Genomic DNA, 107374 nt, shown 5'->3' with positions numbered 1-107374 from the left:
GAAGATGGTTGGCATATAAACTGAAAAAAGAGAGGGGAAAAAAATGATACATCAATTAATAGATGAGAAAGGGACCCTTTATTATCAGAATGAGCATTAAAAAATAATAATAAAAGAGTATTATGGGAAACTGTATGATCAGGAGAAAATTCTAGAAAATAAAATACAATATTTGGAACAATCTGAACTCCCTAAAGTCCCTGAAACAGTTAAAGCTATGCTGAATGAATGAATAACCATGATGGAATTGACAGAAGCGATTAAGAGACAAAAGAATAATAAAACACCAGGGCCTGATGCGCTACTGGCAGAATTTTATAAACAATTACAAGATATATTAGGCCCAGTGATGGTGGAAGTTTATAATGAAGTTTTGCTAGAAGCAATATTTTAGAAATTCATGGATGGAAGCAACTATTACTCTTATACCAAAAGATCACTCAGACTTAATGCAGATAAAGAACTACAGGCCAATATCTCTATTGAATGTGGATTATAAAATATATGCTTCAATAATAGCAGAGAGATTAAAAAGAGTTTTGATAGATCAGAATGGATTCTTGCCAAAGAGACAAATTAAAAATAACATGAGAATGATTTTGGAGTATTATGAAACACACTCTGGAAAACAAATGGTGTTGATTTTCCTAGATGCACAGAAAGCATTTGACAACGTTAATTGGCAATTTATGCTATTACAATTAAAACATATGGACTTTGGGGACAGATTTATTAATATAAAATAATATTGCTTATTAAAGCAATATACCACAAACAATCAGCTAAGATGATGGTAAATGGGGATATAATAGAGAACTTTGATATTAAAAAAGGCACCAGACAGGGATGTCCACTGTCCCCTCTGCTATTTATACTGACTCTGGAAGTGTTAGCCAGAAGTATTTGACAAGATGAAGAAATAAAAGAAATGGAAATAAAAAAAGAGAAATATAAGCTATAGGTGTTTGCAGATGACTTGGTCTTTATATTAGAAGACCCATTAGAAACGGGTCCGAAGTTATCAGAAAGATAGAAGAATATGGGGAACTTGCAGGACTGAAAATAAAGACAAGACAAAGATTTTAGTTAAAAATCTCGCCAAAAAAAGTGTGTTGATGAAAAGAATCGATATACAGATAGTTTAAAAAGTAAAGTACCTAAGAATACAATTAACAGCAAAATGTGCAACAATTAACTAAGACAATTATATGAAACTGATGCGACAAATTAAACTAGATTTGGAGAAATGGAAAGATCTGCAACTGTCATTAACAGGAAGAATAGCTACCACAAAAATGAATATTTTACCAAGACTATTATATTTATTCCAAACAATTCCAACAAACTTGGGGAAAAATATTTTGAAGAGCTAAATAAAATAATATTAAGATATATTTGGCTAGGGAAAAAAGCAAGAATTGGTTTGAAAATGTTGCAAGACTCCAAAAAAAAAGAGAGGGGGTTTTGGGCTGCCAGATTGGGAATTGTACTACCAGGCCTCAGTAGTTACACGGGTGAAAGAATGGATCAATTTGAGGGATAAAAGACTATTAACTTTAAAAGGACATGGCCTTCAACTAGGTTGGCTTGCTTTTTTATGGTATGGGAAGAATAAGATACAGTTACTTTCAAAGACAATATGTTAGAAATGCACTGTTATCAGTATGGCTTAAAATTAGAGAACAGCACTACTTGAAAATACCAGTCTGGCTTTCCACAATGGAAGCATTGATACATACTAATCAGTGGTGGGTTCCTACCGGTTTGCACTGGTTCATGCGATCCGGTAGCGATAATTTGCCGTCGGTCACCAAACCGGTAAACGTGGCTGGCTGGCCACACCCCCGAACCGGTTCCCCGGTTGTTGCTTGCTCGCCCTGCCTGCTTGCCCTGCCCAGGTGGCAGAGCAGATTGTGTGGTACTTGCGCATGCGCACAGTCTGCTCTGCGGCTTGCCTGCTTAAACTGCCTTCCCATGCGGTGCCTGCCCTGTACCCCAACTGAGTTGCCTCCTCAGGTAAGCATGCAAGTCACACTAGCCCCCCTGCCCCTATTGCTTGCCACGGCCCCTCCCACTGTCTCTGCCAGGCTCGCGTGCCTGGCTAAGCTGCCATGGCCCAGCCCGGCTCCATTCCAGACCATGCTGCCTGAGGCCTAGCTTGCTACACCCCCCACCAATCCCCGCCGGGCTCGCGATCTTACTTTCTTCCTCCCACGGCTGGCGGTAGAAGAGAAGGCAAGTCAGCGCCCATGAGGAACCACTCCTCAGCCCTAGCCATGTGTTTTCATGCAATAGCTTTTCATTCCAAGCAGCCTGAGCTTGAAAACACATGGCTGGGGCCAAGGAGCAGTTCCTTGTGGGCGCTGAAAGCACTGGCCTTCAACCTGGCTGTTTATCTGTGCCAGGCTTTCTGGATGGGTCCCCAAAGCACAGTGTTGCAAAAAAACTCTCTCTCTCCCCGCCAGCAAGAGAGCAGGGGAGAGAAAACAGCTTGCCGGAGAACACATGAACGGCTCCATGTGGTCTCCAAGTCAGTGGCTGCTGTTTCTGTCCCCTGCTGCTTCTTGCCTGGGAGAGAAAATCTTTCAGAGCATTAAACAAAGGTAAAAGGGAAGCAGGGGGAGGGGGGAGAGAAGGAGAGAAAGAAGCTTTAATTTGCTTCGCATTGGAGGCTTCAGGCTTTTTGTTTTCGTTCGCTCCGTGTTCCTCCTTCATGCAAAAAAAAAAAAAAAAAGCCCAATCTGATCTGGAGCCGAATGTCATTAGAAGCAATCCTGTCAGCTTGGAGCATTTCATTTCAGTCTTTAACTGGGCAATGAATTGAACCTCCTCCCCTAAAACAGATGCAATGTGGGTTGTTTGTTTGTTTTAGCAACATGGATTGTTTTCCTAGGGCAGGAGTCTCCAACCTTGGCAACTTTAAGATTTGTGGACTTCAACTCCCAGAGTTCCTCAGCCAGCTTTGCTTTGCTGGCTGAGGAACTCTGGGAGTTGAAGTCCACAAGTCTAAAAGTTGCCAAGGTTGGAGACCTCTGCCCTAGACGACTTTAGGAGCAAAGTGGTGGGTTTTGCTGGCATTTAAGGAGGAAAGGAAAGGAGGGAGAAAGAGAGAGAGAGAGAGAGAAAAGAGAGAGAAAGAAAGAAAGAAAGAAAAAGGAAGGAAGGAAGGAAGGAAGGAAGGAAAGAAGGAAAGAAGGAAAGAAGGAAGGGAGAGAAAGAAAGAACGAGAGAGAAAGAAAGAGAAAGAAAGAAGAGGAAGGAAGGAAGGAAGGAATGACTACAAACCCTGGCACTAGACGTGGCTTCAGAAGACACTTTGAAACAGGGTAGCAATCTAGGGCTGGAAGGGACCCTGGAGGCCATCTAGTCCAACCCCCTGCTCCAGGGGGTTATATCGTCTAGATTGTTTTGGTGCCTCCAACAGAGAGGAAAATTGCCAGAAAGGAAAAGGAGTTTACTAGGACAAGGCTGCCATGCAGAGGAAGGCAGAGATAGTCCTTGACTTATGACCACAATTGAGTCCAAAATTTTGGTTGCTAAACAAGAGCGTTAAGTGAATTTCACCACATTTTACTCAATCCATGACCTCTCCTGGCAATCATGTGCAAGCTAGGTAGGGAAGAATATCTGAAGGTGTGTGTAATGTTCTAAATGTATAGTTAAATGTGTGGCAAAAAGTGGATTTTGGGTGTGTTTTTCCAAATGTAGTGAGGTTGAATGTGTATAGTTTTAAAAGAGCTCTCTGTGTGTGTACATACACATACAGTATATATAGTAGATAATGTATCTTTTTTTGTGCCTATATACACTCTATACTATGTAATATGTATGTACACATATGGCATATGTACATAGGATTAAATAGTATATTTTGGATGTTCAGTAGTAGTAAATACCGTATTTTCTGGCGTATAAGACGACTTTTTAACACATGAAAATCTTCTCAAAAGTCGGAGGTCGTCTTATACGCCAGGTGTTGTTCTCCTGTAACCAGGCAGACCAGCCCGAAAGGCTCTGACGAGCCTTAAATGTCTCTGGCGATCCAAGCTCTGACGATCTGCTAATCAGGCAATGCAGCTGGGATCGCCAGAGCCATGGAGAAGGAAAAAACTTTTTTCCTTTCACATGGCTCTGGTGATCCAAGCTCTGACGATCTGCTAATCAGGCAACTCAGCTGGGATCGCCAGAGCCATGGAGAAGAAAAAAAGTTTTCCCCTTCCAGATTGCTTACCTTAGCTGCTTGCCTTGCTTTGCTTGCCTTGCTTCGCTTGCCTGAATCCATTCCATCAGCAAGCAACTCTCTGCCTGCAATCAAGCAGGCAGGGAGTTGTGGACTTCAACTCCCAGAATTCCTCAGCCAGCAAAAAATAAAGCTGGCTGAGGAATTCTGGGAGTTAAAGTCTACAAGTCTTAAAGTTGCCAAGGTTGGAGACCCCTGTTCTATTGGGTAAATTTTTTCCCCTTTGGGATCTTTAAAAAAAAAAGTTAATTGGGGTTTTTTTGTTGTTCTTTTTTAGACCTAGCCATTTAAAGTTTAGGAAGTTTTAAATTTAGCTTTCATATAAAAATAAAAATAAAATAAAATAATATTTGTGCAGCTTTCTGAGATTTAGTGTGTTTCTGTAGTGTTTCACTCTAACTATATAAACACACAAAATCTCACAAAGCTGTATGTGGAATTTTGTGTGTGTAAAGTGTGAAAGTTGTTTTTTTGAGCTTTTTGTGGCTGTGTGAGGTTCCTGCTTGTTGCAGGGGCCATTTTGGTTCTAGCACAGCTGCTTTTACATTGTGGGTGAGCCAGTTGTGTTGTGTTGTGTTGTGTATGTGTAAAGTGTGAAATTTGTTTTTTGGGGCTTTTTGTGGCTGTGTGAGGTTCCTGCTTGTTGCAGGGGCCATTTTGGGTCTAGCACAGCTGCTTTTACATTGTGAGTGAGCTAGTTGATGTTTTTTAATTTTTATTTGGTGTGCGTTGGAAGAGGGGTAGTCCTATATGGCGAGTATAGCCCAAACCCTATATTTTAACAGGAAAATTCGAGGGTCATCTTATACGCCCAGTCATCTTATACGCCGGAAAATATGGTAAATAGACAGGGAAATTGTATCTCGTTGAGGCCTTTGAGGTGAGGAGAGACCAGGCCCCCTAACCAGGGGTGAAATCTAAATTTTTTTGCTAGGGTTCTGTGGGCGGGGCTTAATTAGTGGGCGGGGCTTGGTGGTAAGGTGACTGGGAGGGCGTGACTTGTTGGTCAGGTGGGCATGGCCAAGTCAATGACACTTCTTTGCCCTTCTTTAACCTACAAAACACAACACAACACAACACAACACAACAGGCTCACCCACAATATAAAAGCAGCTGTGCTAGACCCAAAATGGCCCCTGCAACAAGCAGGAACCTCAGACAGCCACAAAAAGCCCAAAAAACCAACTTTCACACTTTACACACACAAAATTCCACATACAGCTTTGAGAGATTTTGTGTGATTGTGTAGTTAGAGTGAAACACTACAGAAACACACTAAATCTCAGAAAGCTGCACAAATATTATTTTATTTTATTTTTATTTTTATATAAAAGCAGCTAAATTTAAAACTTCCTAAACTTTAAATGGCTAGGTCTAAAAAAAGAACAATTAAAAAAAAACCCAATTAACTATTTTTTGAAAGTTCCCAAAGGGGAAAAAAGCTTACCCAATTGAACAGGGGTCTCCAACCTTGGCAACTTTTAAGACTTGTAAACTTCAACTCCCAGAATTCCTCAGCCAGCTTTGCTTTGCTGGCTGAGGAATTCTGGGAGTTGAAGTCCATAACTCCCTGCCTGCTTGATTGCAGGCAGGGAGATTCAGTTGCTTGCTGATGCAATCGATTGCAGGGATTACAGCAAGGCGTTGCGACCAGCAGCTAAAGTAAGCAAGCTGAGGGGGGGAAGGGGAGGGATTTTTGCTACCGATTAGCAGGCAGAGGCATTTAAAAGGAAAAAAAGTTTTTTTCTTTTACATGGCTCTGGCGATCCAAGCTGAGTTGCCTGATTAGCAGGCAACTCAGCTGGGATCGTCAGAGCTTGGCTGGTCAGAGCCATTTAAAAGAAAAAAAAGGCTCTGATGATCGCGCGGCTCAGCTGGGCATGGGGGGCGGGGGCAGGGATTTTTGCTACCAGTTCTCCAAACTGCGCGCCGCCATCGCTACCTACTCGCCTGAGCCGGTCTGAACCAGGAGCATTTCACCCCTGCCCCTAACCCTAACCTTTGACGTGAGTGATGTCAAGTTGGCCACGCCCACCCAGTCACATGACCACCAAACCATACCCACCCAGTCACATGACTTCCAAGCCACGCCCACCAAACAAGCCACGGCCACAGAACCGGTAGTAAAAAAATTTGGAACCCACCCGATCCTAATGTTATTAATATGGAAAAAATTGTAAGGTATAAATATATTTTGAATGAAAAAGGGGAATTAAAAACCAAGCAGGAACTTAGTAGTCAAGGGATGGACATCACATGCAGATAAAAAACTGATAAAGAAAATATATTGTTACTTATTAGGTATTAAACTTGAAAGTAGACAGGTAAAGGAGACAATGATTGTGAAAGTGGGCTAAAAATTTTGGATATGCAATAGAACTAGACAAATGGCAGAAATTGTGGGATAGAAATGTTAAATTGACTGTCAACTGCATATAAAGAAAATTTGTATAAAATATTCTATAGATGGCATTTTGCACCAACAAGACTGGCAAAAATATATCAAGATAGATCTGCTAAATGTTGAAATTGCAATCAAATACCTGGGTCATATTACTGTATGTGGTGGACATGTCCAAAAGCCAAAAAATACTGGACGAAAATACATACTTAGTTGGAAAAGATGATAAAACAGCATGTAGACATGAAACCAGAAATATTTTTATTAGGCATTCTGCTAGAAAAATATGACAAAGGGACTATATACTTTATTTTACATGTATTAACTGCAGCTAGAATTGTATATACTCAACAATGGAAGTGTGATGAGATCCTGACAGATGAGAGTGTAATTAAGAAAATATTAGAATGTGCAGAAGTGCACATTTCTAATGCTTACTATTAAGAACAAAGAAGAAACCGAATACTTTTTGATATGGGACTTATTTTACCAATGGTTAGACAATAAAAACAGAAGTTAAGAAATGCAGGGACATAAAAAGGATAAATTTTAAAATGGATATTTGAAGACAAACTAAATATTATTATAGTATTGTTATTGTGATAAATGCTATTGTAAACATTTTGATTATGATTGCCTAAAAACAATAGTACACAGACAACAGTTTGATTGAAATGGGATTTTTATGTTCTTCAAATAAATAAAACATGAAAAAAGTGATTGTACAGAAATATCAGATTCCATGGACTATTTTCTTTTTCTTTCTTTCCTTTCTATCTATCATCTATCTATCTATCATCTATCTCTATCTGAAAATACACTTTCCAAAAGTCTAGTCATGAGAATGTATTGCAATAGGGGTATTAAAGATGGCAGAATATAAATCAAACAAAACTGAACAGCAAGCATTATATGGCAAAAGCTTTTAGAGTTGTGGTCCACTTCAGATCACCTTTGCATATTTATAGGAAAGCAGAACTTAGCTTTCCTATGGACTATTAGCTATATCCAGAATATATTAGCAGGCAAGAAAGATTATGTGCATTATAGGATTGTAGGTTACTGTGTATTTCGAATAATGATAATGGAAAATAATGTAGAAGGGAAACTACCAAGGTAATGCACTGCTTTGGTCAGAAGCATTTACTGCTTGCCATTACAATAGGGGGAAATGTTGTAGTAGATCGCCTACAGTAGTTGAACCAATGAATGATATGCTTACCTGCAATGTGACTAAAATATTTTTTGAAGAGAAAGAAATCAGTGGAAAACTTCTCCTCCCCTAATTTATTTCACTACTTTTTCCCCTTCGTGTACCTCATGTACTGTAGTGTCAAGCTTGAAGATCCTTAAAAATCACAGCACCCTACTAGAAAGTTTACTTTTCCTAGGTTGCCTTATCTTAAATCTGTGTGAAACTTCCCAAGGAATTAAATGTCTAGTAGTACCTTGAGGGCTCTTCAAATTGGTGATGGATTAAAAGGGGTACAAGATAGTGATATGTGATAGGAGATTGCAAAAACAGCAAAACTGTAATGGATATAAACGATTGGAGAAGAAGGCCAGTAAATAAAAGTTGACAAAAGCATTTGTGATCACTAATAAGAAAACATTTATTTCCTCATAAATGTAAATAATTGAAAACAAAAAAACATACCGTGTACACTGTACACATTTGAAGGATACTTACAATGAAGTTACACATAATAGACATTTTAGAATCACAGATGTATTGAAAGTAAACTGTTGTCACATTGGAGTCTCAGAAGTCCACAACACAGTAACATCTACACCATTAGTATTAGAGCTTTAGATTTAAGATACTTATTAACTATTTCAATTTTAAAATGAAAGTAAAGTAATACAGGGATAGCAATTTGAGAAACTACACATTTAATTTGTATTTGGGTTATTGCATTGACAAAACTCATTCTTCAGTCGCCATCTTCATCAAATATTCTTTATCTATTTTGAAGAGTCTCCATCCTTCCTCAGATGATAGATCAGAAGCTCCCCGTCTTTTGTAAAATCTAATGGAAGGTTCATTCCATTCTGCGACTAAGAAGTGCATACTGCTGCAACGGCATTTGACAGCAATCTGGAGAAAGAAAAACAGAACATGAACATAGGTAAAAGTGGTGGCACATTTCTGGTCTTAAGACATGGTACCTGTAAATGTTTAAATCTATATATAAATAAATTTAAAATTAGTGCCAATTTTAAATATTCCTTGTGTGCTCATCTGAACTGCATTAGGAATTCCTCAAGAATTTCAGGATCAGACACAGCTACAAAAAAAAAATAAAAAAATAAATCCAAATCCAAATGTATTTTTGATTGCTTTGCAACCCAGATATAAGTATTTTATAGGCTAACCTCAATAACAATCTTTAAAAACTTTCACAACAGTATAAAGTAACTGAAAAACTGGATGAACATTGCAATACACACATTTAACATACAGGTGTTCTTCATTTAATGACCACTTGTTCAACAACTGTTCAAACTTAAGACAGTGATGAACAACTGGTCCTTGTACTTACAGCTGATGCAATTTCCCTAGCCACATGATTACAATCAGGGCTTGGCACCTAGTTCATAATTACAATCTCACAGCATCCCATGGTTACATGATTGTCACTTACAACCTTCTTTGTTGGCTTTCTACAAGCAAAATCAATGGGGAAGCAGGCAAATCGTAATGTGACTTCTCTGGTTAACAACATGCAATGGTTTGCTGAAGAATGGCAATTAGGACCAGAATTTCCCATGTGGTGTTATGTTTTACGGGTGCATCACTGGAAATTCTACTCCCAATTGCCATAGTTAAGTGAGAACTACCTATATTATTTCAACAATAGCATTTCAATAATATTGGCTTTATTGGACTAAGTATCCCTTACTGCTTCAATCATATTTAAAAATAATTTCTGAACAGGTTTCAGTGTGCTACCACGAAGAGCTCAAATGCAGATTGAATTAAAATCATGTAATACTTTTCTTGCTGAGGAAAGAGTATCATACTTCAATGCACAAATATACACTGCTCAAAAAAATAAAGGGAACACAAGCAGAAGACATCCGAGATCTGAATGAATGAAATAGCCTTATTAAATATTTTGTTCATTACATACAGTAGTTCTGTGTTCCCTTTAGTTGTTTGAGCAGTGTATAAACTACTGTATGTAAAGAACAAAGTATTTAATAAGGCTGTTTCATTCATTCAGATCTCGGATGTCTTCTGCTTGTGTTCCCTTTATTTTTTTGAGCAGTATATTTTGAATATAGCATACTGTATATAGCATACTGAAAATGAGCCTTTAAAATGTGCAACACATTTATCATTAAATTATTTTCAAATAACTGAACAAAAAGTAATATATGAAATTATGTATACATGTATGGAAGCAAGTATGGTTAACAAGCTCAGAAAATATGGAGAAGTAATTAAATGGTTTGGGGTAAAGTAATTTTAAATATGTTTTTCTTATTTTGTGCTTTTTATATTTGTTGGCTTACTATTTTTAATTTCTATGTTTTATATAATAAAACAGTTATAACTCTGCTTAGACCCAAAAGGGAATTACACAATCAGTATTTATATGTATCTTCTAAAATTATTTCCTGGAAACATAAAGATCTTTGAAAATTGTTCTAAGAGACCCATGAGATAGTAATCAATAAGTAAAACAACGTATGAATGGAATAATTTATCAGATGAAATTTCCATTTGTACTGAAGGTAACTTTAATCAATCAGTTGCTTTCCCCCCCTATACAATGGAAAGCCATAATCATCTACTTACCTGACTCAAATTCCTCAGAATTTCTGAACCAATGCCCGAGCCTAAAGATGGGAAAATTTTTAATTTTATAAATCAGATTTGTATACGGCTTATAACATGATTCTAAAATATTAATGTTTAATATCTAAGATACCTCTGAATTCATTCATCACAAAGAAATCTTCAAGATACAGCAATTTTCCAATCCATGGATCGTAAGTGAAATAATACATGGCAAAGCCCACAATACCATAACCTGCAATGAAAGTTATTTTTATTTTACATAGGTAGATCATCATTAAAATGGAACAACTTAGTGTATTTCAAATTTTACATGCATTTGTCAAAATAGATATTGTAAGCATGCAAAATTAATCCATTATACTGCAAAAGTAAACATTTTAAATTCAATAGATGCAATAAGTAGCAGCAGTTAAAGTACAGATCCCTGTCAATTAAAAACTGGTCAAAGAAAATGTCATATTAATAAGATGCAGTTAACTGAACCTGCACATGCCAGTAACTGTACAGCTGAAATACATGGCCAGTTGTGTCAGTTTGTCATTAAAATTATATTTTTTTTGTTAAAAATACTCTTTCCATATCCTATTTATACCATGTTGGAGCAATATAAACTTCAACAAATTCACAACGGCAGATCAGAATGCTGTGGACTGTTCTTACATTTATACATCAGGACTTTTCCCAAATCAAAGTCCTTGATATTTATCTTCTAAATAAATTCTGAAGGTTTGTTTACAATGCAAAGGTGCTTTAAAGGAGGCAACAGCATTTGTTTAATCCGTGACATCTAAACATTATTAAGAGCAGCTGAATCTTCAGTTGAATTGCAGCAGCCATGTTAATTGCTACCAGTGTTTTTCACTACCACTTGTAAAAAGGAGTTAAAAGTGTTCATTTTTCAATTTTTGGCCTTTTCCAGTTAAATCTGTATTACTGTCTCCAATTTGATTTTATATTCTAATATGCTTTATAGATTTCTAAAAACAGAAATTACATATATGATTTCTGATCTACCGAGTGCTTTTATACTTTCTTCTTACTTGAGGTAAATGTTTGGGAATAGTATTTGTCCCTGGAGACCTTACCTCATATATCATGATCATCTACTTTATTGTGTAACGGATCTTTTAGTTACCTCCCCGCCCATCCATGTACACGGAAGGGCCATGTACATGGCGAAGCTAGAGACTGTAACCTGAAGATTGGGACAAATTAAAGAAAATGTGATTTAACAGAATTGCATTGCGATATGTTAGGGTCAAACAAGAATAACCATGAAACGAAGTGGAATTACACTTTTTCTTCTTATACCTGGATACCTGGTTCTTCATAGTCTTAAGGATAACTAAGCAATTTTTTAAAAAGCAAAAACAAAAAAGACATCAAATTGGATTCAGAATTTGCTCTTGCCAATAGGAACATTCCTTAAATGAAATGCTCAGTAGAATCCAGCCAGCAAGGAACAGAGAGATTATTCTCTAACCCTCCCCTCTAGACCTCCCTCCACTGTCAGCTACTATGATATTCTGGATGATCCTCAGATTCTCCAGAGTAGATATTTATGCAGATGGAAGGAAGGAATCACTAAAAATGTCTCCTCCAACTTCCTGCCAGCAGAATTGATCAATTAGCTTTTTTTAAAAAACCTTCCATTCATGGAAGACAAGGTCTGAATCCAAAATATATTTTCATGTTTTAAGTATTAACCTTGGAATAGTTATGTATAATTCTATTAAAGATGTTTAAATCTTATTTTTTTCTAATAAAGACATTACAATGCTGAAGTTTCACCTTCAGGTGTCCAGTGTTCTTTTGGCACTTCTGCAACAAGGCAGTGGTAGAAAGGATGTTCTCCAAAACCATCCTCAAAAAGATCTGCAAAATGAGAACATAAGGCTGATTTAACTATGATTTCCCAATCTCCCATGTAAATTAACCAGATTTATTTTAAAGTATACCATTACCTTTTTCAGTCAGTACTACTTGATCTTCCATATCTTCGTATTTAGCAAGCTCCTGTCCAAAACAAAATATTATGGCTAACTTTCTATTCCATTAGACATAAAGAACCACAAGTTCATTTATTTTTATTTGGAAAGTTATGTTTTTTAATTCACTTTTTAATAGTATCACAGAGGTTAGTGATCATAGACTCCTACTCCTCCTAAGAGGAAGGAATTCTTTGCCAACTCATGAGGGCAAAGATGTGCGTCCAAAAGGAAGAAAGGTTGTTTCAGGGTTGACAAAACAATCTCCACCCCCACCCTCTAGGACTTTTACCTTTGCCCCTAAATGAAATGTTAGATTTAACTTATTTTTTTAAAAAACAAGAAAATTAAACAAACAGTGTAGCGGAGCATAGCACTTTAGGGCAATCTTCAGGTGGAGATCGTTTGTTCAATATTTAGCAATAAATTATTGTCTGCTGTTACTTTATTGCAATTAAAACATGTTTGGTCTTATCTTAAACAAATACATCTATAATTGCCTAAGTTTTTGTTATAATCTACATAATCAAAAAGGGAATATTATGATAAAATATATATTTTCTCTTGTTCATAGTTTGAACTGGAGAAAAAAGAACAGCAAAAGTTGGAGGGAAATTAAACAGAACATAAATACAATGCACATTATCTAGAATTAATCATAACTACTTAATTTTGTAACACATTAAAGGCCAAGCTGATGCTTTTGAAGAGTTCAGCACATGAAAAGGTGGCGCAACCAAAATGCTGCTTCTTAAAATGCCAGGAAACCTCTTTGTTTTCTTAAAGGAGAAATTGTATATAAAGAATCGCAAGAAAACTGGTAATCAGGACCCTGAGTATTAATGTTACTCTACACTCTACAGTCTAGTGGGTTTTGCTGTCAACCTTGCTGACGTCTCCCGATAAAAGTAGCCGACCCTATGTGGGGAATCGAACCGCCTTTCTGGTTCCTGGGATGACACTTCGCTCTCCCACCCTCTTCCCACAGTGTCTCCAGAGCACCATATTTTATATTATGCAAATTTATTTTTATTTGTTCTGATAAGAACAAAAGGAGGCGAATCGGACGGTACTGGGGTTCACTTTATTAAGATTTTCCCCAGTCGGGGCTGCGTGCGGCGGCCGGTTGAGACTCCCAGGCCAACACGAAGCGAGCTATACCTTTATGAGGCGCAGAATATCAGCGCAGTCCTCAGGCCGCGCGGCTCGGATATGGAAGGAGGCCATTTTCGGCGGCGTTTTCCCTTACGTCCCCCCCCTCTCGCGAGTCCCCGATAGTTGAAGAGCAATAGAAGAAGTTTCTTCATTCGCGTCCCGGGCGCGGCGTTGGCGGCACAGACACAGTCAGGCAGCCAGCATTCCCTCGGGCACCGAGAACAAAGCAAAAACCGCGTAAAGATCGCCGGTACCACTCACTGCCTAGATAGCTTCCTCTAGTCTAGAGCTTGTATTTATAGTCCAGCATATAGTCTCGGCCAATCAGAAACGCCACTTGACACATCCTCCCCCCACTTTCATCTTCCTACTACTGATTACCTCATCTTTCTAGGAAATGATGTCCTGAGGCTGCCTAAACAATGACTCAGGCAGGCTTTGGGCTGCGCGGAGAACACCATTTCATGGAGCAGCTCATTTTTCGTACGGAGATCTTTAAGCGTGGGGACGGGCACCTAGGATATCTAGATGCTTTGGAGTTCAATTCTGATCAGTTCCAAGCAGTTTAAAAATGTGGGTTAGTACAAAACATCTGGAGGGAAACCAGACTGCTTATCTCTACCGTAAATCGTTCTACTCTAATCCTCTTTCAGACAATCCCTTTCAATTCTGTAGCAGATGTTCTTTCAAAAGATTCCCGTATTTAGGACAACTATAAGCAGTTTTTACTTCGCAGCATCAAAATGGGGCATGGGTCAGGAAAATAATCAAAACTGATGCTCAGTGTAGAGGTTGTCATAGCAGCTTGTAAACTATTGTAGAAGAGGTTTGCAAATTAACCCACCACCATAATATGCCAGGTTAGGATTAAAATTGTTATCTGGGTGCTTCTGAGTCATGGTCTGAACATGGTCCATGGTCATGTCCATGACTCAGAAGCACTCAGATAACAACTCTAATCCTAATCTGCATCACACAGACAGTACTTAACTGCAGCCAAGCAACAACAGCCAGCCAATCAAACAGTCCGAAATCAGACCATGACTCAAAAATATCCGAACAAACAACATTCAGACTAATTTGCATCTCATAAAAAGGTATTTAAAGACCTGTGTTCTGAAAGAGGAGCACAGTTCAAAATGCACTGACTATGTCTCCTTGAATGGTGATGAAACGTTTGCAACCAAATTGCTGAGCTCAAACCAACAGCCTATCAACCCAAGCTACTAATATTTAAACACATTTCAACCACCTTTGGGCATCCAATGCTTAACGCCGCTCGTCATTGGGAGACCTTCACTGGCAGAGAAGCTTCCACATGCTAGCAGCTATTCTTCCTTCACGAATGCCTATGACAAAACATACTTTCTCAAAGCATTAACTACAGACTTCCAATCAATCATCCAGCAGCATGGAGAACAGCAGGACAGAATGGTAAATGCATGATCTGACTGATGATAACAGATGCTCACAATCGTCTCAACAAATACATAAAATACTTCACTGAGCAAAAGCTCTTATGCAACACTACCATTGGAGCACAACTTATGCAACATGTGAATGCAGCAATCAAATACAGAACAACAAATACAAGAGAAAAGAAGCACACTGCCCTGTAAAGCAAGCTATCCAGACTAACAGCTAACAACTCCCACAACAATGAACAAATTTGGATCAAGAACCTATCCAACCAACAACTCAAACATGAGGAACAACAAGTCCTGATAAAGGGTCTCAACTTCAACCACAAAGATGCATCAAACACAGAATTCCTAGCAAGCCTAGAAAACGCCTTAAAATCAAAAGACTTCAATGAAGAAGCCCAACAACAAATACATCAGACCGTTGTCCCGATGCTGAGACGTAAACAAAACTCCAGCATCTTTACAAACAGGCAATGAAGTCCCTCAAAACTGATAACAATACTGTCATCTTACCAGTCAACAAAGGTTGACAGTCTTACTATTCTGTTTTCTCCAAAATAAGACACCCCCTGATAATAAGCCCTATCAGGCTTTTGAGCGCATGGCAATAAGGTCAAGCGCTTATTTCAGGGTTCAAAAAAATATAAGACAGGGTCTTATTTTTGGGGAAACATGGTAGACAAGGCTGACTACATACAGTAGTCAAGCAACTCCCACAGGATACATCCACCTATAGGCAGGGCCAGATTTTCCTATAGGCTAACTAGGCTTCAGCCTAGGGCCTCAAGATCAAGAGGGGCCTACACAGTGGTGGGATTCTGGGGGTTCTAGGGGGTTCGGCCGAGCCCTTTGTTAAATTGCTGGCTCGCCCGCCCCTCGCCTCCCACCCGCGCGGCGCCAGCCTACCGTAGCCAGGGGTAGGCAATTGTGGCTCTTTTACAACCTGTGGACTTCAACTTCCAGAATTCCTGAGACAGCTTGGCTGTCTGAGTAATTCTGGGAGTTGAAGGCCACAGGTTGTAAAAGAGCCACAATTGCCCACCCCTTCCCTAGCCTGAGTTCCGCTGCCTGGGATCCACGTGGACTCCGGACGCAAGAGAGCAGGATGGAGAAAGCAGCTTCCACGCCTTCACTCACCCTCACTCTCTGCCGTTCGTTTACCCCGCCCACTCCCCATCTATTGCTGCCTCCGATGGCTGGAGGAAAAAAAAACGTCAAATTCTTGTCTCGGGGCTTCAAAGGGCCGCCCTAGAGCCAGTGCTGCAGCCGAACCCTTTGTTAAATTGCTGGCTTGCCCCGCCCCTCCGCACCACTATTTATTGCCAATCAATAGTGGTGGGCGAGGGACGGGGGAGCCAGCAATTTAACAAAGGGTTTGGTGTTTTTTTTGTAATTTTATTGGCCCCCGGAGCTTCAGCAGAGGCTAATTAGCCCTTGCTTAGATCGGCTCCCGACCCCCAGCTGATTTGCTCACGGATCTGCTCCTTGCTTGCAAAGAGTGCTGATTTTTCCCCCCCTAACTATACTGAAAAACGAAAGAGAAAGTAAAGCAGGCTGTTGGCTTTGCACGTTGGAAAATTAGGCAGGCAGATTTCTTTTTCCTCACCAAAAAAGGTAGGTGCAAACAACAGGAAATTTAGGGAAAAAGAGGAGATTTTAAAACACAAAAGAAAAAAAGCTCTATTTAACTAGGGAATTGTAATAATTGAGATACTATTAATTGTATATTGTGTTGAAAGCAGAAATGGTTAAGTTGTGGTTTGGAGGAATATATGGGGGAAATTATTTGGTTTATTATTATTGGTAAATATAATTAATGGATTTGTAAGAAATTGGAATGCATGGAAATAATTGGAATATTCATGTTCATATTGATTAATATACAAAAAAGGTAGTTATATAACTAATTGATTTATATTAAAATGTTGAATTCATATTAAACAACTGTAATATTACATAATTAACCAATGTGAGGATGGATATAAAAATAGATGACAATGGGAAGGGGTATAATATAGAATAGAAGGGAAAAATTGAATTTGATTAAGATTAGAGATGAGGATGAGAGTAATATTGGTTTTTTTACAAAAATAGATGAGGAATAAATATGGCAAAAAGGAAATATAGAAATTGTAAATTTAATTGAAATGACTAAACACTGTTTAAATTTGTGAACCGGCCAAATACTCTGTTCAAAGAAAATACATTGTATGTTTGTATGTGTGTTTCTAATTATTGTTATTTATTCATATTTGTTCTCTTTTATTCTTTAAAGTTTAACAATTCATTCTTTATCTTAATATCTTTATATTTGTTTGGGGTTGGCTTTCTTCCCTTTCATCTTTTTTATTGTACAGCAATCTTTCTCCTCAAACCTACCACCTCTCTTTTCTTTCCTTCTTACTTTCTCTTCCTCCCCCTCTTCTTCTCCTCCCTACTTCCTCTTCCTTTCTCCTTCTCCTCCTCTCTTCCTCCCTCTCTCTCCTACTCTAATTTCCCTTCCCTTCCTTCATCCCTCTCTATTGCTGTATCCTTTTATGCATATGGACTACTCAGAGGGCTGAAAAAGTTATTTCTGACTGGTCCTCGCACTTTTGACCAGTCCTCGAACTTACGACTGTCCTCACATTTTACGTTTTTGCCCTATCTTGTCACCATGGTGAAGAAAAGCAGTTGTGAAATGAGTGACATGGTTGTTAAGAAAGCTGCACGGGCATAAATGTGAGGATGGTCATAAGTGTGAGGACCGGTCAAAAGTGCGAGGCCCAGTCAGAAATGACTTTTTTCAGCCCTCTGAAAAAAGTCTATGCACATAGCCATGCCCACCCGGTCACATGACGAGCTACCCACGCCTACACAGTCACGTGACCAGCTAGCCACACCCACCCAGTCACATGATTGCCAAGCCACACCTCCAACTAAGCCACGCCCACAGAACCTGTTGTTAAAAAATTGAATCCCACCACTGGTGAAAGGGCCTCATAAGTGGAATAGCCTAGGGCCTCTTTCAATCTAAATCCGGCCCTGCCTATAGGCACATCAAGACCAACCGATCTGTGAAGTTGACCAACAAGATCAACAAAACCCTTAAAAAGTTGCAAGAATCAAATCAAATCAAATCAAATCAAATCAAATCAAATCAAATCAAATCAAATCAAATCAAATCAAATCACCAAAGAAGAATATCAGAGAATGAAAGCAATCGACTCAAACATAGCTCAGTTTTATGGACTTCCAAAAGTGCACAAAGGAAACACCCCACTCAAATAAATTGTCTCACTCCCTGGCATGCCCACTTACAACCTTGTGAAAGATATGTGGAAATGCCTAAAGTACCTAATTGGTGATTCCCAATACTCCATAAACAACGCCACACAATTCCTGGACAAGCTCAAACACCTACACATTGATAAAGACAAAACTATATCATTCAATGTTACTTCATTATTCACATTGGTAGATCTGAAACTAGCAATTGACTTAATCAAAGAACTACTGGACAAGGCACAGCCACCAAGAGAACCACTCACAACAGAATGCATATGCGAACTCCTCCAACTATGCTTGACCGCCTACTTCAAATTTGACAGAGAGATCTATGAACAACTGAAGGATCGCCTATGGGATCTCCTATATTTGGCCTAGTCGCAGAAGTTATCATGCAAAAGATGGAAATTGTACTTTCACAGATAAACCCCAAGCTATGGGTACACTACATCGATGACACTTTTGTGATAATCAAGCGCAATCAGGTTGATTAAACCTACCAGATAATCAACAACATCTTCATGGATATCCAATTTACAATAGAAACTGAGAATGACAACAAACTACCATTTCTGGATGTCCTTGTAACTAGAACCACCAATGGCCAACTTCTAACACCTGTGTACAGGAAGGCAACACATACAGATCAAATTCTCAACTTCCACAGCAACCACTCAAAATGCCATAAACAAAGCTGTGTCAGAACACTGTTTGGGAGAGGGGAATCCCATTTAACACCACAGAGGCCAAATCAACAGAACAAAAACACCTATACAAAGTCTTCGAGAGAAACAGATACCCATGAAACTTCATCCAGAGATGCCTACATGCAAACCATACAGACACCCCAAAGCAATACAATAACTACAACAGGAACAACAATGACCAGATAAATCACAATCCCCTACATACAGAATGTCTCAGAAATGACAACAAGACTATGCCAACATGACCTCGTAGTAATCTACAAACCAACCTCAACTCTCAGACGGACCCTGTCGAAACTGAAAGGGCAGACAGAAACAAACCAAAGATCAGGCATCATATACCAAATCCAGTGCAGCAAAAAGAACTATGTTGGACAAACAGGAAGAAAGCTATCAACCTTTGTATGAACACTTCCTGGCTATCAAAAGACATGACCCATTATCTCTCATATCAGTCCATGAAGATTCAGAAGGTCACAAATTTGATTTAACCGGGACCACAGTTGTAATCCAGTTGAAATCAAAGAGAGAAAGAGAATTCCTTGAAGCCTGGCTTTTCACCAATGTCAATAAACAGACACATCGACATTAATCCAGTCTATCAATCATTGAGAATGAAAGAACTGCATCAACGACGATCCCGAAGGTAGTATTTAAAATGAACAAACAGGCACCCCACTACGCAGCAACAAAATTATAACCCATTGGCTCACAAAAAACAGACTACGTCTCAATAACAACAGCCAGCCACTCAAACTATCAAACAAGCCAAAACCAGATCATGACTCAGAACCACCCAGATAACAACTCTAGTCCTAATCTGCATCACAGACAGTACTTAACTACAACCCAGTAACAACAGCCAGCCAATTGAACAGTCCGAAATCAGACCATGACTCAGAAATATCCAAACAAACAACATTCAGACTAATTTGCATCTCACAAAATGGTATTTAAAGACCTGTGTTCTGAAAGAGAAGCAGAGTTCAAAATGCACTGACTATGTCTCCTTGAATGGTGATGAAACATTTGCAACCAAATTGCCAAACTTTGAGCTCAAACATAGATAGGAAACTATCAGTCCAAGCAGGGGTTACAGCCTTAATTTTAATTAATATAACTAACCTTAATTTGTATTATTAACTGTGCTGCTTCTGACAGGACTGATCAGGAGGTTGATACCTTTACACAACAATTTTACATAAACTACCATTTAGCTGTGATATGGTTAAATACTTTAATACAACTATTGATTCCCTTGAGCAGCAAAAGTCCTGTCAGATGTAGATCACTATGTCTATACCCACCCCATTTGTTGCTGTCACCTGATTTCAAGTGTTAGACTCACTTGAGGATCAGTTAAGGCCATCGTTGCCATTAGCTCCTCTCAGTTTCTTTTTGGACTTTCTCATTGCCCTTGCTATGACAACTTTCACTCACAGTCCCTATTGATGGAGAACCAATTTTAACCCCTAACCTTTGTAATTCTCCCCAAGGCATAGAAATTCTTCTCTTTGGCCATTGCTTGGCCATTTGCCAGCACCTGAAATTCTTGGCTTGCTCACTGCTGGACATATGGTGAGTGTAGGACTCTCCTATTAGTGCCATTTATGTCAGTGTTGTAGATTCCCCTAAAATGTGTCTCAGTTCATTCTTGAATCTTTCTGAGACTTTCTTTCTCTGATCTTCCAGTAACTCCCACAAGTTTGGGAATGAAACAAAAAACCTGCCTCCTGCTCCTCCAATCTCTTTCTTTTCCATCCTTTGTGTTAGATTGCTTACGCTCTTATTATTGCTCTTAAGTCTTATAGAACTGTTTTTTCCTCCTCTTCCTAGCTTACTTCTAGTTTCACTTTATCTACTTAGTGATGTTGTGTGTGTGTGTGTATGAGAGAGAGAGAGAGAGAGAGAGAGAGAGATTTTAAGACTAGTGGTCGGCAAAAAGGAAACCGAACCCAATAATCAGAGACGACAGCTCCCCCCAAGGCTTGTATAGCTGAAGCACGACTGATGGAAAAGAGCTATTCCCCCCCCCGTAGTGATTTTCCACTTGATCAAAGATTATTAGGCAGTTGATCAATGAAATCAAAAGCTGGAGTTCTAAATTCAAGTAAGAACCAAGCGCAACTCCCTTTAAGGAAAGGGGCACGTCAATATATCTGCTAGGAGGGAAGAGCAAGAAACCTTGTTGAAGAATGGGAAAGTCTGAGCCAGTCTAGCCGGCACAGCCAAGTTCCTGTTCCAGGCGTGGTCGGTGACAGGCGGCACCCGTGATTTACAGTGCGGCTCCAGCAGAGAGGGCCAAAGCAGGAGTTTCGCCAAAGCCGCGCGTTTTAGCGATCTCTGGAACAAAATGCTGTCGCGCAGGTAAGTGATTTATAGCAACTTCAGCACTTTCCCCGATGCTGCCTTCGCAACTAGGTGGGCCCAGAACGAAAAAAAGAGTAACGAGTCGGGAGCGGAATACGCTTCAGTTGGGTTAAGCGAGTACTGTAGAGAATCTAAGGCGGCGGTTTTCTTTGTACAGTCGAATCGCAAAACGAATCGTTTCCTAACGGCAAAGCCAGTGGGACCTAGAGCCCTTCGACTTGCGCAGTGTGAGAAAAAACACTGGGTGGAGAAAAACTACATCTTGAACGTTGCTGTTTTGGAACTGCGCTTTCTTTTCACCCACCTATAAGCGCAGCACAGTAGGATTCACTGTATTCTGGAGAGTTAGATTTATTGCAGCCCCTTCCGTACATGAGGATCGTACTCTGTAATGTCGTCTCTCCCAATCTTGCTTCCTTCAGTTGTAGGAGGTTTTATGGTCTTTGTAAAATCCGATATAATTTCGTAAACTATGACTTACAACCCACTTTAAGACAATACCAAATAGTCACATAAAGCCTTAGTGTATTGTGTGAATCAGGGTTTATGTTAAACTGAAGTACAGTTGGTTTATTTTGGATTAGAAGGGTTTGTTACTTAAGGTTTTAGTGTGTTCTGAGATATTTAGAAACATTTTTCCAAATTTGGAAATGCAAGTTGCAAATTTTCCTTTCATTGTACATTGGGACATGATCAAAGAAATAGAACTGCAACCCCTGGGTAGCAGAAAATAGGAGCGATGTATTTCAGACAAGATACAGGTCCTTTGTAGTTTAATTTCATATCCTTTTTTAAATTTTTTTTATTAAATTACATTGTTATACAATTCAACAATTTTCGTTCAAGTTGCGGTTTTTACATTTACACAGATTTATATACATGGTGTCTCTTAGGTTACTTAATTGATTTAATATTCACACTCTCCTTTTACTTTTTACGTTTACCTTCCATCCACTTATACCACATTTCACACACCATATAAAATTCTGAATTCTCTTTCTCGTTTATTTCATGAGTTAATTTACACATCTCTGCGCATTCTAATATTTTTGCAATTATGTGCTCCTCCGGTGGCTGTCCTTTCTCTTTCCAGTACTTTGCATACATTATTCTAGTAGCTGTGATAATGTGTATGATTAGATATTTCCTTTCCTTCCGGTAGGTCCTTTTTGGTATTCCCAGGAGAAAAGTTTCTGGTTCCAAATCAACTGTTTCTTCTATTATTTCTTGGGTCCATCTTTGTATCTTTTTCCAGTATTTCGTCGCTTCAGGGCACGACCACCACATGTGATAGAAGGAGCCTTGGTAATGGTCACATTTCCAACACTTTGGATTCGCGTTTGGATAGATTTTCGCTATTCTAGTGGGGGCTAAATGCCATCTATATATCATCTTATACTGGTTCTCTTTGTATGCCACCGCTCTTGTCAATTTAAGATTGCAATTCCATATTGTTTCCCAATCATCTATACTACGTCCAATGTTTTTTTCCCATGCAATCATCTGTTTTTTGACTACCTTTGGTATTCGAGCAGATACGTATATAATTTGGCTAATAATTTGTTTTCTGTACCCATCCAAATCTAATCCGTTAGTTCCTAATTCTATGCCAAATTCCTTCTTATCTTTCTGGTATCTCGACTTAATTAGTAAGTAAGGCCACCAATCAATTTGAATGCCTTGCTCCTTCAAGGCTTCATTTGTTTTAAGGTTCCTGCCACTATCAAGAATATCTTCATATCTAAACATTTTTTCCATCCCTAACATATTGGGATATATCATAGCCTTCATTATGGATATCCATTTCGGGACCTTTGTATAATGCACTTGTCTGATTTCTTTCCAGGTCTGCATTAATGCATCTCTTGTTTTGTGCCTGTGGAAATATATCCTTGTCCTTTGGCTCTTATCCCATAGATGGGCGTGCCAGCCTTTCTGCAAATCATGTCCTTCTAGTGTCAGGATTCTTTTATTATCTAAGGTGGCCCATTCCCTTAACCATACCAGGTTTGCTGCTTTGTGATACACTTCCCACGCTGGGAATCTAAAGCCGCCCCTATTCCTTTTATCCTGTAATGTTTGTAAGGCGATCCTCGGTTTTTTCCCTCCCCAGATGAATTTCCTGGTAATGCTATTCAATTCTAAGAAAAATTTTTTATCTAGGTTGACTGGGATAGTTTGGAACAGATATAGTAGTTTAGGCAGGACGCTCATCTTTATTGAGGCTATCCTGCCTAAGAGTGATAATTGTAATTTCCCCCACCTTTCCAAATCTTGTTTAACTTTATTAATTAAGGGCTTGTAATTATCTTCTTTTAGGGTCGAGCATCTTGCCATTATCCAGATGCCTAAATATTTTATTTTTTTTACTATTTGCAAGCCTAGGTTTTCTTCTAATGTTTTCTTTTGGTCCTCTGACAAATTTTTGGTTAACATTTTAATTTTTGTTTTGTTCAATTTAAATCCGGATACCTCTCCATAACTATCCAATGTTTTCAAAAAAATTTTCCCCATCTCTAATGGTTCCTCCACAATTAAAGCGACATCATCAGCGAACACCTGTATTTTATAAATCTCTTTCCTAATTTTTAATCCTTTTATTTCATTATTGTTCCTGATTCTTCTTAATAGGCTTTCTAAAGCCATTATAAACAATAGCGGTGACAACAGGCATCCTTGCCTCACTCCCTTCCTAATTTGAAAAGTTTCTGTCATATCTCCATTTAATAGGATGTTTGCTCTTTGTTTAACATAAATTGTGGTTATCATTTTCTCAAAGTTCTCTCCAAATTTCATCATTTTAATTTGCCGGATCATAAATTCCCAATTCAGATTATTGAATGCTTTCTGAGCATCCAAAAATATCAATGCCATCTGCTTCTCTGAATGTGTTTCATGGTATTCTAGAGCATCGATCACTGTTCTTAAATTGTTCCTTATATGTCTTCCAGGAAGGAATCCATTTTGGTCTGTGTGTATTAAATTGTTTAAATTTTTTTTTAAATCTTTCCGCTATCACACTCATAAAAATTTTGTAGTCTGTATTTAAAAGGGAAATTGGCCTATAGTTTTTTATTGATTTTACATCAGTACCTTCTTTCGGCAAAAGGGTGATATATGTCTCCCTCCACGAGTCCGGAATTCTGGATCTCATCAAAGCCTCGTTACATATTTCTAGTAATTTTGGTAGTAATATTTCCTCCAAATCCAAATTTTTGTACAATTCTCCTGGGAAACTGTCTGGGCCTGAGTAATTTATTATTTTTGAGTTTGGATATTGCTATCTTTAATTCTCCTATTGTGACCTCCCTGTTCAGCATTTCCTTTTCTTCCCCTCCTATCAATGGGAGATTTTCCTCTATCAGGTATTGTTTAATTTTTCCCTTCGGGGTTTCCTCCTCCTTATACAATGTTGCGTAGTATTCCCGTGCTATTTCGAGTTTATCTTCCTCTTTATTCCGTATGTTTCCGCTCTTATCTTCTAATAAGTGGATAATTCCTTTTTCATTATCCTTTTTTAATTTATACGATAGCCATATGCCCGGTTTATTTGCACTTTCGAAATAATATTGTTTGGAGCGTTTTATCTTATAAGCCAATTCTTCTTGATCCAGAATGTTCAGTTTATGTCTGGTTAGCATCCAATTTTCTTTTGCCACCTCGTCTCCTGGATTTTGCTGTAGGATCCTTTCTGCTTCTCCTAGTCTCTCTACAAGTTCTTTCTGTTTTTCCTTTTTTCTTTGTTTTTATATATACTGTGAGATATTACCAGCCCTCTTAAATACGCCTTCATCGTGTCCCATACAGTTGTTCGGGGCGGGTCTTGATTTTCATTTTCCTCGAAAAATAGTTTTAGCTCTCCCTTAATTTTTTTGGTGTATTCCTTATCCCTCAAAAATTGGGTATTTAGCCTCCATCTCTTCTGCTTCTTCCTCTGTAAATTTACCCATTTTATCTCTAAGGGATTATGGTCCGCCCATATATTTGGTGTTATTTCTGCTGAGTCAATTTCCATCCCCAGGTTCCTACTGACCCACATCATGTCAATCCTTGACCAAGATTTTTGGGGATTTGAATAAAAAGTATATTGTTTCTTATTCAGATGTAGGGTCTGCCATATATCCACTACATTTAGTTCATCCATCAATTGGAAGAAGGCTTTTGGTAGCTTATTTCTCTTTTTCTTTTTGTCTTTGTTACTCTTGTAGTCTTTATCTGGGTTTACGATTCCATTAAAGTCGCCAATTATACAAATCTTGCTATGTCCCATTTTGCTTATTTTCTCGCCTAATTTTTTATAATATTCTCTCAAGTTTTTGTTTGGGGCATAAATAGCTACCATTAGTATTGGTAGATTCCCCCTTTTTATCTCAACTGCTAACGTTCTCCCTTTGGTATCGGTATATTTTAACTCAGCTGCTATCCCTTTCTTAACATATAGTACTACTCCCCTCTTTCCCCCCCGCTAATGATATGAAAGTTTGTCCAAATTTATAGTAGTCTAAATATTTCCCATCTTCTTTTTTTATGTGGACCTCCTGAAGGCATATTATATCTGCATTTTTGTTTTGCTAATTTTATGAACAGTTGTTTTCTCTTTCTATTGTCGTTTAGTCCATTGACATTGACTGATATTATTTTCCATCCCTCCATTTTTTAGTTCTTCTATGCTGCTTTAGTTCTTATTTGCGCGTGTAGTTCTTTGCGGTCTTTGTTTCTTCCCCTTTGTCTCTTTAAGATCCTTTTCTTCTGTCTCCTTTTCCTCCGGTGTTCCCTCTTTAGACTTCTGTTGATATGTGTTCTCTTCTTCTTGTACTATTACCTCCAACTCTTCTTTGCTACTTTGATCTTCCTCCGCTCCTCTCAGTTGGTCTAGAAAGTCTTGTGCTGTGATAAGGCTGTCTATTTTAATTTTTTTCCCTTGCCAAGTAATCAGCATACCTTCCGGCAGGATCCACCTAAAGAGGATGTTCCTCTTATTCAATTGTATCGCTAGGAACCTATAGTCCCTTCTCAATTCCTTCACTCTCCTGGGGACCTGCTTTAAGATTATCACCTCCTTTCCCTTGTAAGTCACCGGTTCTTCTCTTACCATATTATAGAGTATATCCTTGACCTTTTCCCTTGCAAACCTGACGTGTACTTCTCTGGGTAGTTTGTTTCTCCTCACATAGTTGGTTTGGACTCTGTACACTTCGTCTAGCTCTTTTATTATATCTTGTTTGTCCTGTTGTAATATTTCCACTATTAGCTCTGCCATCACTTGACCTAGATCTTCCTCCTTATTTTCTGCTATATTTTGGAAGCATAGGTAGAAGGATGCTCTATTCATTTCCAGCTGAATTATTGAATCTTCTAATTCTCTGTTTTGTGCCATCATCTTCTGATCTATTGAATCTAGGTGTTTTTTGTTTTGTTCCATCCTGCTCTCCACTTTTATTATTTTTTGTTCATTGTTGTATATTGACTCTTGAATTTCATTCATTTTTTGATCGATAGCACGGATATCCTTTTTCAGTTCTACATGATTGTTTGTCATCTTTTCTTGCATCCTTTGCATGGTATCTTGAATTACTGTTAGGGTCGATTGTATGGCCTGCATTGTTGGTATCACCATCGATTTTTCTGTTTTTGTTAGTCCCTCTGTCGATTTTTGCACAGCTGGTGAGGTCATTGTTATTGTGGGATTGGAGGAGGTCTTCTTTCCTGTTTTTAGTACAGTTGATGAGAGGCTTGTCATCTTTCTCAAGACCTTCTTCTGCTCTCTTGCAATTCTCTCAATGTTCCTCCAAATTATCATCCACTAACAACTTCTGTTAAGCTATGAAGGTATTGCCAATGTTTATTGTTCACACCGGAGCAGAGGAAAAATATTAGCAAGTGCAATTATTTTTCTACTTCTATCAATCAATATCGATGATAAAATGTGCTTAATTCACAATTAATTCAATTATTTCAAAAATGCTTAATACTATTCTTACAATTGAGCAACAATTCTCAAGTTAATATGTTACTAATTATATTAATAAATTGATTGAATAAATCACAACTCTAAGCTATCTATAATCTTATAATCTATGTCTTTCAAGCAAATTAATAACAGTAAAATAACTATGAGGTAACAGATTAATAGGGAAGAAAAAAGGAAAAAAAAGGAAAAAGAAAGGAAAAAGTCGCTTATCGTACTATTTAGAATTCAGACTATTTAAATATTTAAATATATATATGTATCTGTAAATTTAATAATATATCTTACAAATATTATAAATATTTTAAATCTAAATATATTTCAGAAAGAATATGTATTACTATATAATTCAAGAGCTTTCCTCCTGTTAATTGTTCGTAGACTTTGTTGCAGCTCTGTCCCCAACAGCCTCAACAATTCCAGTATGTTTTAATTCCAAAGTTTGCTCGCTTAAATCCAACTTTAATAGACTCCCTCTGTTGATCTTCGCAGCCTCGCCTTGTCTATCTTACTGTCAATTCCGGTTTATGGCTGCACTTCCGGCTTCTTCTCCTCCAATTTCATCCAGCTCTCTGCTTGACAGCTCGTAATCCAAACACAGTCCGCAATCAAAGCTCTCTCTCTTTCTATAACTAAAAGTGTCCCACCAGTTTTCTTCTGTCTACGATGTCTCTCTGCCTCTCTGCTTCAGCAATCTCCTCCTTTTTTTTTGCTGATTTGCCGGTTACCCATTCAGTTCCAGTCCGCTCTTTCCCTTTCAATCGCCGCTCTTCTCTCTCTCCACGAGATCTTCCACCCGACACAACCGGCCACGCTTCTTTGCAGTCAGTCCCACGGTATCAGGAAAGAAAGGTATAAGTGCACTTCACCGTCAGCTTTCCCGAACTTCTTCTTTGCTTCCCGTCTCTTGTTGGTTATCGCAGCCTCAGATCTGCCATTAGATAGCAGATACACGCGTGCTGGCTAGACAGAGGCGTCTGGTCGAGCGGGGAGCGCTTGCACCTTGCTTCTCCGCTCTCCGAATCCCTTTATTGTCCAAGAGACTCTCCGGGCCTCTCGCCTTGAAAGGATCCCCAAAGCACGGTGACTAACAGTGTTGAGGAGCAGTGATCACTCTCTCAATGTTATATCGCCCTTAGTCACCAACCGGAAGTCCTTAATTTCATATTTTATAATCCAGTGTCCTGCTTTGACCTCACAGAAATAGCCTTAATCAGATCTCAACCCAATATGGAACCAGTTTGCTATAATCATTCTCCTCTCCTCTCCTCTCCTCTCCTCTCCTCTCCTCTCCTCTCCTCTCCTCTCCTCTCCTCTCCTCTCCCCTCCCCTCCCCTCCCCTCCCCTCCCGAAACCTTAGACAAGAATCCTACTGTAGACAACAGAGTGTATTAATATTTGCTAGCTTGCATCCTCTTTTAAGGGTATAAAGTGACCAGCCTCTGGTGTTGACATAAATGTCAGATGTATTTAGAAGATTGACCATACCCCAATAGTTTTGGTCATTGCTCAACCCCACCACTGTTATTTTTCTTCTGATTATTGGCCTTCTCAGGATTATACTTTCATTCTATTTAATTTTTATCTAATTATTAAGATATATATAATATCTTGTTGACTCACCAGGGATCATAAAGCACAACTGCCCAATATAATACATTCTAAAAATGATGATATTACAAAGTGATTAATGTAGGGGCAGGCTTAGAGAAATATTTAAAAATACCCAAGCAGCCTTGTAAATTTTAATAGTTTTCTTTGTTGCAATCTAGCAAGTTTCAACTTTCAGCTAAAGACTTTTAAAAAATATCTCATACTATGATCTTCAAAAGTAACCTTAGGAAGAGGAGAGAGGAATAGAAGGCAGAAATGGATTTGTTTAAGGATTGACATGGGATCAGGGCAGGGGTGAAATTCGACTGGTTTGGACCTGTTCGGGCGATCTGCTAGGGATGATTGGCATCGGTTCGCCGAACTGGTGGTAATCACCCCTGGTTGGCCCCACCCAGCCATGCCCGGTCGCCGCTCACCTCTTCTGGCCACTCACTCAGTCCTTCCAGTCGCTCGATATTTCACAGAATTCAACGTTAAATGCAGCAGAGAGAATTCTAACTTTTCTCCCTCCATTCACAGCCAAGCTGCTGCTCCCTTTATGGTCCCCCATGGCCCCCTCCCTCCCAGGGACTACCTTAAAGGACAGGCTGCAGAAGCTCCACTGTGAATGGAGGGAGAAAATTAGATCTGTAAAAAATGCAAAATTTAAGAGAAATCATGCAGAAGTAGTTCTTGTGTCTATTTCAAAAGTAATATAAAAAGTACCAATTCCCTCTTTTTGGGCGGCTCGCGGGAGGCTTGCACAGTGGCACCGGCATGGGGGAGGCAGGCAATCCAGATGCCCCTTGCTGGTGCTTGTTCAGTGCAGCTGCAGGCAAGCCAAGAGACAGTGGGACGAAGGGGCTGGTGCATTGGGATTGCTTCTGCCTCCCCCATGCCTCTGCCTCCACTTTCTGCTGGTGCTACCACACAAGCCTCCCATGAGGAAAAAGAGGGAAAAAGAAAAGCGGCTGTCTGCAGAGCTGCCAGCTTCGGGAAGTGGCCCAACAGGCAGAAGCACCGCACTCAGAAACAGATGGGCGAAAGTGATTCTGTGCTGAAGCAGAGGCCTTCCAAGCAGTGGTGGGTTGCTACCAATTCTCCCCGGATCGGGCAAACTGGTAGCGGTGGCGGTGGGAGGCTCTGCCCACCCACCCAAATGTTCTGTGCATGTGCAGAAGCATCATGCAAGCGCACCCACGAGCAAACCGGTAGCGGCCAAAATTGAAACCCACTACTGATTCAGAGCCTTCAGTGTGTCCCAGGATTGCAACGCTGAAGGTTCGGAATGCAGCTTTTTTCACGAATGGCAGGAAAATGGGGAGGGGAATTTTCCTGCCTACCATTCTTTCCTCAGTCTGTGCTGAGCTTGAGGAATGGATGACAGGCAGGAAAATCCCCCTCCCCATTTTCCTGCCTTTCGCGAAAAAGGCTCTCTTGCGAACATTCAGTGTATCCCAGGATTGCAACACTGAAGGCTCGGAATGGAGCCGTTTTCGTGAAAGGCATCCATTCCTCAAGCTCAGCACAGACTGAGGGAAGGATGGTAGGCAGGAAAATTCCCCTCCGCATTTTCCTGCCATTCGTGATAAGTAATGGCTGGGGGGGAGGTGCCGGGTGAGGCGCTCCTCAACGTGAGTGATGTTGAGTTGGCCACACCCACCCAGTCACATGACACCCCCACCACCAAGCCACACCCACAGAACTGATAGGGAAAAATTTTGAATTTCACCACTGGATCATGGCTTAGGACCAGGGTATATACGAGACCGCCTTCTGCCACTGATAGCCTCCCACCGGCCAATACGCTCCCACAGAGAGGGGCTCCTCAGGGTGCCATCAGCCAAACATTGCCGACTGGCGACACCCAGGGGGAGAGCCTTCTCTGTGGGGGCACCAGCCCTCTGGAATGAGCTGCCCCTAGAGGTTCGTACGATCCCGGACCTGCATACCTTTTGCCGCGCCCTGAAGACCCTTCTGTTCCAACAAGCTGGGCTGGCCTAATATGAATTTTATAATGGGTTTATGTTAGTTTTTAATTTGTGGGCCAAATTTTTTATATATTCGATTTTAAATTGTTTTTAAATTTTGTAAATTTATATGTGTTTTAATATGGCTGTACACCGCCCTGAGTCCTTTGGGAGAAGGGCGGTATAGAAGTCCAATAAACATAAACATAAACATAAACATAAACATAAACATAAACATAAACATAAACATAAACATAAACATCAGAGTAAATAAACCAGCTCTAGTTTTTCTTGTTATAGAATCCTGATTTTTACATATTCTTCTCAAGCTACAGGGCTGATAGAAAAAATGGATGACAACACCAGAGGAAAAGAGGCAAATGGAGGAGTGTATAAGCATACTGACCAATGGAGATAACAATGTTTGACACAAAGTCAGGTCCAGGATGGAGGAAATAATTTGGACAAATTTGGAATGGCAATATTTTTGGCCAACTCAAGGAAGATAGGCTAAGATTTAATCTACTAGTGGGAAATAGCTACAAAATGGCATATAGCTAAGTGGAAATAAATAGTCAAAGCTTGTACCCTATTCAGCTATGTCAATTGCTTTGAGCTAACAATCTCAAATACTGGAATGAAGTTTGATGTCAGATATCTCAGAGCAGGCTTATTTATAATCGTTCTGGAAAGAGTAGTGCACAAGTTCCTAGGAGTACTCTGGAAACAGCCTCTTTGTGCAAAGATTCTTGTGAATTCCAAGCATGTGTCATATGAAGCTAGGGAGATACAGTCCTGTGCAGTATGCTGTCTCATCTCATTTCTTTTTCCATATGCAAATGAAAAAAATGATTTCGATATGTTTGATAATTATTCTCGTCTGCATAGCTTTTGAAATAACAATCTTCCCCCTCAATCATTGGAAAGCAAATTCTTTGCGCATATGATTATATGTGGATGTAGATTAAATAGGTTATGGGATTCTGCATAAGTGTGAGGATGATCACCCTTTTGAAACTGTTATGCCTTTGTATATGATGTTTGTTTTTTATTGATATATCACCTTAATTATTTTTATAAATAACTCAAGGTAGCAAGCAGACACAATTCATATCTGTTTTATGGCAACTTATTTTGCATATTGCCAGTTTAAGGTATTCCGAGGGGCTGTTTGGGGGCTGTAATGCAACATTTCTGAAGGACATTAAAAGAGGAAGATAATTCCATTCAATATATTGACCTTGAATCTAGGATTAAAGGAGTCCAATGCTACTCTGGTATTATTGACAATTCTGTATTTTCCTTTTGATACAGATGGTTTTCCTTAAGCAAGCCCCATCCGATCCTGTTTAGGATGCTGATGTCATCTGGCAGTGGCTCCCAGGTTATTCAGAACATGGAAGAAGGTAATGTAACTAATACCGTGTTTCCCCTATCTTATATTTTTTTGAACCCTGAAATAAGCGCTTGGCCTTATTGCCATGCGCTCAAAAGCCCGATTGGGCTTATTATTAGGGGATGTCTTATTTTGGGGGAAAACAGGGGAGTAAATTCAGAAAGCTATAATTATCTGTGTTGCTTTTCCTTTTCTTCAGGTATAAAACTATGCAGTAATCTGGGTTTAGTGATTTATCTACTATTTCTTAGAAGCTGTAGAATTAACCAGAAAAGTAAAATAATAAGAATTCTTTTTTAGTTTTTAGTGACAAAGCTTTTTATATCAAATATGTTTTGGCCAGATCTTACTGGTAATTAAAAACTTTTTTTCCCAACAGAGATTTAGATGAAACAAATAAATATGAGAATATGAAACTGAAGGGAAAAAAACTCATACAGTTTGATCTTCTGCCATACTGTATTTGCCTGGAAAACTAATTAATTTTAACTTTGAGATAGCAGTAAGTTATCAGTACTGCAGAATATATTAATATGTACTTGAGCATACCACCTTGTGTGACCAACTTGAAAAATAATAGAGTTGTTTTTCCTTTTTTAAAAAAAATTCCCTGATAGTCTAATTGTTTTATTTTCTTTCACAGGACATTTCCCCATTCATGTGAATAATGGTATGTTGTGGTAACCTGTATGCTTTTTAATATGACTGTTTGTCTGCTCTATTATGTTTCTTCATTCTTTATTGGAGGTTTAATGAAAAACTTAAGTTCATATTTTCTGGCAATTCTGAATCATTCCTCTTAATGGTACTAAATAGGTTTATACTATTAAGCAAATGAAACATGTCTTACTAAACAAAATGCAAATTATGTATGTGTGCTGTTTTTCATAATTAACCTATAACTAGTTAATCACCTGCAATTTTATATCCTCTTGGCTTCTTGATCTATGCTTGCAATTTATTTATTGTATTTATATCTCTACCTCTGAGACTCCAGAAAGTATGTCTTCCCTACTTTCTTTCCTATATGGGATAAAAAATGTGGCTGTCCCAAAATATCATATTTAGATGGGAACTTAAACTCTAAATCTTAGTACCCTGGTTTGTCATCCATCAGAAATTCTTATGCACTTACCTGCTTTCTGCCAGTGGAATATATTCCCTTCTCTACTGACGAATCAAGGCAAATGACAGATCCTCTCTGGCAGATATGAAATAAATATCAGGTCCAACTGTATATTACCGTACTTTTGGGAGTATAAGACGCACTCCCCCCCCCAAAGTGGGTGGAAATGTCTGTGCATTTTATACATCGAATGTTGCCGAAGCCCCACCCCCCCACTGCCCTCCACCTTTTGGTCTCTGCCTCCCAGCAATTTACCTCCTTGCAGCAAACAGCGTGGTCACCTTCAGCACAACCTGATTTAGCACAAGCAGCTGACTGGCAGTTGGATCGGCCTCCCAGAATACCGCCTATCAGCTGTTCCAGGCTGCAGGGGTCGCTGCTGTCGATCAGTGCTGTCACCACCCATCGCCGCTGCCAAGTATCGCTGCCTCTGCATGCCCCATTTTTGGCCTCTGTGCATCCCATTTTCGGCCTCCGTGCGCCCCATTTTTGGTCTCTGCACTTCCCATTTTTGGCTTGTTCCAGGTGGTAGGGATAGGTGGAACAGAATGAAAATGGGATGCACAGAGGCTGAAAATGGGATGCACGGAGGCTGAAAATGGGTTGTGCGGAGGCAGCAATAGGTGAAAGCAGCAATGGGCGGCACTGGTGCCGATGGGCAGCAGCGATCCTTGCAGCCTGGAACTGCTGTTAGGCGGTATTCTGGGAGGCCGATCCAACCGCCAATCAGTTGCTCATGCTAAATTAGGTTGTGCTGAAGCTGACCATGCTATTTGCTGTTTGCTGCAAGGAGGCAAATTGCTGGGAGGCAGAGGCAGATTTTTTTTCTTGTTTTCCTCCCCAAAAGCTATAAGAGTGTCTTACAGTCCGAAAAATACGGTATTTCATCCATCCATCTTATTTGTATCTTTTTTAGAGGATTTATTCCACTTCTTACCTTGGTCTTATTTTTTTTTTCTTTCTCAGGACATCTTGTATCTCACTTATGTTTTTGGCCAAAGCAAAGCAGCCAAGAGTGTTTCCAAAAAAGGCTCTTACCCTCTACTTGCCGTTCTTCATCAGTGTTAATGGGAAAATCAGATAATTTCATTTTCTATTTGAAATCTTCTATTTCTCCACAGTAAAGTTGGCGGAAAAAATATTAAGGCTGTGCAATGCTTCACACTGAAAGGAAAATAGGTGCTTCTGGTACATACACATGTAACATTTATCAGAAATATCAAACAAAATGCTTTTCTTCTTGCACAGTCCTTGGAAAGATGCAGCTGCTTTAAGCAACTGCCCACATGTTTACAATCCCTACTATTGCTCGCTCCCACAGTCTCGGCAGGAGGGGATCTGGTTGCTGTCCCCATTATTTTTTAATAGAGAAAATTCCTTTTGTGTATTTACTTGGATAAGATCAGTGAAACCTATTTTTACCATTCTGTAATGAACAGATAGGCTGGGATGTATGATACAGTCCTTTTCAGAAACAGACTGTAGATTTCAGAATAACATACAAGTTGTTTACTATGCATTTAGTTTAAACCAATTCTTATTTTACATATTTTTTACATTTGCTATATTTTTATGACTTATTTTATACAGTACCTATTTTATTTGCTCTGTGCTGAAAGTTATATGTTTATACTTTGAAGGTGCTTCTGACACGAATAAAGAATTATGCATTTAATGTTAAGGAGTTAATTGATGCTTGAAGACAGTAGGATAAAGGAAAAGAAAATCTGACAGAACCTTTGGGTTTAACCCACCTATCTTCTAGGTTTAATGTTTGTGTGTGCATGTATGTGTGTGTGCACAATTCTTATTTTACATATGAAGGTAGAATGAAATGGGATTCAAGGTACAAAGAAACAACTTGGATCAATCTACAGGTAGTCCTTGCTTTCGGCCACAATTGAGCCCAAAATTTCTGTTGCTAAGCAAGACATTTGTTATGTGAGATAACCTTTCTTGCCACACTTGTAAAGTGAATCACTGTAGTTAAGTTAATGATTGTTCAGTGACTCTGGCTTCTCCATTGATTTTGCTTGTCAGAAGGTAGCAAAAGGGATCCCAGGACTTCAACCGTCATAAATATGAGTCAGCTGCCCAGCATCAGAATTTTGATTTCATGACTGTGGGGATGCTACAATGGTCATAAATGTGAAAAATGGTCATAAGTCACTTTTTTCAGTGCTGTTGTAACTTCATACTGTCATTAACTGAACTGTTGTAAGTCAGGCACTATCTGTGTAATTTTTTAAAAAGATTTCAACTCTTATCTAATTCCACATTTCCATAGATGCTATTCCCTTCCGATTCTCCCACATTTCCTTAGAATCGAAATCTTTTAATGTTCCTTTTCTATTGGAGTATGACATTTTGACTAAAGCACAAATGCTGATGGTTATGATTGAGATGTATCAGAAAATGTATCTCATTTGTTTACAGAATCTAGATGTACATTTTCAGATGTGTATTGGTATCTTGTTAGCTATGTAAAGGTAAACCTGCTCCTTGTTTAAATTTTCCTTGCAGTTTCAAGACAAATGAGTATGGATATGTATATACAGTGACATGATTTGAATATTTATTTTGGAATGTCAAACCTAGGTTGTTGCTAAGCAACAATCAAGAGTAGACCACGATATCCAAATATTCTTGTATGATCCTTCATGGTTTTAATAGTATTGTTTTGTTCTTTTTTAATCCCTGTATGCCATTTAGGGTTGTGAAGGAGTAGGTAGCCTGAAAATTAAATTCAAAAGAAATGAATAAGTTTTCTAGATAACTGGATTTTTTTGAAAATTAAAATGTTACAGAAACGAGAAAGCATGCCATTCATTATTAAATATACCATTCACTGAAATCTCAGTGAACCTGGCCAGCTTTTGCTTTTCAGCCATTCTTTGCATGACTTCTGCTTACACTTCTGCTTTTCAAAAGTGCAGTCCTGTAGTGGTCCTTAGTCAGGTTTATCCCATTAAATATTTCTGACTGGATTTTATTTTGTTTCAGTGCGAAGTAAATTGAGAGAGCTAGTGGGAGCATCCACCAATTGGAGGTATTGTATTGTATATATAAATCATGGTATAATTGCATTTCTTAGAAGTGAAAGAATGCATGACAATTTATTCTTGCAGATTAATAATGGCTTGTAGCTGCTTAATAGAGTAAACCTATGATTTAACTGACTAATGCGGGAAAGAGTGTGTGAGACTCAAATGCAAGTGCAAATGAGATTTTATACATGCCTAAACCATCAAATGGATTTTGTTCATTGCATTTGAAGTATGATAAACTGAGGTTTGATTGTTTTTACCCACATGACATAATCTGATTTTGCTTTACCCTTTGTCCAGAGACCATGTGCAAGCGATGAATGAAAGAAAATCTTTACGTACACTCCTTGCTAAAACCCAAGCTGAACTGCCCCCTAGGAAAATGAAAGACAGCTATATAGATGTTATCTTGCCTTTAGGAAGTCAGCCTGAAATAAGAGAAAAATATCTCAATATGCAAAACACTGTCAGGTAAAGATAGACTACTTTCATTTTTCAATAAAATAAAACACTTGGTTCTTGGTGCTGTAACATACATACAGATTAATTGCTGTGTAATATTTTAGATTTGGTCGAATACTTGAAGACCTTGACAGCTTAGGAGGTATGTAGTACTTATATAATTTCATTTTTTCTAGAGATCTGATAGGTTGGAAAAATTTGAACACATTTGGATTATATAACATCTATGTCATTGTTAATTAAACATATTGCATAGGAATAGCTTGGAAACTGGCTGTTCTCTTTTGGAACCACTGAACTGATATTACAATTAGCATTGCTCTTAATGACTATGGTTCCTTGGGTAAGATGAAAATTGGTAATGAAGTGCCTCAGTGGGATCATTGAAAGAAGGTAGAAAAATTGGTTGATTCTTTGAATTTTTTTCTCCCCATCTATTCTGAAAGCAGTTATTATGCTTAATGGATTAAATTGAGTTAATTATTTACAACTCCTTTAAAAATGCAGATAACATTATTGTGATTTCCTGCTTAATGTATTTTTGTAGCAATGAAAAATGCTTCTGGAATAAGTGAGCATGTTGGTTTTTGCTTTATTAATTCATTACTTATATACCACCTTTTTATTTATATTTTATAAACTCTATAACAAACATATAATCTGAAAGCAGAATATTAAATTCTGTGTAATCCAAATTGAAAAACAGTGCAATCAATTATCTGTTAAAAGTTTGGCAGCAGTTTTTGTTATTTTCCTGCTGTGTTATTTTAAGTATTTCCAAGTAGTTGTTTACTAATAGAAGAGAATATATATTCATGTACATCAGGATTGAACCGTCAAGACCTTGTTGCTTTCTAAGCTTGATTGTTCATTTGTAGATGTTTCATTACCCAACTAGATAACACCTTCAATGCTAGAAGGGTTTGCTCATTGTTTGTAGGGTACAGGGTACCCTAATCGAGGAACTACCATTTCAGACAATGAAGAAGTAAAGAAGTAAAGTAAAGAAGTAAAGAACAGCCTAACCAAGGAAGTACAAAGGAGAAAACAACACCCCCACCAACACTGAAAGGGCAAGCCACTTTACAATATTACGTGCTGTAAATAAAATAAATTACCCCTACTAGTCTTAATTTGGCAGACTAAACTCTCTTTAATCATATTATAAGGCAGGTAGTCTTATGTATATTTAAAATGTTTTTCAATGCTACAACGATAATGCTGAAAGGTTTTCACCAGTCCTTAAGGGAAATATATACTGTATTTTTCAGAGTATAAGACGCACCTTTTTCCCTCCTAAAAGGGGGTGAAAATTTAGGTGTGTCTTATACACCAAATGTAGCCCTGCCCACCCATTGGCCCTACCCTTTGGCCTGTGCCTCGCAGCAGTTACCTCCTTGCAAGCAAACAGCAAGAAAAAACAGCTCCTTTCAGCTTCAGCATAGACTAATTAGCACAAGTTGATTAGATCGGCCGCCCAACTCTCAGCTGATTTGCTCTCAGCTGTTTTGGACAGGGCTCTGCTGCTTGCTGCAAAGAGGTAAATTGCTGGAGCAGATTTTTTTTCCCTTGTGCTAATCAAGCTATGCTGAAAGCGAAACTGAAAGTAAAGCAGGCTGTTTGCTGCAAACAAACAGCTGTTTGCTGTTTACTGTAGGTGGGAGGGGCAGATATGGCGGGAGCAGGGGGCCACATCATCCTACGGGAGTGCGTCCTCGCTGTTTACAAGCGGTGGCGCGCTCCGACCCTCAAAGCTCTTCTCGTTCCCCAGGTTGTACGGAACCTCGGGCCCCAGGCCTTCGGCTGATGCTGTGCAACGCCAGGTCCGTGGTAAATAAAGCCCCCCTCATTTGTGATCTTATTCAGGAGGGGGGTGCGGACCTGGCAGGTATTACGGAGACCTGGTTGGGCCAGGAAGGGGGAGCCCCCCTTGTTGATATGTGCCCACCAGGTTTCTGTGCTTTCCATCAGCCAAGGTCTCAGGGGAGGGGCGGAGGGGTGGCGGTTGTTATTAACGAGGGTCTTGGACCAAGGGAGGCCACTGTTCCTCAGACGGCTGGATGTGAGTCCCTTCTTGTGAAGTGGGGTCATAGGGTGCAGTTGGGCTTGCTAGTCACGTACCTGGCTCCCTGCCATGTGGCTGCAGCCCTGCCTGAGCTGCTTGATGTTATAGCCGCGGTGGCTGTTGACACCCCCAGGCTTATGGTCATGGGGGATTTTAACCTGTCATCAGTTGGCGAGACATCTGAGGTGGCTCGGGAGTTCATGGCTTTCATGACGGCTATGGACCTGACCCAGTTAATTTATGGCTCTACTCACATGGGGGGACACACACTGGACCTTGTTTTTGTCTCTGGACAGTGGTTGAGTGATCTCGAGATAGGGGATATAGTGATTGAACCCTTGTCATGGTCAGATCACTCCCTCCTTCGCCTGGACCTTCGAACCGCCACACCCCGCCACAGGGAGGCGGAACCGACCAGGTGGTTCCGCCCCAGGCGCCTGATGGATCCTGAGAGATTCCAGATGGAGCTTGGGCCATTTCCTGAGGTTCTAGCACACAACTCGGCTGAGGACTTAGTGGCCGCCTGGGATAGGGCGGCGGCTGATGCTTTAGACCGAGTCGTGCCTTTGCGGCCTCTGACCCGGCGCCGGTCTCACCTGGCTCCTTGGTATACTGAGGAGCTGAGGGAGATGAAGTGCCGGAAAAGACGCCTAGAGAGCAGTTGGAGGGCTAGTCGTTCTGAATCCGACCGAACACTGGTAAAATCTCATATTAAGAATTACCTAGTGACGATAAGAGTAGAGAAGAGTAACTACTTTTCTACTCTTATTGCATCATCAGATAATCGCCCAGCCGCCCTGTTTAGGGTGACCCGCTTTCTGCTCCATCAAGAGACGCGGGAAGACCCCTTGGAGGGTAGAGCTGAGGATTTTGTACAATATCTGTATGACAAAATTGCTCAGATTCGTGAACAGATAGACTCTGACTGGATTGATCCAGAGGAGATGACAGGGGCAGGTCCTGAGAATATTATTTGGGAAGAGTTTGATCCTGTGACTCCCGAAAGCATGGACAGGATACTGAACAGACTAAATGCGACCACATGTTTATTGGACCCGTGTCCATCCTGGTTGGTACTGGCCTCCCGGGAGGTGACACGAGGCTGGCTCCAGGAGATTATAAATGCTTCTTTGAGTGAGGGTGTCTTTCCCACCGTCTTGAAAGAGGCGGTGGTGAGGCCCCTCCTCAAGAAGCCCTCCCTGGATCCAGCTGTATTAGCAAATTATCGTCCTGTCTCCAACCTTCGCTTTGTTGCAAAGGTTGTTGAGAGTGTGGTTGCACGACAACTGCCTCAGTACCTGGATGAATCGAATTATCTAGATCCGTTCCAGTCGGGATTCAGGCCCGGGTACAGCACAGAGACAGCATTGGTCGCATTGGTTGATGATCTCTGGAGGGCTCGAGACAGGGGTTGCTCCTCAGTCCTTGTCCTATTAGACCTCTCAGCGGCTTTTGATACCATCGATCATGATATCATGCTGCACCGGTTGGAAGGGTTGGGGGTGGGGGGCACTGTTCTACAGTGGTTCTCCTCCTTTCTCTCTGACCGGTCGCAGTCTGTGTTGACAGGGGGGCAGAGGTCGACCCCGAGGCCCCTTTTATGTGGGGTGCCATAAGGATCGGTCCTCTCGCCCCTTCTATTCAACATTTATGTGAAGCCGCTGGGTGAGATCATCCGTGGTTTTGGGGTGAAGTACCATCAGTACGCTGATGACACCCAGCTGTACATCTCCACCCCAGACCACCCCAATGATGCCCTCGAGGTGATGTCCCGGTGCCTGGAGGCCGTACGGATCTGGATGGGGAGGAACAAACTCAGACTCAACCCATCCAAGACCGAGTGGCTGTGGTTTCCGTCGTCCCGATATAGTCAGTTGGCGCCATCTCTGACTATTGGGGGCGAGTCGTTGGCCCCCATAGATGGGGTTCGCAACTTGGGCATCCTCCTGGACTCACGGCTGTCTTTTGAAGAGCATATGACGGCCGTAGCCAGGAGGACTTTTTATCAGGTTCGCCTGATTCGCCAGTTGCATCCCTTTCTGGATCGGGACTCGTTACGCACGGTCACTCACGCCCTTGTCACCTCACGTCTGGATTATTGTAATGCTCTCTACATGGGGCTCCCCTTGAGAAGCACCCGAAGGCTCCAACTGGTCCAGAATGCGGCCGCGTGGGTGGTAATGGGAGCAATGTGGCGCTCTCATGTAACCCCCCTCCTGCGCGAGCTGCACTGGCTCCCAGTGGTCTTCCGGGTGCGCTTCAAGGTTTTGGTTACTATCTTTAGAGCGCTCCATGGCTCAGGACCAGGGTACTTACGAGACCGCCTCCTGCCACCAATAGCCTCTCACCGACCAGTTCGCTCCCATAGAGAGGGACTCCTCAGGGTGCCGTCGGCCAAACAATGTCGACTGACGGCCCCCAGGGGGAGAGCCTTTTCTGTGGGGGCACCTACCATCTGGAACGGGCTTCCCCCGGAGTTACGAAACATCCAAGACTTACACATATTCCGCCGTGCCCTGAAAACATTTCTATTCCAACAAGCTGGTCTGGCCTAACTCTCCCTTTTTAAATTGGCTTTTAAACTGGCTTTTAAATTGGGTTTTAAACCTCTTTAGATAAATTTGGATGTTTTTTAATCTTTGAGCCTAAATTACTTAATCTGTTTCTTAATAGTTTTTAACTTCTATATGTATTTGTATTTATTATGGCTGTTCACCGCCCTGAGTCCTTCGGGAGTAGGGCGGTATACAAATATGAAAAATAAATAAATAAATAAATAAATAAATAAATAAATAAATAAATAAATAAATAAATAAATAAACAAGGCAAAATTAGGCAGAGGCAGAGGGAGATTTCTTTTTCTTCTTTTTCCTCACCAAAAAAGGTAGGTGCAAACAATGGGAAATTTAGGGCAAAAGAGGAGAGTTCAAGATTTTAAAACACAGAAGAAAAAAAGAAGAAAGAAAAAGGCAAAAATAAAAATGGGAAGGGAGAAAAAGAAATGAAAGAGAAAAATGTTATACCTATTTAGAATTGAAATATGAATAGTAGTAAGAAATAAATGGGAAATCATGATTGTAAAAATGAAATGAATAATAATTGGAATATTTGTCTTTGTATTTTTGAAATCTAGACAATGATAAGTTTATTTTTTTATTTTTTTAGAAATATGAATAAGTATAAACTGTAACAGTTGAAATACCTTTAATGGTATGGTGGTGAAAGTAAAAAGGATTAAATTATAGTGTGGATAATAGCTAGAACATTTTTAAATTTAATTAGGGAAACTGTAATTATTGAAATATTTTTAATTATATATTGTGATGAAAGTAGAAATGATTAAGTTGTGATTTGGAGGATTATATGGGCAAAACTATGTGGGTTATTGGGAGAGTTTAAGATGTGAAAATGAGTAACATAAGAGGGGGAAATTATTTGGTTTATTATTATTGGTAAATATAATTAATTAATTTGTAAGAAATTGGATTGCATGGAAATAATTGGAATATTCATGTTCATATTGATTAATATACAAAAAAAGATAGTTATATAACTATTTGATTTATATTAAAATGTTGAATTTGTATTAAACAGTTGTAATATTACATAATTAACCAATGTGAGGATGGATATAAAAATAGATGACAAAGGGAAGGGGTATAATATGGAGTAGAAGGGAAACTTGAATTTGATTACGATTAGAGATGAGGATGAAGGGTAATATTGGTTTTTTTAAAAAAATAGATGAAGAATAAATATGGCAAAAAGGAAATATAGAAATTGTAAATTTAATTGAAATGACTAAACACTGTTTAAATTTGTGAACCAGCCAAATACTCTGTTAAAAGAAAATACATTGTATGTTTGCATGTGTGTTTGTCTAAAAAATAAAAAAAACACCAAAAAAGGTAGGTGCGTCTTATACTCTGGTGAGTCTTATACTCCAAAAAATATGGTAAATTCTAAGAGTATGTATGTATGTGTGTATGTATGTATGTATATATGTATTTATTAGAATTTGTTGAACAAAACCGAGAACAAGAATAAAAGAAAAAAAACCACAATGACAGGGACAATAGGCACATTAGTGCAGTTATGCGCAACCGCTCTACTGATCATTTAAGTATGATGTAAGGTCCACAGAAGTCAATTTATGACTGAAACTGTGAGGATTTTTAATATTTTTTTTTACTATTTCTTGAGAATCTTTTCTTGATCCACCTGTAAGATCGATCGATAGGGTGGAAAAGATTGGCTGAGCAAGGAGTGGTATCCGGTAAATTGGCTGCGAGGAAGGTGGAAGAAAGCATATTAGAAATTTGCCAGACTTTGAGTGAAGAGGAAAAAGGACTTGGAGATTTTAAATTGGTTTTAAAAAGGAATTGGACAATAAGACGTTGATTGAACTGAATGAATGATGCTTTGTTTATGAATGGGATACAAGGGAAAGTGATTGGTGAAGGGAACCTTGTAACAACTTTAAAGAGACGAAAGTACTGATTCAATATTAAAAGTTAACTTGTAGTGCCATCTAGTGGCAGAAGGAAAAAAGACATATATTTCTGAAGAAACTGTGAGAACTGACCTTGACATTTTGGTTAGAAGATAACAGAACAGCTGTGAAGATTAGACTGAAACTTGCCTTTGAAGTCCCCTTTTTTTGTCTGAGCTTTTGGATTGTCTGAAGTTTTGGATTTAATTTTTTTTTTACTATCTTTTTTTTGGGGGGGGGGTTGACTAGCTTTATGTTTTCAGAAGTGCCGGTGGAAAAAGACTTTAGATTTATTTCCTCTTTTTTCTTCTTTTTTTTCTTGCTCTCTCTCTATATAGAGGTTCTTTTTTACTGGATTTAATGGAATTGGATTTTAAATTATCTTTGCCCTTGGATTAAGACTTGAAGAGTCAGAAGAAACCTTTTTAAACTTATTTTATTTCTTGTTTGGGTTTTTCATTTTTTTTCTTTCTCTCTCTCTCTTTTTTTTTTTACCAAACCCATTTTCCTTTGGATTTTTGATTTGTATTTTGACAAGAGGAGTTTTTAAAATTTTTGGGGGTGGAGGTTGTTGGAAATTTTGGTTTCTTCTCCCCTCTTTCTTTTCCTCTCCCCATTATTCTATTTTACTTTAACTAATTCAACTATCGGTTGGATTAGATATTTGGATTACAAATAAACCGCAAGTAAAATAAAAAGTATCTGAGAAAAGGAGAAATGAAGAAATTTACACAACCAGCACCAAGTCCCTCAGTGCCAGAAAAGCAGAAAAATCCAGAGATGATGGAATTACGAAATTTTATGCAATCGCTTCATGATGATATAAAACAGGAATTAAAAGAAATAAAAGAAATGATGGGGAAAAATGAGGAGAGGATCCAGAAAGTAGAAGAAAAAGTAGAAATGACCTAAAAAAAAGTTGAGGAACTGGAAGAGAAATTGGTTTCAATAGACAAGTCACAAGAAAAAACAATTATCCTGTTGCAGATGTAGCATTCTGAATTTTATTTAAGATTTCAAAACAGAGAGGAAGAAAAGGAAGAAAATTTACCTGAAGTAATTGCAGAGGTTTTGGCTGAGGCCTTGGAACAACCCAAGGAAGAGATATTAAACGAGATTGATGAAATATTTAGAGTTTACACTAGATATGCAATAAGGAATAAACTCCCAAGAGAAGTACATGTAAGATTTACAAAGAGGGCAAAGAAAACAGATATTACAAGTGGCAAGAAGTACAACACTGAAATATAAGGATAAAGAACTTGTGGTTTTAAGACAAATATCTAGAAGAGTTAGGGATTTGTGGAGAGAGTATCAATTCCTAACGAAATTCTTAATATACAAAAGAGTGATTTTTAGATGGCTAATACCTGAAGGAATTATGGTGACATGGCAAGAACAACAATATAGATTGGACTCGCTTGAAAAAGCAAATTATTTTATCAGCAATTTTGTTGACCTTTGGAGGAAGATTTGAGAGCTGTAGGTGGGGCAAAAGAGAGAGAGGAAGAGAAGGATAAAGATGAAAAAGCAAAAGAGGAAAGAGTGTTAAGAGAGGGAGCCAGAGCCAAAGACCCAATGGAACAAAGAGAGACAAGAGTGATGAAACTAAAAACTAGTAATAAGTAAAACATGGAAGAAGAAATTAAAGCAATTTCCTTAAATTTAAATGGACTGAATGCAGCGATAAAAAGAAATAGAACATTGGCTAAACTAAATACTTTGAAGATGGACATTATATGTTTAGAAGAAGTACATATTAGAAAAAACACTTAAAATTATTACAATATCCAAAATTAGGACTCTTATTTACATCATTGACACATCAAAGTAAAAGAGGTGTGGTATTGTACATTAAAGGAAAATTAGAACCCAAGTTAATCTTTGAAGACGAGGAAAGCAGGATTTTGATGGTGGATATAAAAATGAACTTTAAACAATTACTTTTGATAGCCCTATATGCACCGAATGAAAAACCAAAAGAATTTTATTCGAGATTACACAGGAAAATTATAGAGTTGGACTATGAAAATATATGTATAATGGGAGATTTTAATGCGATAATAGATGCAGGCTTGGACTATAAAACAATGAAGGTAAATAAAAAGCCTAGAAGTACACTGCCGAAATCATTTTTTACAATGATGGAAGAATTAAGTATTCAAGATATTTGGAGACAAAAGCACTTGAAAGAGAGACAATATACTTTTTATTCAAATAGACATGTATCATGGTCAAGGATAGATATGATATGGATGTCAATGGGACTTATAGAGACTGTGCAAGAAGTAAATATTGGTTCAAATATGTTGGCTGATCACAGCCCAATCACAATAATATGGAAAGGGCAAAAGGAAAGACAAGGTGGAATTTGAATGCAGCAATTTTAAATGAAAAAGTTTCAGGACTTTGCAGAAAAAGAATTGGAAGTATTTTTTAAATAAATAAGAAAGAGGATACATCACTTCAAAATTTATGGGATACAATGAAAGCATATATTAGAGGCCTAGCAATAATGTACTTTGGGAAAAAAGAACAAAAAGAAATGGCAGAGAGAAAGAGGATTAGAAGAGGACTACAAGAAATTGGAAAAAGAATTTCAGAAAAATACCTTAAATAAAAAAATTAAGAAATTGATGGAATTGAAAAAACATGAAATAAATTTGAATAAACAAGAAGCATTAGCAAACAAATTGAAAACAACCAAACAGAACTTTTTTGAAAATACAAACAAACCTGGAAGATGGCTAGCATACAATTTAAGAAAAGAGAGGGAGAAAACAACTATAAAATGTTTACAAGATGGAGAAGGGAAACTACAATATAGAATTGAAGATAAAAAGAAAATAAATCAGAAATACTATGGACAACTCTACTCTCAAGAGAAAGATTCCAGAGGAAGAGATATTAAGCTATCTGGAAAAATCAGATCTGATTAAAATATCAGAACAATACAAAGGAATGTTAGAAGAAAGAATAACAATGATGGAAGTAACAGAAGCAATAAAAAGACAAAAAAGTGGGAGAGCACCAGGTCCAGATGGTTTACCAGCGAAGTTATATAAAACACTACAAGAAGTGATTAGTAATATAATGTTGGACTTATTTAATGATTTATTAATGAAGGCAAAAATGCCAGATTCATGCAAGGAGGCATATGTAACAGTTATACCTAAAGAAGACACAGATTTACAATTTATAAAAAACTATAGACCGATCTCGTTGTTAAATGTAGACTATAAGATCTTTGCGTTAATAATGGCTCATAGACTGAAAAAGCCATTAAATGAATATATACATGCAGACTAAAATGGATTCTTACCAAAAAGACAAGTTAAAGACAATATGAGGATGATTTTGAACGCTTTGGAGTATTATGAGAACCATCCAGAAAAACAGATGGCGTTGATGTTTTTAGATGCCCCAAAAGCTTTTGATAATGTGAGTTGGCAGTTCATGATAAAACAGTTACAGAGATTGGACTTTGGGGAGAGATTCATAAATGCTATAAAAACAGTATACAATTTGCTAAGATAATGATAAATGGGAAAATGATGGAAAAGATTAGCATAATGAAAGGTACTAGACAAGGATGTCCCCTTTCGCCATTGTTGTTTATTTTGACATTAGAAGTTTTAAATAGAAATATTAGACAAGATGAAGAGATAAAAGGGATAAAAGTTAAAAAAGAAGAGTATAAATTGCAGGCCTTTGCAGATGATTTGGTATTTATTATAGAGGATCTGCAAATAACAGGCCCTAAATTACAAGAACAAATAGAAAATTATGGGAAAGTCTCTGGCTTGAAAATAAATAATGACAAAACAAAAATTTTGGCTAAAAACATAACAGAAAAACAAAAAAGAGAGATGGAAGAAAATTTGAATGTACAAGTAGTGAAAAAAGTTAAGTACCTTGGAGTATATTTAACTTCAAGATGCGTAACAATAAAAGAAGATAATTATTATAAATTAAAACAGCAAATCAAAAGAGATCTGGAAAAATGGAAGAATCTTCAATTATCACTCATGGGATGTATTGCATTGATAAGGATGAATATACTACCAAGATTATTATTTTTATTTCAGACTGTGCCGATAAAAATTGAAAAGACCTATTTTCAATATCTCAATAAGATAATAAAGAAATATATATGGCAAGGGAAAAAAGCAAGAATAAGCATAAGAATGATGCAAAATACGAGATTTTTTTTTTTTAATTTATATGCCGCCCTTCTCTGGAGACTCAGGGCGGCTTACAATGCGTTAAGCAATAGCCTTCATACTTTTGTATATTTATACAAAGTCAGCTTATTGCCCCCACAATCTGGGTCCTCATTTCACCTACCTTTGAAAGGATGGAAGGCTGAGTCAGCCTTGAGATTGAGAGGTGGATTTGGTTTACCAAATTGGAAACTATACTACCAGGCAGCAACACTGACATAGTTAAAGGAATGGGTGGAGCTAAGAAATATAAGATTGTTAACATTGGAAGGTTATGACTTACAACTGGGATGGCATGCCTTTTTGTGGTATGGTAGAAATAAGATACATACATCGTTGAGTATTGAATGGCATATTTGAACGGACCAATCAGGGACGTGAGCGGGAAATTCAGAGTAACGTCAGTGGCTGAAGCCGCAGACAGTTCCTAGCTATAAAAGGAGCTGCCGTGGCTAGGATTCCCCATTGCAGTTATGGAGCTAATAAAGAGTGTTAGATTCTACTGCGTGTCTTGTCCATTCTTGCGCCCACGACTTAACACTGGCGATGAAGGTGGGATTCTAGGACAAAGAACGAAGCACTAAACCTCCATAAGCAATCATCAGCCACCCAGATCAACGGCCATGAGCATCGGTCAGATCATCGACTACACTATGCCTTCATTCAGCCCACCCACACCGTTCAACCCGGCTGGGGAAGACTGGGAATCCTACATGGAAAGATTCCACATGTACATGGAAGGAAACGACCTATTAAGCCTGTCGGAGCAGAGAAAGAAAACAATCTTCCTTACACACTGCAGAGCCGCTGTGTTCAAAATGGCAAAAGCACTCGCAGCCCCTACCGAGCTGAGAACGATGTCCTGGACGGATCTACAGAGCATCCTCAAGGCACACTATGCTCCCCAAGCCTCATCCCTGGTAAGGAGACATGAATTCTACCGGAGGGACGAGAGGGAAGGCGAATCCATCAGTGAATTCGTCGCGACCCTGAGGGAGATCGCTTCAGCCTGCGACTTCTTAAATCTAGAAGAAGCTATGAGGGACCGGCTAGTGTTGGGACTTAAAGACCTCATGTTGCAAAGCAGGCTACTGGCCGAGCCTCAAATAACATTCAAAGAGGCATTGGAAGAAGCCTCAGCATTAGAGGCATCCCAGAAATCCGCGGCAGACATGAAAAAGGTGAGCAAGGGGCTGCAAGGAAAAGAGGAATCCGCAATCCACTATGAGGACGTGGAAACAGAATCAGAGGAAGAAGAGGAAGATGAGGTCCATCACCTACAAGCAGACCAGAGGGGCAAGCCGCGAGGAAAAGGGAAGCTAGAATTCCAATGCGCAGGCTGTGAAGGAAATCACCCCAGGGCAGAGTGCAGATTCCGTGATGCTATATGCCAAAGATGTGACTGGAGAGGACATATAGTGAGAGCCTGCAGAGCATCTCAACCAGCATCCTGAAGGAGCCGACCGACCCGCCTGCCAAGCTCACTGCCCCCTAACCGATCATTCAAGACAAGTGGAAAAAAGCAACCATTTGGAAGAGGTTGCAGAGACAAGGATTCCGGATTGGAACGAGGCGAGACCCACCAAACATTAATAGTGGGTCATGCAAGCGCGGGAAAGTCAAACAAGATGGCGGCAACCATACTCATCGAGGGGAGACCCTGCAAAATGGAGGTCGATTCGGGGTCCTGCCTATCCATGGTTTCCTGGATAACGATCCAACAACTGGTTCCAGGCATCAAACCCAGCACACTCAAACACCAAAGACTGACTCTCATAGACTACCAAGGGAATCGAATCCCAGTAGTTCCGTGGAAGATTCAACGTTGCCTACAAAACTTTCAAGGCAAAGCTACCCCTCACCATTGTGGACCGAGATAGACCTAGTCTATTAGGTCTAGAATGGTTTGAGCCATTAGGACTGGCCGTAACGGGCATCGACTACATCCATGATGGGGAACCTATGGCACGGGTGCCACAGGTGGCATGCAGAGCCATATTGGTGGGTACACGAGTGTTGCCCTAGCTCAGCTCCAGCGCGCATGCGCGCACTGGCCAACGGATTTTCAGGCCTTCCGGTCCCACCGGAAGTCAGGAAACTGGCTGTTTCCAGCCTCCGGAAGGCCTCCGGGGGGATAGGGAAGGCTCTTTTTACCCTCCCCAGGCTCCTAGAAAGCCTCTGGAGCCTGGGGAGGGGGAAAAACGGGCCTACCGGGCCTACCGTGGCATTGCGTGCCAAAAGCAAGGGGAAGTGTGTGTGGGGGGGTCATGTGTCCATGCGTGGGAGGGCGGGGTGCATTGAATTATGGATGTGGGCACCTGCACCCGCGACCCCCCACACTCCCCCCAGTTTTGGCACGTGACGGCAAAAAAGGTTAGCCATCACTGGACTACATCGACGACTGCGGCTGGGAAGAAAAACTGATGGCAGAATTCGTGGAGGTGTTCAACGGTGAATTAGGCAAGTACACGGGGTCCCCAATATCTTTTAGCCTAGACCCTCAAGTTGCCCCTGTCCGGATCAAACCCAGAAGGGTTCCGTTTGCTCTAAGGCCCAAAATAGATGAACAGCTAGACAAGCTAGTTGCCCAGGGAGTATTGGAGCCTACCGACCATGCAAAATGGGTAACACCTATCGTCACCCAGGTTAAGCCAGATGGGTCGGTACGCATCTGTGGTGACTACAAAAGTACAGTAAACAAGGCCCTACAACAGAGTACTTACCCTGTACCAGTGGTGCAACATCTGCTCCACTCTCTGGGCCGAGGAAAAATATTTGCAAAACTGGACCTGGCACCAGCATACCAGCAGCTTCTGGTAGACAATGCCACAGCTGAGGCCCAGACAATCATGATGCACAGGGGTGCTTTCAAGTGCAAACGGTTACAATTTGGAGTCAGCGTAGCCCCAGAGTTGTTCCAAAGCCTGATGGAATGCCTATTACAAGGGATTGAGGGAGTTGTCCCATACTTCGACGACGTACTCATCTCGGCAGGGAATCTAGACCAGCTACAGCAGCGCCTAAGAGAAGTGCTATCTAGATTCCAAGAAGTGGGGCTCAAGGTAAACAAGAACAAATGCAGTTTGGCAGAAAAGCACGTAGAATTCCTGGGGTACTTAATTGATGAATCAGGAATACGACACACTCCTGGAAAACTGAGGGCAATTAAGCACCTACCCCGAAAAACAAAACGGAGCTGCAAGCTTTCTTAGGATTACTGAACTTTTATAATATTTTCCTACCACAGAAAGCTACAATTGCTGAACAGCTCCACCGGCTACTGGATAAAACAACGGAATGGAAGTGGGGGAAGAAGGAAAGAACGGCATTCGAAGAAATAAAAAATCTACTAACATCAGACAGAGTTTTAGTCCAATACAGTGGAACGTTGCCAATCAGGTTGACTTGCGACGCATCACCTTTCAGCATTGGAGCTGTGCTGAGCCATTGCATGCCGAACAGAAGAGAGGCCCCTATCGCATTTTATTCCAGAACGTTGTCCAAGCCAGAAAGAAATTACAGCCAACTAGATAATGAAGCATTGGCTGCGGTAGCCAGAATAAAGAGATTCCACGAATACTTGTATGGCCAGAGATTTGAACTCATCACCGACCATAAACCACTACTTGGCATCATCGCCGGAAACAAACGCACACCTCCGATACTATCACCGAGAATGCTTTGCTGAATAGAATTCTTAACAGCCTACGTTTACCAGCTGATATACAAGCCTGGCAAGACCATCGACCACGCTGACGCTCTCAGCAGATGTCCACTCCCGGAAATAGAAGAAGACCCAGCTCCAGCATCAACCACACTGCTCATCGGAACAATGGAGAGTGCCCAAATCTCCGCTGTAGACATCGCAAGAGCCACAATGAAAGACAAAACCCTGGCGCATGTTTTGAATTGGATCTGGAAGGGTTGGCCAGAAGTGAACGTGGACACGGAATTCCAGTCATTCAAAACAACCGAACTGTCGGGACTAAAAGGGTGCATATTGTGGCGAGACAGAGTCATAATTCCCAGGGTGCTGAGACAGGACATTCTAAACTTATTACACGAGGGGCACCCAGGGATAGTGAAAATGAAGGCATTAGCCAGGAGCTACGTCTGGTGGCCCGGAATGGATAAGGAGATAGAGGTGTGGGTAGCAACATGCACACCCTGCCAAGAATCACGACTGGCACCCCACACTGCAGCCACACATGATTGGGAGAACCCAGGAACACCCTGGTCAAGAATACATATAGACTTTGCGGGGCCATGCCAGGGCAACAGGTTCTTAATCATAGTGGATGCATTCTCTAAATGGCTAGAGGTTTATCTAATGCCATCCAGAACCACAGAGGCTGTCATCCGAGTGTTGAGAAGATTGTTTGCAACACACGGGTTCCCCGACTTGTTAGAATCTGACAATGGGCCCCAGTTTACTGCTAATGCGTTCGAGATGTTCCTGGCTAACCAAGGAATCCGACATGCATTATCCGCGCCAGGAAAGCCATCCACAAATGGGCTTGTTGAAAGGATGGTGAGAACAACCAAAGAGAAGCGGCGAGGCTGGGGCCCAGGGACATGCAGGCCAAAATTGACAAGCTACTCACTATCCAGCACATCACGCCGAGCGCATTCACACACCGAAGCCCAGCTGAGTTATTAATGGGGAGAAAGTTATGATCTGCATTAGACAGGCTGTACCCACAGTACAGCACAGAAAAGCCTACGGATTCCACAAGCAAGATCCGGCAATTCCAAGTGGGGGACAAAGTTTACGCAAAGAACTTCAGCAGCAACCCCCTATGGATACCGGGAGAAATAACCCAAGTTACAGGACCACTGTCCTACAGACTGCAGACCGAGGACAGCCGACAGTGGAAACGTCACATCGACCAGATCAGAGGCCAAGTGACAAGGAATGAACAGGGTCCACCAGAAAAATGCATAGAAAGAAACCAGACCCTACCACAGGTACAAGCACAAGACAGCGGAAGGAAAAACTCAAAGAGCAGAGACAGCACACACTTACCTGAAGTACAGGAGGAGGATTCGAACATCAGCTACAATCCACCATGTTGTCCAGGGGAGGAAGGAAGTAACATCCAGGAAAATAATTCCACTCTGGTGAGCGAGTTCGAGAGAGTTCCAGAGGCGGAGCCAGCAGAGCCATGGAACTCGACCTCTCACTCCAAGAACACGGGGATGACTGATCTGTGCAGGTCAAGTCACGCATCGAGACGACCCGCCTACTTACTTGACTACGTTGTCTAGAGACTTCAGGATTGGTTAGGCTGAACTAGAGGGGAAGTATTGAGTTGAATACTCAACTAGAGTTGAGTATTGAATGGCATATTTGAACGGACCAATCAGGGACGTGAGCGGGAAATTCAGAGTAACGTTAGTGGCTGAAGCTGCAGATAGCTCCTAGCTATAAAAGGAGCTGTCGCGGCTAGGATTCCCCATTGCGATTACGGAGCTAATAAAGAGTGTTAGATTCTACTGCATATCCTGTCCATTCTTGAGCCCACGACTTAACATATTTTCATAGACACTGTGTAAGAAATGCATTGTTATTGGTTTGGGAGAAAGTAAGAGATAAATACTACATGAAAATACCAACATGGTTATTGACTATGGAAGCTTTAATATACCGAAATGTTTTCAGTTTTGGAAATATTGTTAGATATAAGGACTTACTAACAGACAGGGGAGAATTGAAAGGGAAAAAGGAACTAGAAGAACAGGGGATTGAGACAGATTGGTATATGTATATGCAGATACAAACAAGATACGAGAAAGATGCTAAATTATATGGTTTTTGTATGGAAAAGACTGAGTTGGATAGGATACTCATGGGAACAGATGATAATTTAATTTTAAAAAATTATAATTTTTTGCTTAGTATTGAATTAGAGGAGGAGCAAGTAAAAGAAACAATGATAGCTTGGGGAAGAAACCTTGGATATTCAATTGATCTGGAAAAATGGCAACAACTATGAGAAAGGAATTATAAAGGAAAATCAATATAAAATATAAGGAAAATCAATATAAAATGTTTTATAGATGGCATATGCCACCTGAGAAACTAGCAAAAATGTTTAAAGAAAAATCAGCTAAATGTTGGAAGTGTCATCAATTACCAGGATCATATTATCATATGTGGTGGACATGTCCAGAAGCTAAAAACTATTGGATTAAAATTAAGACTTGGTTGGAGGAAATGATACATCAATGTATCGAATTTAAACCAGAGCTGTTCCTATTGGGTATCCTACCTGAAAAAATTAGCAAGGAAAATGTTTATTTGATAATACATGTAATAACAGCTGCAAGGATTGTTTATGCACAAAATTGGAAAGCGGAGAAAATACCTTTGGAAGAAGGAGTAATAATTTTTTTTTAGATTGTGCAGAAATGAATTGATTAACTGATGATTAAGGATAGAGAAGACTCAGAATATGGAATGATTTTTATTATTGGTTGGAGAAGAGATATAAATGATTAATTATATAAATATGTATAAATATGTGATGAGTAGAATATTATGTTAGTGAGGAATTGATATTGGACTGGATAAGGATCAAGATAGAAGAAATGACAATTATACAGAAGAAGAAAGAACGTTGGAAGATAACACCGAGATGTCACAGGGAAGAGAAAACTGATGTATTTTTTTTTTAAATGCAAATAATTTTTCTGTGGACCACCAAAATTTTCTTGCGGATCACCAGTGGTCCATGGACCACCAGTTGGTGATCACTGCTCTAAGACAGAGGTGGTATTCAGCTTGTTCACACTGGTTCACAAGAACTGTTGGCGGAAATTTGGCCAAGGTCACTGAACTGGTAGCGATGGCTGGCTGGCCACGCCCCTGAACCGGTCCCCCGGTCGCCACTCGCTCACCCCACCCATCATGTTCGTTGCCACCATGTTCTTCATGCACGTGTATCCCATTGCCTTGGAAGTCCATGAGATGCGCATGTGCAAAGAACATGGCCGTGACAGCAGCAGCTTTTTCTGTGACTTCTGGTACTTTTTGGCAACCAGCTACCACCTCTTTGAGAGCTGCTTTGTGGCTGTGGCGGGTCCGCCAAAAATTCTGATCAGCTTGTCTTCTGGACAAGCCACCGCGGAAGGTAAGCAGCCTAAATAAAGAGTTGGTGGTGGGGGAGGAAGCAGGGCTAGGGCTGGGGCCGCTAAAGGAGGGGAAACGGGCAAAGGGAAGGCGGGGGTAGATAGGTGGAAATTCCAAAAATTTTCCTACCTTTTCCTGTGGGCGTGGCTAGGTGGGGGGATTATGTGACTGAGTAGGTGTGGGCATGAGTGACATCAAGTTGGCCATGCCCACTCAGTCACATACCCCTCACCTAGCTACACCCACCGAACCGGTAGTGAAAATTTTTGAAACCCACCACTGCTCCAAGATTGGTCTAGCATAAGTTTTATAAGCTCTAATTAGCAAAACAATGTTTCCAGAAAAAAACTGCACAAAATTAAATTTACAACTCTTAATGCTTTTTAGCAACACTGTTACAGTGAACTTTGGAGCATAGACTGTCAGAGATAAGTACACCTAGGTCCTTGACAAAGTGAGGGTCATCAGCTAGTTCAATGCCATCTAGCTTATACTTGACATTCTGATTACGTTTACCAATATGTAAGACAGAGGATTTATTGATTAAAATTTGAAGTTGCCAAATAGTCGACACATAGTCGAGATCACTTTGCAAAACAACAGGATTATCTGTTAATTAATTGAGGATCTCTGTTTATTTATTTGTTTACAGTTCTTATTTGTTATACTCATACAAAAAATGAAGCCACTCTGAGATCTCCTTTATCAATTGTTACAGCACTCGTGGATAAAATTGGTAGGTGTTTAATTATTAATGGCTTGATATCTCTTTGGTAAGTTCACACTGTGTTATTCAGTGAAAAACAGCTGAGATTTAAACTCTGATGTTGGGAAGGTGCAAAAGAGAAGTCAAAGCTCTCCTGACACTTTTAGATGACCTTTTTATTTATTTTATTTTATTTATTTTATTTTATTGAATTTGTATACCGCCCTACTCCCGAAGGACTCAGGGCGGTGAACAGCCATAGAATAAAACATATAAATACAAAATTTAAAATAGATTAAAATGAATTAAATAATTTGGCTGAACAAATTTAAAACCCCAATAATTTAAAACCAGATTTAAAATTTCCATTTAAAAAGGGGAAAGACTTAGGTCAGGCCGGCTTGATGAAATAGGAAGGTCTTGCGCGCGCGACGGAAGGTACGCAGATCCGGGATCCTCCGTATCTCCGGGGGGAGCTCGTTCCAGATAGTAGGTGCCCCCACAGAGAAGGCTCTCCCTGTGGGGGCCGCCAGTCGACATTGTTTGGCCGACGGCACCCGGAGGAGTCCCGTCACCACCCGCGCGGCCGCACTCTGTGCCAGTTGGAGCCTCCGAGTGCTCCTCAAGGGGAGCCCCATGTAGAGAGCGTTACAATAGTCCAGACAGGAGGTGACGAGGGCATGAGTGACCGTGCGTAAGGAGTCCCGATCTAGAAAGGGACGCAACTGGCGAATCAGGTGAACCTGATGAAAAATCCTCCTGGTCACGGCCGTCAAGTGCTCTTCTAAAGACAGCCGTGAGTCCAGGAGGACACCCAAGTTGCAAGCCCTTTCCGTGGGGGCCAATGATTCACCCCCAATAGTCAGCGATGGCACCAGCTGACTATATCGGGACGTCGGAAACCACAGCCACTCGGTCTTGGATGGGTTGAGCCTGAGCCTGTTTCTCCCCATCCAGATCCGTACGGCCTCCAGGCACCGGGACATTACTTCAAGGGCATCGTTGGGGTGGTCCGGGGTGGAGATGTACAGCTGGGTGTCGTCAGCGTACTGATGGTACTCTACCCCGAAACCACGGATGATCTCGCCCAGCGACTTTACATAAATGTTGAACAAAAGGGGCAAGAGGACCGATCCTTGTGGCACCCCACATATAAGGGGCCTCGGGGTCGACCTCTGCCCCCCCGTCAACACAGACTGCGACCGGTCGGAGAGAAAGGAGGAGAACCACCGTAGTACGGTGCCTCCCACCCCCAGCTCTTCCAACCAGTGCAGCATGATACCATGGTCGATGGTATCAAAAGCCACTGAGAGATCTAACAGGAGCAGGACAGAGGAGCACCCCCTGTCCCGAGCCCTCCAGAGATCATCCACCAACGCGACCAATGCCGTTTCCGTGCTGTACCCAGGCCTGAAGCCCGACTGGAACGGATCTAGATACGTTGTTTCATCCAGGTACTGGGGGAGCTGTCATGCAACCACACTCTCAACAACCTTCACCACAAAGCGAAGGTTGGAGACTGGACGATAGTTAGCCAATACTGCCGGGTCCAGGGAGGGCTTCTTGAGGAGAGGTCTCACCACCGCCTCTTTCAAGGTGGCAGGAAAGACACCCTCGCCCAATGAAGCATTTATAATCCCCTGGAGCCAGCCTCGCGTCACCTCCCGGGAAGCCAGCACTAACCAGGAGGGGCACGGGTCCAACAAAATGTGGTCACATTCAGTCTACCCAGAATCCTGTCCACGTCCTCAGGGGTCACAGGATCAAACTCATCCCAGATAACATTCTCAGGACCTGCCTCCGTCATCCCCGCTGGATCTACCCAGTCGGAGTCCAGATCTTCCCGAATCTGAGTGATTTTGTCATGCAGATACTGAACAAAATCCTCGGCTCTTCCCTCCAAGGGGTCCTCCCGTGCTTCCTGGTGGAGCAGGGAGCAGCTCACCCTAAACAGGGCGGCTGGGCGATTATCTGATGACGCAATAAGAGCAGCAAAATGGGTACATTTTGCTGCTTTTATCGCCACTAAGTAATTCTTAATATGAGATCTTACCAGTGTCCGGTCAGATTCAGCATGACTGGCCCTCCAACTATTCTCTAGGCATCTTTTCTGGCACTTCATCTCCCTTAGCTCCTCGGTGAACCAAGGAGCCAGGTGAGATCGGCACCGGGTCAGAGGCCGCAAAGGCACGACTCGATCCAGAGCTCCAGCGGCTGCCCTATCCCAGGCGGCCACTAGGTCTCCAGTCGAGGCGCGAGCCAGAACCTCAGGGATTGGCCCAAGCTCCATCTGGAACCTGTCAGGTTCCATCAGGCGCCTGGGGCGGTACCATCTTGTTGGTTCTGCCTCCCTGCGGCGGGTTGCAGTGGTTCAAAGGTCAAGGCGAAGGAGAGAGTGATCCGACCATGACAAGGGCTCGATGACTATATCCCCTATCTCGAGATCACTCAGCCACTGTCCAGAGACAAAAACCAAGTCCAGCGTGTTTCCCCCCGCGTGTGTAGGGCCATGAATTAACTGGGTTAGGTCCATAGCCGTAATGGAAGCCATGAACTCCCGAGCCGCCTCAGATGCCTCACCCACGGACGGCAGGTTGAAATCCCCCATGACCATAAGTCTGGGGGTATCAACCGCCACCGCGGCGATAACATTGAGAAGCTCGGGCAGAGCTGCTGCCACGTGGCAGGGAGCCAGGTACGTGATCAGCAAACCCATCTGAACCCCATGACCCCACTTCACGAGGAGAGACTCACAGCTGGCCATCTGAGGGACAGTGGCCTCCCTCGGCCTAAGGCCTTCTCTAATAACAACCGCTATTTATTTTCAGGAATAACTACATGTTCTGATGAATATATATTCATTCAACTAAATATATATATTCATCCAACTGAATAAATATATCACTTCATAGGCTAGACATTATATCACATTATATTTTAGATACTGTAACTAAACAGAACAGAAAAGACGTGTTATTACTTTTTTCTGGAAAATTAAATAATGGTGTTTAACATTTTAAAATACCAAATTCTTGCAAGATTACCAAGAGTGTCAATGTTTTTGAAGGAGTGCAGTGGAAAATAATTGATACTACAACATTGCATGAAGCTGAAAAGGTTGCTGACCCCAAATTGATCTCTTAAAAGTAGTATTGTCCTCCCTTATATAAATGTTGATTATTAGTCCTTAGAATCTGTGCTCTGACCCCCATCTTCTATCCTTTTAGGTTTATGGAAGCAGCATATTCATCCGGATTGTGATATCAAGTTCACTGGGAATGTTTCCTGGGTTGGAAAAACTTCAATGGAAGTGAAGATACACATGCTTCAGGTTAACGACAGTGAGCTTCATTTGCTCTAAGTGTTTCTGAATTTAGATTCTTACATTTGGCAAGCTAAACTGCATCCTGTAATAAAAGGCTGTGGCAGGTTAGCCAAATAGTAAAATAGTATTCAAAAGGAATAAGTACAAACTGGAACGTAACATCTTTGTTTATTAAAGTGTATTTTGGTCTGTTTGAAGAGAATGTGATTTTTGACTGGCACAATTAAATTGACAAAAGAATCTTACTTACAAACTCTTTTTAATAAATATTGGCAGTATGTATTCTACTTAAATTTTCTTACTTTTTTTCTTTTTTGGCATCCATAGGAAAAATTTTTTGGCATCCATAGGAAAAAAATTGTTCAGTTCTGAAACTGTATCAAGTTTTAATTGAATTATCACTGGATACTGTTTCTAATCATGTTTTTCCCTTCTCATATTCTTTTATTTTAGTTACTTGATGCAATCTATTCCCCTGTGTTAGATGCAACTTTTGTCATGGTGGCCCGTGATCCCGAAAATAAAAGGTAATGTTCCTAGCAGTTTATTTTAAAAAAATCAGTGAGGAATGCAAATGATGGTAAAAGGTGATGAACCTATTGACCTTCAATTATCGTGGAACTTCAATCCCTATCATAATAATTCAATTCAAATCAATTCAAAAATAAAAAAGTAGAATAGCAGAACAGATCTAGATATAAGATAAAAATCAGGAGCATCAATATTAATGGCAATAAAAACTATAAGGCAACAAGAAAATGAATGGTGCAAAATACCAAATTATGTCAGATTGTGTAGCTGTACATTATTTTACATTGAAAGCAAAAAAGAGTTTTAAAGTGCAAAGGCAATGAATGTAGCTCTTATTTACAATTCCTTATAGCAGCTGGGCCTTATTGTGGATTTTTCAGCTATTGTAGGATCTATAGACATACTTAACCTCAGTCAGTTGTTATGTTTTCACTCCCCTGCATGCTCTGGAGCATATTTTGCCTTGAAGGAAGACCCCCCCTCCCCTGATAGAAGAAGAAAACATGAGCCAGCAAATACTCAAACACAATACAAATAATTAAATCAGAAACCACTTAAACTAAAACACAAGGGAAGAAAAAAACCTTGCCTGACTCATTAACAAACTGTATAGCCCCAGGCGAGCTCAGGCGGAAACATTTGCGATTCACTGAAACCACAAGAATGTGCTCAGTGTATGAATATTGCATGTGTGGAAAGGAGCCAGCTGGCGCTTGTTAAGCCAATCATCAAAACAAAATCCAAAGGAGATAGCTGGATTTATCAACCTGCTTCTCTTAGAAACAGAAGACTAACCTTTCCCCTGCCCAATAGAACTAGGAGAAATTAACCCATCAACAGGATTAAACATCACCAAAGCAGTTGTTAGACAGAAAAACCCAGAAAGGGTATAAAAACTCATGTTTGGATATCAATCATTCTAGCTAGCCAGGAAATCACACTGAATGTCACTCATCTTGGTTTCTTGTCATTAAACTTCTTTTCAGCAGCTTGCTCCTTAATTCAATTTTGTTGTTCAGAGCCCTGATTGTTGTGTCTCGGCAGGAAGAATTCTAATCAGGAAGCATTTTCCTCCCAACAGCCTTCAGATCTGAAGTGCTACACTGTCTTAGTGGACTGCATTGACTGTCCTCTTTAGATCATTGTCTTTTCAAGTTAAATCATTTGTTTTTTTTTAAATATTTTTTATTGTATTTTTATTGTTAAAGAATAACAGAAAAAAGAAAAAAAACAATACAAAAATCAATAGTAAAGAAAAAAAAATGTTTCCCCCCAACGTGCTATACAAATGGAAAGGAAGTTTTAGGAAATTAAAGTCTTCAATTCTTCCAGAAATCTCTTTGATAAGGTACTGGCGCCGATTCATCCAATCTCCCAAGTGCAAAGTCCACAAATGGTTGCCAAGTGTTCCAAAAAACATTCTCTTTATATATACCACTTCTAATTTTAATATCACAAGTCAATTTATCATTTAATGCAAATTTCCATGTTTCATTATACCATTCTTCTAATTTTAAGTCAACATTTAATTTCCAATATGTAGCAATTATAATTCTCCCCATTATAACCAAAATCCTCACCAATTCTCTTTCTCCAATTGTTAATGTTTCATTCAATATTAATAATAATATGGTTTCTGATTTCAATTTGACCCTCTTCTTAATCATTTCAAATATTTCATTTTCTATCCTAGACCAAAAAAGTTCAACCCCATTACATTTACACCACATATGAACATATGTCCCAAGTTCCACTTTACATCTCCAACACATTTTATCCACTTTATTATCCATTTGAAAAAGTCTTATTGGGGTCAAATACCACTTCCAAATAACTTTATAATTATGTTCTTTAATCCTTATTGATAATGTCCTCATTATTCTGCTAACCCAGTTCATATTCCAATTTTGTTAGAAATTTCAATACCCAGTTCTTTTACCCAATTCTCTTTCATTACCATTTGTGAATTATTATCAAAGTTAATAATTTTATAAATTTTGCTAACTAATCCCTTTGGCCCAATTTCATCTTTTATTATTCGAGATGTCAAATTTTAAAATTCCGTTTCCTTTCTACTCTCATCATTCCTTTCTTTACAATTCCTATTCCATTTATTCATTTGAATTCTTTCGAACCAATTAATGTTTAAATTTCCATAAATTTCTTCTTTCCTCATTTCGTTTTCTGTAAATTTTAACCATTCACTAATTGTTTCCACTTTCTTTTCTATTATAATCCTCTCTCTGTTACTATTTAATTTCATTGGGCAATTCTTTTTCAGTTTACCTAAATACAATATGTCTGGTATTAATTTTTTTGCTATTCTATCCCAATTTTTAGTCAGACTATTTAACCAATAATTACAAATTTTAACCTTACCTTTAAAATTTTCCAAAAACCATTTGTAACCAAACTTCTTTATTTCCTTCATTTCCAAACTACCCCAAAGTTCAACGTCTCCTTTTAAAATTTTTACTACTATTCTTATATTAAAGGCTCTATAATAGTTTAATAATTTTGGAATTCCTAAACCACCTTGTTTTTGGTTCTGATACCACATTTTCTTAATCAATCTTGATCTTTTATCTCCATTACAAAATTTATCTAATTTTTTTTGATATACTTCAATATCCTTCTCAGTTAAAAAAATCGGAAGCATCTCGAATAAAAAGTTAAATTTAGGAAGTAACATCATTTTACATATAGCTACTCTACCAAACCAAGATAACTTTAGTTTTTTATATTTCTCAATTTTCTCTTCAATTTCTTTTATTACTATGTCATAGTTTAGTTTCTTTAAATTTTTAAATTTAAGTGAAAGTATAATACCTAAATATCTTAAATTATTCTTTATCCTAATTCCAAATTGATTTTGTAATTTTTCTTTGTTTTCCCTATCAATTTCCATTAATAATTCTGATTTTGCCCAATTTACTTTCAAACCAGTCATATCTTCAAATTTTTCCAAATGTATTTGAACTCTTTTTATATCATTTGTAATATTATTTAAAATGACAAGAGTGTCATCTGCATATAAATTAACTTTGATGCCTTTATAACCTATTAATTCTGAATGCTCTTCAATCAAAGTTGTTAAAATTTCCATTGCTAATAAGAATAGGGTCGGAGACAGGGGAACCCTGTCTCGTCCCTGCTTCCAAATTTATGTCTTGTGTAAATATACCATTTACCTTCACTCTTGCCGTACCCCTCTGATACAATTTAGAAATAATATGAATAAATTTATTACCAAATCCTAATGCAGAAATCATTTCTTTTATAGTATCCCATTGTATAGAATCAAAGGCTTTAAAAATATCCAAGGCAAGAATACCTATCTTGTCACCATTATTTTCAGCAATATCAATAACATTTAATACTCTTCTAACTAAATCACACATATAACGCCCTTTAACAAAACCTACTTGATTGTGGTTTATATATTTATCTACAAAATTATTCAATCTATTTGCTACAATTGCAGTAAATATCTTAGCATCTTGGTTAATCAAGGATATGGGCCGATAGGATTCAATTTTTTCTAAATCTTTACCTGGTTTCGGGATTAAGGATATAATTGTTCTATTCCAGGACATGGGAATATCGCCTCCATGTAATATCTTATTATACAATTTCTGTAGTTTTGGGATCAAAGTTTCTTTAAACTCTTTATAAAATTCTGCTGGTAACCCATCCTCACCTGGAGGTTTTCCAAGTTTTAGCTTCTGAATCACATCTTTAATTTCCTCAGAGGTAATATCCTTTTCCATTTTTTCTTTATATTTATTATCAATTTTCTTCTGACCATATTTTTCTAAAAAAAAATTTAATTTACAATTATCAATTTCTTTTTTGAGATATAATTCTTGAAAAAACTTTTTAACAATTTCACATTTCTCTAATTTTTTATAACATCTCTTATCTTTTTCATCTATTAGGACACCTATTTCTCTTTTTTCTTTTTTATCTTTCGCCATTCTTGCTAATAATTTTGAATTTTTATTATCATATTCCATATGGTAATAATTTTTTATTACCATATTTTTAAATAGCTTAAATTTTTTTAACTATTTCTGTATCTTCCGCTATTTGTTTATTTTTCAATTTTATAAATTCCTCCCATAATTTCCTATCCTTAGTCACTAAAAATCTATTTTCCAGTTCTTTTATCAATTTCTTCTTTTCCTCTATTCTTACTTTATAATTCTTATACTTTCTACTTGATAATTTAATGCTTTCTCCTCTAAAAATTGCTTTCATTGTGTCCCAAACTATTCCGTAATTAACTTCCCCATTATCATTCCAATCCCAATTTTCTTCCCATTTCTTAAGAATACGATTCTTATCTTCCTCGTTTTTGTGCAATTTTTCATCATATCTCCAACAATTTTCTTTTTTCTCCAGAAACATATCTAATTCTAGTAACAATTCTGCGTGGTCAGAGTCTTTAAATATTCCAACATCCATATTATCCACGTTATCCATCAAATTCTTGGATACAAAAATATAGTCAATTCTTGAATATGAATTAAATACCTTTGAGTAAAAAGTATACATTCTTTCATTACCTTTAATCTCCCTCCAAACATCTACTACACCATTTTGCAACATCCAATTATCAAGTATCCCCATTTTTCTTATTCCACCATAACGGGTAGGGTTGGTACTATCCATCTGGTTTCTAATTAAATTAAAATCACCAGCAATAATTACCTTCCCTACCCTTTCAATTTGCAACAAATCGGTAATCTTATTCAAAAAATCTTTTTGATTCACATTTGATACATATAAATTAACTAATGTTATTTTCTCCTCGTTAATACATCCTTTTTTTTTTGTAAATTTATTTATTTAAAACAATACATCAAAAAAAAAAGAAATAGTCAGGCAAATGATCGCGACAGGAACTTTACATGATATTTACACTTTCTACGGTATATAGGCTTCAGTCAGATTTAACATATATTAAACATAATCCTGGTTATACTTGACTTTTTGGGCGTCTGTTGTTCAACCAAATGTGCCATTTGTCCCAACATTGGAAATATACGGAGTCCTTTTGATCTCTCAATGCTTTAGTCAGTCTGTCGGCTTCTGCATAATCCAAAATTTTCTCCAAAATCAAATCTTCAGCTGGCAGGTCTTTCCCCTTCCAATGTTGGGCGAAACATATTCTTGCTGACGTGATGATAAATACACACAGACACCATATATTTGTGCCTATGTTTTCTGGTTATAACCTGTGATTTCCATGATCCATGCCTGTATGATTTTCCAGAATTCAGTCGTCCTGGAACAGGTCCACCACATGTGGAAAAAGGTGCCAATCTCCCCACACTTCCAACAGTTTGGTGAGAGATTTGAATACATTTTAGAAAGACGAGCAGGTGGAAGGTGCCATCTATACAGCATCTTGTACACATTTTCTTTGTATGATGTTGCCCACAGGAATTTCATATGTTTAAGCCAGATTTCTTCCCATTTTGTCATATCAATTGGATAGCCAATATTTCTCTCCCAGGCAATCATAGAGTCTTTAACTATTTCATCCCCTATCCAATAGTCTATTAAAAGTTTATATATCCTTGATAACATTTTGTCCTCTTTTCCTAGAATGATATTGTCCAGATCATGCTGATTCAATTTAATACCATCTTGTTCCCTATCTTTTTTAAATTTCGAGCAAATTTGGGCATAAGCCCACAAATCCAGTTGTCTTCCCTACAACTCCAACTCATTTCTTGATTTCAGACTACCATGGGGGTCCAAAAGTTCCTGGTAAGAGAGATGATTTTCTTTGTTATATAGAGGCCTATATGTTATAGCTTTGAGTGGGACCAGCCAGGAGGGGATTGAAGAGTAAAATTTACCCTTAATTTTCCTCCAGGACTCAATTAGAATATTCCTCACATAATGTCCTGCAAGGCACCTGTGCTTTGGGATTTTGTTTTGCCAAAGAAAATAATGCCAACCTTGATGTAGCCCCTCATCTTCCAAGATCAACAACCTCCTTCTTCTCAACAATATCCAATCCCTGATCCAGACTAAATTTGCGGCCTGATAGTAGTATTCCCATTTTGGAACACCAAATCCTCCTCTTTCTTTAAGCTCTTGAAGCATTTTAAGTTTGATTCTGGGTTTTTTATTTTGCCAAATGAATTTAAGGACATAGTAATTTAATTCTTTAAAAAAATTATTATCCAATCTAGCTGGTGCTGTAGAATAGGTATATCCATTTCGGGAGTATGTAAGTTTTTATAATTGCTATTCTACCTAGTAGGGATATCTGCATGTTCTTCCACTTCTCTAGATCCTGACCTGTTCTCTTGAGAAGGTTCAGATAGTTGTCTTCTTTGATCGTGGAGCATTTGGTTGATATAATAATACCTAGATATTTTAGTTTATTTACAATTTGGAACCCCAAATTCGCTTCTAATTCTTTCCCTTGCTTTACTGTCAGATTTTTGGCAATAATTTTAGTTTTTTCCCTATTGACTTTTAATCCCGCCACCTTACCATATTTTTCTATTTCCTGGGTCAGACACGGTCCCGATATCAACGGATCTTCTAATATAAATACTAAGTCATCAGCGTAAGTCTGCACCTTATATTGTTGATTTTGGATATAAAGACCTTTTATCCCCGTATTACGTCTAATTTCCCTCAGTAAGGGTTCTAATGACAGAATAAATAACAACGGGGAAAGCGGACACCCTTGTCTAGTTCCTTTCTCAATATCAACTTGACCGGATACATCACCATTAATTGAAATTTTAGCAGTCTGCTTTGAGTAAATTGCACGGATTGCCCGAATAAATCTTTCTCCAAATTGCATATGTTGCAGTAAACCTATTAAAAAGCTCCAGTTCACACGATCAAAGGCCTTATGTGCATCCATGAATACCAGGGCCAGTTGTTTATCAATATGGGTTTCGTAGTATTCCAAAACATTCATAACTATTCTTACGTTGTCTCTAATCTGTCTGCCTGGTAAGAAGCCATTTTGGTCTTCATGTATAAATTGGTTAAGAAACCCTTTGAGTCTCGGTTGACTTCCGGTTTGTTCTTCGTAGCCACCAGACGGTCTCTTGGGACCGCCAGCCCCTTCGCCTGTAAAGAGCCGCCTGTACAGCGCAAAGGCGGCTCGAAAAACCCCATTTCCAGGAGGAAATGTGGGATAGAGCAGGTGAGTGCAGGTAGAGCTCTCCGTAGCCCCCAGGGGTTTTTTTTTTTACTCTTGGGGGCGGGCGGAGGAAGCTCCCTATAGCACTCGCCGCCCGCTCCGGGCGTTGGGAGACTTCTGCCTTTTTGCAGAACAAGGCTACGAAGACAAGCCTTTTAAGATATTTAACAGATTAACTAAAGATGATGAGATTCGGATTTGGATCTGTGACCCTAAATTGCAAGTATTAATACTTATTTTACAAAGGATATTCAACAAAGTAAAAAAGACCTTTTAAAATGGCGATTGCCGAAACTGGAGCAGGGAAGCTGAAAAGAGAAAGTCCTTCCGTTTCTTATTAAGTTACAAAATAGCAGAATAAATGCTCCTGGTTACATTTGAAGGGATTTGAGCTGGATCTGTGACCTCGAATTGCAAGTATTTCACTTATTTTATAACAATTATTGAAGAAGGAAAAGGAAAAGGAAAAAAGAATCTTTAAAAAGGGCGACTGCCGAGGCTTGAGAAGGGGCTGAAAGGGAGAGTCCTTCCGTTTCTCATTGAGATACAAAGTAGCTGAATAAATATTTTTGGCTACACTTTAAAATAAAGCTCTACTTTTGTGTTTTTTCTTTTCCTGGAGATTTGATATTCATCTTGGTTGGAAAGAGGTTTTATTTTTTTTCTCTGCTGCCTCTCTTTTCTTTTTAAGAAAAATAGTTTGTCTGTGTTGAAACATGGCATTAAAGTTGGACAAACAAGCAATGGGGGGGGATTCCCCCATTAACAAACTACGTGACCAAGTTTTAAAGCTCCAGTCTCAGAAAACCGATTTTAATATAATTGAATTTCTTTTGGAGGAGATTGTAAGAAGGGATGAGATTGTGAATCAGAACTTTGAAAAATTTAAGCAGGAAATTAAAGAATTAGTGCAATTAAAGTTTGATATTTTGAATCGAAAGATTATTAAAATGGCTAATGATCTTGTAGGATTTATGACTAAGTTGGATGAAAATACTAACTTATTAGAGTCTAAAGTGGAAGAAATTGAGGACAATTTGGATAATAAAATACAAAAAATTGAAAATGATTTGACAAATACTCAAGACAATAGCTCAGAAGAAAAATCTAAAATGGAGGTTGAACAAAAGTCTTGTAATGTAGAAAATTTACAACAACGGATTGAAAGAGAGGTCTTAATGATGCATTATAATTTTACAGAATATGCGATCAGACTCAGAGGTTTACAGGAAAATAACAGAGATGATTTAAGGAAAATATCTTCTGAAATTCTGGCTGGGATTTTAAAGGTTCAACCTGGGGAAGTGTTTTGTAGGATTGATAGAGTGTACAGAATAAACTCCTGGATTGCAAAGCAAAGGCAATTGCCTAGAGATGTGGTGATTTATTTTACAGACAAGGAAATTAGGAATAAAATTGTGCAAAATTCCTTCAATTCTACTTTGCAATTGTATGGAAGGAAGATATGGATCTACAAAGAGCTTCCCCCCAAGATGTTAATGGAAAGGAAGAAATTTGGTTTTCTGGTGACTGAGTTAAAATACAGAAATATTCCATTTAGGTGGAATGCCCCAGTTGGCATAATATTGAGATATCAAGGAGAAAGATACCAATTAGATACTGTTGAAAAAGCGGAAGAATTTTATCAAAAAATTTTGAAAATGAACTTAACATCTATAGGCACAATACAGGATAAGCAGAAGGAGTTGGAAATAAAGGGAAAACATCGAATTACAGAGGTTGTGGTAGACAAACTGTCTTTGGATTCTCTTGATACTCCAGCTGGATTATCTACAAATATGAGAGAAGCGGCATCTGATTTCAACGTGATGATCCAACAAGATCAGTTTATAAAGCAGAATGAAAACCGATCAGTTGATATACAACTTGTAGAAAGGAAAACAGGATGGAAATCAAACCCACAAAAAGAAAAGAAAAAAAAAGAAATAGGTCTCATAAAAACAGAAATTTCTAAACTAAGCAACGGTGAAGCCAGTGATTTTAAAAAAAAATGAATGAATATGTGAAAAGATAGTGGAGGCGAAGTATTGGTTAATATCATCCTGAGGACAGTGACAGACCTCTGCAATGCCGTAATTTTGGGATGTGAAAAGAGCCTTAATCTGTTGGATTTGAATTATCTATTTTGGATTTCTTTTCTTGTACTGATAAATATATTATAATTATTCTGAGCTACAAGGCAAGAGAGTTACGTTGGGGCATGCAGAAGATCTGGTTGTTACCCATTACGATGATGGGAATTAATAATCCTGATGAAAGCCACAATTACAACTATATGGAATACAATTATAATGTCACTCGGGTGGTTGTTTTTATTTTTATATATATATGAGGATATTCATTACTGATGGGGGCAGATGAAGACTGAAGACTTTGAACAAACTGTTGCACCAGGATGCTATGTTACCCAATTATGGATGGGGGACTCAACAATCTAGTGGAAAGACATCAAAGAAGATATTATATGGATTATAAATTTAAAGTTATTGTCTTTTTTTTTTAAATAACGGAATATATGTATATATATATATATATTAGTAGAGTGGGCAGATATTAAGAATTGAATTGTTGTGTATGGTAATTTTGTAGGAAAGTGGGTGGAAATATGTTAGTCTACTGATGGATTAGCTTAAGAAAAGGGATGTTTAAGTGATATATTTAGGGTAGTGGAGGAAATGGACAGAGTTGAATAAATGTTAAATTAGGACTTATGTGGAAGGCTGCTTTGAAATGTTATATTAATATACACAAAGAATAAATGTTAAAGTAGGATTTATTATACAGTCTTAAAGTGGAAGGTTGTTTTGAAATGTTGTAACAATACATAGATATAAGTTTTGGGGAGGACAAAAAGGGTAGATTATTGCTAAATTGGGGGTTATAATAATATTATACTAAACTAGAAGTTATCATACAATGTTATAGCAGACTGCTTTTTTTTTTTTTTTTGAAATGTATGGTAAAAGGGGAAAGTAACAATATTAATAATATTTTTAGTAAGTAAGGGTCAGTATATAGAGGAGAGAGTAAGGCGATGGTAAAATATTATGTAATCTGTTATGAATTAGGTTTTTGGTGTGAAGAAGTCACGGGGGGATGGGTGGCGAGGGGGGGTTAGGGAGGAGGGGGGGAAGGAAAAAAGGGGAAAAATTTGTATTTGAAAACTTTTTCAATAAAAAAAAAAGAAACCCTTTGAGTCTCTCTGCTAAAACTTCTGCGAATAATTTATAATCTGCGTTAAGGAGCGAGATGGGCCTATAGTTCTGAATCTGAGATAGGTCACTATTGTCCTTTGGCAAAAGAGTTATTAGTGCTTCTGTCCATGATTTCGGGGTCTGTCCCTCCCGAATCACCCCATTAAATAACTCAGTCATATGCTACCTAGTATTTCCCAAAGTGCTTTGTAATATTCAATCGGTAGGCCATCTGTACCGGGAGTTTTCCCTGTCTTTTGTTTTCCCATGACCCTTTCAATTTCCCCCTCCGTAATTTCTTCATCCAATACTTCCCTAGATAAACCTGGTATTTTGGGTATGTCTGATTCCTCTAAGTATTTCTTTATTTCCTGCTCAAACTTATCTTCCTTACAATATAGGTTAGTATAAAATTCCTGTGCAATTATTTTCTTCCCTTCTTCCCCTGTAATCCAATTGCCTTTCCCATCTCTCAAGTTATGGATTCTATTCTTTTCCTTTTCTTTATTTAGACGGTAAGTGAGCCACCTCCCTTGTTTGTTTGCCCTTTCGAAGTATCTTTGCTTCATCCACCTTATTTTTTTCTCCAAATCCTGTTGATCTAATAAATTAATTTGGTGTCGTGCTAATTTCAAGTTCATTTTAAGTCCTATATTGCTTGGATCCTGCTGTAGCATAGCCTCACTTCTTACCAGGTCATCCAATAATTTATTGCGCTCAGCCCTTTCCTTCTTTCGTTTCCCTGCCATATCATTAATCACCAACCCACGAAACACAGCCTTCGCTGTGTCCCATACGTTGAAAAGGCTTGCATCCTCCCTGTTGTTTTCCTGAAAGAAGAACCCCATCTCTTTCTTTAAGTGTTTTAAGAATAACTCATCTTTAAAAACTCTTATGTCCAATCTCCACTTAGGCCTTATTTTCCGGCTTCCCCATGTTATCCAAAGAGGGTTGTGGTCTGCCCACTCATTGACGCCTATTTCTGCTTTCTGTATCCCCTGACTCAATTCCCCTGATAACCACGCCGCATCTATCTGCAACCAAGATGAGTGCCTGGCGGAGAAGTATGTATATTGTTTATCATCTGGGTGCTTTTCCCTCCAAATGTCTCTGTCCAAATTCTTCTTGTATTTGATGCCAGATAGAAGGCAACCTTTTCTTTACCATATTCTTTTCCCCTTCCTGCTTCCTCTTTCCAGATGTATAATCTTTGCTTTTATCCTCTATAGCATTAAAGTCTCCCACTACACAGATATGTGGGTAATCATATTCAACCAGTTTAGAGTGTAAGGTCTGAAAAAAAACTTTCTGATTTCCATTGGGTGCATATATTTTATTTTTATTTTTTTTATTTATTTTCAATTTATATACCGCCCTTCTCCCTGAGGACTCAGGGCGGTGCACAGCCAGAATTAAAAACATGAAATACAAATATTAAAAACAATTAAAATCTATATAAATTTGGCCCAAAATTTAAAAAACCACAAACCAATTAAACATTTAAAAATTTAAAAAAATTTCTTCCTAAGCCAGCCCGGCTTGCTGGAAAAAGTGGGTTTTAAGGGCACGGCGGAAGGCACTGAGGTTTTGGATTCTCCTTATCTCTGGGGGCAGCTGATTCCAGAGGGTAGGTGCCCCCACAGAGAAGGCTCTCCCCCTGGGGGTCACCAGCCTACATTGTTTGGCTGATGGCACCCTGAGGAGGCCCTCTCTGTGGGAGCTCACGGGTCGCTGGGAGGTCATCGGTAGCAGCAGGCGGTCTCGAAGATAGCTAGGCCCTATGCCATGGAGCGCTTTAAAGGTGATAACCAACACCTTGAAGCGCACCCGGAAGACCACCGGGAGCCAGTGCAGCTCGCGCAGGAGCGGTGTTAAATGGGAGTGCCATGCTGCTCCCATCACTACCCGTGCTGCTGCATTCTGGACCAGCTGGAGCCTCCGGGTGCCCCTCAAGGGGAGCCCCATGTAGAGAGCATTGCAGTAGTCAAGGCGAGAGGTGACGAGGGTGTGAGTGACTGTGCACAGGGAATCCCGATCAAGAAAGGGCCGCAACTGGTGAATCAGGCGAACCTGATAAAAGGTCCCCCTCTTTCTCAGTTGGGCCGTTAAAAAGTGATAATTGCGCCGTATTTCCCGAACCCGCCTAGGGAGTTGCCTTAAGAATATTAAGAATTAAATGTTTAAATGGTTTGTGGTTTTTTAAATTTTGGGCCAAATTTATATAGATTTTATCCTTATAAGTTACTGTTTTATCTCTGGCCTTCGCAATCACATCTTCCCTAAGGGCTTTCTTAGATAGTCTGATATGAACCTCAGTCGGAAGTTTCTGTCTCCTGGCATAACTCGTGTGAACCCGAAATACATCGTCTATATCCCTCAAAACCTCTTCCTTTGTGATCTCCAAAGTCCCAGCCAATATTTCTGCTACTATATCTCTTAACGGCTCCCCCCATTCTTCCACCACATTTTGAATCCTCAGATAGAAAGATGATCGTTCCATTTCCAGAAAAATAATTTCCTCTTCAAGGACCCTATTTGTTCCCTTTACTCTCCATCTTGTCTTTCCTCACATCGTCCCATCCTCCTTTCAATGTCTTGTATTTTACTCTCCTGTTACGTCAACACCCCCTGAACACCTTCCAAGCTCTCATTCAACATTTTGATATCATTTCTAATGGCTCCCAGCTCCCCTTTAATATCTGATGTTAAGTCCTCTAAATTTTTGGAAATAACTTCTTGATTTTTGGTCATCACTTCGTACATTGCCTGCAGCATGTTCTGTAAGCTTGATAACGATGGTGGTTTCCCTGCAGCAACCATATCATCCAGTGATCTGGCAGACGAAGGCGATGAGGTGGGTGTAGCCGTGGTAGTCGTAGCAGCGACCATAGGGAATGTCAAGACTTTTTTCCCAGTTTTTGTGGTTACCACTGATGTTGCCATTGACATTTTGATTGAAAAGATTTTATCCAATCAATTCCAAAAAAAGGGGGGTAATCAAGGGTAGACAAGATTTGAATTAATCAGGTGAGCAGTCTAATCGGTAGTAGGGGTAGTATTCAATACATAGTTCAGAGAGGAAAGAAAAGTAAGGAGAAAAAAAAAATCCAAAAAATATTACTCGGCAGAATTCTTCTCTTCCTGGAGTTGCTATACACAGGTTATAATAAAGATCTCCACTAGATGGGGGTATAGCGCTATTCTGCACACACACTCTTTAATAAACACGTTGAGAGGAAAAGAGGGTGGGGAAAGGGTAATAGATTTCTAGCAAAAAGTATAGCTGTTTGTTCAGTCACAGGTCCTCCCAAATCCTCTATAGAAAATATAAGAAAGGAGCAGGAGATCAACCCAAAATCAATCACACCCTCCACCAGATACAGCTCACAACTCGATCCTTTTCAAATGTTCCATTCAGCCAGCACAGTTCAAAATCGGCTCCACAAGTAAGGAGTGGGACACACGTAGCCGCTATCCCGTCTTTGCTCCAACCACACACAGGGCACTTTTCATAGGTCTCACCACCTCAGCATATCCAGTGGGGCTCTCAGAACAGTCAAAACACCATCTCCATTAGCTCTTATTTAATTGAAGGTGTAGGGCGCCTTGTCCGTCGCGATCAGGTTTCCCTTCCAATATGGGTAGTCATCACTATGGAACCGCCATTACTGGCACTGCCTTCTCAGCCTGGGACAGGAGAGATTCGCTTTCGCGTGCCGGATTGCCACTCCTAACATGCTCCTAGCTCCTCTCCGCTTGCGGCTGCCTCTCCGGGGCCGGCGGCGGCAAAACAAAGCCGCCCAGGCTAGGAAGTTGGCAAGATCGTGACAGGAGCTAACTCCAAATCCATCTTGCTAGCACGATGACCAGAACCGGAAACCGTTAATACATCCTGTTATTATCAAATATCGTCCATCGACATCCGCTATTACTTTGTTTTTTTCAAATTGGACTCTATTTGATATTAATTTTGCAACACCTCTAGATTTTGAGGACCCAACAGCTTTTTCATAAACCTGCATCCCTTTTAAATACATCCTGTTTATATCCTCAGATTTCTGATGAGTTTCTTGCAAAAAAAGTATGTCAGGAGAATCTCTTTTAATCTTAAATTCTAAACGTCTTCTCTTAATCTGATTTCCAGTACCTTTGACATTCCAAGTCATTACCTTAATTACCCCATTAATATTTTTGATTTTAACTATTCCCTCTTTTTCCTTTCCGTGACCCAAAACCCAAACAAATATATATAAACAACACATAACATAAAAAAAATAATAAATAATAATAATAATAATAATGTAAAACATGCAAACAACATAAAACAAAAACTAACATAACACACAACCACATAAAATCTTCATCTCCCGCCGTCTTCATTAAAACACACCTCGTTTCCAAGAGTGGGGGAGAGGGGACCCCATCCATCAGCCGGGTCGTCTCTTCATTGGCATAATTCTGGTTTCAATTGAATAACTACAAGTTCTTCATCCCCGCACTTGGGCTCATCTTCCCTTTTATGTTCAGAATCCAATGTAATCATCCTTTCCACTCCTTCACCAGTAACATCTCGACTTTTCTTCTGTACCTCCGCCAAGGATGGAGAAATATCTTTCGTTGGTTTTCTTTTCCTCTTTGGTTTTGGACCTAAACCTCCAACCGCCCCTCCTTCTTCCTCTGGTGTTGATGTATATACTTCAATTCCACCCATTTTGACTAATTGGGATTTTAGTTCACTTTGTTCTTCCTCTTTTTCCAAAAAGCCAAGCTCATGGAGGTATTGAACCACATCCGTTTCTATTGTAAATATATGCATTCTATTTTTATAAAAAAATTTCATTTACTGTGGTGGTCTCTAATTATACTTAATATACTTAACCTCTTAATATTTTAGTAATTGGCTTCAAATAATATCTCCACGATCTTTCCTCTTTTGAGATATCTTGAAAGACTTGGACCTGTTTTCCCTCAAGCTTCAACACAGCATCACCATTTTCTCTAATTTTTGCCATTACTTGTAATTTATCATTAACACTTGCAAATCTCACCAAAACATTTCTTATTATTTCACCTTGTCTTCTAAATCCAATTCAATAAACACTTATCAACTCTGTAGTTGTAAAATTTTTATCCAATCCGAGTTCATTAAGCCATTTCAAAACACGTTGTTTAATATTGTCCACTTTTTCTTCCACTATGCCTCTTATAACAATGTTGGACTTCCTAACTTCTTCTTCCAGAATACATATTCTTCTATCCTGTTTTTCATTTTTAAAAAAGATTTCAGTTATTTGCTTATCAATTTTTTTTGTTTGCACTTGTAGTTGATCTACATTATCTTTTATCACTGTTACTTCTGCTGTGTATTTAGCAAAATTAACATTAATTTCTTGAACAATTTGTTCCAGCTGATTGGATCTTTCCTTCTTTTCTTCATCCATTTTTAAATGTATTTTTTGAAATTCTGTATCCATTATTTCAATTTGATCACTTAATTTGTTTAATGCCAACACAATTTGAGCTGAGTCAATACTAGCTTGAGAAATCTGTTTGAACTTAGATCGCACCGATTCATCTTTAGATGGATCCATCTTAATAACTCCTATAATTTTTTGACCAAATATTTCTATAACCTTATTCACAATTCAAAATCAATGGGTCATCAACTTGTATTTAAAAAATCTGATTCAAACAATGTTGAATTGTTGAAGAGGAAAATCTTTAACCATCAGTTCTGTACCACAAATACTCAGAAGGGTTTTTTCAGAAGGACTTGGGCTTATTTTACTTTCACTTTAAGGAGCCAGAGACGACAAATAAAGCATTAGGGAGTCCCAGATATAAAAAAGTTGAAAATCCAAATTATTGAAGGCTTGCTTACAATTGCTTCTTGTGCCAAAGGCAGTGTAAAATACAAACAGTGAAATTCCTGTAGTCAAGTTAATCAAGATCAGTTACACTCCTCAGCGCCATATTGCCCACTGCGAACTTCAAACAGCAAGAGTACTTTAGATTACTTTAAAACTTTTAACTTTTAGTCCACAATTTTCACAGTGTCTTCAAAAAAAAAAGGGATAATTGCTTTCAAATTTTCAGACGATCCCACAAACAAGCCATTTAAATATTCGGCTATTCCAAAAAAAAAAAAGAAAAAAAAAGGTTCCTGTTCTCCACGTTTATATCGACTCCAACATTCAGGCAGCTCTCATATATCTTATTTTTATCTTATTCAAACATAGCCATAAAACTTAATTTGCTGCCCTTCGCCCTGCGGACATTTTTTGCGGATCCAACTCACAATTAAGTTCAAATTTATTGTTTTTCAGACCTCTTTAAATCATCGTTTCGCCATTTCATCACCCCCTCTGCTCACTTTTATTTCCCCGAAGGGAAAGCACTTTAAAAAAGCCTCAATTAAAAGCATTTCAGGGTGGCTTACCGCATCGATCTTAATCCAACTAAATCAGGAACTCTTCAATAACGCATTTAGTTATTATCGGACTTTAAAAATGCTGTTTATTTTTATTTTCATCCACTTTCAATTTTCCATATTCCGCAGAGAGACGAAGACAATGTCTCTAAGCCACAGCCATGGACATGCCCCCAAGTTAAATCATTTGTGTTGTTGAGTAATAATAAGAAAAAATGTTTAAAACACTAAAATAGACATGCAGATTTCTCATTGCAAATGAACTTCTACATAAGTAACTATGCTAGGTTGCAGCCAAAAACATTTCATTTCCCCCCTGTAATGCATATTGTTTTGATTTTTTCAAATATATCCTCAGACCAGCATTTGTCAATCCATTAATTGCTGAAACCCCAGAGGAGGAAAAAATCTTAAAGGAAGGAGAAAGTAAGTACTCTTCTAGTCTGTGTTTTTTTGTTTTTTTGGGGGGGGAGGGCGAAATGGAGAAATTTTGTTTTGTGGCCATTCCTAAATAATTGGGGGAAACAGGTTCTTTGAGAGTGAAATAGTTTGGTGCGTAAAGCAGTCTAAAACACACTTACAGATTTCATCAGTTTTGAAAAAGGGATGAAATAAAGCTGTTGGAAGTCAGTTGTCATTCATTTTACATGTTTCATTCCATTGATCAGAGAACAAGATCAGGCGGCTTGAATCTAGTAGGGCTTCTTTACTGAAGGTTGCTCCTACTGCAGATGAAAGAAATATTATCCATAATATGTTCCTGAATACTCTGGATTCAAGGTAGGGAGTTCATTTATAAACATTTATTACATGTATATTCCATGTATACAGTATTAGGATTACAATTTGGAGGACTCCCAGACAGCGTGGTGCAGCAGTTATGCTGCTAGACTGTGATTACATAGAGTCATAGAGTTTATTCTGTCATAAGTGCACAGTGTGTAACTTCGATCCAGTCTCTCAGCCTAATATACTTCACAAGATGGTTGTTATAGAAAAGAATTGGAGGAGGGACCGTTTGAAAGCAGAATATGTTTATAGCATAGTAATGGGAAAGAATAACAAGATGTTCTTGGATTCTCCAACATCTATATCAAATATGGGGTCTCCAGATATTGTACTGTAGTGCCATCAATCATCTTGCTTAGGTATCAGAGAAGACAAGGTAAGATATGTAGGTGAACCTAAGGTCCTAGTCCCATTCACAGCATGTATCCATATAGTCTTAGGTAAAGGTTGAAATTCACAATATTGGGATAGGACAGTGTTCTTAACAATTTTACATGTTCTTCTCCATTTTTTAGGACAGTAAGTTTTCGTAGTCGGGTATTACTACCCAATTCAGTATGGATGCAAGACACAAAATTAAAGGGTTTGGAGATCTGCCATCCACAGGTATTTACTGAGCTATAGCTGATGTAGACTAATCCTTTTGTTTGACTCCTGCTTCAAATTGGTACATGATGTGGTACTTTCTATAATACGGTAGCTATTTGGCAATTTGATTTTTTGATAAATATTCATAGCCATTTCAAAGTCATGAAACATCTTCAGAAATTTAATTGCTCTGTACCCTCAATATTTAAAGAAGACATCTGTAATTGCTCTGTACCCTCAATATTTAAAGAAGACAGTAGCTATATTACTCAAGAATGTACACCAAATATATAATGTGAGTATTGCCAGTTTGTGCTTATAGCAATTTGGAGGGAATTTTCCTTAATTTCAATACACTGCAACAAAGCCAAACAGTTTTGTAATTTTATTAATCTATGGTCCTGAGGCATTCTCTTTTAGAATATAACAAAAGCTTGCAAGAAAGTAGACAAGCACTTTTTATAAAACATAATGTGAGATTTAAAATGACAAACCTCATAGAAAATAAGGCAGCGACCATGAACAAGTAAAAAGCAGATTTATTATAGATATATATAGGTATATATATCATAAGCTTTTGCAAAAGGGTTCTCCCATGAAAGAGAGAGAACGTCTTACAGCTCCGAAGACATGGTTTAAATACATTTTCAAACAATCAGCACAACAATTAAAACGCCCCCACTTATCATTGTTTTTCAGATGTTACATAACATTTTGGCTTTCTCAGCAACATTTTTCCCGATTTAGAATTCCCCCTTGGAGGGGCATTTCCCTCATAAAAATACCCTTTCAATATGTCTTAATTAAAACAATTAATTGGAACAGGGTATCTTCCTTCTTTCTATTACTTTAGCTTGGGTCAGCTTGACCCAACTCAGAATGTACTAACTGTCAGAGTACCTGGCATTATTTCCTCAGAAAAGGCATCATACATACTTCCCCTTTCTAAGTGTCTTACACAGCTAAGTAGCTTAGGGTTAGCTCAGGTCATATGAAGGGTAAATATGGAGTCGCTTAGGTTATATTCTTTACAGGAATAATTCCATTTCTCACAATCCAACCTTACCTTTTTGATCCATCCTTATTCCTGTAAATCATCGTGTATGTTTTATAACATAATACATACTTCCTGTCTACTTAATCTTTTCCCTTTTCTTCTTCTTTTCTTTGGTTTAGTTACCCGATAACAGTACTTCCAACAGTTACAACTTCCATGTGCACATTTGATACAAATACAAAAGATAATGCATATACAATAACAATGATACCTATAAACTTTAATTAAATGAGACTAGGCATCGAAGAGGTTAACAAATCCCATATTCCTTTAAAGGCTGTATTATCAGTTACATATGTTAAATGTGTAGTGATATTATGTAAAGCTTGTACCACCTCATCACTACATCCTGTAGCATACGCCTCACTTAGTGTAGCTGTTTTTCCTCCCTATACCTTTTCCTCCATATGATCGAAGGGGTACTTCACTGGCATTATAGGCCATTTTACAGGTTTTACAGATGCATAAATAATTAGATGTGGTTCTTTCTCTGGCTTAGGTGATTCCACATGTCCATGTCCATGTATATGTGACTCATCCACTGTCTCCTTTACAGTGATGTTTTGTGTAGTGTCCTTTGCAGCGACCTTATGTGGTACTCAGTTACTATGATAGAGATTAGCATTCATCATTTCATAATAAAATTCTGTTTCCTGATTAATGTTCTTAATATGTGCAACTGCCATAAAGACAGTCAGACGTCCAATTGTACAAGGACCTCCTACTGCATTAGCAGGTATGTATGCATAGGCATATAATACACAAAATAGAGACCATCCTCTAGGCAGGTATAACATCTGTCCTCTAAAATTTTTTACTACTGGTTCTGTGAGTGTGGCTTATTATATGGGCGTAGCTTAGTGGGGGGTAATGTGACTGGGTGGGCATGGCCAACTTTTTTTTTTTACTTTTAAAACCATTTTTTCTACAACCTTAAGAGGTTGTAGAAAAAATGCTTTTAGAAGCCTCTGACGATCCCAGCTGAGCCGCACGATCATCAGAGGCTTTTTTTTTTACTTTTAAAAGCATTTTTTTGACTGAAGAGGTTGTAGAAAAAATGGTTTTAAAAGTAAAAAAAAAAAAAAGCCTGTGATGAGGTGGGCAGGGTAAGCAAGCGGTGACGGTTTGGGGGTGTGGCCAGCCAATGTTATTACCAGTTCTCCGAACTACTATAAATTTTTACTATCGGTTCTTGTGAACCAGTGCGAACCAGGAGCAACCCACCACTGGTCCTATAGCATTTACCTCTTCCACTTCAGAACAGGTAAACACATGCTCAGTAGGCATAGGAGCATATACCACCTTTTCCTGTTTCTATAATCCTAAACTTCTTATAAGATGGTGCATAATTACTATAACAATTAGTGCATTGTATAAGAATTCCATTCTATTTACTAGAGCTTTGTACTGGGTAATTGTTTCATACATACGATTGCACCTTGGGTATTTACCCAACAGTACACCATCATTGAAAGAGGATTTAATACAAATCCCAGCTTCAGCTGTAGTCTCAATCAGGGTCAATGGTGTCTGCACCAGGGAATATTGTTGCTCAAGTTCAGTATGGAAACACAGCTGCTGTCATGTTATAGAATAACTATTGATAGTTATTCTATACAGCAAAAATCCCCATTCCTATTTGTATATATTGCATAATTTCCCACAAGGCAACAACCACTACCACTCCAAACCTCATCTTCCTAGTGAACTAGGTCCCCTGTTTAGAGTATGTTTAGATGTGTAAAAGCTTAAAAGCTTGCCATTAGACTTCAAGTCTTTCAGCCAATTGCTGGGGATTTAACATCCACCAGGTACCACAGCATCGATTTACACCATTCAATTATCTCCTTTCTTAATACAATCAATATCACAATAAAAATGTTTATTTCTCTCAACCAAATATTTAAATCAACTGCCCAAAGTTCCATTAGTTGGATATCTGTCTTTTAAAAGTTAGTTTAAGCAGGTTTGAGGCATCTGTTGACACTGTCCATCCATAAGCAAAGTGCGTATATATTTAAAAGTTAAGTGCAAGAGGATTGATGAATCTTGCTTCACTATCTATCCGGAGGGTGGGTCTTATGTCCAAACTGCTGTTTCATGGTCAACAGGATTTAGCAGGATCTGTCCCAGGCTTGGCTAAGTTTTTCCACACACCAGCTTGTTATCAGGACCCAATCACCACTTTTGTAGTCATGTATTTGAAAATTAAGAGGTGGAATTCATGCCAATAGTCCTTTAGACTTTAAACGAGAAAAACACTTGGACAGTCCCTGTATATTTTTTCTAAGAAAGACATCTTTAAGCTTTATTTTTAGGCAATCCCATACTCTCAGTATAGGGTAATCCAAACATCATATCATATGACGAAACATCTTTTCTTTAGATGGAAAAGAGATAAAGGCAAACATTTCGTCCAGAGAACCTGGAGCTCCAACATTAACCTTTTCACTGAATGTTTCTATTGCCAATATTTTTATTGCCAATCAATCCCCAGTTGCTCCATTACCTTTCTTACCATCTGCGCAGTGAAATGTGTACCTCTATCACTATCAATAATTTCAACCAATCCATATTTGGGTATTATTTGCTCTAATGTGAGTTTAACAGTCATCTGAGCATTTGCCCTTGCACAGGGAAAGACTTCAACCCATCCAGTTAGATGATCCACTATTACCAGCAAATACTTCAATGTTCCCATGGCTGGATCTCAGTGTAATCTACCTATCTTCATTGGATTGGCCAAATGGCCAAATACCTGTTGCTGTTTACGCATAATCTTCTTATTTATTCTTACACAATGTATTTATGTATTTGTACACAATGTAAATATTATCTCCCCACTTGTATGGCTATCGTATACATGCCTCTATAAATATATTTCCTTTTTTAAATTCTAGTAACACTTGTATTCCCTCTCTATTATATTCCTCATAATAGATGTATTTAGTATTCATAATCAATCCATTTTCCATCTATCTTTTCCGCACTCTCGTCTCTCATCTATGTCTCTTCATCATCTGTGAAGTCAGGTTTTGTCACTGCGTTCTTTTATTTACCAGCTGAGCTAATCATTTCTAGACTGTCTGACTTTCCGTACCTTGCCAAGAATTGTTATCAGTAAGCTACGTGCTTCCGCATTCTTTCACATTCCTTCACACACTCTTCCCTTTGTTCTCATGCCACGGGGGTGCCGGTTGCTGTGAAAAAGCAGCCGGCCCGAAGTATTTCAAAATGTAGCAATTATTTTTCTTAGTTAGTGAGGTGTTTTATTTTCTTTATAACAAATAAATGAGTTTTATTAGAGAACTTTTCTTCGCGTTTCTTTTCAGAATATTGCAACTTGGAGGAAGCCTCGATCCATCCTCTAATTAAACCAGGGTGATTTGTCCCAGAACCAAACATGGGATTAATCAATGCCCTGACAGTTTTTACATCACATTCCAGAATAGGAATGAAACCCTTCAACCACTTTTCCTCCCCCATTCGTGCAGCTTCTTATGCAGTTTCATCTGCCAATCTATTCTCCATAGCCTGTTTTGAGTTTCCCTTTCTCACACATAATTACATACATTATATGCATCACTTCCTGTATACTGCAACTTATTTGGAGCAAGTAGCATTGTTAAGCAATAGCTTTTCTGTGTGTGCCTTTAAGTTAGATTAGATTCTTGGTGACTGCGTGGACAAGACCCTGCAGTTTTCTTGGCAAGGCTTCTTGGAAATAGTTTGCCATTCCCAGGGCTGAGAGTGACTGGCCCAAGGTCACCCAGCAGGCTTCACGCCTAAGACAGGACTAGAATTCACAGTCACCCAGTTTTTAACTGGATGCTTTAACCACTATACCAAACTGGTTATTGAGCAATAACTTATTAGCAAAAGAAAAAAAAAAGCAACTGAATCAGGCACAGTTACTGGGAATCATGCAAAGATAGCTCTATGAAACTTATCAGTGATTATTTTCTCTTCCAGAACATAATTACGTAGTTCATATGCGTCCACATTGGTTTTAGCAGAACTTTCTGGAAACTTGATTAAATAGCTTCTAGCTTGTTATTATATGTTTTGTGTCTGCTGATTTTGGTGTTCTGTACAGAGTAATAGCAAGTATGTAATTCTTCTAGAGCAAAAGTAGCATTTAAGTTAATAGATAGAATAAATCCTTGTTTATTTCATCTTGTTTTATAATATACAACTGACTAGGTTATTGTGGTTCTATGTTTTCAGAGGTCCATGATTCTGCACTTTGATTTTTTTTAATGGAATATTCTAATAATACAAATTGCTCTTAATTTTAAAAAGTTGAGGATGTATGCATGCAGGTGTACACTGTCAGGGTTTTTCAAACTGTGTCTTGGAATTCTGTGTGTGTGTTTGTGTGTGTTGGGGGGTAATAGCTGTGATGGAGGGTGTCACTTTTTTTTAAAAAAAAACTTAAATCTATTTGCACAAAGAGAATGGGAATTCTGTCAGTCTTCCCTGGGCTTTAACTGCACCCTGTGGGCAATTGCAGTTTTATAAAGTTTAAAAATCCCTTTGATACATAATTTTTCATTATTAAAAGTAAGTGGTATATTTATTTCTTGCCCAACTCTAATCCCAATGAAATCATTAAGAAATCTATTTATCATTTTAGGGAGTAACTGTACTACAGTAGAGGGTTTAATAACCCCTGTCTTTAGTAATTTGTGTAAATGCTCAAAATTCATTCCTCCTATGGATATTTGTGAATATAGGAACGTAACATTTTCAACAGAATCTTTGGAGGCTTTCTCATGAGAAAAGCATATGAACTTGGATGGGCTACTGCCTACAGCTATGGGTAAGTATTAGGCTATGTCTCTCTTCCTCTCACTTGAAATATAACATTGCCAGGGAAGGGTGATGTCAATCTCCTTTCCCATCTAGCATCCCTTCCTAGGCTTTTGGGATGCCTAAAGGGTTCTCTTCTTCCCTTTCTTGGTCACTTTGCACAATCTGAGCAAGAAGCATAATGCACTTTAAATCAGTGTAAACTAGTTATTAAATATTTTTCTAAGTCGCGCATCTTTTCTCATTCTGAAACTAAACTGAATTGACTAAAAATGTACATTGTTTAAAATGTTACAAGTTGTCCTCGAGTTATGACCACAATTGAGCCCAAAATTTCTGTTGTTAAGTGAGACATTTGTTAAGTGAGTTTTGTCCCACTTTATTATCTTTCTTGCACAGTTGTTAAGTGAATTATTGCAGTTGTTAAATTAGTAACACAATTGTTAAGTGAATCTGGCTTCCCCATTGACTTTGCTTGTTAGAAGGTCACAAAATCATCATATGACCCTGGGACATTGCAACCATCATTGAGTCAGTTGCCAAGTTGTCAGAATTTTGATCATGTGATCAAATGGGGATGCTGCAATGGTTGTGTCAAAATGGTCAAACGTCAATTTTTTCAGTCCTGTTGTAACTCTGAACGATCACTAAATGAACTGTTGTAAGTTGAGGACTATATGTATAAGCATACAATAGAAAATAAGGGAGCAGGCTGGCAGGAAGATGCTGTGAAGATTGGGGAGAGGGTCACTAAGCATATCAATGGCAGGTATGGGAAAATGCTGAAGCCATTGGGATAGGCAAGTTGGTGGGAAGATGCTGAAAAGAGGGATGACTAGCAAAAATAGCAGCTATGGAAAGATTTTTGGAAGATTAGAACTGGAAAAGACCTTGGAAGTCTTCTAAGCCAAGTAGGAGACCATATACCATTTCAGACAAGTGACTGTCCAGTCTCTTCTTAAAAACCTCCAGTGATGTAGCACTCACAACTTCTGATGGCAAGCTGTTCCACTGGTCCTCACTGTTAGGAAGTTTCTCCATAATTCCAGGTTACTTCTCTCCTTGATTAGTTTCCATCATTTCTTGTCCTGCCCTCTGGTGCTTTGGAAAATCAGTTGACCCCCTCCTCCTTGTGGCAACCTCTCAAATATTGGAATACCGCTATTATATCCCCCCTAGTCCTTCTTTTCTCTGGACTAGCCAAACCCAAATCCTGCAACCATTCTTCATGTTTTAGTCACCAGGCCTTTAATCATCTTAGTTGGTATTCTTTGTACTTTTTCCAAAGTCTCAACATCTTTTTTGTAATGTGGTGATCAAAACTTGATGCAATATTCCGGGTGTGGCCTTACAAAGGCTTTATAAAGCAGTACTAATACTTCATATGATTTCAATTCTATGTCTCTGTTTATACAACCAAGGATTGTGTTAGCTTTTTTTGGCTGCTGCCGCGCACTGCTGGCTCATATTTAAATGATCATCCACTTGGATTCCAAGCCCCTCTCACAGTTACTGTTTTTGAGCAGATGCATAGGAAAATAAATCAATAACACTATATTAAATTATATTAACTACCATACCATTTTCTTTTCATTTTCACAAAAACTACTTATTTTTAAGTCACTATGTGATTATACAATTGTAACTGTATTGCCTGATATAATATTTTCACATATTTTAGGTTGGCCCAGTACAGTTAAGACTAATTTATCAGTACTAATGGAATCCTGTGTCAGATGACAGTGAATATGGATGTAACTTAAAAATGCAGGAATTGAGATTTTATTCATCTGTTAACCCTGTGTGGCAGAAATCAGTTTGCTGAGATGACAACATCAATTCTTTCCATCTCATTCTGAGCAGGATACAAGATAATCCTTGATTTATGATCACAATTGAGCCCAAAATTTCCATTGCTAAGCAAGACTGTTGTGAATTTTGCCCCATTTTCTTGCCACAGTTGTTAAGTGAATCACTGCAGTTGTTAATTTAGTAACATGGTTGTTAAGTGAATCTGGATTCCCCACTGACTTTGCTTGTCAGAAGGTTGCAAAAGGTGATCACATGGCTCTGGGATACTGCAACTGTCAAAAATATATGCTAGTTGCCAAGTGTCCAAATTTTGATCACATGACCATGGGGATGCTGCAATGATCAAGTGAAAAACAGACATAAATAACTTTTTTCGGACTTCCGGTTGGTGAATCCCAGCGAAATGGCGCTGTGACAGCGATCGCTGCTTGCAGTGCCACTTTTTTGTTGCGTTTTGGGGTCCCTTCGAGGCGTGGGAGCTTGGAGAGCTCCGCGGACGATAGCGGGGTGTCAGCAGGCAGAGCGGTGAGGAGCAAGCACTCTCTGCTGGACCGACTACCGCTGTCAAACTAATGCGGCACGTCTGCTTTAAATGGCAGACTTGAAGCTGTGATAGCCAACAAAAGGCAGGAAGCAAGAAGATTTCGGTGAAGTTGGTGCCTATTATCATTCGTACTACTATCCCTTAAACACGCTCGGAGTGAGTTCAATTGGATTGTGCTGGCTGCGTCTGATAAGAAGGATCCTGGAAGGAATTGGCGGCGATTGTGAGGTTGGAGGAGATTGGTGGGAGATGAAATCGCAGACGTGCTGGTGAGACTGAGGACATTTTTAGAAAGGGAGACGGAGCCTTCAGTGGATTGGATTGATACTTTGTTTCGAGCAAACAAACTTTGGAAAGTTAAGAGTGTGGAATAGACTAATTGAATAAAGGAACTGGATTTTGGAAGTGCGGTAGCTGTCAGGACTAACAATAAGATTGTCTCGAGCTGAGAGACTGAGGAGCATTTGGGGAAGATAACGTGGCTGATGAAATCTGAATGACAATGCAAATGGAGAGTGATTGAACTTAAGAGCAACGCGAAGCAGATCATACAGCAAAGCGTGCCTGCTGCATCATTGTAAAAGAATTTTTTTTTATATTTTTTTTGGTTGCTTTTCCCTTCTGCTCTTTTATGACTGAGAGAAGTTATTGAGCAATTAATCAACTAATCAATTAATTAATCAACGAGTTGGGCAAATAACAACAACAAGAAAAAAAAAACATTAGAAAATTTATATATCTTTAAGTATATATCTATATTAATATTATATATATTACATATTCCATTTTAGATAATCTTAATTAATTGTGAACTTATTTAAAATTTATTAAGTACTTTTTAGATTTTTTATTAAGGAATTTATATACGCTATAATCTTTTATATTCTATAATTGGATTTTTCCCTTTCTTCTCCTCCTTTCTTCTTTCAATTATTGATTCTTAATTTTGATTAGCTCTTTATAACTTAAAATATTGAATATTGAGATTGCATAATTAATGATTTATATGTGTACTTAGATTGCTCAAGAGATATTAGAAAGTCACCAGTGCTTAAGTGTTAAATAAGAGTAGGTAAAGATAATTTGCTTAAGTAGTGGTAGCAGGTGAGAGGGTTATCTTAGTTCAAATTAGTTTAACTATTAATTGATCAATAAGTGACTTATTACAAGATAGGTTTGTGCAATAGATAAAAATTTGAATTATTGATTTATTGTATTACTAAACAATATTGAATAGTGGAACGGAAGGGAACGATTTAATATAAATTCATTTGATAGAGGCAGTTAAATATTGGTGGATGACAATTTGGAAAAACATTGAAAATATAACAAGAAAACAGAAAAAGATATTAAAAGAGATGAGCTTCTCATCCACGGTGACAAAAACAGGAAAGAAAACATCCTCAAATCCCACGATCACAACGACATCACCTGCTACACAGAAATTGACTGAAGGTTTCTCAAAAATGGAGAAATCAGGAATGCTACCCACAATGCAAGCAATGCAATCAACATTGACAGCAATACAGGACACGATGATTATGTTACAAGAAAAAATGTCTAGTAATCATACTGAATTGAAGACAGATATTAGGGCATTAGATCAAAAAATGATTGGTATACAGGAATCGATACAAACTAATACACAGAAGATTAAAAAGATGGAAGTTAAAATGGAACAACAGGAAAAAAATTTAGATACGGTTGACCAAAAACTGATGGAACAGAACAGGGAATTGGCAGACTCAATTACCCAATTGGAAATGGATCGAGCCTCCTTCTATCTCCGTTTCCAAAACATTGCGGAAGATAAGGAAGAAGATCTGTGCCAGGTGATGGCAGAATTAATTGCTGGGGTGTTGCAACAAGATAAATTGGATATTATAAAGGAAATTGACGAGGCGTACAGGGTCCAGACAAATTATGCACGAAGAAACAAATTGCCAAGGGAGGTGCATATAAGATTCGCAAGGAAGAAGGTAAAGGATATCCTCTATAGTGTGGCAAGAGATGAGCCAATCATGTATAAGGGAAAGGAGGTGATCATACTTAAACAAATCCCAAGGAGGGTAAGGGAGATAAGGAGAGATTATAGGTTTTTGGCTACTCAATTAAATAAAAGGAATATTCTCTTCAGGTGGATTTTACCAGAAGGCATGTGGATCACATGGCAAGGGAATAAAGTTAAGATAGATAGCTTAGTAGCAGCTCAAGAGTTCCTGGATCAATTACGAGCGTCTGAAGAGGATCAAAGTAGTAAGGAGGAGTTAGAGGCAGAAACATCGAAAGAAGAAGTAACCCAGCAGATAAGAGAGAAAGAAGGGATATCGAAGGAAAAGGAGGAGGAAGATAAGGATAGTAAGGAGACAAAGAAAGACCAAAGTCCACAAAGAGTCACACGTGCCAAGAAGTATTAGGATAGTATACAAAAATTAAGAGATGGATGATTGGAAATTGATATCGGTTAACGTAAATGGCCTAAACGATAACAAAAAGAGGAAATTTTTTTTTACAAAATTAGCTAAACAAAATATGGATATAGTGTGCCTTCAAGAGGTCCATATTAAAAAGGAAAATCAAAAATATTTGGAATATAAGAAATTGGGGAATCTTTATGCATCCCTAGCTGATAAAAAGAAAAGGGGAGTAGCATTGTACATCAAGAAGGAAATAAAAGCCGAACTAAAATATGCAGACCCGAAGGGAAGGGTATTAATGGTGGAAGTTAAAAGAGGCAACTGTCCAATCTTATTAACAGCAATTTATGCCCCGAATGAAAACCTAGGAGACTTTTATAAAAAATTAGGAGAGAGATTAAGCATGATGGATAAGAGCAAGATTTGCATAATTGGCGATTTTAATGGGGTAATAGATTCAAATAGAGATTATAAGGGGACCAAAGGTAAAAAGAAAAAGAGGAAAAATTTACCAAAACCATTCTTTGATATGGTAGAAGAATTCAATCTAGTGGATATTTGGCGGGTTCTGCACCCATATCAGAGGCAGTATACATATTATTCTAATCCTAAGAAATCTTGGTCTAGGATTGATATGATGTGGATAAGCAGAGATATAGGGTTAGATATTAAGTCAACAGAAATCATGCCCAACATTTGGGCAGACCATAATCCATTAGAGGTTAAATGGGAATGTACGCACAAGAGAAGAAATACAAGATGGAGATTAAATAATCAATTTCTAAAGGACAAGCAAAATGTTGAGAAAGTAAAAAAAGAATTAAATTTATTTTTTGAAGTAAATGAAAAGGAGGCAACATCTCGAGGTATCATATGGGATACAATGAAAGCGTACGTAAGAGGACTAGCAATATCGTATAGTGCACACAGGAATAAGGAAAGAAGAGAGAGGCAGAAGGCACTGATAGAAGAATTAGGGAAAGCCGAGAGGGAACTACAACATAAACCAGATAATAAGGATGTTAAAGAAAATTGGATGGTTATACGGCACAAATTAAACGTAATAGATCAAGAGGAATTGGCGTACAAAATGAAACGAACCAAACAATATTATTTTGAAAATGCAAACAAACCGGGCAGGTGGCTGTCCTATAGGTTAAAAAAAGAAAAAGAGAAAGGCATAATTCATCAATTGGAAGACCCGGAAGGCCACCTCAACAATAAACAGGAAGATAAATTGGAGATTGCCCGAGAGTATTATGCGGCTCTGTATGCGGAAGAACAAATTCCTAATGAAAAGGTGGTCCAATACTTGTCAAAAGAAAGTCTTCCAAAAATCGGGGAAGAGGATAAAGAAATACTTAATAAAGAAATAACGATGACAGAATTAAGAATGGTAATATCAAAACTTAAAAAGAACAAATCCCCAGGCCCAGATGGACTTCCAGGGGAATTTTATAAAAATTCGGATTTGGGAGAAATTTTGTTACCAAAGTTGTTAGAAATTTATAATGAGGCCCTAACAGAATCCAAAATTCCAGAATCATGGAGAGAGGCGTATATTACTCTCCTCCAAAAAGAAGGAGAAGACCCAAAATTAATTAAAAATTACAGACCGATATCCCTCCTGAATACGGACTACAAAATCTATATGGGTATTTTAGCAGGAAGGCTAAAAATAATTTTGAATAAATTAATACACAGCGACCAAAATGGATTCCTCCCTGGGAGGCAAATCAGGAATAATACAAGGATGATAATAGACATATTGGAATACTATGAGGAACACCCGAACAAAGAAATGGCATTGGTCTTTGTCGACGCCCAAAAGGCATTTGACAATCTTAATTGGCAATTTATGAAACAACAAATTATCCAAATGGAATTCGGATCAAATTTTGTCAATACGATATCCACAATCTATCAAAAACAAAAGGCTAATATATTACTGAATGGAGAACTAACTAAGGCTTTTCAAATTAGAAAAGGGGTCCGACAAGGGTGCCCTCTATCCCCACTTCTATTTATCTTAGCACTAGAAGTATTCTTGAGAAAGATTAGGAACAATAATGAAATAAAGGGTCTGACAATTAGAAAAGAGATATATAAGACACAGGCATTTGCAGATGATGTGGTATTAATCATGGAAGAACCATTAGAATCAGGCACTAAAATTCTGGAAGAATTGGGCAATTACGGGGAGGTAGCAGGCCTTAAATTAAATAAATCCAAAACTAAATTATTAACAAAAAATATGACGGAGGCAAGGAAAAAAGTACTGGAAGAATCAATGGAGATCCAAATCGCCAAGAAGGTAAAATACCTGGGGGTCTGGATTTCATCAAGGTGCTCGGCCCTTAGAGAGGATAATTATTTACCATTGATTAGAAATATTAAACAGGATCTGGAAAAGTGGGGAAGACTACAGATATCATTATTAGGCAGAATCGCGGCAATAAAAATGAGCATATTACCCAAGTTATTGTATCTATTCCGAACGGTCCCTGTTAAATTAGATAAAAAATTCTTTCTGGAGCTCAATAGCATCATCAGGAAATTTATTTGGGAGGGAAAGAAACCAAGGATAGCAATTAGGAATTTACAGGACAAGAAGGAAAGAGGGGGTTTCGGATTACCTAAATGGGAGTTATATCAAAAAGCTGCAAACCTAGTATGGCTGAAAGAATGGGCAACCCTAAGAAATAAAAGACTGTTAACTCTAGAAGGGTATGATCTCCAGAAGGGTTGGCATGCATATCTCTGGGATACTGGGAAGAAGATAAAAACTTACTTCCATAGACATAAAATAAGGGAGATCTTGATACAAATATGGGGAGAGATGAGACAGAAGCACTATAGGAAAATTCCGAGATGGCTTTCCACCATGGAGGCTATAATATATCCAAATGTATTAGAAATGGGTAAAACGTTCAGATACAATGAATTATTAGATGGGGGAGGGAACCTTAAAACAAGGGAAGAATTGATGGAACAAGGTATTTCTATAGACTGGTGGCCATATAACCAAATTAAATCCAGATATAAAAAAGATAAGGAGGAATTCGGCATTGAAATGAGCATAAATGGATTTGATAAGATATGGATGGGTACGGACGACAAAATTTTAGCTAAATTATATAATTATTTATTGGAGTATGATATGGCAGAGGAAGTAGTTAAAGAACCGATGTTAGCATGGGCCAAAAATATAGGACAGAATATAAATTTGAACGAATGGGATTCAATATGGAATAATAACCTTAAAATGACAAAGGCGACGGCTTATAAGGAAAACCAATACAAGCTGTTTTATAGATGGCATATGGCCCCAGCCAGGATAGCGAAGATCTACCCCAATTCGAGCCCTAAATGTTGGAAATGTGACCATCAGCAGGGTACTTTTTATCATTGCTGGTGGACATGTAATCAGGCACAAAAATTCTGGAGGATGATATGGGTGTGGATTAGAGAAATAATAAAAGAAAATTTTGATTTTGACCCAAAAGCTTTTCTCCTGGGAATTTTGAAAACTGAATATGCAAAAAAGAAAAAGTATTTAATTATACATATTCTGACAGCCGCTAGAATTTCCTTTGCCCAGTATTGGAAAGAAAAACAAATACCACCTCAAGAACATGTTATTGGAAAAATATTGGAGTGCGCCGAAATGAACAAATTGACTTCAGAAATTAATGACAGAGAAGATTCAGAATTTTATAGCGTGTGGGACATGTGGTACGAATGGATGGGGGAAAGAAATAAAGAAGGTAATAGAGATTAAATTTTAACTAATTAACAAAATCTATATGAATAGTATTAGATTTAGTCTGAGGGAGCTGAGCACTATTATTTTTAAGTGTTTGAAATTAAATCTAGCTCCAAGAAACAATATCAACAAAAGACAAGCAATAATGTATGCAGATGTATATATGTATATAACTGCACCAATGAACCGAAAATGTACCGATTGTATTACTATATGTTATAATAAAATCTAATTAAAAAAAAAAAAAAAAAAACTTTTTTCAGTGCTGTTGTAACTTTGAATGATCATTAAATGAATGGTTGTAAGTCGAAAACTACCTGTATTGGGTTCTCAGAGCAGTCAATATTACCAATTCAAGATTGTGGCAGCTGTAAGAAACAATATTTATTTAATAAATAAAGAAGCAGCATTGCAATGAAGTCAACTCAATAGCTATTGATATGTTACTAGACAGTATGTAAGGAATAGGTATTTATTTATTTTTATTATCAGATTTATATACCGCCCTTCTCCCGAAGGACTCAGGGCGGTGCACAACCAAAGTAAAAACATAAATACAAACATTAAAATACAGTTAAAAAGATATATATACGTTTGGCCCCATAGTTAAAAAAACAATAACAAACCTATTAAAAACATTTTAAAAAGTGTTAAACCAGCCCGGCTTGCTGAAAAAGAAAGGTCTTAAGGACACGGTGGAAGGTCTTGGATTCTTCATTATCTCTGGGGGCAGCTGATTCCAGAGGGCAGGTGCCCCCACAGAAAAGGCCCTCCCCCTGGGGGCCACCAGTCTACATTGCTTGGCCGATGGCACCCTGAGGAGGCCCTCTCTGTGGGAGCGCACAGGTCGGTGGGAGGCCATTGGTAGCAGCAGGCGGTCTCGAAGATATCCAGGTCCTATGCCATGGAGCGCATAGGTATCACCAGTCCAGAGAAACAGAGGGAAAAGTTTAAGAGTTTACTGCTAGCTATAGAGAGCTGCAGTAGAGAAAAGACAGGAGAAAGGATAATTTGCAGATAATTAGTAGATTATCTGCAAATTATCTGCAAGTAGATTATGTTGATGAAAAGTTTGAGTCTATGTTATCTTACAAAGTTGCAAAGATCTTGTGCTTCCTGGAGGCATTCTTTTTTAGGTGTACCCTTTAGCACTTGATCAAGCTTCACTTACAAAGAAAATTATTAAGATCATATCTGATGTTACCAGTTATGTATTTTTATATTCAAATGTAGGGATGTATGCTCTTGGCACTGGTGGAAAGGAAAACAAGTGCAGTATAAATCAAATCATTTTTTTATTTGAAAATCATGTTATATTTGAATGGCTGTGGAATTCCACATAATAGTTCACCTTGTTCTTAAATAACATATATGAGGGTCAGTTGTTATTTTTACTTGTAATTATCTTCTAGTAATAGCTTATGAATTGTAAAATCAGCTCCTTAGATGTTTAAGCTGATTTTAGCTTAGTGAAATAATAAAGTCTTTATACTTGCTAATGTGTGCATACTATACTACAATAAGCAGTTATGAATTTGAGCGGTAATCAAGAGAATTCCTTAATATTCTTTTACTGGATTGTCATGTATACCTGAGAATCTGTAGTCCAATGAATTTGGAAAATACGCATAATTAAATGTCTATTTTATAAACTAATATTTTATATCATTTATTAACAAATGTCAGGATCATAATAAGTTTCTAACATGGAATATAATTTAAAATATAAAACAATCCATGTCCATCTTTTAAAAGTATATGTATGTGTAAATATGCATAATTACAGTATTTTTTTCAAACATCAGAAACTCCAGACCTTATGTGGTAGCTGTAGATGATATTATGTTTCAAAAACCAGTTGAAATTGGATCCTTACTATTACTTTCTTCCCAGGTAATAAATTAAACATATTAATAGATGAAACTAATTTAAAGTGTTTGGATTACTCCACCTTTGAACATTAAGAAGTTGGATAAATACTGATCTTTAAATACGGGAAATCCTTGACTTAAAATGGAAATTGGGACTGAAATTTCCATCGCTAAGTGATGTAGCTGTAAAGCGTGACTGCTTAGCTAGCAATCTTTGCAATCATGGTTGCTGTCGTTAATTAACCTGCACATGATTGTTAGGTAAGGCAACTTCTTGCTGGCTTCCCATAACCAAAGTCAATGGGGAAGCCAGCAGGAAATTGCAAATCCCAAGCTAGCTGACAGGTAAATGACTGGGGGGCGTTGGGGAGGGAGCAAGGGGGAGAGGGTGTATGAAGGTACAGGGCAGGGGTGAAATCCTACTGGTTCAGACCAGTTCGGGCAAATTGGTAGGGACGATTGGCATCGGTTCACCGAACCAGTAGCAATCATCCCTGGTGGCCCCGCCCATGCCTGCCCGCTCACCTCTTCTGGCTCGCTCGTCCCTTCCGGCTCACTCACTGCTTTCGGCCGCTCGGCGCTTCCGTCTGCTCAGCCCACCCACCCACTCCTGCCCTATATAAGTTCCCTTCACCACATGGCCCAGCTACTCACCTCGCCAGTTGCCTACCTGCTCAGCTGACCAAAGGTAAGCAATGCATGTTGCCCACTTGCTCTTCGCCTTGGGTCAGGGGCTGGGGCCCAGGGACGTGTGATTCCCCGAGGACCCGGAGCCACTTCCCACTCGCCATCCGCCTCAACTGGGTCGGGGAATGCATCATTCCCTGGCTCTGGCCTTGCCCCGGAGCTGCTGCCCGCTCGCCGCCCGCTCTCCCTTCGTCACATGATGCGTCCTTACCTTCCTCCTGCAGCTGGCTGCCAGGGAAGGCAAGCCAGGGCTGAGCCGTTGCTGCCGGGTTCCCTGCCAATCCACATCTCGCCTCCCTTGTTGCGAGATGGCTGCAGTACCAGCCTCTTTTTTCGGTGCACTTGGAGGCGCTTCCTGTGCCGAAAGATGCACAGGCTGCAGGCTTCTTGTAGTGAAAGTAACCAGATCTGCTCCCCTTCTTAAATGCGCCGCTGCCATCACCACCCTGTTCCATGTGCCAGCTGTGCATGCGCACACCATTTATTTATTTATTCATCATTCATCAGTGGCAGCAGGTAACGTGCTCATGCGTGGCCAGTGCATGGAACAGGGAGGCGATTGCTGCGGCACATTTAAGAAGTGGAACGGCTCGGTAACTTTTGCTACAAGAAGCCTGCAGCCACTGTATCTTTCAGCACAAGAAGCGCCTCCAGGTGCACCAAAAAAAAGAGGCTGTGGCTGCAGGCATCTTGGGACAGGGGAAAATAGGCAGAATAGAAATTTTTTTTTCCTACCGGGTTCTGTAGGCGTGGCTTGGTGGTGGGGGTCATGTGACTGAGTGGGCATGGCTGTGAGTGACGTCATGTTGGCCACACCTACTCAGTCACAGGAAACCCCCCTCCCCAAGCCATGCCCACAGAACCGGTAGTGAAAATTTTTAGATTTCACCACTGGTACAGGGTTGTGCAAATGGCTGGCACAATGCAAGCACAGAGGTGCTGGCAGAGAGTACAAGGGTGGGGAAGAATTCCCCACTAACTTACAACCTTCTCTGATGTCTTCTCCATTGACTTTCTGGGGAAGCCAATAGGGAAGGTTGCAGATGGTGTCTATGGAGATTCTCAGTCATCCAGGTCACAGTAGTCCCAAAAGTGCTTTTTCAAGAGGCAACTGGACTTTCTGGTTTTTCTTTGAAGACATTTCACTAAAAGAACTAAAACACATCAAGGAAGCCCTTAGATTAGAATGTGTGGCTATCCCAAGTGGGCCTTCACCAAAAGACCCTACAGGAGCTCCTCTATAAAAGCCAGTGAAGAGAACAATAAACAAAGCAACGTCATTCCAAATGTTACAGGCATATCAGAAAAGCTAAGGAGGATCTTCAGCCAACACAACATATGTGCACACTTCAAACCCAAGAATAAACTAAGGCAGAAGCTTGTCCACCCCAAGGATAAAACACTCAGATACAAACTGAGCAATGTGGTATATGCAGTACAATGCAGCAAGCCATGTGCAGATCTGTACATTGGGGAAACAAGACAACCACTTCATAAACACATGACACAACATAGGAGAACAAACCTATTAGGACTAGATTCAGCAGTCCATCTGCATTTAAAAAACAAAGGCCACGCTTTTGAAGACAGCAAAATCCACATTTTGGACAGAGAGGAAAGAGGGGTCAAAGAGGCCATCTGTATCAAAATTGAACAGCCCTCTCTCATCATCTATCTCCAGTTTACAACACAGTCCTTCCAACAGTTCCAAGAAGGCTCCACATCCATTTGCACCATTCAGGTGATCCTAATGACACAGATAAACCTCCAGGCTTTAACTACTCTCTAAATAAAAGAATGCAAATGACCAGCTGTCTGCATGGAGTACAAATCCTTCCATTCAGATTAACAGATTAACAGAGTTGGAAGGGATCTTGTAGGCCTTCTAGTCCAACCCCCTGCTCAAGCAGGAGATCCTACACCATTTCTGACAAATGGCAGTCCAGTCTCTTCTTGAAAGCTTCCAGTGATGAAGCTCCCACAACATCTGAAGGCAAGCTGTTCCATTGGTTGATTGTTCTCATTCCCCACCATCGACTCAAAGCTGAAGAAGCTTCTTGGATGAGAAATGAAACCTCTTCAAAGAAAAACCAGAAAGTTCAGTTGCCTCTTGAAAAAGCACCTTGGTTGCAGATGGTGTAATAGCAAGGAGTTTGGCAATCAGTTGGAAGTGTGAACTAGTTGCCAAGTGTCCAGATTGTGATCACATGACCAGTGGGGCGCTGGGATGGCTGGAACTTCAATGACCAGTTGTAAACAATCCTTGTAACTTTGAACTATTGCTGAACAAATTGTTGTAGATGAAGACTACCTGTAATAAAATGTCATGCATACTTTATTCATTTTCGAAATTCTATACCGAATACCTAGTTGACCCTAATTTTTAATTTTTAAAGGTTTGTTATACTGAAAAAAATAATATCCAGGTTCGGGTGCATAGTGAAGTTTATGATCCAGACACCAGGGTACACCACACAACCAATGTCTTCCATTTCACATTTATGATAGAGAAGGAAATACCAGATGTTGTTCCCAAGACATATGGTGGTGAGTAATCATTTCAATATCTCACTGTCTATGTAATAAAAAAATAATTTATAATGAATTAATTTAAAAGTAGTGACCTTTAGAAATATGAGCCTGCTTGTTTTTTTCTCCCTCATAGCTTCATTTATCTGGTGCTATAATATACTAATCTATGCCATCAGTTTTCAGATTACTTTCAGTATTTTATCTGTCATGTCCTCTATTAGCATTGATCTTCAGTTTCTTCAATTTGTATTAAACAAATTATTTTAAATTAAAGAACTAATTAAGCATTCTTGTGGCTCCCAGTGGTCTTCCGGGTGCGATTCAAGGTGTTGGTTACCACCTTTAAAGCGCTCCATGGCATAGACCGACTTCTGCCACCAATAGCCTCCCACCGACCAGTCCGCTCCCACAGGGAGGGTCTCCTCAGGGTGCCATCGACCAAGTTATGTCGGCTGGCAACACCCAGGGGGAGGGCCTTCTCTGTGGGAGCCCCAGCCCTGTGGAATGAACTGCCCCCGGAAATACGTAAGATCTCCGACCTCCGGGTGTTTCGCTGCGCACTGAAGACCCTGTTGTTCCGCCAGGCCGGGCTATCAACATAATAATTTTAAATTGGGGTATTTTAAATTTCTGGGATTTTAATTTGAGCCTAATCTATTTAATGATTTTAAATTTTTAATTGTTTTGTTTTGCGTTTTTAAATAGGCTGTACACCGCCCTGAGACCTTCGGGAGGAGGGCGGTATAGAAATAAAATTATTATTATTATTATTATTATTATTATTATTATTATTATTATTATTATCATTATCATTATCATTATCATTATCATTATCATTATCATTATCATTATTATTATTATTATTATTATTATTATTATTATTATTATTATAAACACAGAAACACTTGTTTTATCTATCTGGAAAGAGCAGGCTTAAAAAATTAAGAAAATTAATATTTAAAGAAAATTGTGAAAAATAAAAAAGTCTTGAGCATCCAACTGATTATGAAACTTGACATTTGTGCTTTTCTTTCAGAATCTATGTTGTATTTGGATGGAAAAAGGCACTTTGATTCAGTTATGAAAGAAAACACAACATAGGATCAGCACAGAATTATAGCTTTGGATGGCCTTGAAAACTTCAGAGTGGTTATCAGAAAGAACAGAAAAGTCCTAGTATTTTTGTTGCAATTTATATAAATATTTTAATGTTCTCATTGCATGTATTCTTCATATGTTTAAGCATGAAACAAATATAGAATATTTTGCTGAGCGTCCAGTTATGATTGGGATGGGCAAAATATTGTGTAAATAAATAATCAGTAGAAAAAGAAAAAAAGTTACTTTTGAGTAGGACGTATAGAAAATAGTATACAATAATGCTCCTGAATATCTTTCATACTTTTAAAAACTTGTATGTTATTTAAATTCATGCAACGTATAGTGGAAACACTACATTGGGCCAATTAAGACATTTCTCCCCTTTCCCTTTAGATCCATAAAAAATCTCATTGTGCTGATTGGTAGTTGTTTTTAAAGTTTTTTTAAATCACCGTTTTCCCCAATAATAAGACCCCCCCTAAAAATAAGCTCTAGTTAAGACCCCACCCACTCTGTCCCACCGTCTGGTTGCTCACGGTCACAACGGGGCAGGAGGGCATTTGGTACCGCCACGAGGTAAGGTGAGGTGAGGCAAGTGGCAGGGGGAGCTTCCACATTCGCTCTGGTCTCATGTACCTCAAGGCCCCCACAGCCAGGCTACTGGAACCTCCCTCTGCCCATTGAATGACCTGGCTGCCTGCCTCTTCTCTTTCACTCCCTTCCTGAGCCGGATGCCATGCTATGGAGCACAGGTGTCAAACTCGATTTTATTGAGAGCTGCATCAGGGTTGTGTTTGACTTCAGGTATGTGTGGGGGCCAGGATGGGTGTGGCGAGGGTGGGCATGGCCAGCTTGACATCGCTTGTGTCAGGGGCACCTGTGGTGGCCAAGTGCTAAGGCAGGACTTCCCCAGACCCTCCCTCCCTCTCATTATAACCTTCCTTCCTTCCTTCCTTCCTTCCTTCCTTCCTTCCTTCCTTCCTTCCTTCCTTCCTTCCTTCCTTCTTCCTTCACCTCTTTCCTTTTCCTTCCTTGCTCACTTCCCATCTTTCTTTCTTTTTTGTTGTCTTTCCTCTTCTCGTTTTCTGTTCCTTCTTGGATGCTCAAATGCAGAAGGGGAAACATTTCTCCTTTTGCTTTGCTTTTGTTTTGCTAGTCTTCTGCCAGTGAAAACGGAGCTTAGGGAGGCTGCGCATGGGCCCCCCAGGCCCTGTTTTTGCCCGTGATGGCCTCCTGCAGCCCTCTGCCAGCGAAAACAGAGCTCAGGGAGGCTGTGCACAGCCCGCCTGGGCTCTGTTTTCACTGCAGAGGCCCTAGTGTGGCCAGATCTAAGCACCTCATGGGCCAGATTCAGCCCATGGGCCTTGAGTTTGACACCCCTGTTACGGAGGATGGGTGGGAGAAGCTCGGTCCCCTTACTCTGCTGTTTCCAGGGGAAAGTGACGGCGAAAGGCCTCCATCACTGCTGTGCATCAGCCACATCTGCTGCTGGAGCGGTTTTCTTGTCCCCACTGCCCCCGCCCCACCCCGCAGGTCAGTGTCTGGCAGCAGCTGCTGCCTCCTCCTTCACCTTCTGCTTTGGTCCTGTGGCACCACTTCACGCTGCCTGGTCCCCATTTGCCATTTCAATGGAAGCAGCTCTGGAGGCCTGCAGCTCTGGAGGCCAGCACCTCTGCCACTGCATTTCAGTACCAATGTCAGCCTTGCCCTTCTGTGGGCCTGGGCAGCTGCTGAAGAGAGACGGCCCCGTTTTAGTGCCTGGAGCCCTTGCCACTTGCTTTCCAGCCTGTGCTCCTCAGGGCAGGCTGTCTGTGTGGCCCACTCTGCGCTCCACCCCAGAAGCAGGATCGAAACTTTGGCTTCTCTCTGGAAGAGTGAAGTGACCCGGCGGGCATGAAGGGTATGACTTTTTGCCTGACTCTTTGTGCCTTTCTGTTTTCTTTTTCCTGGATGGACCTTTTCCCACACCCTGCCTGCTTTGTCTTTCATTTTGTCTTTTTCACACAGCAGGCGGTGAACACGCGGGGCCTGCGGTATGGTGCCAGCCCCATCCTGCCCCACCCCCTGCCTCAGCATCTCCCCAAAATAAGCCTCAGTACTAATTTTGGGGCCCAAAAGAAAATAAGACCCAGTCTTATTGTCTGGAAACACATTAGAAAATTTTGCCAAGGCTGGTTCCTTTTATTTATACAAACCTCCTGTCTTGTCCTGGTATTGATAGTAATATGCGATCCTTATGTAAGGTGACCAGACGTCCCGCTTTTGGCGGGACAGTCCCGTTTTTGAGCAATTTGTCCCGCGTCCCGCGGCGTTTTAAAAAACTCCTGATTTTTCATTCTGCCTCCTGAGTCCCGGCTGCCTCCTGAATCCCTGCTGATGGCTAGAGGGAAAAAAAACTGTTTAAACTCTTGCCGCGGGGCTTCAAAGGGCCGACCTACAGCTGATCAGTGTTAAAAAAAAATGAGTAGACCCATGCCTGCAAAAATAGAAAAAACAGCCCCTGTTAACAGCTTCTGCTAGGTTAATTAGCTGCAAAAAGCTGCAAAAAGCTGCAAAAAGTTCCTGGAGCAGATTTTTTTCCCCCTAGCTATGCTGAAAACAAAGGCAAAAGCGAAAGTAAAGCTGCAACGTGACAAAATGAGGCAGAGAGAGATTTCTTTCTTTTTCTTTTTCTTTTTCTTTTTCTTTTTCCTCACCAAAAAAGGTAGGTACAAAACTGCAAACAATGGGAAATTTTGGGCAAAAGAGGAGAGTTCAAGATTTTAAAACACAAAAGAAAAAAAGCTCTATTTAACTAGGGAATTGTAATAATTGAGATACTATTAATAATTGTATATTGTGTTGAAAGCAGAAATGGTTAAGTTGTGGTTTGGAGGAATATATGGGGGAAATTATTTGGTTTATTATTATTGGTAAATATAATTAATTGATTTGTAAGAAATTGGATTGCATGGAAATAATTGGAATATTCATGTTCATATTGATTAATATACAAAAAAGATAGTTATATAACTAATTGATTTATATTAAAATGTTGAATTTGTATTAAACAACTGTATTACATAATTACATAATTAACCAATGTGAGGATGGATATAAAAATAGATGACAATGGGAAGGGGTATAATATAATAGAAGGGAAAAATTGAATTTGATTAAGATTAGAGATGAGGATGAAGGGTAATATTGTTTTTTTAAAAAAATAGATGAGGAATAAATATGGCAAAAAGGAAATATAGAAATTGTAAATTTAATTGAAATGACTAAACGCTGTTTAAATTTGTGAACCAGCCAAATATTCTGTTCAAAGAAAATGTTTGTATGTGTGTTTCTAATTATTGCTATTTATTCATATTTGTTCTCTTTTATTCTTTAAAGTTTAACAATTCATTCTTAATCTTAATATCTTTATATTTGCTTGGGGTTGGCTTTCTTCCCTTTCATCTTTTTTATTGTACAGCAATCTTTCTCCTAAAACCTACCACCACTCTCTTTTCTTTCCTTCTTACTTTCTCTTCCCCCACCCTCTTTTTCTCCTCCCTACTTCCTCTTCCTTTCTCCTTCTCCTCCTCTCTTCCTCCCTCTCTTACCCTCACTCCTACTCTAATTTCCATTCCTTCATCCTTCTCTATTGCTGTATCCTTTAATGCATATGGACTACTCAGAGGGCTGAAAAAGTTATTTTTGACTGGTCCTCACACTTTTGACCAGTCCTCGAACTTATGACTGTCCTCACATTTTACATTTTTGCCCTATCTTGTCATCATGGTGAAGAGAAGCAGTTGTGAAATGAGTGACATGGTTGTTAAGAATGCTGCATGGGCATAAATGTGAGGATGGTCATAAGTGTGAGGACCAGTCAAAAGTGCGAGGACCTGTCAGAAATGACTTTTTTCAGCCCTCTGGTTAGTCCTTTTGTGCATATGGACTACTCAGAGGGCTGAAAAAGTTATTTTTGACTGGTCCTCACACTTTTGACCAGTCCTCGAACTTACGACTGTCCTCACATTTTACATTTTTGCCCTATCTTGTCATCATGGTGAAGAGAAGCAGTTGTGAAATGAGTGACATGTTTGTTAAGAATGCTGCATGGGCATAAATGTGAGGATGGTCATAAGTGTGAGGACCAGTCAAAAGTGTGAGGACCTGTCAGAAATGACTTTTCACCCCTCTGAGTAGTCCCTATACACATAGCCATGGCCACCCGGTCACATGACCAGCTAGCCACGCCCACCCAGTCACATGACCTCCAAGCCACGCCCACACAATAAGTCATGCCCACAATGGTGTCCTTACCAATGTTAAAATCTGTTCACCTTACCCTATACACATAGCCATGGCCACCCTGTCACATGACCAGCTAGCCATGCCCACCCAGTCACATGACCAGCTAGCCACGCCCACAAAATAAGCCACGCCCACAATGTCCCTCTTTACCAATGTTAAAATCTGGTCACTTTATCCTTATGTAAAGTGCTTGATAAGGATATTGTTGAGTTACACCTGAAGTTGTGGTTTATAAAGCAGAGTACCGTTAGAGTTTTACGCACGGAAATGTTTAGAGAGTATTTCTGAATAACATACAGACAAACTGGGTTTTATAGTATTTTACTTTTAGGGAAAATCAAAATCATAGTCCTTTAACAATCCAAGTCTTAGCCATATAAAGTGCAATATAAGATCAATCCAGGGATATAAAATCTTCTTACCAGTTTGTAGAAAAATACAAGGAACAATCAGGAACAATATAAAAACAGTTCAATAAATATCAGAAAGCAGTAAATAAATAATCATGATCAATCAATTGACCATAGAGAGAGATCAAAAAGAGTTACAGTGTAGCAGCAGGTAAAAATGGTGTAGTGTCCACACTAATCATAATTTAACTCTCCTTAAATACATTGGCTACAGAGCTCAGCCAATCAGGATGCAGAATGACTCAGCACAGTTCTTAAAGCTACATAATACATTCACATAATACAAACATACAATGTTGGCTTATATATTCCTGGCCAACCAATTAGGCAATAACCATTTCCTAACAGTCCTGATTTTACATAAGGTAAAATCTGGGACAAATCAGAAACTGAAAATAGTGCTGCCATCATAATAAACTATCACTAATTCCTGCAGTCACAGGAATATTTTTGGATTAATAAATAAATGTCTCATGAATCTTGTTCAGACTGTGAGAATATCATGACCTTTTATATACATCACAGTAATGTTGTAGTTTATAAGGACTCTGAATTTTTAAATCTGAGTTATTGATACTTTCCAGGTTCTGAAATAATCTTTTTATACTTAAGTTTACTTACGTAGAGTAAAATGACTATTTAATAAAACTTTATGCAGATATTTGAATTGCAATTATTTAAACAGAATTAAATAGGGGCACTTAGTTCAGCTTTTCACCTGAACAATATTGGCAAGAGGCCTGAATGCCACTTTGCTCTGAGATCACATCAAGCATCACTGAATTTTCAGTAGTTAGAGATGTGCAGGTATTTATTTTGAAACATTTTGTTTCCATGTTCCTGTACAAATAGCCCTCTATGTTCGCAATTTCTATTTTCTTCTACTTCAGGATAGTTCTCCTGTCATTAATATAATGCTTAGTATGAATGAACTGCTAAATCCAAGTGAGACAATGTTTGTTAATTTTGCTTCTTAGAGTTGCATGTTTCCTTGAATAATTTTTAGAAAAGATTCTGATTTATATCTAAAAACAAAACATGTTAATTAGTGGATCTTACGACATGACTGTAATATCTTTTGTCTGAATCAAGTATACTGATCAATCTATGCCATAACCTCAGGTTCAGTACAATGCTGTGTCTTTGTCATGAGTTGAAAGCTCCAATTAATGCAGAATACAGTGATCCATTTCTTGACCATGAGATAATAATAATAATACTAATAAAAATAGATCAATGGCAGACTTAAAATTATCTGTTATGAAAAGGTCCAAGACGTTAGCTTTGATATTTAAAAATTTAGATAGCTAGGAATTAATATAATTTAGAAACCATATTCTGTCTATTTTTTAGTTTGGATTCTAAGGTCATGAAAAATGCTTTTTGATTGCACAATCATAAAAAGTATTTATGCTAAGTTCAAAATAATGTTGGCCACAACTATGGAAATTTTCAAGTATCAATTCTTTTCTAAAAACCACTGTGAAGATTTTGGTAAGCATGTGGCTTATCAAATATAATGATCCACTATATGGGATCCACTATGTTATTCTCCAAAATCTCTGTAAAACTATTTAGTTGGGGTAGTTTTTTAGAAGCTGGAATCAAGAGATTACTCTTAAGTGAAAGTGTCAGAGACAGAACTGATCATAAATAAAAGGACAGCAATCTTACTGCAGACAGTTACATCTGTGTAATTTATGTAGTGGTTTATTACTCACAGGAAATAACTGCTCCTTCAGGTTCTCTAATATACTTGGTTTCTTTAGAAGCATTTCCTTGCAATATGCAATATGCAATAACCTGATATTTCTTATGATATTTGCTTTTATTACAAGTTTTTTCATCAGGACTTTCTAGTTAAAGCTTGCTTTCAGAAACCATGGTTGGGAAAATAAAACTGATCTTGCACATTGGAACACTGCTATTGAATATTCTGTCTCTTCATAATCTCTCTCTCTCTATATATAAAAGTGAAATACCATTCACGCATCATCACAAAATCTCCAGAACAGTAAAGCCTACAAACTTGAAATTTGCCACGTATGTTCCTCTTGGCTTCTAGGTGGTCACTAAGAAAAGATTTTTTGAAATGAACATCAGAGCATTAGTATTTCTTATATTATTATTAACACGCTCTGATGCTAAGGAGTTGTATTCCCCCTCTCCACCTGAAAATAAATCTGTTTCAAATGCAAAACACAAGCAGAGGAGAGGAGTTTCAGTTTCAGTTTTACTTTCACAGCAGCAAGCAGGGGATAGGATAGGAAAGGCTTTATGGGACAAGACTGAGGGAGAGAAGGGGATAGGATAGGGGACGCTTCTGTGGGGCAAGGCTGAGGGAGAGAAGGGGATAGGATAGAGGAGGCTTCTGAGGGGCAAGGCTGAGGGAGAGAAGGGGATATGATAGGGGAGGCTTCTGTGGGGCACGCCTGAGGGAGAGAAGGGGATAGGATAGGATAGGCTTCTGTGGGGCAAGGCTGAGGGAGAGGAGATAGGATAGGGGAGGTTTCTGTGGGGCAAGGCTGAGGGAGAGAAGGGGATAGGATAGGAGATGTTTCTGTGGGGCAAGCCTGAGGGAGAGAAGGGGGATAGGATAGGATAGGCTTTGATGCAATATTTTCAGGATCAGACTCAATAAATCTAGTAAGAGTTAAAAGTTCAAATATATCTCTCTTTATTTACACTAGGCATTCTATATTCACTGAATATTCACAGATAGAAGCGAGGAATGGGTGCGTGCAGCTCCTTATATATACAATGGGTGGAGCTAGGTATGGGAGTGGTAAAGTATGAATACATTAAGAAGTGAAGAATAAATTAACCCCTGATATCCCGTTCATATACTATTTACATATTAGAGAATAAGGCATTTACATGTGACAAATCCCCCTCTAAATGCCGATTCGGTATGCTACACCAATTACATTCAGATTCAGGACAATACAAAACATATAACTTGGAAGTCAAGTATTTATGCTGCTTAAATGGCAAAGGCTTTGTCAATATGTCAGCTAATTGTTCTGATGTCTCACAATGCACCGCTTTAATAAATCCATCCTGAGATAATTGTCTCACATGTTTAAATTTTATGTCTATATGTCTGGACCTTTGTCCAATGGCGTCAGATCTAGATATTTCGATATTATCTTCATGCATGACAAAAGGTAAGACAGTTTTTTTCCAAACATCAGAAATTAAATCATTAAACCATACAAGGTTATTTGCTGCTTTAGATAAACAAACATATTCTGCTTCTGTCGTTGAAGTGGCCACTAAATCTTGTTTGCCAGTGTACCAGTAAACTGGACAATCATTTAGGAGGAATACATAACCAGATGTACTTTTTCTGCATGAAGTGTCTCCAGCCCAATCTGCATCTGCGTAACATGTGAGGTTTGGCTCCTTAACATTATTAGGCTCTAATATCAAACAAAAATCTAAGGTATTCTTTAAATATCTTAATATCCTTTTAACAGCTTCCCAATGGTACATTGTTGGTTTGCTGACATGTCTGGACAATAAATTGAGGGGTAAAGCGATATCAGGTCTAGTCCAATTGGAAATGTAAAGAAGGGAACCTATGATAGACCTGTAGAATGTATTATCTTTGAATTCAGGGGATGATTCATCTGCATTTCTTAGGAAGTCAGTCTGCATAGGAGTGTCACAGGGTTTGGCATCGCTTAGATTGCATTTGTTCAAGAGTTCTATGATCTTATCTCTCTGAGTAAGTTTGAATCCTCTTTTAGTTTTATTAATTTGAACACCAAGATACTTATTTACTTTGCCTAAAGATTTCAATGAGAAATGTTCATTTAGCTTAGTTACAAATGTTTCTCTTCTTTCTTTATGTTTACCTATGTACAAAATGTCATCCACATAGATCAATACAAATTCTATGTAATCATCACCCTTTTTAACAAAGAAACAGTTATCAGCAGTAGTAGCATTGAAATCCATAGTTTTAAGTACTTTTACTAAACAATCATACCATCGTTTACCAGATTGTTTTAACCCGTATAAACTCTTGTTTAATAACCAAGTCTCATTCTTGTTTGTGTATTGACTGTGAGGTGCTCTTACATATATTTCCTTATCTAGTTTTGCGTGTAAATACGCAGTCTGTATGTCATATTGGAATACATCGAGATTGAGTGTTGATGCTACAACTAGAGCTGTTTTGACACTCTCAGTTCTTACTGTGGGGGAGTATGTGTCAGTATAGTCCTCCGGATATTTCTGTGCATAACCCTGTGCAACTAATCTAGCCTTGTATAGAGTATTGCCTCCCTCTAAATTTTTAATTTTATATATCCACCTAGTGCCAATAATGGTTTTGTCCTTTGGTGCAACTGCAGGTGTAAATACATTTAATCCTTGTAAACTTTCCATCTCTTTTTTCATTGCTAATTCCCATTTTTCTTTTTCTTTACGAGGAAGTTTTAACACTTCCTCATACGTATTAGGTGTCATT

At 38.9% G+C, this 107374-nt stretch overlaps 2 protein-coding genes across 4 annotated transcripts; one reads left to right on the top strand and one right to left on the bottom strand.

Annotated features, from left to right (window-relative positions):
* Positions 1–8229: 8229 nt before the first annotated feature.
* SAT1 (spermidine/spermine N1-acetyltransferase 1) lies at positions 8230–13888 on the bottom strand. Its single transcript, XM_070944077.1, has 6 exons — positions 13599–13888; positions 12414–12465; positions 12241–12324; positions 10580–10681; positions 10447–10487; positions 8230–8739 (listed from the first exon to the last, which is right to left on the bottom strand). The coding sequence occupies exons 1-6, from the start codon at positions 13662–13664 to the stop codon at positions 8569–8571; spliced, it is 516 nt and encodes a 171-aa protein (XP_070800178.1). The 5' UTR covers positions 13665–13888; the 3' UTR covers positions 8230–8568.
* Positions 13889–21282: 7394 nt separating this feature from the next.
* Positions 21283–98599, top strand: ACOT9 (acyl-CoA thioesterase 9). 3 transcript variants are annotated; one of them, XM_070944069.1, is made up of 16 exons: positions 21283–21357; positions 32206–32297; positions 32931–32957; positions 36417–36462; positions 36761–36931; positions 37027–37064; positions 55487–55570; positions 58768–58871; positions 59319–59392; positions 76583–76650; positions 76893–77004; positions 77529–77619; positions 83395–83480; positions 93815–93902; positions 96964–97114; positions 98136–98599. In XM_070944069.1, exons 1-16 carry the CDS (start codon positions 21344–21346, stop codon positions 98198–98200), a joined length of 1311 nt encoding a protein of 436 aa, XP_070800170.1. In that variant the 5' UTR covers positions 21283–21343; the 3' UTR covers positions 98201–98599. The 3 variants fall into 3 exon arrangements, with proteins under 3 accessions (XP_070800170.1, XP_070800171.1, XP_070800172.1); XM_070944070.1 differs by lacking the exon at positions 55487–55570; XM_070944071.1 differs by lacking the exons at positions 96964–97114; positions 98136–98599 and having other exon boundaries at positions 83415–83480; positions 93815–93900.
* The last annotated feature ends 8775 nt before the right edge of the window (positions 98600–107374 follow it).

Source organism: Pituophis catenifer, unplaced genomic scaffold (assembly GCF_029215685.1).
Source record: "Pituophis catenifer annectens isolate HBS135680 unplaced genomic scaffold, rPitCat1.0.hap2 SCAF_4, whole genome shotgun sequence".
Lineage (NCBI taxonomy): Eukaryota > Metazoa > Chordata > Lepidosauria > Squamata > Colubridae > Pituophis > Pituophis catenifer.
Note: the sequence above shows the minus strand (reverse complement) of the source record. Positions and strands in the feature narration are given on the sequence as shown.

Bases quoted from the DNA above. Each gene is read 5' to 3' on its own strand.
- SAT1 (XM_070944077.1), bottom strand. From the start codon at position 13,664: ATGGCCTCCTTCCATATCCGAGCCGCGCGGCCTGAGGACTGCGCTGAT. The intron at 12,325-12,413 runs GTAATGGTATAC...CTCATTTTGCAG, and splicing joins AGTAGTACTGACTGAAAAAG to ATCTTTTTGAGGATGGTTTT. The intron at 8,740-10,446 runs GTAAGTAGATGA...TTCTTTCTCCAG, and splicing joins TTCTGAGGAATTTGAGTCAG to ATTGCTGTCAAATGCCGTTG.
- ACOT9 (XM_070944069.1), top strand. The intron at 32,298-32,930 runs GTAATGTAACTA...TTTCTTTCACAG, and splicing joins TATTCAGAACATGGAAGAAG to GACATTTCCCCATTCATGTG. The intron at 36,932-37,026 runs GTAAAGATAGAC...GTAATATTTTAG, and splicing joins AATATGCAAAACACTGTCAG to ATTTGGTCGAATACTTGAAG.